This window comes from Eumetopias jubatus, unplaced genomic scaffold, assembly GCF_037043125.1.
Source record: "Eumetopias jubatus isolate StellerSeaLion01/CBP00866 unplaced genomic scaffold, mEumJub1_p1.0 scaffold_11, whole genome shotgun sequence".
NCBI classification, from domain to species: Eukaryota; Metazoa; Chordata; class Mammalia; order Carnivora; family Otariidae; genus Eumetopias; species Eumetopias jubatus.
The window spans coordinates 28,506,226-28,645,902 of NW_028274817.1; the positions used below are offsets into that span (position 1 = coordinate 28,506,226).

At 44.6% G+C, this 139,677-nt stretch overlaps 7 protein-coding genes, 2 long non-coding RNA genes, 1 other non-coding gene and 3 pseudogenes across 18 annotated transcripts; 8 read left to right on the plus strand and 5 right to left on the minus strand.

Annotated features, from left to right (window-relative positions):
• Nucleotides 1–225: 225 nt before the first annotated feature.
• Nucleotides 226–1,860, plus strand: LOC148162991 (uncharacterized). Of its 2 annotated transcripts, XM_088028932.1 has the most exons (3): nt 226–465; nt 630–975; nt 1,592–1,860. In XM_088028932.1, the coding sequence occupies exons 1-3, from the start codon at nt 384–386 to the stop codon at nt 1,668–1,670; spliced, it is 507 nt and encodes a 168-aa protein (XP_087885058.1). In that variant the 5' UTR covers nt 226–383; the 3' UTR covers nt 1,671–1,860. The 2 variants fall into 2 exon arrangements, with proteins under 2 accessions (XP_087885058.1, XP_087885059.1); XM_088028933.1 differs by lacking the exon at nt 1,592–1,860 and having other exon boundaries at nt 630–979.
• Nucleotides 1,861–14,974: 13,114 nt separating this feature from the next.
• Nucleotides 14,975–43,645, plus strand: NKAP (NFKB activating protein). Of its 4 annotated transcripts, none has more exons than XR_003606830.2 (10): nt 14,975–15,466; nt 17,858–17,938; nt 26,373–26,443; nt 26,633–26,776; nt 29,005–29,068; nt 30,881–30,990; nt 31,083–31,158; nt 32,140–32,289; nt 36,410–38,059; nt 43,198–43,645. XR_003606830.2 is itself a non-coding variant. In XM_088028663.1 (10 exons), exons 1-10 carry the CDS (start codon nt 15,081–15,083, stop codon nt 43,228–43,230), a joined length of 1,254 nt encoding a protein of 417 aa, XP_087884789.1. In that variant the 5' UTR covers nt 14,975–15,080; the 3' UTR covers nt 43,231–43,645. The 4 variants fall into 4 exon arrangements, 3 of the variants coding, with proteins under 3 accessions (XP_087884789.1, XP_027943580.1, XP_027943579.1); XM_088028663.1 differs by having other exon boundaries at nt 36,410–36,548; XM_028087779.2 differs by lacking the exon at nt 43,198–43,645 and having other exon boundaries at nt 36,410–36,548; nt 37,924–41,573.
• Nucleotides 38,312–40,385, minus strand: LOC114196958 (broad substrate specificity ATP-binding cassette transporter ABCG2 pseudogene; annotated as a pseudogene).
• On the minus strand, nt 41,638–58,542 carry AKAP14 (A-kinase anchoring protein 14). Its single transcript, XM_088028664.1, has 5 exons — nt 58,382–58,542; nt 58,195–58,286; nt 44,872–45,051; nt 42,362–42,414; nt 41,638–41,722 (listed from the first exon to the last, which is right to left on the minus strand). Exons 1-5 carry the CDS (start codon nt 58,533–58,535, stop codon nt 41,638–41,640), a joined length of 564 nt encoding a protein of 187 aa, XP_087884790.1. The 5' UTR covers nt 58,536–58,542.
• On the plus strand, nt 43,806–59,664 carry LOC114196960 (uncharacterized). 2 transcript variants are annotated; one of them, XR_003606831.2, is made up of 4 exons: nt 43,806–46,920; nt 56,661–56,743; nt 57,066–57,151; nt 57,427–59,664. It is a non-coding gene; the product is annotated as an uncharacterized LOC114196960 (long non-coding RNA). The 2 variants fall into 2 exon arrangements; XR_015769432.1 differs by having other exon boundaries at nt 56,661–57,151.
• A 7,538-nt stretch (nt 59,665–67,202) lies between these two features.
• Nucleotides 67,203–68,778, minus strand: LOC148162992 (uncharacterized). Of its 3 annotated transcripts, none has more exons than XR_015769504.1 (3): nt 68,714–68,778; nt 68,112–68,231; nt 67,203–67,512 (listed from the first exon to the last, which is right to left on the minus strand). It is a non-coding gene; the product is annotated as an uncharacterized LOC148162992 (long non-coding RNA). The 3 variants fall into 3 exon arrangements; XR_015769506.1 differs by having other exon boundaries at nt 67,640–68,231; XR_015769505.1 differs by having other exon boundaries at nt 68,112–68,331; nt 68,714–68,762.
• Nucleotides 68,779–72,676: 3,898 nt separating this feature from the next.
• Nucleotides 72,677–74,415, minus strand: NDUFA1 (NADH:ubiquinone oxidoreductase subunit A1). The gene is made up of 3 exons (XM_028087810.2): nt 74,180–74,415; nt 73,186–73,275; nt 72,677–72,797 (listed from the first exon to the last, which is right to left on the minus strand). The coding sequence occupies exons 1-3, from the start codon at nt 74,279–74,281 to the stop codon at nt 72,777–72,779; spliced, it is 213 nt and encodes a 70-aa protein (XP_027943611.1). The 5' UTR covers nt 74,282–74,415; the 3' UTR covers nt 72,677–72,776.
• A 44-nt stretch (nt 74,416–74,459) lies between these two features.
• Nucleotides 74,460–75,681, plus strand: RNF113A (ring finger protein 113A). Its single transcript, XM_028087809.2, has one exon. It carries the CDS (start codon nt 74,597–74,599, stop codon nt 75,629–75,631), a length of 1,035 nt encoding a protein of 344 aa, XP_027943610.1. The 5' UTR covers nt 74,460–74,596; the 3' UTR covers nt 75,632–75,681.
• Nucleotides 75,682–98,036: 22,355 nt separating this feature from the next.
• Nucleotides 98,037–113,992, plus strand: UPF3B (UPF3B regulator of nonsense mediated mRNA decay). 2 transcript variants are annotated; one of them, XM_028087794.2, is made up of 10 exons: nt 98,037–98,242; nt 99,146–99,252; nt 99,423–99,529; nt 102,916–103,014; nt 104,305–104,415; nt 105,840–105,883; nt 106,362–106,544; nt 108,833–108,993; nt 109,340–109,637; nt 112,980–113,992. In XM_028087794.2, exons 1-10 carry the CDS (start codon nt 98,087–98,089, stop codon nt 113,127–113,129), a joined length of 1,416 nt encoding a protein of 471 aa, XP_027943595.1. In that variant the 5' UTR covers nt 98,037–98,086; the 3' UTR covers nt 113,130–113,992. The 2 variants fall into 2 exon arrangements, with proteins under 2 accessions (XP_027943595.1, XP_027943598.1); XM_028087797.2 differs by having other exon boundaries at nt 109,343–109,637.
• Nucleotides 113,993–127,297: 13,305 nt separating this feature from the next.
• LOC148162993 (uncharacterized) lies at nt 127,298–130,993 on the plus strand (annotated as a pseudogene).
• Nucleotides 130,877–134,687, plus strand: RPL39 (ribosomal protein L39). The gene is made up of 3 exons (XM_088028665.1): nt 130,877–131,244; nt 132,847–132,950; nt 134,440–134,687. The coding sequence occupies exons 1-3, from the start codon at nt 131,242–131,244 to the stop codon at nt 134,486–134,488; spliced, it is 156 nt and encodes a 51-aa protein (XP_087884791.1). The 5' UTR covers nt 130,877–131,241; the 3' UTR covers nt 134,489–134,687.
• On the plus strand, nt 133,805–133,936 carry LOC114197016 (small nucleolar RNA SNORA69). The gene has a single exon (XR_003606844.1). It is a non-coding gene; the product is annotated as a small nucleolar RNA SNORA69 (small nucleolar RNA).
• A 2,761-nt stretch (nt 134,688–137,448) lies between the features above and the next one.
• LOC114196981 (partitioning defective 6 homolog beta pseudogene) lies at nt 137,449–138,141 on the minus strand (annotated as a pseudogene).
• Nucleotides 138,142–139,677: the final 1,536 nt, after the last annotated feature.

Here is a 139,677-nt window from a genome sequence, read left to right on the forward strand (position 1 = left end):
GTGGGAAGTTTCACTCCCCACCCCTTCCCCGCTCCCGGCGGGCTGCCACCACCCACCAAAGCCCCTTCCCCAAAGCGGTGCTAAGCGGCGAGTTAGAAACACACACCCCCCCCGGCGCGCGCGCGCGCCCCCTACCAACAGCACCCTTCCGGCAAACGCTCCGCCTACTTCGTGGCCACGCCCCGGCCGCGTGCTCGCCCCGGCAAGTCCCGCCCACCACACCCCGGCTGCTGAAGTAATGAGGGTCGACGGCGTCCAAGTCGGAACATGCAGACGTTGAAGCGGAGGGTAGACGCGCCGTAACCCAGGCCCTGCACAGAAACAGGACCGGACCAGGGAGTCGCCGCGAGCCGCAGCGCAGAGTCTGTGGAGGCGCTCTGGACATGGAGCCTCCGCCCGAGAGCAGCCAAGAAGGCCCCACTTACCCCAGCCTGGGAGTCGATGAGCTTCGAGGAGAACCGTCGGGTGAGTGTCCGAACCAGGACGCGGGTTTGGCGAAGTCTAGGAAACGGCCTTTCCCCGGGGGAGGCGAGTGGACGGGACGCCGCAGCGGCGCAGCCGACGTCACTGCTCTCAGGTCGCCGTCGCACGCACCCTGGGCTCCAACGCCCTGCTCTCTTCTTTTCCAGATACGAAGCCTGCCGTGGTCTCCGAAACGGGAGGAGACGTCGAGAAGGAGCTCTGGGCCGAGCCTGAGCAGGGAGCAGCGGCAGGAGGAGAAGAAAGCCACGGTGGCGCGGGAGCTGGCGACCCTGTGGACGACGAGAACCAGAAGGGCGGCGGCGGCGGCGGCGTGGGCGGCGGCGGGGGGGAGGAGCCCCTGCAGCAGCAGCAGGACGAGGCCCAGGCGGCCGCCGAGGGGCAGCAGCCCCAGGACAGGCAGCAACGCCTCCTCCGCAGCACGTTCATCCCGTTGCAACTGAAGGAGCTGGAGAGCATCTTCCAACGCTCTCAATACCCCGACGTGTTCGCGCGGTGAGTGGCTTGCTCTGGGGGCGCCGCGATCTCTAGGATACTCGAGCTTGGGCGCTGCCAGCCGGCCGGGACGCCTTGGGCTCTCTCCCAGGTCTCTCTCCCTCCCCTCCAGAGCCAAAGCTGCCTAGGGGGGCTCGAGCTCCGTCCAAGGTGGGGGCGATGCCTGATGGGCATCAAGGTAAATATTTTCATGCAGTACATAAACGAATCGTCAGGAAACTCGGACCGGGCCCCTGTTTTTGTAAATAACGTTCTATTGGATCAGGATTGCGATCAGCATTAGGAGTGATATCAGGATGGAGAGTCCGGGGTGGATCTTGCCTTTATTTAACGTTTTGATAATTTGGTCGTCCCGGAATTTTTTGTGCATTAGTCTTGACTTTTAAATACTCCGTTAAAATTGTTAATCTTGAATTATGAGGTTTTCAAGGTACCCTTAAGTTTTGTACACAAAGGAAGATTGTCCCTAAAGCAAGCCTGGACTTGGATATTAAAGAAATGTGTCCTGGGGAATTGGGGGAAAATATAAATTTAAAAACAAACATGAAATGTACATTGTATATTTCATTTCATCTACAACTCCAGATACTAAATATTTGCAATTTTCTTCCCTCAGAAAGGAGCTTTCCATACCCATGGATGTGATGGAAGTCAGTAAACCTGAAAAAAGCAATTTGGCTGAGGAGCCATTCTAAAACCTGCTTCAGGAGTTAACACACTTTTGTTCTAGACATTCTCAAGTTGTTGTTTTGGTTGCCTTTTCCATGTTTGGGAAATAAGTTTTGAATTTTAGGGCTTTCGTGAGTGGAAAATGGGACAAGTAAACCCCACTTTATGGAAATTGCCCATTACCAGAAGGATTTTGCTTTCTTAAAGAAAAATAATAAAAGTGAATCAAACTGCATGTCCTGTTTCCTGTACAAAATTAAATATAAATAAAGTTCAACTCCTAACCTGTGTCATTTAGTTAGGGAGCATTTCTGGGTGGAGTCATGTTGGGGCTGGGTCAAATCTGGGAAGTATGCACATTAACACATGGAAGATCTAGGTTAGGAGAGTATTAGACTATATTCTTATTTTTAATTTTTAATTTTTTTAAAGATTTTATTCATTTGAGGGGGGGGAGCAGAGGGAAAGGAAGAAGCAGACTTCCCACTGAGTGCCAGAGCCTGATTGGGGGGAGGCCTTGATCTCAGGATGCTGAGATCAAGTCCAGAGCTTAAGTCCCCATGGACTGAGCCACCCAGGTGCCCCTCTATTGTTATTTTAAATATTTAAAACCAGGCATAAGTTCTTAGCTAAATCCACAAAAAAAAGTGGATTTATAAATATTCAGACCTTGGGGTAAGGGAATTACCCCTTAGAGAACACACTATATGAGTAATGTCTGTTCATTCCCACCAAGACTGATGCAGGGAGATAGCTTTTATTTCCTATATATTAAAAGATTTTATTTACTCATTTGAGAAAGAGCCCGAGATGGGGGAAGGTCAGAGGGAGAAGCAGACTCCCCGCTGAGCAGAGAGCCCACAAGGGGCTTGATCCAGGGATCCTGGAACTCCAGGATCATGACCTGAGCTGAAGGCAGATGCCCAACTGACCAAGCCACCCAGGCGCCCCATAAAGACTTTATTTGAGAGAACACGTGAACAGGGAGAGTGAGAGAGAATCTCAAACAGACTCCCTGCTGAGTTTGGAGCCCAATGTGGGGCTCCATCTCACAACCCTGAGATCATGACCTGAGCGGAAACCAAGATTCAACCAATAGTCAAGACTCTAACTGAATGAGCCACCCAGGTGCCCCACAGGGAGATAGTTTTAAAGTCCAAGTGCCTGGTTCTCCTGTTGTTTTAGCCTGGGTAAAGCACTGTAGACACTGTAGACCCTACCTTTTAATTTTCGGAAATAGTTTCATGTGTCAGCCTGAAAGCATTGCTTAGAATACTCACATTATAGTGGAGGGCTGGAGGAAATCGGACATTTGTCTAAAAATTGAAGCAAACAAGGACAGTTTTGGTGCTAAAACCTGGGAAATAAGAACAATTTTGAAAAAAGTTTCACTGAGCTAAGAAGGGTGAAAAGGTTAGAGAAGAACTGCATGCAAACATGTACCTTGCAGATATGGCACAAATTGAAATTTATGAGTGAATATTCTCAAGGAATTTCTAGCCTCTAAGGATACATTTTTTTGATGGTACTATTTTGAAGAGATGGGTTTTATGGAATTTGGTGTTGATGGAGAGGCTTTCAATTTAAGCCAGATTCTTACCTGTGTTAATTTGAAATACTTTTTTCATTTGTTCAGGCAGTGATGTCTAATCTGTAGGTCAAAATATTACCATTTGAGACCAGAGAAAATCATGTTATATTAAGAGAGTATTGGTGAAAACCAAAATCCAGGATGAGTTAGTTAGCTTTGTTCCATGGTATGTATTGTGAGTGCAGTCATGGAAATGGGATGCAGATCTAGTAGTATTGAGTTTTGGTGACTTTAGACCCAGTTTGTCTAAATTTTCCTTGACTCTACAGGCTAAAATACCAAGGCAGTGTTCAGGGCACCAGCAACTCTTATGTTCTAGTTAAAAGCCACAATGCCCAGGCTTTCCTTGTCAGATCATCTTTTTTAACTCTCAAGAGGTTTCAGAGGATGAATAACCCCTTAAACATCTTTGAGGGAAACCCGTTTAAAAATCCAACCTGCTCCTATTGAATATTTACTTTAGACTCCAGGAGTTTTACCATGTTCAATTTCCCCCACAACCGGGGCAACACTATCCCTAGAGAGTCGGGGACAGAGGCAGCTGGACACTGATGATCTGCAGTCAAGATACCGACATTTCTTCATCTTGTTACCAGGCTTAGCAGCAGCAATAGGTAGTGGGTGCAGTTCATCAGCTAGACCCACATCCAAGAGCTGGAAAAACCATTAAAGAATATTAAAGGTGGGAGGAGAGAGACAAAGCAGGAAGTCTAGTCCAAAGCTTAGCACACAGTAGATGCTCACTAAGGGTAAACCGAAGGGCAGGGGCTGTGGTGGTAACTTTCCTAAAATATTTTACTATTAAAAAAATAGCTTCTCCCACTGGAGTTTAATATCTCAATGGCATAACGAGTTGTATGTTGTAGGGTTTTCTTTTTTTGTTTTTTAAAGATTTCATTCATGTATTTGACAGAGGGGGAGAGAGAGAGAGCACAAGGGGGGGCGGGCGGCAGGCAGAAGGAGAGGGAAAAGCAGGTTCCTCGCTGAGCAGAGAGCCCGATGTGGGACTAGATCCCAGGACCTTAGGATCATGATCTGAGCCAAAGGCAGACGCTTAACTTGAGCCACCCAGGCGCCCCTGTTTTTTGTTGTTTTTTTTTTTAAGATTTTATTTATTTGAGAGAGAGAGAGAGCACAAGCAGGGGGAGAGGCAGAGGGAGAGTGAGACGCACGCTCCCCACTGAGCAGAGAGTCTGATGCGGGACTCGATCCCAGGACCCCGGGATCATGACCTGAGCTGAAGGCAGACGCTTAACCGACTGAGCCACCCAGGTGCCCCATGGGTTTTTTTTTTTTAAGTTTATTATTTATTTTTTTTTAGTAATCTCTACACCCAACATGGGGCTCAAACTCATGATCCCTGACCCTGAGAGTCACATGCTTCTCTGACTGAGCCAGCCAGGCACCCCAGGGTTTGTTTGTTTTTTATAATGAAATTAATTGCTCGATATACTAAACCAGTCTCTTTTTTCCCCTCTGATTGAAGGTTTGGTTTAAGGATAGGAGGGTCAAGTGGAGGAGATGTCAGAGGGCATTAATATATGGAAATATGGCCCCCATCACCTTGGGCCACCTTGTGAGCATAATCTTGGATGGACTCTATAATGCCAACCTTGCTCTGGAGCCCAGTTGGAAATGGGTTTTTCTGGAGCCACCGTTGCCTGGGCAGCCTATACTGTCTGTTCCTCCTCTGCCCATGCCTCCCTTTGGCCTGGCCTCATTTGGCATGGAATGGGCCCCCAGTAGCCGCAGGCATTTTGTAGTCCCTCTTTATTAAGGTATGGTCTCCATGACAGTTTTTCCAATGTATTTTTCTGCCAGATTCTAATTGTGCATAGCACAGCATCAAGAGCACTTCAGATGCCTGTTAAATGAGCAAACAGAAAGGGATGCCTGGGTGGTTCAGTCGGTTAAGTGTCTGCCTTCAGCTCAGGTCATGGTCCCAGGGTCCTGGGATCGAGCCCCTGCATTGGGCTCCCTGCTCCGTGGGAAGTCTGTTTTTCTCTCTCCCTCTGCCTGCCTGCTCTGCCTACTCGTGCTCTCTGTCAAATAAATAAATAAAATCTTTTAAAAAAGAGTGAACACATGAACAAAGTCAGTCCCCTTTGTTGTTGTCTTAAAGATTTATTTATTTATTTGAGAGAGAGAGAGAGAGAGAGCACACAAAAGCTGGAGGGGCATTGGGAGAGGGAGAGAGAGAATCCCAGGCAGGCTCCATACTGGGTGTGGAGCCTGATGGGGGGGTCCATCTCCTGATCTTGAGATCATGACCTGAGCCAAAACCAAGAGTCAGATGCTTAACCAACTGAGCCACCCAGGTGCCCCCGTTTTTGAGTAGGGCACATTTTTGTATTTTTCAGTAAAGAGGTAGATTCTCAGCATGTTTGTCTCTGTGCATCAAATGGGTTTAATAGTGTATGCATAGGAATTTCTTTTTTTTAAGATTTTATTTATTTATTTGAGAGAGAGACAGAGAAAGAGAGCATGAGGTGCGGAGGAGCCGAGAGAGAGGGAGAAACAGGCTCCCCACTGATCGGGGAGCCCCATGTGGGGCTCGATCCCAGGACCCTGGGATCATGACCTGAGTTGAAGTCAGATGCTTAACCCACTGAACCACCTAGGCACCCCTGGATGGGAATTTCTTTTTTTTTTTTTAAGATTTTATTTATTTATTTGACAGAGAGAGACACAGCAAGAGAGGGAACACAAGCACGAGGAGTGGGAGAGGGAGAAGCAGGCTTCCCGCTGAGCAGGGAGCCCGATGCGGGACTCGATTCCAGGACCCTGGGATCATGACCTGAGCCGAAGGCAGACACTTAATGACTGAGCCACCCAGGCGCCCCTGGATGGGAATTTCTTTTCTTTTCTTTTCTTTTATTTATTTATTTGAGAGAGAGAGAATGAGAGCATGAGTTGGGGGAGGGAGGGGCAGAGGGAGAGGGAGCCCGATGCAGGCCGCGATCCCAGGACCCCAAGATTGTGACCTGAGCCAAAGGCAGATGCTTAGCCGACTGAGCCACCCAGGCACCACTGGATGGGAATTTCTAGGTGCATACCATTCAAACAGAATGGCAAAGAGGCCTCCTTTCATGAGGTGACATCCCTGTGTCCCCATCAGTAGGCTAGTGCACATCACAGAAGTTTTCCAAGCACCCAAGGTATGTGCATACTGACCCATACTTTTTCTCTTCTGTCTTCTGTCACTCCATCCTCACCCTCACCCTTTGGGACCACACACCTATACAGGATGGGGCAGGATGAGTCCTAGCTCATGCAGTCTTCTTCATGTGAAACTGCCAGTGGCAGTGAAGGAGGCCAGGCCCACTTTTTTCTTAATTTAAAGATTTCATTTATTTATTCTAGCGGGCGCACATGCACATGGAGGGAGGAGCAGAGGGAGAGGGACAAGCAGACTCTGAGCTGAGCGTGGAGCCCAACGTGGGGCTCGATCCCAGGACCCTGAGATGATGACCTGAGCTGAAACCGAGAGCAGGACGCTCTGCTGGCTGAGCCACCCAAGTGCCCCCAGGCCCACTTTTTAAAAAGCGTTCTTCTCATTACAAACTTCGCCTTGAGCAGTCTTGAGCAAGGCAAGGCTTGTTTGAGGGAGTTTTCAGTTAAAAGTGGCAGCTTGTGCTCTCTCACTACCTCTCTCTCTGTGTCAAATTAATAAATAAAATCTTTTAAAAAATGGCTAATCGTGAACACCAAAGTCCTGCTATGAAGTGGCTGCCAGCTGATGGGGCCTGTCGCTACCTCAGGATTTCCTGGCACAGGGGTTAATGAAAGACCAGTTTCAAGGAGCGCATATGCTCCCCGTGGAGAGAGGCTCTGGTTCTTTTGGGGAAAGCGTGTGCTTTGTGCTGTGTTGTCCACTCCTTTCGCTCTTCCCTTCACACGTGTGGGTGTCAAACGTCAGAAAAACAGGTGCTTGTCATGTGGGCCTTCTGCACAGAGGAGGTTAATGCTACCCCGAGGCCCCAGAGGGAGAGGAACTTTCAGGAAAGCCCCTGTGCACGCCCACTGCCATCCTCATCAGATGATTCTGAAAACAACAATTTTAGTCAAACATGTGGCCTTGCCATGCTGAGACCGAAGGCCCAACGGTCCTCAGCTCAAATCCTGCACTTCACACTCGGACCTAGTCTGACACGCTAACATTTCTTGCTTCATGCTCGGACTGCCTAGAAGAGTAACCAGTACCTTTCCCGTCCTCTGTGATGTTAGTTTTGGCTGAAAAGTTGTAAACATGATCTCAGGAGGAGTGCAGTCACTTCAGCATTTTACAGTAGTCTAAAAGTTCTGGATCTTGCTTTCTAAAGTTGTTTTGCATCAAACAAAGTCTCCCTTGAGATAAATGTGAAAAGTAAGTTTTTCAATAAAGAGAAGAGTTACTACAATTGTACACAAAGTAGGGAAATGGAGTTTGTTCTGAGTTGTCTTCAAAAGAACAGAAATACATTGGCCAGAGGTTTTTGTTTTTTAAGATTTATTTATTTGAGAGAGAGAGTGGGAGGAGGGGCAGAGGGAGAGGGAGAGAGAGCATCTCCAGCAGACTCTCTGCTGACTGTGGAGCCTGACTGGGGCTCAATCCCACGACCCTGAGATCATGACCTGAGCCGAAATCAAGAGTTAGTTGCTTAACCGACTGAGCCACCCAGGTGCCCCCATTTGCCAGAGTTCTTTTTTTTTTAAGATTTTATTTTATTTATTTTTTAGGGGGACAGAGAGTGCCTTTGCCAGAGTTCTGACCGTGGGGTGCTGTGCTTATCATTGGGCTCACTCTGCGCACCCGTAGGCATGGACTCACCTAACATGCAGTCATTTGGTGCCGATGTGACATCTCTAGGGAAGGTTGGAATCCTGGATGTGGAAAAATGGAGCGAAAATAGAGTCCTTCACTGCCTTTTCTGGTAGGTAAGGCGAACTTGGTCTTATATGACTTGCTGTAGCCCAAGTTGGGGCCTGGGGTTCTCAAAACCTTGAGTGGATACCTCGGGAGTCAGTTGCTATGGTAACAGACCCCTGATCCTAGGAATGCTGCGTGCCGTTACTTTTACTTGGAGATTCATTTGAGACTTTCCTTACACTCCCTCCTCCCATTGAGCCAAAGCAGTAACATGTTCCAGTGAGAGCTAATCCTTGCCTCACCCAGATCATCTTTCTTAGCAAGCATATTCTCATTTTCCTTTGTGGAACTTTCACACGAGATTTCTTAATTTGGCAAGTGAGACAAATGTTCATTGGTCCTGCAGTAAAAGGCTGCCATCCACAGAGAACCGGTCCCATTGTGTCACGTGGTTCTTCCAAGCCAAGTACCTTTCTCTTCTGTACCCACTTTATTTTTTTTAAGATTTTCTTTATTTATTTGAGAGAGAGAGAGAGAGAGAGCTCAAGCAGGGGGAGAGGCAGAGGGAGAGGGAGAAGCAGGCTCCCCACTGAGCAGGGAGCCCGATACAGGGCTTGATCCCAGGACCCTGGGATCATGACCTGAGCGGAAGGCAGACACTTAACCGACTGAGCCACCTAGGTGCCCCTCTTTTGGATCCACTTTAAAGGAATAAACCTCAGTAGTGTCTGCATCGCAAGGGGCTTTCAGGGTCATCCAGTGCACTCCCTTCATTTCACAGATTTGGGACATAGGCCCAGAGGACTGGAGTTGTCAGCCCAAGAAATTCTGAAGAGTTTATTCGGGAGAAGATCAGCTTCTTCGTGGCCATGCCCTCCCCTGAGACCTGGATCATCCAGCTATGCACAGCACACACCAGCTCAGGTCCACTGCCTCAGCGCTTACCACCTCCATCCTGCTTAGAACTCTGTTCTTCAAAGGGCTGAAGACTCAAAGCTCCCCCCAAAGCCCCATCACTGAGTCATTTTACCTCTAGGAAAAGTAAGCAACCTCCCTTGCAGGCATTCAGTCTCCTGGTGTTTACAATTTCAGGCCTGGTGAGAGTGATGCCGTTTGTACCCTTTTCACAAAAGGCCAAGTGTGCTTCCCTTACAGCCACCCTCATTTCTCCCAATCTCCTTTCAAAGCTGAGTTTGGGGGCACCTGGGTGGCTCAGTTGGTTAAGCCTCTGCCTTCTGCTCAGGTCATGATCTCAGGGTCCTGGAATCGAGCCCCGCATCGGGCTCCCTGCTCAGTGGAGAGCCTGCTTCTCCCTCTCCCTCTGCCTGCCACTCCCCCTGCTTGTGCTCTCTCTCTCTCTCAAATAAATAAATAAAATCTTCAAAAAAAAAAAAAAGCTGAGTTTGCCAACCCGTGGCACAACCTGTGAGCAAAAGCTAGCTCTGCCTGTGCGTTGAATTAACTTTTTTAGGAAAGTAAGCTGATATCTTGAAAACTGTCATGAAGCAATTGATTTTCACTTTGAAATGGATCATTTATGGTTTATTTTGATCAATGTCACACTCCCTCCTTCTCAGATATCATCATGGAGCTATGGGAAAAGGACCCTGGGTGCAGTGGTGTGAATATGATTTTCAAATGCAATGAGCTGTGTTCCATCTCCGTCCCTGCCACACACGCACAAAGCATAGGTCTTAAGGTGAAGGTTTGAATTCCCAACATTTGCATACCAATATTTTAGACTCTAGAAATACAAAAAGGGCCTCCTACACACACTCTTGCTTTTAATATCAATGGACACAAGAGATTGAAGTGACAGCATTCAGCCATGGGTACATAATTGATATGCCTAAACCCATCCTTTTTTTTTTTATAGGCTCTATGCCCAATGTGGGGCTTGAACTCATGACCTTGAGATCAAGATGCCTAGACCCATCCTCAGCACAGTACCCAGACAAAATTAGAGGTGATATGTGAATTGCAGATTTGGAGCACAACACTCTCTTATTCCAGGACCAAGAAACTTGGTTTAGGGAAAAAAAGATGGAGGAAAGGAAAAGTCTCTGTCCACTTCTCCCTTTAACAAGGGAGACAAAGGAGGAAACAAAGGATGTTTTTAAATAGGAAGTGGAAAAGGAGACTGTGGAGACCTAGGGGAGGAAGAAATCCATGTCAACAGCTGGGCCCAGAGCTATGGGTCAGGATTAGGGAGTTGGGGAGTGAGGGCGCCTGGCAGCTCGGCATTTCCTCTGGGAGGTAGCTGGTGGGGCACAAGGAGATGACTCTGACCAGCTGGGCATATAAGAAGAAGGAAAAACAGAACTCAGAATTCATATGCAAACGAGTTCCTTACATCTCCTTCCATAGCCCCCACCACAAGGTCAAGCAACAGAGCTGTCTTTTTTTTTTCTCACTTGCCTACCCCCCTTTTAACTCAAATGGTCACCTTAAGGAATTTCATGAGGATTGACATAGTCATAAAGAAGGAGGGAAAGTCAAACAGGGAGGAGGGGGTCCCACATGACCCTGGCCAAGGTACCTAACCCCAACACCCCAAGAAACATCCAAAAGGGTCCTATTTCTTCATTTTAAGCAGAAAAAATTTCCAAGAATATCCAGTGAATTCTGTAGGCCCACCCACCACATCAAAACTTCAAACAGGAAGTCCGACAAAAATATTTCAAGGCAGGGAGCCTGGGTGGCTCAGTTAGTTAAGTGTCCGTAAGCATCCGACTCTTGGTTTCAGCTCAGGTCATGATCTCAGGGTGGTGAGATCCAGCCCGGCACTGGGCTCCGCACTTGGTGTGGAGTCTGCTTGAGATTCTCTGCCTCTCCCTCTCCATCTGCCCCTCCCCCGGCTCGTACTGGCTCACAGGCACACTCTCTCTCTAAAATAAATTAAAAAATAAAAAATAAAAAAATGTCAAGGTGCTAAACTGGCTCTTCTGCTATCTATTTAACATAGAGACTTAGATTTCAGGGGTCTCCACAACCAAACCTGATGTCCTGTTAGATGAATGCACACTATAGTTTCAAAACTCCACATAACCTTTAGCTGAAAAAAGAGTTCAGTCCATTCATTCCAAGCAAGAAACAAGAAAGCTGACCACCATCCTGGTTGAGATGGGGGTGTGAAAAGATGAGGAAAGAGAGCTCATAGTCATGAGGTAGCTGTCCAAGAATAGCAACCAAATTCAAGGCCAGAGATCAAGGTCCATTAGCCTCACCCTGCTCCTTCTCACATTCCTTCCCCTGAGAACTAGGAGAAGACCTTAACCCCTGGGCAACAGACAAATTACATATATATATTACGATTCATTTATTTATTTTAGAGGAGAGAGAGAGAGAAAGAGTGTGCAAGCAAGGGGGAGAGACGGAGGGAGAGCGAGAGAGAATTCCAAGCAGACTCCCCACTGAGTGCAGAGCCTGATGTGGAGCTTGATCCCAAGACCCTGAGAACGTCACCTGAGCTGAAACCAAGACTTGGTTGCTCAGCTCAACCGACTGAGCCACCCAGGCACCCCGACAAATGATATTTTGAATAACTTTTAATACTCCTTTGGCATTTCAGGGTCCTTTGCACAAGATTGTGTCTTCTACATTTTTTGTTTCCCCCAACACAGCTAGGTGGTGGTTCACATGTAACATGAATAGGCAGTAATAAGAGCCACAATTTTGATGGCTTACTGTGAAGCAGTACCGAGCTAAGCAACATGCACCAATTACCCTGAACCTTTTCTGCAGATGGGGAAACTAGCACAGACAGAAGTTAAATAACATGCCCAAGATCACACAAATGACAAGTGGCTGTAATGAAATTCAGTGAATTAAATATTCAATTCACATCAAGAAATTCTTTGAATTTGAGAGAAAATGTACTAGTGCATGTTTTCCACATTTCAATAGAAAAGATGGAAAGAAATAAACATAAGTTGTGTGTTCATTCTCAGTTCATCATAACATTTGTTATGTATGAAATACATACATCAGGCACCTCCTGCCCTGGAGACCTACACCAGGAAGATGATCCTATGTAATGCCTGGCTTTAAAAATCAGAGGGGCATAACTCTAGGGGAGTCAGAGGACTATAGAAAACTGAGGCTCCACTATTAAAGCGCTTGTGCGTAAACTCAGACCCAGCACAGAAGCAATAGTTTGAAAAGCACCTAGGCCTTACATGAAGATTTATTGACTAATTTTAGGGTATGTGCTAAAGGGGCAGGAATCTGTAGGAACTTTCTTTAGGACAAAAGCATTGTTAAAGGAAATAAAAAATACTTTGAAACAAATTAAAATGAAAATATAACATTAAAAATCTTTGGGAAGGGGCGCCTGGGTGGCTCAGTTGGTTAAGCGACTGCCTTCGGCTCAGGTCATGATCCTGGAGTCCCGGGATCGAGTCCCGCATCGGGCTCCCTGCTCAGCAGTGAGTCTGTTTCTCCCTCGGACCCTCCCCCCTCATGCTCTCTCTCTCTCTCTATTTCATTCTCTCTCTCAAATAAATAAATAAAATCTTTAAAAATAAATAAATAAAGGGGCACCAGGGTGGCTCAGTCGGTTAAGTGTCTGCCTTTGGCTCCAGTCGTGGTCCCAGGGTCTTGGATTGAACCCCACATTGGGCTCCCTGCTCAGTGGGGAGTCTGCTTCTCCCCTTGCCTCTGCCTGCCACTCCCCCTGTTTGCACTCTCTGTCAAAATAAACAAACAAACAAACAAATAAATAAATATCTTTGGAACACAGCAAAAGCAGTTCTAAGAGGGAAGTTTATAGTAATGCAAGCCTACCTCAAGAAACAAGAAAAACCTCAAATAAACAACCTAAACTTATACCTAAAGGGACTAGAAGAACAAAGCCCGAGGTGAGTAGAAGGAAGGAAATAATAAAGATCAGAGCAGAAATAAAGGAAATAGAGACTAAAAAAGCAATAAGAAAGGTAGTGAAATTAAGAGCTGGTTCTTTGAAAAGATAAAATTGATAAACCTTTAGCCAGACTCATCAAGAAAAAAAGAGAGGGGACTCAGGTGAATCAAATCAGAAATGAAAACGAAGTTACCAGTGACACCACAGGAACACAAAGGATTGTAAGAGTACTACAAAAAATTATATGCCAACAAATTGCACAATCTGGAAGAAATGGATAAATTCCTAGAAACATACAATCTTCCAAGACTGAATCAAGAATAAATAGAAAATCTGAACAGGCCGATTACTAATAATGAAATTGAATCTGTAGTCAAAAAACTCCCAATGAGCAAAAGCCCAGGACCAGAGGGCTTCACACTTTATACTAACGTTTTTTTAACTTTTTAAAATTATTTTTTAGTATCATGCCAACCAGAGGTGCTGGGGTATGGGTTTTATCCTTGGAACTAAAGTGCATGCCTACCAGACATTGGGCAGGTAGACCAAGTGCTGTTGCAAAGTTGGCTTTTACAGGCAGTAGATGTGAAAGTGTACAGCCTGGTGTCGCAAAAGTTAGGTGTAGGTTTTCCATCCAAAACTTCCTTTTTTTTTTTTTTAAAGATTTTATTTATTTGACAGAGAGAGAGAGCACAAGTGGAGATAGTGGCAAATGAAGAGGGAGAAGCAGGTTCCTGGGATCATGACCTGAGCCGAAGGCAGAGGCTTAACTGATTCAGCCACCCAGGTACCCCCATCCAGAACTTTATTAGAAATTTCTCCAAATCTGCATCCCAAATCATATAATTTCTCCTACTCAATTCAGTCCTTGGCCCTCATCCCATGATCAAATGTTTTTACATAGAAGATACCCAATAGTGCGGTCCCCTTTTCCCATTTATATTACATTAGCATCTTTCCCTTAAATTCTAAAAAGGGAGGTTTCCAATAATCGATGGCATGAGTTTTCATGATCTGATAAGTTACTTCTTAGGAGGAAAGGCTCAAAAAGCCATCTAGCTACTAGTAGACTGGATTCTGAATTTCCATAGCAAACTCACCGTACCTTCAAAAATTAAAGTCAGTAGAATTAGTGTTTGAACGTTCTTTCATTTAACAACGGTATAAAATGAATAGAATAGATAACCATTAACCATGTATTGTTGAGTTAGCATATGAGGGGACTAGTTTAAAGGGCTGGACAAGAAGGGGGTTACAAATTCCTTTTGCTGCTGCATTTTAGTGGAGATGAATTTCTGGAGAATAAACAAGCAGTTTTCTCTGGGCTGCGAACTTAACTGTAGTGTATCAGGCTCAAATTATTAACAAAGAATTTGTGCCCTCTAAGCTAACTGGGCAAAATGGGGCTTAGACATCATAGCTCACCACCAATTTCGAAAAACCCTCCTTATTTTGTTTGGGATTAGAAAGAAAAAACTGTGGGGGCGCTTGGCCGGCTCTGTTAAGCGTCTGCCTCCGGCTCAGGGCATGATCCCGGAGTCCTGGGTTCGAGCCCCGCCTCGGGCTCCTTACTCAGCGGGGAGCCTGCTTCTCCCTCCTCCTCTGCCCCCACCCCCCGCTCGTGCTCGCGCGCGCTCTCTCAAATAAATAAAAATCTTAAAAAAGAAAAAAGAAAAAAATTGTGGGGGGGGGTGTGGGTGTACTCCTACACGCAGCCACATACACACAAACATGTATATATGTAAAGTTACATTGGCTTTGTTATTCACACGGCCGCTCAGTGAAATGTCTCTGGGGCCTATCGCCCTTCCCCTGAGTTATTTCAACTCGATGCTAAAGAAAGGACACGCTCTCTGGTCCAGTTTAGATTTGAGGAGCCTCACTCGGGACCGGAAGGATGAGTGGACCCGGTTGCCCCACGGACTTCTTTATACCGATACACACATCCCCGTCCCGTGGGCAGGACCACCTAAGTCGGGGGAAAGGATTTGCCGACGTACCCGGAACTGTTTCCAAGGTTTCCTCAGGTTCCGGCGGTGGCGCGACGGCGGGTTTGGGACCCGAACCAACCGAGATCTTCCGAGGCTCGCGAGAGCGCCCCCTTCTCTAGCTACTTGGGGGACCCAGCGGCCGCGATGGCTCCGGTGTCGGGTTCGCGCAGCCCTGAGGGGGAGGCCTCGGGCTCCGGGGGGAAGCGTCGCAGTTCGTCGAGAAGCCCTAAGCCCAGCAGATCCGCCCGCTCCCCGCGGGGCCGTCGCTCGCGCTCGAGCTCTCGTTCGCACTCTTGCTCTCGGAATGGTGTCAGCCATCAGCCGGGCGGCTTCAGTCAGGGGTCCCGAAACCAGTCCTACCGATCCCGTTCGCGGTCATGCTCCCGGGAGCGGCCCTCTGCGCCGCGGGGCAACCCCTTCGCTTCAGCCTCCTCGACCGCCTATTATGGCGGCTACTCGCGCCCCTACGGGAGCGACAAGCCGTGGCCTAGCCTTCTGGACAAGGAGAGGGAGGAGAGCCTGCGGCAGAAGTGAGTGAGACGGGCACACCTTCTCTTGCGGGAGCCCACCCGACTTTGGAGTCTGACTTTGCGCTTTTCGCTCTCTGCCTTTTTCCGCCCCTCTCTTCCCTTGGGTTTTCACTCATCCTCGGGCCCCTTCGTACCGCACTCTGGTGTCTCCGCTACTTCTTCTGCCTCCTGGCTTGGAGCGGTTCTGTCGGGAGCCTCAGACCTACCCGAATTACAGTATTCGCTTGGTCGTGTCTTTATCATTTGGAAGCGTGCTTTCATTTCGCACTCGATTGAGCTCGTGGCAAAGAAGAGACCTGTTTTATTGATCACAAGATTAGCAGTGCCTAGCACTTGGTAGGCGTACCAGCACTGCTTGCTGAATGATCAGTCAGGTTTGAGGTGACAGGATGTGTACGGTGGAAATGTCGAGAGGAAGAGTTTAAATCCGAGGGGAAAAAACCCTCTGAGCCCAGATGATTGAATGTGGGATAAGTGACCTGCTAAACTGGTGATTAAGCTACGTTGAAAAAGGTCTTGTTAAATGGTCTCAATTTGACCGTGAAAAACGAGGTCAAGGGTGAGATCAGGTGCCCTCTCATGAGTGAGTGTTGGAGTGGGAAAGTGGATAGCTGAAGAAGGAGAAAGGAAAAGGGTTATAATTATTGTCCTGTAAGTTTTAAAATCTAATGCTTATTGAGTGTTAAATTCTGTCAGGCACTGTACCAGGTGCTTTACATGTCCTCTGTGTGTGTGTTTTTTTTATTTATTTATTTGACAGCGCAAGCAGGGGGAGCGGCAGGCAGAGGGAGACGGAGAAGCAGGCTCCCCGTTGAGCAGGGAACCTGATGTGGGATCATGACCCCTGGGATCAAGACCCTAGCCCAAGGCAGACGCTTAACCAACTGAGCCACCCAGGCGCCCCTACATGTGCGCTGTGTTAAAAAAGAAATTTAAGAGTATCACAGGCATTGAGGGGCAGGTTAAGATTCCAAAGCTGGGAGATGTCTCCATAAATCTTCTTCTTCCAAGAATGGGAAGTAATAAAGGATAGCAATGAAGAGGAAAGGCTCCAGAATCCGAATGCCTGAATTTGAAGCCATGCTTTGCAGTGTAATAGTTGTGTGACCTTGAGCAAGTTTCTGAACTTCTCTGAGCTTTATTTCTAACCATTTAAAGAGGGATAAAATTGGCGCCAAGGCTTTTAGAGTTGTGATGATTTTAGTTCCTGGAACATAATAAATAGTCCTTGAGTGTTAGCTACTAGGATTTCCTGCATGGAAGCAGAAACAATAAAAACAGTACGGAGTTAGGTTGGAGACCTACCTCTCCAAATTAAATTTTTCAGAGTTACCTCCTGGCTGTGTTAGTCAAAAAGCAGCCAACTTCCTACTGGACAATCCTCATCAAAAGATGTCAGAACTTCTTGGATGGAATTTGCATTTGTACATTTAGAAGATGAATAGTTTATCTTAAGAGTACAGATGAAGCTGGGGGCAGCAGGGATGAGAACTTGACTGTTCTTACAGCCTGTCATACTTCCCCCTGCATATATATTAGAAGTTGGGTTATAAGTATAACCCTTTTAGGCACTTTCTTCAAGTGGGAAACCTGAGTCTAATTCTGCATGATTATAATACCTTTTCTCCTGAATAAAGAAGTAAAAAACAGTATATTCAAGCAATCAAACCAGCTTATTTTGTAAGGGTTTGGGGTGTGTGTGTGTTTTTAACAAATGGAATCACAAGCAGCTAAACTTTGAGGAATTGAGTCTTCGTTTTTTTGTATTTTGTTTGTGAGCAAAATTGAAAGAAAAAAATCACAAACATAAATTTTTCGTGTCCTGCAAGAGTAGAGAGGGAATATAGTCCTTTTCCAAAAAGGAACTAAAGGGAAAAGGGAGAAAACAAACCCTGTATCTCATTGAGGACAGTTTTTGTCAAATAAAACTTTTCTTTCATTTTCAGAGCTCTCTATTTTCTATTTCTAATGCTTCATTTTAATTTTCTTCATTAATTCCTAAGTTTCTGAAAACGAGTTTGACTAAATCAAAAGTAGAGACTGCTCTTTACTCTCATAAACGTGTATAAACAAGTTATTTCCAAATATAAACTATTTGTGTCACATATTGCAGAAGACGAAATGAGCAATTAGGAGCTATGTCATGCAAGAGGCAGAAGAGATGTACTTGATAGCCTTTGAGGCTGTATTTCTGGCCTGGCCTCAGGCTGTCTGTAGGCTGTACCATTTGATAGTACTATCAAGAACATCAAATTATAATGAGTATACTTAATTTATTAATTTAACTTTTAAAATAGGAAAATAGGACTTAACTGGCCTCCTTTGAATTGATTATGTATTTAGGAGACAATTTAGCCATGGAGTTATAATTTATATGCCTATATCTTCTAGGAGATTAAGTGAGAGAGAGAGGATTGGAGAATTGGGAGCTCCTGAAGTATGGGGACTTTCTCCAAAGAATCCAGAACCAGAGTAAGTGATTAAAAAATACTTTTAAAAAATGTAACATTTGTTTAAATCCAGAGACTTGTCAGAATTTTTGTTAAATGAAGAACTTTTAAGTACAGCTCATGTTTTTTCTTCTTTTTTGTGATTTATGCTATTCTACCCCTTAGAATTTAAAAACATTGAACATACATAACAATTAAAACATGTTGCTAGTGGATTTTAACATATTAAGTGTTCTTTTTTAAATTTATTTTTAAAGATTTTATTTATTTGACAGAGAGGTGGAGAGCACAAGTAGGCAGAGCGGCAGGGAGAGGGAGAAGCAGGCTCCCCGCTGAGCAGGGAGCCCGACTCAGGGCTCGATCCCAGGACCCTGGGATCATGACCTGACCTGAAGGCAGCCACTTAACCGACTGAGCCACCCAGGCGCCCGTTAATTGTTCTTAAATTGTAATTCATGGGAGTGCTAATTTCCTATTCATAGAAGGGTTCAGTATTAAGACAAATATATTGATATTATTTTGAATTATTTTTTTCTCAGCCTAATAGCAGATTGAGTGTCAGGTGTTAGCCTTATAAAGGGATTTTTTTTTTTGAGGTACAATTGACAAATAACATGGATGGTAGAGTAGGGTTTTCTTATATATATTGGCAAATAGTGACAGTTTTACTTCTTACATTTTTTAAAGATTTTATTTATTTGAGAGAGAGAGAATGAGAGAGAGAGAGAGAGAGAGAGCACATGAGAGGGGGGAGGGTCAGAGGGAGAAGGAGACTCCCTGCTGAGCAGGGAGCCTGATGCGGGACTCTATCCCGGGACTTCATCCTGGGACTCCAGGATCATGACCTGAGCTGAAGGCAGTCGCTTAACCAACTGAGCCACCCAGGTGCCCCACTTTTACTTCTTCTTTACCAATTTGGATGCCTTTTATTTTTCTTGTCTTTGGCTAGGACTTCAGTATTATGTTGAATAAAAGTGGTGAGAATGGGCATCCTTGTCTTGTTCCTGATCTGAAAAAGCTGAAAAAGCTGAAAGCTTTTTACTGTTGAGTGTGATGTTAGCTGTGGGTTCGTCATATCTGGCCTTTTTTAAGTTGAGGTATGTTTTCTCTATATTCACTTTGTTGAGAGTTTGTATCTTATTTGGATGTTGAGTTTTTGTCAGATGCTGTTTCTGCATCTATTGAGATGATCATAGGATTTTTATCCTTTATTTTGTTAATGTGGTATAACCACATTGATTGATTTGTGGATATTGAATTATCCTTGCATTTCTGGAGTAATTTTGACTTTAGAATGGTGTATGATCTTTTTAATGTAGTATAAAATTTGGTTTGCTAATATTTTGTTGCAGATTTTTGCATCTACATACATCAGGGATATTGGCTTGTAACTTTTTTATTTGTGGTGTCTTTGGTTTTGGTATCAGGACAATGCTGGCCTCATAGAGTGAGTCTGTTCTTTCTTCAGTTTTTTGGAATTGTTTAAGAAGTATAGGTCTTAATTCATTAAATATTTGGTAGAATTTACCTGTGAAACCATCTGGTCCTGGAGTTTCTTTTGTTGGGAGTTTTTTGATTACTGAGTCAATTTCATTAGTAGTAATCAGTCTGTATTGTAATCTTCCTGATTTAGACGATTTATTTATTCTCAGTTGTTTGTTGGCACATAATTGTTCTTAATAGTCTCATGATTTTTTTCTATTTCTGTAGTATTGGGTGTAACTTACCCACTTTCATTTCTGATTTTATTTATATGGGCACTCTCTCTTTTTTTCTTGATGAATCTGGCTAAAGGTTATCAATTTTATCTTGTCAAAGAACCAACTCTTCGTTTCATTGATCTTTTCTGTTGTCTTTTTAGTCTCTTTTTCATTTATTTTTCACTCTGATCTTTATTATTTTCTTCCTCCTGTTAACTTTGGGCTTTGTTCTTTTTCTAGTTCCTTTAGGTGTAAGATTAGATTGTTTATTTGAGATTTTTCTTGGTTCTTGAGTTGGGCCTGTATAAAACTTCCCTCGTAGAACTTCTTTTGCTGCATTTCATGGATTTTGTACTGTTGTGTTTCCATTTTCATTTGTCTCAGGGTAATTTTTGACTTCCTCTTTGATTTCTTCATTGACCCGTTGGTTGGTTGGTTGGTTATTTATTTATTTATTTATTTTAAAGATTTTATTTATTTATTTGACAGAGAGAGACACAGCGAGAGAGGGAACACAAGCAGGGGGAGTGGGAGAGGGAGAACCAGGCTTCCCACCAAGCAGGGATCCCAATGCAGGGCTCGATCCCAGGACCCCGAGATCATGAGCCGAGCCGAAGGCAGACGCTTAACGACTGAGCCACCCAGGCGCCCCTTTATTTATTGATTTTTAAAGATTTATTTATTTGAGAGAGAGAGAGAGCACGCATGCACAAATGGGAGGGTCAGAGGGAGAGGGAGAGAGAATCTCAAGCAGACTCCACACTGAGCACAGAGCCTGACATGGGGCTCGATCTCACGACCCTGAGATCACAACCTGAGTTGAAACCAAGAGTCAGACACTTAACCGACTGTGCCACGCAGGCACCCCGACCCATTGGTTGTTTAATTCCATGTTGTTTTGCCTTTATGTGTTTGTGTTTTTCCAGTTTTCTTGTAATTGATTTCTAGTTTCATACTGTTGTGGTCTGAAAAGATGCTTGATACGATTTCAGTCTTAAATTTATCAAAACTTGTCTTGTGACCTAACATGGGATCAGTCCTGGAGAATATTCCATGTGCACTTGAAAAGAGTGTGTATTCTGCTGTTTTTGGATAGAATGTTCTGTATATATCTGTTAAGTCCATCTGGTCTAGTCTGTTGGTCAAGGCCACTGTTTCCTTATTGATTTTCTGTCTGAATGATCGATCCATTCATGTAAGTGGGGTATTAGGTCTCTTACTATTATTGTATTACTGTCAATTTCTCCCTTTATGTCTGTTAATACTTGGTTTATGTATTAAGGTGCTCCTGTATTGGGTGCATAGGTATTTACAAATGTTATATCCACTTGTTGGGTTGATCCCTTTATCATACGTAATGTCCTTTGTGTCTTGTTACAGGCTTTGTTTTCTAGTCTGTTTTGTATGATATAAGTATTGCTACCCCAGCTTTTTGTTTGTTTTCATTTGCATGGAATATCTTTTTCCATCCCTTCAGTTTCAGTCTCTGTGTCTTTAGATCTGAAGTGAGTCTGTTGTAGGCAGCATATAGATGGGTATTGTTTTTTTAAATCTATTCAGCTACTGTGTGTGTTTTGATTGGAGCACTTAGTAAGTTTACATTTAAAGTAATTTTTTTTAAAGATTTATTTATTTATTTGACAGAAAGAGACACAGAGAGGGAGAGGGAACACAAGCAGGGGGAGTGGGAGAGGGAGAAGCAGGCTTTCTGCCAAGCAGGGAGCCCGATGCGGGACTTGATCCCAGGACCCTGGGATCATGACCTGAGCCGAAGGCAGATGCTTAACGACTGAGCCACCCAGGTGCCCCTAAAGTAATTATTGATTAAAAAAAGTATTGATAAGTATGGACTTGTTGCCATTTTGTGGATTTCTTTTTTTTAAAGATTTTATTTATTTGTCAGAGAGAGAGAGTGCACAAGCAGGGGGAGTGGTAGGCAGAGGGAGAAGCAGTCTCCCTGCTGAGCAAGGAGCCAGATGTGGGACTTGATCCCAGGCTGGAATCATGACCTGAGCCTGAGGCAGACACTTAACCAACTGAGCCACCCAGGCATCCCTTTCTGATTGTTTTTGTAGTTCTTCTCTTGCTCTCTTACCTTGAAATTTGGTGACTTTCCTTAGTGTTATGTTTGTTTTCTTTTATTTTTTGTTTTTCTATTATAGGTATTTGGTCAGTGGTTACCATGAGGTTCATAATATAACATCTTATGTATATAGCAATCCATTTTAAGTTAATGCCCACTTAAGTTCAGATGCATTCCAAAAGCACTACATCATCCCCCATGATGTTTTTAACATATTTTACATTCAATTATTTTATGTTTCCATTGACTAATTATTGTGGGTCTAACTGATTTTATTGCTTTTGTCTTTTAACCTTCATACTAGCTATGTAGGTGGTTGATCCACTACCTTTACTGTATGTTTACATTTACCAATGAGATTTTTCCTTTCATAATTTTCCTTTTTTTTTTTTAACGATTTTATTATAAGTAATCTCTACACCCAACATGGAGCTCCAACTCACAACCCCAAGAGCAAGAGTCGTATGCTCCACTGACTGAGCCAGCCAAGCACCCCTCCTTTCATAATTTTCTTACTTGTAGTTACGATTTTTCTTTTCTACTTAAAATTAAGTCCCCTAAACATTTCTTGTAAGGCTGGTTTGGTATTGATGACCTCCTTTAGCTTATGCTTGTCTGAGAAACTCCTTGTTTCTCCTTCACTTCTGAGTGATAACCTTGCTGGGTAGAGTGATCTTGGTTGTGAGTTTTTTTTCCTTTTAGCACTTCGCATATATCATGCTGTTCTCTTCTGACCTATAAAGTTTCTGCTGAAAAACTAGCTTATAGACTTAGGGTCCCTTGGTATGTAACTAGTTGTTTTCCTTTTGCTGCTTTTAAGATTGTTTATCTCTAACTCTTGACACTCTGATTATAATGTGTCTTGATCACATATCTCAGCAGGGAGACTGCTTCTCCCTCTGCCTGACAGGCCTGGTTGCAGCTGGTGTGGGCATGCTGGTGTGTGGGGTTGGCCCTTGGCACAGCTGGCTATAAGGCCTGGTTGTGAGCTGCGTGAGCACTGTTGAGTAGGGCAGGCTTTTGGTGCAGCTGGCTGCAAAGTCCAGCTGCCACTGATGCAGACACTCTAGTGTATAGGACTGGGCCTCCAGGGCAGGAGCCCTTGGGTGGAAGGTGTGCTGGTCCTGGCCAAGGATGCCTGCTAGGTATGGTGGGTAGGGAGCTGCTAGAGAGGAGTGCCAGGCCAGGGTGGACAGGTTGGGTGGGGTGAGTCTGTGCAAGTAGTGCTAGCACAGTAGATGGAGAGTGTCAGAAATGGCACCTGCCAGCACCGGACCAGCTAGATGTAAAGGAAGTAAAAAGAAAATGGGGCCTGCCAGTGCTTCTTTCCCTGGAGAATGTTCAGACAGATCCCTGCCCCTCCAACACACCCTAAACTTAGTCTCCTTGGATCTTCTTCACCTCTAACCTAGGTACTTTTCAAACTAATGCCTCTGCACTGGTGTGCCCTTTAAGAGGGAAGTCTCAATTTCCCACTGCCCTCTGGCTCTCCTGGACATAGGCCCCACTTGTTTTCAATGCCAGGCATTATGGGTGCTTGTCATTTTGGTACAGGTCCCTCAGGCTATGGAGGCTGATGTGGAACGCAGATCTCTTATTTCTCAGTGAGGGACTCTACAGTTATGATATCCCTTCTGCTGTTGGTCACCATGCCAAGGGTGTGGGTCCTGACTAGACTGTGTCTCTGCCCCTCCTACCCTTCTCATTGTGGCTTTTTCTTTATATCCTTAGTTACATATGATCTGGTTCTGCTACTCTTCAGTTCATTCTCAGAGATAGTTGTTCTATATGTAGTTGTAGATTTTGGTATGTCTATGGAAGGAGGTGAGCTCAGGATTTTCCTACTCCACCATGTTGATACCCTCTCCTATACTACATTTTCTTCATCTCTTCATCCCTCCATAGACACTTGGGTTGTTTCCATATCTTGGCTATTGTAAATAATGTTGCAGTGAACATGGGAGTGCATATATCTTCAAGTTAGTGTTTTTGTTTTCTTTGGGTAAATACCCAGAGGTGGAATTGCTGGATCATATGGTAGTTATATATATTTTTAAAGATTTTATTTATTTGACAGAGAGAGAGAGAGAGTACAAGCAGGCAGAGAGGCAGAGGGAGAGGGAGAAGCCGACTCCCTGCTGAGCAGGGAGCCCGATGTGGGGCTCGATCCTAGGACCCTGGGATCATGACCTGAGCTGAAGGCAGCCGCTCAACCGACTGAGCCACCCAGTTGCCCCGGTAGTTACATTTTTAATTTTTAAGGAACCTCCATACAGTTTTCCATAGTGGCTATACCAATTTACATTCCCACCTACAGTGTGCACAGGTTCCCTTTCCTCCGCATCTTCACCAACACTTGTTATTTCTTGTCTTTTCGAGAATGGCCATTCTAACAGGTGAGTTATTATCTCTTTTTGATTTTGATTTACATTTCCCTGATGATTAGTGATACTGAACATGTTTTTCATATAGTGGTTACCCATTTATATGTCTTTGGAAAATGTCTATTCAGATCCTTTGCCTTTTTTTTTTTTTTTTTTTTTGAGCGAGAGACAGAGAGCATGGTGCGTGAGGGGGAGGTTGGGGGCTGCAGAGGAGGAGAGAGAATCTTAAGTAGGCTTCACATTCAGCGCAGAGCTCAAAGCAGACCCCGTCTCACGACTCTGAGATCATGACCTGAGCCAAAATCAAGAGTCGGATGCTTAACTGACTGAGGCATCCGTGTGCCCCTGTTACCTTTGTTGTTGTTTTTTTTTAAAGACTTTATTTATTTGACAGAGAGTTAGAGATAATGAGAAAGAGAGCACAAGGAGGGGGAGCTGCAGGCAGAGGGAGAGGGAGAAGCAGCTCCCTGCCAAGCAAGGAGCCCAGTGTGGGGCTCGATCCCAGGACCCCGGGATCACGACTTGAGCTGAAGGCAGATGCTTAACTAACTGAGCCCCCCAGGTGCCCTGGTTTTTAGATTTCCCATTAAAAACAAAGGTAACAGGGGGCGCCTGGGTATATTCTTTACTCCTCTTTTTTTCTTTACTCCTTTGTCATAGCTCAATTTCCTGTATATACATAGGTTTATTTTGGGCTCTTTATTCTGTTCCCAAAGGGATTTTTTTAAAAAATGAATATACCAATACAGTTTTGTTTATTTTCTTTTTATATTTTATTTTAAGTAATCTTTATACCCAACATGGGGCTCAGACTTACAACCCCAAGAGCAGGAGTCTCACGCTCCACCAACTGAGGCAGCCAGGTGCTCCTAGTTAGTTTTCTTGTATTAAATAGTATCTGAAGGCCTAATTATTTTTTTTCTTATTTTTTTTCATTTGGTACTGTGCATAAGGTTCTTCTTCCCTCTTTTCTAAGTCTACTTTGAGTTGAAACAATGTGCTTGACAGATATACTTGTGTTTTGTGACAGGGTGATAGAATTATTATCTGAAACTTGTTCTTATAGATATCTTTGAAAATGATCAAAGAATCTGAACTGAAAGAATGAGCTGGAAGGAACACTACAAATAATTTTCTAGGCAATACCTAAATTACTCCAGATGTTATCTTCAGATTAAAAGATTATATGATATGAAAATTCCTCTTCTAAACTATTTTTTAAAGATTTATTTATTTTTTAATATATTCTTTAAAGATTTTATTTATTTATCCATGGGAGAGAGAGAGAGAAGCAGGGTCCCCGCAGAGCGAGAGCCCAGTGCGGGGCTCGATCCCAGGACCCCAGGATCATGACCTGAGCCAAAGGCAGGCACCCAACCGACTGAGCCACCCAGGCGCCCCAAAGATTTATTTATTTTAAGAGAGAGAGCAAGTGGGAGGGGCAGAGGGAGAGGGAGCAGACTCACTGCTGAGCATGGAGCTGGATGTAGGGCTCGATCCCAGGACTCTGAGATCATGACCTGAGCCAAAACCAAGAGTCAGCCGTTCAACTGACTGAGCCACTCAGCCACCCCATCCTCTTCTAAACTATTATAGAATTTTAATAGTACTCATTTTCAGAATTATCTATAATAGAAAGAAATCTCTTTATGTAGTAGTGTGTTAGGTTCTTCTTGCTCTGGGGACAGAACAGTTGCTGCTCCACCATATGTCCTTTATACACATAGAATAAAGTGAAGTCTTTCTTCGGTCTTCTTATCTCTTGTTTTTTCTTTTTTTTTTTTTAAGATTTTTTATTCATTTGAGACAGAGATCAGAGAGAGAGAGAGCATGAGCAGGGGGAGAGGCAGAGGGAGAAGGAGCAGCAGACTCCCTGCTGAGCCAGGAGCCTGATGCGGGGCTCGATCCTAGCGCCCCAGGACCATGACCCAAGCCTAAGGCAGACGCTCAACCATCTGAGCCACCTAGGCGTCCCTCTTGTTTTTTCCATCTTTCCTTATGGTTCCGTACATTTACCCTGTGGCTTCTTCTGAAAATTTACCCATTGCTTTTAGTTTGAATAGTGTTTTGTAAACTCTAAAGCATTATGCAAATGTAAATGATTATTATATTATTTTGAAGGTGGTAGACCCTCGAACTATACCCTTACAAAGTTATTCCAGTGTTTGCTCTTAATTGTTGTTGGACAATTGGTGTCATTACTGAAATTTTTTGATTCTATATTTTTATACTCCATGATTCACATTTTATCACTTTTCTGATTCTTACAACCATCTTCTTTAAATTCAGCTCTGACGAACACACACCAGTAGAGGATGATGAGCCAAAGAAAAGCACCACTTCAGCTTCTACTTCAGAAGGTATTTTTTTAAATACTACAGAGCTGCTGTATTGAGAAGTTGAAAAAAAATGTTTCTAAATAGTCGAACAATAGACTTCGCTTGTACTCAAGTTGCCCGTCATCTGTTCTTTTTCAGTATTTCAAATACAATAAAACTGATGATCGTAATACTTGTTAGAAGTTAATTTTATATTTGTACTTTACGTAGAAGAGAAGAAGAAGAAGAAGAGGAAGTCTAGTCGTTCGAAAGAAAGGTCCAAGAAAAAGAGAAAGAAAAAATCCTCTAAAAGAAAACACAAGAAGTATTCTGATGACAGCGACAGTGACTCTGACTGTGACTCAGACTCCAGCGGTAAGAAGGCCAGCATCACTCTGCAAGCCTGGCTTCAGAACTCATTTTACTTCGTAAAACTGATTTCAGAGGAAGGTTAAACCACAAGCACGGTAACCAAGAGTCATTGAGCACTCGCTGACTTTGTGCCGGGCACCGCGCTAAGTGCTCGGTGTTCATCAGTGCTGTTTAATCCACACGTGACTCCAGACCACATGTTAGCGCTGGGGGATTGGGGCGCAGAGCAGGTTGCGATACCGCACTCAGGCTCACACAGCTGAGATTCAGACCCGAGTGGCGTGACCCCAGGTGGGCGGTATCTAGCCGTACGAGGCACGTGGCAGCGAACCGAGGTGGGGTCGAGCCGTACAGGGCTGCAGCAGCCCCGGGGGGCAGGTCTCTTGTGTCATTCCCACACTCAGTGGGCACCTCTGTGCCACTGTCAAAAAGGAACGCCACAACGGACCCCCTTCAGGCTGGCATCTGATTAGGGAAGACACCCCCCATGGGGTGGTGCCTCACAGAAAGCTACCATTTTGTGCCTTCTCCTGGCTGATGGTTGACAGAGGGTGCCACTTCTGGGGACACATTACATAAAGGTGTCTTTTCCTCTGATGTCACCTGGGTTTCCTGGCTCCTGTTGTCACTTTTCTTCCTCACTGTGGAAGAGTGAACTACTGTTTTTTTTTTATTTTATTTCAGAGAGATAGTGTGCAGGTGTGCAAGTGGGGGGAGGGACAGACGGAGAGAATCTCAAGTTGACTCCCCACTGAGCATGGAGCCTGAAACAGGGCTGATCCCACAACCCATGAGATCATGACCTGAGTTGAAATGAAGAGTCAGACGCTTAACCGACTGAGCCACCCAGGTGCCCCTGAGTGAACTTTCTTAGAGCACAAATGTGAGCACATCTGTCCCCTACTTAAAAATCCTTCAGAAGCTCTCTGTAGCCTTCAGGGTAAAGTTCGGACCCTGATTGATCCCTCTCTAATCACACATGCCCTGTCACTCTTGCAGCATCCTCTGTAACCAAAGAACTACTGTCTGTCTCCTCAGTATTCCATGTTCTTTCTCTCACTTCTGTTACTTGATACAGAGAGTCCATCTGCCTACAATGCCAGTCTCTCCCTGCATGCGGCTTGGCTTACTCACTTCAACAATGGGCATGCAGTACTTTTGTAATAAAACTGATTTTTAAAAAACTAGCTTGGGGCACCTGGGTGGCTCAGTCAGTTAAGCGTCTGCCTTTGGCTCAGGTTATGATCCCAGGGTCCTGTGATCAAGCCCCAGTTGGGCTCCCTGCTCAGCCGGGAGTCTGATTCTCCCTCTCCCTCTGCCCTTCCCCCCCACCGCTCATGCTTGCTTGTTCTCTCTCCCTCAAATAAATAAATAAATCTTAAAAAAGAACTAGCTTAAGAGTCACCATTCCTTAACCACCCTCCCCAAACCATCCTGATAATGAGACTTCTCTGTATGCCCAAAGCACCCCATGCTTCCCTGTATCACTCCAAATTCTGTTTATCTCTTTACCTCTGTCTCCTCCATTAGACTGAGCTCCTAGAAAGCATGTCCCTGGCCCCAAACACATAGCATTTTTTTCTTTTTTCTTCGTGAAAATGCTCAAACATTAGAAAGTAAGGAGAATAGTATACTATATATCATTTAGGTTTTAACAATTTTTAGTATTTTGACAGTTGCTTTAAAGATTTTATTTGCTAGAAAGAGAGCAAGGGCGAGAGAGAGAGCACACACAAGCAGGGGGAGCAGCAGGCAGAGGGAGGAGCAGACTCCCCGCCGAGCAGGGAGCCCCATGTGGGACTGGATCCCAGGACCCTGAGATCATGACCCAAGCCGAAGGCAGATGCTTAACCGACTGAGCCACCCAGGCGTCCCTTGACAGTTGCTTTAAATATCATTTTTTTTTGCTGAGATATTCAAAGTAAATTAGAAATATCATACTGCCACCCTAAAGATTTCTGTATACATCTCTAAAAAACAAGGACATTTTCCTACTTACTCCTATGATTTCACCCAATAAAATTAATAATAATACTCTGCTTCACTGAAGACTTAGTATAACTTTAATTTCTGTGTCCCTGGAGCCTAGCACATATCCTGATGAGGAGCAATAAATGTTTGAGTTAATTAATTTCTCTGTAACAACAAATAGGGCAATAGGATATTTACTCAGTTACTGCGCTTTTAGAGTTTAATTTTTGTTTTTAATTAAAATGTGCTTTAATTTGCAGATGAGGATACAAAAAGAAGAGCAAAGAAAGCCAAGAAAAAGGAAAAGAAGAAGAAACATAGATCGTCAGTTTTCTTTCCAATTTTTACCTTAAATTACATAAAATAAAGTAATTAAGAAATAATGATAAATAAAATAGTGTAATGATCCCCCATGTAACCATCACCCAGCTTAATAATTTCAACTCTTGGACAATCTTTACTGCCCCCCCCCATTATTTCAAAACCAATCCCAGATATCATTTTGTCCATAAACCAGCATGTTTCTCTAAAAGATAGGCATTCCTTTATAAAAATCGTAACCACAGTAGTGTTATCATGCCTAATATATTTAATAGTAATTCCTCAATTCTCAGCAGGTTTTTATGTAGTTTATTTAAATTTGGATCCAAATAATGCCCATAAATTGTGATTGGTTGATATGTCCCTTGTATCTCTTTAAATTAGTTGGTTCCCCTTCCCTTTTTGTTCTTGCGATATTTTTGTTAAAGAAACCAAATCATTTACCTGTAGAGTTTCCTGCAGTATAGATTTTTCTAATTATATTTAATTTTTTAATTTATTTTTTATTTTTTTAAAGATTTTATCTATTTGACAGAGAGAGACACAGTGAGAGAGGGAACACAAGCAGGGGGAGTGGGAGAGGGAGAAGCAGGCTTTCCGCGGAGCGGGGAGCCCGATGCGGGGCTCGATCCCAGGACTCTGGGATCATGACCCAAGCCGAAGGCAGACACCTAACAACTGAGCCACCCAGGCACCCTTTAATTTCTTTATTTTTAAAGATTTTATTTTTAAGTAATCTCTACACCTAATGTGGGGGTTGAACTCAGGACCCCAAGATCAAGAGTCACGTGCTGCACTGTTTGAGCCAGCCAGACGCCGCTGACTGTATTTTTATGGTGTGCTTTTAACATGTTCTTTGTCTTTCTCTATTTCTTACATATTGATAGTAAGGTCCAGAGACTTGGTGAGGTACAGATTTGAGTCTTTGGCACACATACTTCATAGGTGGTGCTGTGTACTTCGTCAGGAGGCAGATAATGTCTGGTTGTCTCCTTTTGTCATATTAATAGCCATGGATGGTCATTCCCTAGATCCCTTGTTTCATTAAGGATTGCAAAGTGGTGATAGTCTCATTCTGGCTTTTTTTTTTTTTTTTCTGGCTTGCTTTCTTCATTTATTAGGTAGGATAATTCTATAAGAGAAACCTACCCTCATCAACTGTTTGTTTACTCTGAAGTACAGTTTGTATAGGAAAGGCAGGTTATTTTTTTTTTACTTTTTTTGTTTTATGAGTTTTCAAAATAATGAGTTGGACTTTTTTTTAGTATCATTATGAACCCCAGGATTCAAACATATTTGATGTATTTTAATCCATTACCGTTCAAATTATTGATGCTCAAATTGGTAAGAGCTGTTTTTTATTTTTATTTTTTTTAAAGATTTTATTTATTTGACAGAGAGATAGAGCACAAGTAGGCAGAGAGGCAGGCAGAGGGAGAGGGAGAAGCAGGCTCTCTGCTGAGCAGGGAGCCCAACATGGGGCACGATCCCAGGACCCTAGGATCATGACCTGAGCCGAAGGCAGACACTTAACCAACTGAGCCACCCAGGCGCCCCAAGAGCTGTTTTTTAAACTGCTTTATTATCTTTTTGCAACATGAGAACTGTATTTCGTTGTCCCCTTGAGGGATCTTTTTTATAGTGAAACATGATTTGGTTAAATAAGTTAAAAGATCTTTTAATTAAAATTCTGCTCTAAAAATTTTAATCAGCTTAGAACTTAAATCATTTTCATCAGTCTTTCATTGCCTTAAAAAGTGAGATTCCCTTTAATGTGGGACTATTAAGTGTATTTGTATCAAATTATAATTACAGGAAGAAATACAAGAAAAAGAAGTCTAAGAAGAGTAGAAAAGATTCCAGTGATTCAAGCTCTAAAGATTCCCAGGAAGAGTTTCTGGAGAATCCCTGGAAGGATCGGTCAAGTAGGTTCTTCTGGTAGACTTTGACTCAGAACAGATAAAACATTAAATGATTAGTCAAAATGTGAATCTGTTTCTGAACATCTTTCCTGCAGAGCCTGAAGAACCCTCAGATTTAATTGGCCCAGAGGCTCCAAAAACACTTGCCTCTCAGGATGATAAACCTTTGAAGTAAGTAACAGTATATTTTAAATATCTGAGGTACAGCCCTAACTTGCCTTTCCAACTATATCTCCCTCTATGTCCTTATTTACATGCCAGGTTCCAAGTGAGCCGAACTAAAACTTCCCTGTATTTACTGTGCACTTTCCTACATCATGCCTTGTTCACCTTATGTTTTCCCCCAACATGCCTTCACTTCTTTTCCCTACCCTTGTTTCTTCATTACTCCCAATTTCTTCCTGTTAAAATCCTTACTATCTTTCAAAGCTCTTTTCAAAAGGAGGGGTCATGTGCTGATTCCCAGGACCTTCCCTCCACGAGAGATGGGATTCCTACCCCTATTTAATCCTCTAGTCCTCACAGTACTTTCGGTTTCTTTTGTACAATGTTTTATATGTTCTGCATTGTATTGCAGTTATGTCCCCATCAGTATATAAATTCCATAAGAACAGAGATTATTTTTGTATTATAAGCTTTGAGTTTAATAGGATTTCAAGACACAGTCAGTGAGTTGAATGAAGGGATGATAGTTTTTAAAGTCCTCTCAAATGAAAGTTAATACGTAATTGTTACTGTATAGCATTACCGGTTATAAGTCTAAAAATTATGTTAATTTGAGATATATTATTTCTTTTTTTTTCCTTGAAAGGGAAAAGGGGAAAAGGAATTCACTGGAGGCAGAAGCCATAAAGGCGCTGCCTGTAGGGATAAATGATCCATAATTGTAAACCATGAATCTAGACTTACTAACATCAATTCTTTTGTTCTTCCAAAGCATCTCTGTATTCCTGGGTTAGTTATTTAGGTCAGAGTGCAATGTTCACTAATTAAAGTCATTCACATTGGGCTTCCCAGCATGCTGCCGCTCAGCAACTGTTATTTGTGCTGTTTTCTGAGAGAAAATTTTTTTGTGCTCTCTTTAAATGATGAGCTTTTTATAATGATGAGCTTTTTATAATGAACCTTTTCGAATTCTGAATTACTTTGTAGCTATGGCCATGCGCTGTTACCTGGTGAGGGTGCAGCTATGGCTGAATATGTAAAAGCAGGGAAACGTATCCCAAGAAGAGGTGAAATTGGCTTGACAAGTGAAGAAATCGCATCATTTGAATGCTCGGGTTATGTAATGAGTGGTAGCAGGTAAGTTATTGGCATCGAGGTCAGTTTCCATGATTAGATCTTTTCTCAATACCAACATTATATTTTGGTAATTGATTTTCATGAAGTGATCATACCTAATGAAAAGTAGAGTATAAATTTTGGTTTAATATTGCTTTTATTGGGATAAACATGGTTGTCTAAAATTCCAAGTATATGTGCAACTCAGCCTCAAAATCAGCTATCTCTACAACTTGAAAGAATCAGTCTTTCCAGTGTCCTTTCCTAGTTTGTATTTTGGTACCAATAGTTTGTCTTCTGGAGGATATAGTTAATTCAGTTATTTATCACTGCCCCATGAGGAATGTGGCATTCTAGTAGTAGGAAATCATTTTCATGAGACAGTGTTTCCTGTTTTCTGAGTTTGCTTCAACTATAGAGTCAGAGAATGGGGACTCTAATTCTCTGTGGACTCTAAGAATTAAGAGCAGAAAAGGATTATGATAGCAGGGGGAAATGAATATAAAATTGTGGAAGATGGGGCGCCTGGGTGGCTCAGTCGTTAAGCGTCTGCCTTTGGCTCAGGTCATGATCCCAGGGTCCTGGGATCGAGCCCCGCATCAGGCTCCTTGCTCTTCGGGAAGCCTGCTTCTCCCTCTCCCACTCCCCCTGCTTGTGTTCCCTGTCTCGCTGTGTCTCTCTCTGTCAAATAAATAAAAATAAAATCTTAAAATAGTGGAAGAAAAAGCAAAGAACCAGGAAGAATGAGGAGAGTGAACTAATAGGGCATCAGTACCAAGATCAAACTGAATTTTGGATTTTTTAAAACTTTACAAATTTTAAAGTAGGTACATATTTTAAAATAAAGTTGGAGGCAGATATTTGCAAAACCCCTGAATCACCTCCAGAATCTTAGAATTCAGAGGACCAGCACAATAATACAAAAAGAAATGAGAGTCATAAACATTGGAAAGGAAGATATAACTCATTTTTTGTGAATGATGTGATTTTTTTTTTTTTACATAGAAAATTCTAAGGAATCTTCAGATGATTCTGAATAATAGGGCTTAATAAATGGTTGGGTATAAGGTTAATACATGAAAATTGCATTTCTATATATCAGGAAACAGGAATGTAATTAAATAAAAAGAAAACAACATTCATAGTAGTATCAGAGAATATGAAGGATTTAGGAATAAATCTTAACAAAAAATGTCCAAGACCTCTACAGGGAAAACTAGAAAACATTAAGAGACATTAAAGGGGTGCCTGGGTGGTTCAGTCAGTTAAGGGTCTGACTCTTGGTTTCAGGTCAGGTCATGATCTCAGGGTTGTGAGATTGAGCCCCGCATTGGGCTCCACACTCAATGGGACGTCTGCCTGAGATTCTTTCCCTCTCCCTCTGCCCCTCCCCCACTCACCCTCTCTCTGTCTCTCTCTCAAATAAATAAGTAAATCTTTTAAAAAAGACATTAAAGAAGGCTTAAATGGAGAGATACCATGTTCACATAGGCAGGCAATATGTAAACTTGTCAGTTCTCCCCAAATTGATCTGTATATTCAGTGTAGTTCTAGTCAAACTCATAGCAGAGGTTTATGTGAAACTTAGTAAGATTGTTCTCTTTTTTTAAGATTTTATTTATTTGACAGAGACAGAGACAGCACAAGCAGCGGGAGCAGCAAAGGGAGTAAGAGAAGCAGGCTCTCCGTTGAGCAGGGAGCCTGCACAGGGCCTGATCCCAGGACCCTAGGAGCATGACCTGAGCCGAAGGCAGATGCTTAACCGAATGAGCCACCCAGGCGCCCCAATAAGATGGTTCTAAAATTTATGTTAGACTAGAGGGCCAAGAATAGCCCAGTCACCTTTGAAGAAGAATAGGAAGATGAGATTTGCCCTACCAAATATGAGGGCTTATTATGAAGCTTATAGAACTTTAGAAAGTACAGGGTGCCTGGGTGGCTCAGTTGGTTATGCAACTGCCTTCGGCTCAGGTCATGATCCTGGAGTCCCTGGATCGAGTCCCACATCGGGCTCCCTGCTCGGTGGGGAGTCTGCTTCTCCCTCTGACCCTCCCCCCCTCTCATGTGCTCTCTCTCTCTCATTCTCTCTGTCTCAAATAAATAAATAAAATCTTTAAAAAGAAAAAACTTTAGAAAGTACAGGAGCATAAATGAATTGTTCAGTGGGATAAAATATGAAGCCCGGCAGAGCCATACATGCGTAAACTTAGTTAGATGAAAGAGATTGCATGTCAGATCATTGGGGAAAGAAGGACCTATTCAGTGAATGGAGCAGGAGAAAAATGGTTATCCATTTGGAAAAAGATGAAAGTAGAACCCTGAATCACCATATTTAAAAATCAGTGCAACTAGGGGTGCCTGGCTGTCTCACTAGAGCATGTAACTCTAGATCTCAGGGTTGTGAGTTCAAGCCCCACGCTGAGTGTGGAGCCTACTTAAAAAAAATTTTTTTTAATTAAAAAAATCAGTGCAGCAAGAATAAGGACTTAAATGTCAAAAACAACTTTTTTTAAAAAAGATTTTATTTTTTTATTTGACAGAGATAGCGAGAGCAGGAACACAAGTAGGGGGAGTGGGAGAGAGAGAAGCAGGCTTCCTGCCGAGCAGGGAGCCCGATGTGGGGCTCAATCCCAGGACCCTAGGATCATGACCTGAGCTGAAGGCAGACGTTTAATGACCGAGCCACCCAGGCGTCCTCAAAAACAACTTTCAACACTCTTAGTGTAAAATATAAGTAGATATCTAACAGATCTTCGGGTAGTAAACTGTTTCTTAAGGAAGACTCCAAAAATGTATTAATCATAAAATAGTGATAATTTGCCTAAGTTTTATTCATCAAAAGACATCTTAAAATAAGTAAAACGACAAATTTTAAGCTGGGATAAGATCTTACAACTGATAGTATTGAGAATATTTAAGGAATACATACAATCCGAACAAAAAATGGGAAAATGACACAAGCATTTGTTAGAAGAAAAATATATGGCCTACCCATACATAAAAAGATGTTCATTATCATTGGAAATGGAAATCAAGAACATGCTGAAATACCATTTTACATCTATTTGATAGACAAAAGTTCAGAGTTCTAACAGTACCAAGCATTGGAGAAGATGTAGATCTACAGGATCGCTTAAATACTGCTAGTGGTGATATAAATTGGTACAGTGTCTTTGGAAAACAGTCTGACATCATCTTGGAAAGTTGAGCATTCGTAAGCCTTATGTCCCAGCAGCTCCATTCCTAGATAACCAAGAGAGAATCTTTCCCATGTACTAGGAGACATGTACATAGATGTTTTACATTGTTCACATAGCACTTTGTGTTCCAAATAAACTCTATTCACTGTGCCTTGAGCAACCTTAAATACATTGTCATCTCCTTGTCTTTCCATCCGGCTGCTTCCCCACTTTCACACTAATCTTAAATGATTCTCCCTCTTTTCCTTACTCAGTTTTCTCTATTTTTCTAGGCATAGGTCAAGCCTTATATCGAACTGACTTTGTAGGATTGGGTTACATAAACGTAAAAGAGTTTCATGGAGTTTTCCCTCTAAGTTAGCAGACCTTTTGAAGATAATGTAATAGTTTCTCTCTGCCCCCTGTACTTTCCTGAATTAGCCCTTGTGATAAATCTCTTCTTTGAGCTGCTACTGGATTCTAAGGAAGTTAAATCCACTCACAAAACTCATCAAATTCTATTATAGTATTAGACCTGGTCCTTTTGGTTGTATGATAAGTTAGAACCATGAGGAAGTTCTGCCTGACTGATGACATTAAGCCTTTCTTCTGTCCTACTGTCAATTCCCCAAAGGCTAATTCCACATATCACATAGGAAGATTAATAATTTGCTAGTTTCTGGTTGTTTTAGTAGAAACAACAGAACTAGACTTAGGCCCTTAGTAATTGAAATTAATAACATTCATGATGTTGATAGAACATCAGATCATTATTTGAATGCTGAAAATGAATCAAAGGATACATTAGCAGATAAATGATCTTTTGAAAATCCAACCCATTACCAAAACAATTTCTATTTGTCAGTTTTTTAAATAGAACAGTCTGTATTAAGAAGGATTAGTGAGGAAGTACTATGAGAATAATTACTGAGAAATTAAGCAAAAAATAAAATTATCTCCAGGCATCGCCGAATGGAGGCCGTGCGACTGCGGAAAGAGAACCAGATCTATAGTGCTGATGAGAAGAGAGCCCTGGCGTCCTTTAACCAAGAAGAGAGGCGAAAGAGAGAAAACAAGATTCTGGCCAGTTTTCGAGAGATGGTATACAGAAAAACTAAAGGGAAAGATGACAAATAAGGATTTTCTGATTGTTCAGCATTTTTAACAAAAAAAAGAAAGTCTGGGTTCCACATATACATACAAAAAGATTACTATGATCTGAAAAAGCTTTACAGTGCTACTGTGCCTTCTATTTAATTCTTTCAGTCCTTCAATAGAAAGCTGCTTATTGATATAATTTTAGCAAGTTCTTTGGGTTATTTTTGGATTGACCATAATAACTCTCTGGTTTAAAAATCCAAATTACGAATGAAATCATACTGTACTTGGGGAGGTGGCATTGAGAGAAAGTGTCAGTAAGATGAGAAACTTAACTCTCACACCATGGGACAGTGCTACTATTAGCTCTACATGATGCCCGTCCCCCACTCCCACCCCAACTGAACTTGTGGGAAATCATCATTCCTCTATGTTGAACGTGTTATAAATGGACTTGATAGAAACATACAGGAGGCCACTTTTGTTAACAGGGTGAAGGCATTGCTGAAAACAAATCTGGAATTTGAAAATCGACTTGTATAATATATAGTCTGCCTTGGAAATCATGTATTTTGGTTTTAGTCCCTACCTCTACCCCAAATCCAACAAACAAGCCAAAAACCAAACTAACCCACAGACTTAATGAGTTGAAAATGTGAACGCTAGTGTTTTAAGTTCTTAAAAGGTTCCTTAAAAATGGTTCTTCAAATATAAAATACTGGGAAGTGTACTGTTGTGCCAATGTAAGTAGATTATTTCCATCTAAGCTATGCTTAGATCGTTATTTGAATACTGGAAATGAATGGGCGTCAACTATGGTTAGGAGTTTAATAGGGAAAAATATATTGAAGTGTTGGTTTTAATTTAGTTTTATAAGGATGAAGTTAAAATGATATTAAACGTATTTTAAGTCTGTCCTTTATGTAGTAAGCATATTTCATTTTAAACATTGTTAAACGTTTCAGTTTATTTTTTATATCTGTCATTCAGTTTAACTTTGTATAGAACCCCTCACTTTATCACCTTTTTATGGCTACTGTTGACTTTTAAGTTTGAGAGAAATGGAAGATTCTGGGACTAGCAGTTCATGATCTTTTTTCTTCCCATTATTTTGTTCAGTTTGAGTTGTTAGGTCACAAGAGTGAAGAGAAAGGGGACAGTAGAAGTTTTGGCTGTTTTTGTTAAGGTTGTTTTGAGCTGTGTTATTATGTGTCTAGAATAAATCTAAATTACCTGGGGGATGGGGAAGTTCTAACTCTGTGGTCATATAATGCTCTCTCTTATAATAGTTTAAAGTGTTTTTTTCCAAAGTTTTAAAATAAGGCAGTCATATTTCAAAGTATAGATAAAAAGTTTTACTATTTAACCTATGTTCTAGGAAAGTGTCTACCTTTAACCCACAACTAAGGAACTAAACCATTTGGCGTGTAGCAACATTTATGACTCCTGAAGATGAAGTGATTTCTGTTTATCATCATTGCTGCCTAACCTGATCAATATCTTGTTTCCTAAAGGTAAAAGGAAGCTAGGTTCCAAATTTATGAGTTGTAATCCATCTACTTCCCTGTGTAATAAAACCTAAATTTATAGTCCCTATTTAAGAATTCTCTTCTCTAAGAACATTATTTTTTGTTATTGATTCCTAGAGACTGAATGAGTTTGCACTCTTATTTTCAGTAGGCAGATCAGTTTTTTTTTTATATTTAAAAAAAATCAAGATTCTCCCTTTTTAATGTGTGGATCAATCATGTAAATTAAAGAGGAATTTAAGAATATTTTTTAAGAAATAACAATTTTAGGTAGGCAATTATAAGGAAGATAACAATCATACATGCCAAGGCTACGTGATTCTTCCACAGGCCCCAAGGGGAGAGATCGATGCCCTGGTTTAGCAAAAATTCTTCGCCAGTACATATCGCATAGCTACAGGTATTATTCGCTGTTACATTGACTCCTGGGCAGAAGTTTTGTCCCAAAAATTCATTATGCTGCAAAGCCACATAGCCATATCGAGGAATGCTGAGGTACTGAAGCCAGGAGAGCCAAGGCCCAACAGTTCTGAGATTTACCAACAGCCCTGAAAATATCATCATAAACACAAAGGAGATGGTCATGAGAAGTGTTGCTATGGATACCACACTCTGGCCTGCTGCTATGGCCAGTGCCATAGAACTGGCCGAATAAGCCACCATCATAAGGGTAAACATCATGATGAAGAAGGCCTCCACAACTGGTTTCAAGCCTAACAAGAAGTATATTATACAAGTAAATATAATACTTGGTAACATCCTCGTGGGTAATAAATCAGATAACAGTTTTCCAAAGAAATAAGATGACACTCTGTAGTATCCACTGATATATTCATGTATAAAGAGCTTCTTTTCAACCACAAAGAGCTCCACAGCTGACACACTGCTGAAACACTGGTTGGTCATCAGGAAGAAGAGCACTCCTGATCTATTCTGGATTCCTGTAGGATCATTTTTTAGATCATAGAAAATAGCACCAATAACCAATCCCAGGATGACTGTTACAATTATCTGAGCTATAGAGGCCTGGGGATTGCCCAGTAAGTTTTTGAATGAACGCTTGGAAATCCATCTGAGTTGATGACAGAAGGAGGTGGCATAGCATCTGAGTTGATGACAGAAGGAGGTGGCATAGGTGATCTCCTTAAAGGTTGAGCTCTTCCTCTTATGACCCTTTACGAGTCGATCTAACTCATCTTTCGTTTTTCTGCAAAAGTCAGAGTTGCCATAAAACTCAGCTATTTTTTCTATGAGTGGAGATCTTCTCTTGGAAGGCTCTTCAGTCTCCTTGACTTCACCGTCTTGGTCCTCTCTGTTTAATATCATAGCAGAGGAGTCTCCATTAATGACATCCAGGAAGAAGTCTGCGGGGTTATTATAAGGCTCACAATGGTAACCCACTGATGCAAAGTACCCCAAGGCCTCCTGGGCAGGCCCATGGAACATTAGTCTTCCCGAGGCCAACAAGGTGAGGCTATCAAACAACTTGAAGATAGAATAACGAGGCTGATGAATGGAGAAGATGATTGTTCGTCCCTGTTCAGACATCCTCTTCAGGAGCAAAAGAACAGCATTTGCCGTGCTTGAGTCTAAGCCAGTTGTGGGCTCATCCAGGAACAAGATGGCTGGATCGGTAATAAGCTCCATTCCAATACTAGTCCTTTTTCTTTCTCCTCCAGACCCACCACGTATAAATTGAGTTCCAACCTTGGAATCTGCCACTTTATCCAGACCTAACTGCTGAATGACCTTGTTAATTTGCTCATTTTTTTCATGCCTTGTCATAGTTGTCGGAAGCCGGAGAGCTGCTGAGAACTGTAAATTTTCTCTCACTGTCAGAGTTCCCATCACGACATCATCTTGTACCACATAACCTGAATTACATTTGAAATTGGCAGGTCGAGGTGCTCCATTTATCAAAACATCTCCAGATAATCCATTCGGATCTTTCCTTGCAGCTAAGATATCTAACAACGAAGATTTGCCGCCACCTGTGGGTCCCAGAATGGCATTGAGGCCAGGTCTCATGATGCCATTGACATTTGTCAGGATTTCTTTCTCAACTGTTTTTCGACCAAGAAGAAAGCCACTCTTCACTTTTACTCGATAGCAAATGTTATGAAAACTTAACACGGCTACTTCAGTAAATGTCTTCGGGTTGTTGGAGGTCATCCTGGAGAGGTCACTGGTGTTTCTTCGTGACATTGGGATAAAAACTTGATCATTATTGGAAGACATCTGGAGAGTTTTGGCCTTTTCAGCTTAACAAGAGATTCAGTTCAACCGAGGTCTTCGATCTCAGAGTCCGTGTGCTCAGGCAGATCAGTTTTAATGCAACAACTCTGTGATAGAGGATTATTGTGGGTTTTTATTGGATTCTCCTGTGTCCTCCACAGAGTAGATAGTCAGTAAATGAAAGAAAACATATTAATGTATTTCAGAACTTTGTCATTTCTTTCATCAGGGTTTGTTCAGGAAAGATCTGCCAAAGAACAGCTTCAGTAGCATGTTTTTTGGGAAAGAGGAGGGTAGAATAAAAGGGCTAAAAGTATTTTGAGCTCATGAGAGTTACTGCTTCAAACTGTGTTGAGTCATCTGAGCCATAAGTCCGATAGGAGGGCTGTTGTATTTGAAATTCATGTTTTGTTCTTCAGGAAGACTTACCTAGTTTTCCACTTCCTTGCCAGTTGTTCTGATAAGATTTTCCCTTCTTTTATGTTTGTTACACAAATGTAACAGTTAAAAAAAGAAGAAAGAAAAATTAACCACAGTCTTAGCACATCATTTGTCTTTAGTATTGTGTGTTCCCTTCCAGTGCTTGTCTGCATAAATATGTATTCTGATGTACCTGTACGTAATCACCCATAATGTAATCTTGTCTTTGGTGGTTTAAACCTTTGCAGTCAGACAAGACAGCCTCACAGGGATGGTGGGAACAAGTGATGATCTGGTGTGAGGATGGAAAGACCAGAAATAAGTAAGGGTGGCAATTGCCTCCTGTTTTGAAGCCACCCTGCTGCCATCACGGTTGTGATGCCGTGTGGTATGCAGCGTGCCCAGTTTCAGAGTATCGGAGTGTAGTATTAGTTAACATTGAGGCTTAACTCACAGTAAGTGAAGGGGCCTGTGAGTAGGGAAATCTTTAGACTGGTTATATTATGAGCTGTAGAACTGTTGCCATTTTTCTTTTCCTCAGTTATGCCCATTAAAGAGGTGTGTCTACTAGAGAATTAGGCTCAGATGGGGGAACAAGCAGCCAAGTAGCATTCTCAGTCTGACAGGTGAATTTTAGGAAATCTCTAAACTTGGCTTCTGTACCTGTAAGACTCAAGTGATGTGGACAGTGATGGGAAAAACGACTTAGAAATGGAAAACAACTTACTGGTTACTCTGCTAATGTGATGGAAATTGCCAAATGGAAAATGAATGAATGCAAAAAAAAAAAAATACAGCTGGATTGTTTGCCACAAGTTTATTCAATAAATTTTCTGTGGTTTGATGTGCAGTATCGTATCTTTAACACATTCTGATTAGAAATCCAATCCTAAAACATTCTGTAAGAATTAGAAGGGAATTGACTCCATTAAAATACTTTTGGCCTCAATAATATCCCTCAGCCATTTTTCTTGAAAGCGAGTCATTCCTGGTCTGCAGAGGAAGAAAAACAAACATACCAAAACTTTTTAACATAAAACACTGAGCCAGGGATTTCCTGTTTATTCTGTTACATTCCTAGTGAGTAAGAAGTCCTTTGAGGGTGGGGAGCAAAGGTTGTCTCTATTCCATCGGCCCAATCAGTAAAAGGATTAATGAGTTTATATGTAAAGATTCTCTAAAAAAGCTGCTGTACAAATAAAAGATTATTATATAGAACTTAATTCCATTGACTATGAAGTTTCCCATAGAAACACAGACATGACCCACTTTGCCCCCACCATCCTTTAGCAGTTAATCCTCAAGTTTTTAATTACTGAAAAATGAGACAGTAAAAATTTTTTTCTAGAACAATGGCAGAATCCTTTCAGCCCATCCTAATGGGGTGGGTGGGCCAAAGAAGAAAAGTGACCATTACATGAGTTATCTGTGGCCATGGGCCTGCTAGGTTCCTGGGGTGTGATGACCTTTGCCCACCACCCTTTTAAAAATAAGTCTCCAGGGGCATCTCGCTGGCTGGGTCAGTAGAGCATGTGACTCTTGATCTCAGGGCCATGAGTTCTAGCCCCATGTTGGGCGTAGAGATCACACACACACACACACACACACACAAAGTCTCCAAGTGTTAATTACCTGTGAACAAACGAAAGGCCCTCAAAGATATAAAAGACCTCAATGGGCATATCCTAAGAGAGAAAAGGATAACTGTTAGCTTATACCAATCATACCAACTCGTAATTCCTTCCATCCCTACACTTGTCCATATGTATACTCTTAAGTTTCTAGAATTCATCCTCCTTATTGGGATGTCTGTAAGTGGTAGTTCTTTGTCGCTTGAAATCTCTGTTCCCCAAAAGATCTTTTTGGCAACAAATACCTGAAGAATCTCTGCAAAATTGGAAACAAGTCAGGAAAGGCTTGTGCTCCTCATGAATAGTCATTTACTTTCTTTTTATGTTCCACTCTACTCAATGGACAGTATTTACCTCTTAGGAGTAGGATAAGAATGAAATAATATAGATAAACACGGTTTGAAAACATTTTTAAAGCAGCATAAAAGTGGAGGTTGTAATATTGTCTCAGGGGTCTCTACCCATGCTCCTTTCCAAAATTATGTGTGGAATTGAGAACAAGAGCCCTTCTCCTAAGCCCTCAATGTACAGTCTCTGGTCATGGTCTTGCTTACCTCCAGCAGCCTTACTTTCCAATCTCCAACCTTGCCAGTTAGCAAGACAGCTGATGGCAGGATAGATGACCAGGAGGAGTGAGAGCTCCACGTACTTTACCTTTTTACATGACTCCAGGTTCAAATACGTAAGTTCGTAGTAGGATAGGACAAACATAAGACAGAGTTGGCCCACCGTGTAGTCCTCTGTGAAGCTCTGGAGGCAGACGAAGCCTCAGATAACTTCTATGACAGAATGGGCAGCAAGGGGGAGAATAACGTGTGTATGTCTGCTGTATTCCAGGCACTGTGCTTGGGACCAGACCTGCTCCTCTGATGACCCAAACCCCGGATTTGTGGATGTTATTTGGATTCCTTTCACACCAGCTATCAACATACTTCATATTCCTGGTCTACCTGGTTGGCTACCCGCAGTCATTTCTTCAAGTATTTATTGAGTGCCTATTACTTGCCAGGCCTCATTTTACAGCAAAACAAAAATTCCTGCCTTTGTGGAGCTTATATTCTGGTAGGGGGAACAGACAATAACAAGATAATAAATTACATAGACTATCAGAAGGTAAGAAAGTGTTAGGGAGAAAAAGCAAAAGCATGGAGGAAGGGATAAAAGTGTGACGTAGGAGGTGAGAGCAGGGTGTGCACATACCTAGGTGAGAGTGTTCCAGTCAGGGAACAGCAGATGCAGAGGCCCTGAGGTGGGACTCTACCTGGATTATTAAAGTCACAAGATCACAGCTGGAGGGGAGGGAGGGAGGGAGGAGGAGGAGGAGGAAAGCAGAGATAACAAGAGACCAGGTCACACAAGGGCCTCCCAGGCCCTCACTACTCAAAAGTGTACGCTGTGGGCCGGCACACACCTGGGAGCACCACCTGGGAGCTGCTTTTTTTTTTTTTTTTGAAGATTTTATTTATTTGAGAGAGAGCACATGAGAGGGGGGAGGGGCAGAGGGAGAAGCAGACTCCCCGCTGAACAGGGAGCCCGATGCGGGACTCGATCCCGGGACTCCAGGATCATGACCTGAGCCGAAGGCAGTCGCTTAACCAACTGAGCCACCCAGGCGCCCCTACCACCTGGGAGCTTCTTAGCAATGCAGAATCTCAGGCCCCACCCCAGACCTGCTGAATCAAAATCTTCCTTTCAACAAGATCTGCAATTAATGTGCATGCACTTTGAAGTTAGAGAAACACGTTGGAACATTTTAAACAGAGGAGTGGCATAGGTTCATTTTATCAGGCTCACTCTGGCTGGCGGCTGCTATTTCGAAAAGATACACAATGAGGGCAAGGGTGGAAGCAGAGAGGCCAGTTAGGAGGCTATTGAAAGAATCTTGGTAAGAGATGATGGTGTCTTGTACCAAGGTGGTAGAAGTGGAGTGGTAAGAAATTGTTGGATTCAGGACCTCTTTTTGAAGATAGGGCCAATAGGATTGCTAATGTGTGGGATGAGGGATGTGAGTCGAGGATGATGCCAAGGATTTGGGCCATGAATGGAGATGAGAGGTCTGCGGGCAGGTCAGGTTGGGAAGGGAAAATTGGAAGTTCAGTTTTGGATACCAGAAGTGAGATGTTTATTAAACATCCAAGTGGCAGAGATCTGGGCTGGAGATGCAGATTTGGGAAGCATAAGCTAGAGGTGGCGTTTAAAGTCAGGAGACGACAAGATCACCAAGGAGAGGAGTATGGAGGACAGGCTCGAGGCCAGTAGAGACTGAGAAGGAATGGTCGGTGAGGCAGGAAGGAAAACCCAGATAGTGTGTGGTTCTAGCAGCCAAATGGAACATTTCATGAAGCGGGGAGTGAGCAGCTCTGGCAAGTGCTGTAGATTGCCAAGCAAGATGAGGACAGAAATAGGACTTAAGTTTTACAAAGAAGGGGTCATCAATGACCCTGACAGGAGAAGTCTCCATTTTCACTGAAGTCTCATCTAAGCGAACGGGGCAGAAAAGGAAGAGCTTACTGGAGGTTTGTTTTTGGTGATCTTGATGGTGAAGTAGACAGAGGCAGTGACTTGTGGCATGGGTCTCTTAGCAGTTGGGATGCTCCAGCGCACACAGTAGATATAGTGGTAGCTGTGAACCAAGTCTTCCCTCTGTATAAACTCTGTGTAGTGCACCCAGCAGTTTTGATACTCCCAAGTCTGTTTCATATAAAAGAGAAAGAACACACAAAGAAAAGCAAACGTTCTTTCAAGTCCTCTAGGTAAAGGCAACAACACAGCAGTAGGGGTTACAGCCCAGCTTCGGGCATCCATTTCTAACATTTTTGACTGGGATTCAAACTAGAGTCAACTCCCGATCTATCTCCACAAGTGGAGGAGAGAAAAGGTAGAGCCGACATGAAATGAGTGAATAATGCAACCTCCCTGGAGATCGGGCTTTGGAACCCAGAGGGGCGCAATCAGATGTGCACCCAGAGGTGCACAAATACACCACACGCACGTATACACACTGACCTCCCGCCAGACCCTTACTTGGGAGGCAAGTTTGGTTAGTTGGAGAGTAATTAGAAAGTGATTGGAGCATGTGTTCTGCTCACTCCTCTTGGGAGGCCTGTAGATGCCACTGGAAAGTAATGAGGCTGATTTCACAAGCTGTTTTTGAAAATCAGACTCAGTTCAATGCAGCCATCAGTGGTATATAAACTAAGTTTAGAAAAGGAATGAGTCAGGCACTGGGATCATCCAGATCCTCAGATCCCTATTTTACCCCCTTGGAGAAATTTTTCTCTCCAAAGCATGAATTTTACTAGTGCCTAGGGCCCACAGAAGTCACAGTGCAGCCCCGATTCTCAGTCCAGTGCCTTGAATGCTATAGGTATTCAACAAGTTCAATTCAACTGAACCCCCTTGGGTTGGCTATTGGTGCACAGGAAGCTTCCACATCAAAAAAAAGTCCTGAATTAAGTTGAAGGTCCACAGAAGGAAGGAAGTGGGACAGTCTAAGAGTTTCAGTGATATGAGGAGGAACAGTTGGAGGGAGATGGCTAAAAGATTTCAGGCCCTCTAAAAAAATTTTAAAAAGTAGGTTGGCCTTCTGCCTCAGCTTACTTTATTTCTTTCCTTTTTTTTTTTTTAAGATTTTATTTATTCATTTGAGAGAGACAGAGAGAGAGAGAAAGAGAGAGCACGAGCAGAGGAGAGAGGCAGAGGGCGAAACAGACTCCCTGCCGAGCTGGGAGCCCGATGCGGGGCTCAATCCCAGGACCCTGGGATCACGACCCAAGCTGAAGGCAGACGCCTAAACATCTGAGCCACCCAGGAGCCCCAGCTTACTTTATTTCAAACTTATACCCAATTGATTGTTTCAGTCAGCCAGACAGGAGCACCAGACTCTAGATTCCCTGGGATCAGAACTGTATTTTACACAGATTATCATTCCTTTTATGAAGGAGCCTGCTACTTAACCCTTTGCGGCCCATTGGAGCATGACTTTCTTTCCAACTTTTCTATATGAATATATTTCTTCAGCCCTGATGTTGAATCCGTCAGACAATCAAAGACTTTGTACCATCGGAAGGGGCCCTAGAGATCATTTAGGGAAGTCCCTCCCTTTGCAGATGAGAATATTGGGGCCTAGCAATGGGAAGGGACAGTCCAACATAAAAGCGGGGACTGGGACCCAGGGCTCCCAAGCAGCCCGCTCAGTGCTCTCTCTACCCCACCAGATGTCTCTGTTCTAAGATTCTCTTCCTCTCAATTTGGTGTCCTAGAGTTTTTTTTTCTTTCTTTTGTGAACTAAGGCAGCCTTAGACACATTAAATTCAGCCATCTCCATCAAGCCGGTTTCCCCATTTTTATCACTGTTCAGGCAGCTCTTTACGTAGCTCCAGTGAGTATGTGTTATCCTTGTATTTTGTAATTTTTACGTAACATTGCTTCATATACTCGCTTCCAGGAAACAGTATCTCATTGTGCTACTCCACCATGGATGGCTTAGCCAATTACATATTATTGGACACTCAAAATCAACAGGCACCTGGAAGTATATGCACAAAACTGTTAGCAATGGTAAGTGACCCTTGAGGGAGAAGAACCGGGTATTGTGGGGGTGGAAGGAGAGTTTTCCTTTTCTACTTTGTGTCCTTTTGCTCATTGGGGATTTTCCGTTTTTTAATAATGTCTTGTTTTAGAATAAAAATAATTTTAGGGGTGCCTAGGTGGCTCAGTCGTTAAGCATCTGCCTTTGGCTTAGGTCATGGTCCCAGGGTCCTGGGATCGAGTCCCGCATCGGGCTCCCTGCTCAGCGGGGAGTCTGCTTCTCCCTCTCCCACTCCCCCTGCTCCCTCTCCCACTCCCCCTTCTCCCCCTCCCACTCCCCCTGCTTCTCCCTCTCCCACTCCCTCTCTCGCTGTGTCTCTCTCTGTCAAATAAATAAATAAATAAATAAATTTAACTGGGTGTTAGGCATTGGAGATTTTCCAACTTTCCTCTTAGAAAGAACTTATTTGTATATTCATGTTGCCAGGTTGTGTTCCTTAAGAGAATAAACAAATTGTGCCCATGGGCCGTGTGTAAATGTACCTATTCCCTCTCCAAAACACATGAGCCTCTGGACATCAGGTTTAATCATTCTTATTCACATTGTAATACCTTAAAATCTTTTGAATTTGCATTTTTCACTGATAGTAAAACTCTGCATTATTTTTGTCATCAAAATAACTTTTCAGGGGCACCTGGGTGGCTCAGTTGGTTAAGCGTCTGCCTTCAGCTCCGGTCGTGATCCCAGAGTTCTGGGATCGAGCCCTGAGCCCTGCATCGGGCTCCCTGCTCAGTGAGGAGTCTGCTTCTCCCTCTGCCCCTCCTCCCCACTCATGTTCGCTCTCTCTCTCTCCCAAATAAATAAATAAAATCTTTAAAGGAAAAAAAAGAACTTTTCCTACTGTGGTGGCCAAAGTATATCAGACCTGTGATCAAAACTTTATTTTGCTGATTAATCAGAAAGACTTAGGACAGGGGTGCCTAGGTGGCTCAGTCAGTTAAGTGTCTGCCTCAGTTTCGGCTCAGGTCATGATCTCAGGGTCATGGGATAGAGCCCCACGATGGGCTCCACACTCAGGGCAGAGTCTGCTTGAGATTCTCTGCCTCTCCCTCTCCTTTTGCCCCTCCCCCCACTCATGCACACTTTCTCTTCCTAAAATAAATAAATAAATACAGTCTTTAAAAAAAAAAGACTGGACAAATAGTCCAACCTCTCTGAACCTCAGGGTTTCTCATCTGTAAAATGGGTACCCTGATGTACCTACATGCAGGTTCATTGTGGGGGTTAGGTGAGATCATGCATGTGAAGTGCTCAGCAGTACTTGACACATAGTAATGCTCAGTAAGTGGTAACTACTGATTTGCCATCCCCTGGGGTACGGTGGACTCTGGGAAATCTGCAATAAGCTTGAGAAAGCTCTCCATCAGAAATGTCCGACACTTAGATGGCAGACTTTACTTCTAGGGCTCACTGCATTAGCAGGGCTGGGAACAAGATGATTTTATGTCAGTAGCTTTATAGAGCTTTTAACGTTTCAGTTACTTTCCACTTTCTAATCATCTCATCCTCATAACAGTCCTACACAGTAGGTAAGCTCTTCATCTGTGAACAAATAATGGTATGGAGAGAATAAATCTGTTCACGTGTTCAACACATGTTTTAGAGCATCTCTGTGTACCTGAGCTTTCTAGGGGCTGGGGACAGAGAATTGAATAAAAGCCTCTGCCCTCATTGACTATTTGATCTGTAAGTGGAAGAAAGGCAAAGGGTAAGTAAGTAAAATCTAATATCTTAGGTAGAGCTGAATGCTAAGGGAAAAAGTAAATCAGAGGAGGAGAACGGGTTGCAATTTTAGATGAGGTGACGAGGAAAGGCCTCAGTGAGCAGGTAGAATTTTTTTTTAATTGAGCTGTAGTTGACATATAGTAGTATATTAGTTTCAGGTATACAACATAGTGATTCAATATTTATGCACATCATGAAATGAGCACAATAGGTCCGTCACCATACAAAATTATTAAAATGGTAATACTGTTTTCTCTGCTGTGCTTTTCATCCGTGTGACTATTTTATTTTATTTCATTTATTTTTAAAGATTTTATTTTGAGTAATCTCTTGCCCAACGTGGGGCTCAAACTCACAACCCCGAGATCAAGAGTCACACGCTCCACCAACTGAGCCGACTGAGCGCCCTGTGACTAGTTCATTTTATAACTGGAAGCTCATACCTCTTAATCCCCTTCACTTGTTCCACCCAAATCATACCCCTCTCCCCTCTGGTAACACGTTTGTTGTCTGTATTTGAGTCTGTTTCTGTTTTGATTTGTTAGTTCATTTGTTTGGTTTTTTAGATTCCACGTGTAAGTGAAATTGTATGTTATTTGTCTTTCTTTAACTTACTTCTTAGCATAATACCCTCTGGGTCCATCCATGTTGTCACAAATGGCAAGATTTCATTCTTTTTTATGGCTGCATAATATTCTATTTTTTATATATCACATCTTTGTTATCCATTCATCTATCGATGGATGCTTAAGTTGCTTCCACATCTTGGCTTATAGCAAATAATGCTGCAGTGAACATGGGGTGCATATATCTTTTCAAGTTAGTGTTTTTGTTTTTGGAAAAATATGCAGAAGTGGAATTGCTGGATCATATAGTATTTCTATTTAAAATTTTTTGAGGAACCTCCATACTCTTTTCCATAATGGCTGCACGGATTTACACTTCCACCAACAGTGCATGAGGCTTCCCTTTTCTTCACATCTTCACCAACAATTGTTATTTCTTGTCTTTTTGATATTAGCCATTCTGACTGGTGTGAGGTGATATCTCATTGTGGTTGTGATTTGCATTTCCCTGATGATTAATGATGTTGAGTATCTTTTCCTGTGTTTCTTGTCCATCTGTATCTCCTCTTTGGAAAAAGTTTCTATTTAGGCCATCTGCCCATTTTTTAAATGAAGTTTTGGGGGGCGTGTTGAGTTGTATGAGTTCTTTATATATTTTGGATATTAACCCTTTATCAGACATATCATTTGCAAAATATCTTCTCACATTTAGTAGGTTACTTTTTCATTTTATTTATTTTATTTATTTTAAAGATTTTATTTATTTATTTGAGAGAGAGAGAATGAGAGATAGAGAGCACGAGAGGGAAGAGGGTCAGAGGGAGAAGCAGACTCCCTGCTGAGCAGGGAGCCCGATGTGGGACTCAATCCCGGGACTCCAGGATCATGACCTGAGCCGAAGGCAGTCGCTTAACCAACTGAGCCACCCAGGCGCCCACTTTTTCATTTTATTGATGGTTTCCTTTGCTGTGCAAAGGTTTTTTAGTTTGATGTAGTTGTAATTGTTTATTTTTGTTTTTGTCTTCCTTGCCTGAGAAAAATATTGCTAAGACTGATTTCCAGGTGTTACTTCCTCTGCTTTCTTTTAGGAGTTTTATGGTTTCAGGTCTTACATTTAGGTCTTTAATCCATTTTGAGTTTATGTTTGTGTTTGTGGTTAGAAAGTGGTCTGTTTTCATTTTTTTTAAGTGTTTATTTGAGAGAGAGAGAGCATGCGAGCGGGGGGAGGGGCAGAGGAAGAGAATCTCAAGCAAACTGCACTCCAAGCGCAGAGCCTAATGTAGGGCTCGATCTCACTACCCTGATGAGATCATGACCTGAGCTGAAACCAAGAGTCGGACATTCAACCAGCTGAGCTGCACAGGCACTCCTCCAATTTCATTATTTTGCATGTAGCTGTCCAGTTTCCTTAACACCTTTTATTGAAGAGACTGTCTTTTCCCCACTGTATACTCTTGCCTCCTTTGGCATAGATTAATTGACCATATAAGTGTGGGTTTATTTCTGGACTCTGTTCTGTTCCTTTGATGTATATGTGTTTGTGCCCAGTACCATACTGTTTTTTGATTACTGTAGCTTTGTAGTATAGTTTGAAATCTGGGAGCATGATACTTCCTGCTTTGCTCTTCTTTCTTAAGATTGCATTGATTAATTGAGGTCTTATGTCATTCCATATAAATTTTAGGATTATTTGTTCTAAAATGTAAAATTGCCATTGGTATTTTTATTGGGATTGTATTGAATTCTATAGATTGCTTTGGGTAGTATGGGCATTTCAACAATATTAATTCTTCCATTCCATGAGCATGATAAATCTTTCCATTTATTTGTCATCTTCAGTTTCTTTCATCACTGTCTTATAGTTTTCAGAATACATGTCTTTCAACTTCTTGGTTAAATTTATTGCTAGGTATTTTATTCTTTTTGATGCAATTGTATATGGGATTGTTTTTTCAGTTTCTCTTTCTGATAGTTATTAGTGTATAGAAACGCAACAACAGATTTCCGTATGTTAATTTTTTATCCTGCAACTTCATTGAGTTCATTTATTAGTTCTAATAGTTTTTTGGTGGAGTCTTTAGGGTTTTCTATATATAATATCATGACATTTGCAAATAGTGACAGTTTTACTTCTTCTTTACCAATTTGGATGCCTTTTATTTCTTTTTCTTGTTTCATTGCTACAGCTAGGCCTTGTACTGTATGTTGAATAAAAGTCACAAGAGTGAGCATTCTAGTCTTGTTCCTGATCTTAGAGAGAAAGCTTTTAGCCTTTCACTCTTGAGCGTGATGTTAGCTCTGGGTTTGTCATATCTGGCCTCTTTTATGTTGAGGTATGTTTCCTCTATGCCCACTTTGTTGAGAGTTTTTATCATATTTGAATGTTGAGTTGTGTCAGATGCTTTTTCTGCATTTATTGAGATGATCATATTATTTTTATCCTTTATTTTGTTAACAGGGTGTATCACATTGATTAATTTGTGTATATTAAATCATCCTTGCATCCCTGGAATAAATCCCACTTGATCATGATATATGATACTTTTAATGTATTGTTGAATTTGGTGTGTTAATATATCATTGAAGATGTTTGCATCTATGTTCCTCAGGGATATTGACCTGGAATTTTCTTTTTGTGTAGTGTCTGTCTGGTTTTGGTATCAGGGTAATGTTGGTCTCATTGAGTGACTGGAAAGCATCCTTTCCTCTTTAATTTTTTGCAATAGTTGGAGGAGGATAAGTATCAACTCCTTTTTAAATGTTTGGTGATGGGCACTGGGTGGCTCAGTCAGTTAAGTATCTGCCTTTAGTTTAGCTCAGGTCATGGTCCCAGGGTTCTGAGATTGAGCCCCGCATCGGGCTCCCTGCTCCGCGGGGAGTCTGCTTCTCCCTCTCCCTCTGCCTCCACCCTCATGCTCTCTCTCTCTTATGCTCTCTCTCTCTCTCAAATAAATAAATAAAATCTTTAAAAAAAATGTTTAGTGAAATTCACTTGTGAAGCCATCTGGTCCCGGACTTCTTTTGTTGGGAGTTTTTTTGAGTACTGATTCAATTTCATTATTAGCATTTTGTCTGTTCAGATTTTCCATTCCTTCTTGATTCTAGTCTTGGAAGATTGTTTCTAGGAATTTATCTATTTCTTCTAGGTTGTTTAATTTGTTTGCAACAAATAATTTTCCAGACTAGTCTAGTCTCTTATAATCATTTGTATTTCTGTGGTGTCAGTTATAACTTCTTTCATTCCTGATTTTCTTCATTTGAGTCCTCTCTTTTTCTTCATGAGTCTTGCTAAAGGTTTTTCAATTTTATCTTTTCAAGGAACCGGCTCTTAGCTTCATTGATCTTTTCTAATGTTTTAAGTTCCTGTTTCGTTTATCTTCTCCTGATACTTATTATTTCCTTCTTTCTACTAATTTTGGGCTTTGTTCTTTTTCTACTTCCTTTAGGTATAAGATTAAATTGTTTATTTGAGATTTTCAGATTTCTTGAGTTGGGTCTCTAGTGCTATAAACTTCCCTTAGCGTGGAGTCAGCTTAAGTTTTTTTCTCCGCCCTCTGCCCCTCCCCCCTCAAATAAATAAATAAATCTCTTTTTTTAAGATTTTATTTATTTATTTGAGGGAGAAAGAGAGAGCACATGAGTGGCGGGGAGGGACAGAGGGAGAGGGGGAAGCCGACTCCCAGCTGAGCAGGGAGCCCGATGTAGGGCTCCATCCTGGGACTCTGGGATCATGACCTGAGCCAAAGGCAGACGCTTAATTGACTGAGCCACCCAGGCACTCCTAAATAAATAAATCTTTAAAAAAAAAAAAAACTTTCCTCTAAAACTTCTTTTGCAGCATCGCATAGATTTTGTACTGTGTTTCCATTTTCATTTGTCTCAAGGTATTTTTTTATTTCCTTTTTGACTTCTTTGTTCAGCCATTGATTGCTTAGTATCATGTTTAGCCTCCAGGTGTTTATAGTTTTTTTCCAGTTTTCTTCTTTTTTTTTTTTAAGATTTTTATTTATTTATTTGTCAGAGAGAGAGAGCACAAGCAGGGGGAGCAGTAGAGGGAAAAGGAGAAGCAGGCTCCTCACTGAGCAAGGAGCCCGATGTGGGACTCCCAGGACCCTGGGATCATGACCTGAGCCGAAGGCAGACGCTTAACGACTGAGCCACCCAGGCGTCCCTTCAGTTTTCGTCTTCTAATTGGTTTCTATTTTCATACCATTGTGCTAAGAAAAGACGCTTGATATGATTTCAGTCTTCTTAAGTTTATTGAGACTTGTTTTCTAGCCTAACATGTGATCTGTCCTGGAGAATGTTCCATGTGTACTTGAAAAGAATGTGTATTCTGCTGTTTTGGGATGGAATGTTCTGGATATATGTTAAGTCCATCTGGTCTGATGTGTCATTCAAAGTCACTTTCCTTATTGGTTTTCTGTCTGGATGATCTATTGACAGTAAGTGGGATGTTAAAGTTCCCTACTATTACTATACTACTGTCAATTTCTTCCTTTATATTTGTCAATATTCTCTTTATATATTTAGGTGCTCCTGTATTGGGTGCATAGATGTAAATATACAAGTCTTATATCTTCTTGTTGGTTTGACTCCTTTATCATTATATAATGCCCTTTGTCTCTGGTTACAGGTGTTTGTTTTTTTTTTTTAAGTCTATTTTGTCTGGTATGAGTATTGCTACCCAGGTTTTCCTTTTTTTTCTCTCATTTGCTTGGAATATCTTTTCCCATCCCTTCACTTTCAGTCTGTGTGTGTCTCGAGGTCTGACGTGAGTCTCTTGTAGACAGCATATAGATGGGTTTGGTTTTTTATCCCTTCAGTCCCCCTGTGTCTTATGATTGGAGCATGTAGTCTATTTACATTTAAAGTAATTACTGCTAGGCATGTACTTAGGATTAGTTTGTTAATTGTTTTCTGGTTGTTTTTGTAGTTCTTCTCTGTTCCTTTCTTCCCTTGTGATTTGATGACTTTCTTTAATGTTATGTTTGGATTCCTGTGTCTTTTATGTGTCCGTTATAGGTTTTGGGATTGTGGTTACCAGGAGGTTCATCTATAATGCACTATGTATATATAGCAGTGTATTTTAAGTTGATGGTCACTTAATTTGGAACACATTGTAAAAGTGCTGCATTTTTATTTCCTCCTATTTTATGTAGTTGACATCATATTTTACATCTTTTTATTTTGTGTATCTCGTAAGTAATTGTCATAGCTATAATTGATTTTACTACTTTTGCCTTTTAACCTTCATACTAGCTTTATAAGTGATTGATCTACTACCTTTACTATATGTTTGCTTTTACCAGTGAAATTTTTTCTTTCTTAATTTTCTTCTAATTATGGCCTTTTCTACTTAAACAAGTCCCTTTAACATTTTTTGTAATGCTGGTTTAGTGGTGATGAACTCCTTTAACTTTTGTTTGAGAACTCTCTCTCTCCTTCAGTTCTGATTGACAACCTTGCTGGACAGAGTATTCTTGGTTGTAGGTTTTTCTTTTCAGTACTTTGAATGTGTTGTGCTACTTCCTTTTGGCCTGCAAACTCTGCTGAAAAATCAGCTGATCACCTTATGGGGGTTCTCCTATACGTAACTATTTGTATTCTCTTGCTGCTTTTAAGATTCTCTCTTTAGGGCACCTGGGTGGCTCAGTTGGTTGGGCGACTGCCTTCGTCTCAGGTCATGATCCTGGAGTCCCGGGATCGAGCCCCACATCGGGCTCCCTGCTCAGCGGGGAGTCTGCTTCTCCCTCTGACCCTCCCCTCTCATGTGCTCTCTCTCTCTCTCAAATAAATAAAATCTTTAAAAAAAAAAGATTCTCTCTTTATCTTTAATTTTTGGCATTTTCATTATTATGTGTCTTGGCATGGACCTCCTTGGGTTCCTCTTATTTGGGGCTCTCTGTACTCCCTGGACCCAGGTGTCTGTTTCTTTCCCCAGGTTAGGGAAGTTTTTAGCTATTATGTCTTCAGATAGATTTTCTGCCCCTTTCTCTCTCTTTTCTTTCTGGGAGCCCTATAATGCAAATGTTGGTATGCTTGATGTTGTTCCAGTGGTACCTTATCCTACTCTCATTTCTTAAGAATTCCTTTCTCTTGGGCGCCTGGGTGGCTCAGTCGGTTAAGCGTCCGACTCTTGATTTCGGCTCAGGTCATGATCTCAGGGTCATGAGATTGAGTCGCGCATGGGGCTCTGCACTAGGCAGGGAGCCTGCTTGGGATTCTCTTTCTCTCTCCCTCTGCCCCACCCCCACTTGAGCTCTCTCTCAAAAAATAAAAGTAAAAATATTTTCTGTCTCTTTGTTGAAGTTCTCACTGGGTTCATCCATTCTTCTCCCAACTCTTGTCCTCTTGTGAGCACCTTTATGACCATTACTTTGAACTCTTTATCAGATAAATTGCTTATCCACGTTTTTAGTTCTTTTTCTTGTGGTTTTGTCTTGTTCTTTCTCCTCCGTCTCCTCATCTGGTCTGACTCTATGTGTTGTTTCTATGTATTAGGTACATCAGCTCCGTCTCCTGGTCATGAAAGTAGTGGCCTTATGTACAAGGTGTTCAGGGGGCCCAGTGGTATAATCAGCCCTCATCACCAGAACCAGGCACTCCAGGGGTGTCCCACGTGTGGGCTGTGTGCACTGACCTGTTGTGGCTCAGCTGTGACTGCTGCGGGGGGTGCTGGTGAGTGGGGCTGGCCCTTGCCCCCTCTCCCCCAGCTGCAGTGCCTCGTAGTGACTATTGTGAGAGTGCTGGTAGGTGGGACTGGGCTCCCCCACCCCTGGGGCATGAGTTGCTTTGGAGGGACCAGCTGTGGCAGGGTGGTAATTGTTTTGGGGAGATGCAGATCCCAAATGAGGCTGCCTGGGGGCCAGGAGCTGCTTTAGAGGGTTACCTGCCAGGGCAGGGACAGTACTGCTAGCGAGGTGGATGGAGAATGTCAGAACTGGTACCCACCAGGACCTTTGTTCCCAGAGAAAGTTCCTACAGATCCCTGCCCCTTTGGCACATAACCCTAAAAGTAGCTGATCAATCCCTGTCACATATAGTCCAGGCACCTTTCAAACCACTACCTCTGGGCTTGGTCTCCAAGAGAGTGTGATAGTGTGTGGGCCCTTTAAGAGCAGAGTCTTGGTTTCCTGTAACACTCTGGCCCTCCCTTGATTTTCCAAGCTCCTGGGATGAAACACTGCTGATTTTCAAGGCCACATGTTGGGGGGGTGGGTGTCATCTTCTTGGCGCAGTCTCCAGGGTGGGTGGTACTCAGAGGTGGGGCTTGAACCTCCCACTCCTCAGGGAGTACCTGCACGCCTGTGATAGCGCTCCCATGTGTGGGTCGCCGTGCAGGGGTTTAGTTCCTGACTTTGTCTCGGTCCTTGCTCCCCTTCTTAATATGGCTTTTTTTTTTTTTATATCTTCAGCTGTGGAAGAGCTCTTCTACTAGTCTTCAGGTCATTCTCAGAGTGAGTGAACAGGCGGCATGTTAACAAAGATCTCAAGAGAGGTAAGGCCCGACCCATGAGAACAGATCAAACAGATCGCAGGGGAGAGGGTTCCAGGCGGGCAGCCCTGCATGTGCCAAGGCCTTGAGGCGGGAGCGTGCCTGGCAGTTGAACAGGAAGGAGACAGCTGTGGCTGTGGCAAGGACGGTGAAAGGGGAGAAGGTAGAAGGTGATGACCCTGAGCGATAAGTTGGGAGGGAGGAGGGGACTCAGATCACTTCAAGCTCTGTAGCCCCTTGTCAGGACTGACGTTTGCCTTTTATTCAGAATAACTGGTGGCATTGTTGGGGGAAATTTTTCTGCTTGTTCTGTGTCCCATTCCAGTCTGATTCACAGACCCTGGGTGCAGTAGGCAGGGGCTTTTGCCCAACTCCAAAGGGAGACGTTCTCCAGAGCAAGAAGGTCCAAGAGTAAGTAGTACTTTGCACCATTCATCATCATTGTGCTCTAGAGACCCCTTGTAATTGAAATGTGCCTGCTGGAGTATGAGAGGGTGTGGAACCACCTCACTGCCACCTGACTGGGCCTTCCTAGGGCCTAGGAAACTGCCCTTGGGGCTGTAGGCTGTGATGGGCTGGCCAGAGAAACAGAGACAGCAGGAAGCTTCTCCGAGGGGTGGGGAGTTTGCCTCCACCTATTTCAACTCATTTCTCTTCTTCTTCTTCTTCTTTTTTTTTTTTTTAAGATTTTCTTTATTTGAGAAAGAGAGAGTACAAGCAGGGGGAGCAGCAGAGGAAGAGGGAGAAACAGGCTCCTCGCTGAGCAGGGAGCCCGATGCGGGGCTCTATCCCAGGACTCCAGGATCATGACCTGAGCCGAAGGCCGAGCTCAACCGACTGAGCCGCCCCCCCCCCTTTTTTTTCAACTCATCTCTCTTCTGAGGAAATACAGTGAGTGGGGATTTCAGGCCATTTCTTAATCCACCTCGCCAGTTATGCAAAGCAACCCAGGGCCTTCTCTCCAAAGCTGCCAGGATAAGCCACACAAATAAGTCAGAGCCAGGCACTGGCGGAAAAAGGAGAGGAATTCACAGGCATGCACATCATAATGTGTGGACATTATGTTCCAAAACCAAATCAGAAAGATCCATCGGCATCCCCGCTGTTCATATGAGATTTCTAAAGTTGGTGATGGAGAATTCCTGTTTTGGAACAGAAGCTGCCTTTGGCCTTTGGCCTTTGGCCACTAGGCCCCCACTTAGAGCACCAGCATGGGAAAATGGCTTAACTGGGAGGGAGTATCAGATTTTCTAAGGGAGATGTAAGGTTAGGATGATACAAACCGGGAAATACGATTGTGCCGTTCACCGTCGAACCATACCATGGTGAATTTGGAACCCAGATGGGGACAATGTTTACTTAGTCACCTTTGAAATCATCTAGGGTTTCCAGGTTTTAAACTTTTCATTGTTCCTCGCCCTTGTACACCAATCTGGAATGGTCAACTAACTTACCAGAATGAACTCCTCAATTTGCTTATGGCCCCTTTCTGCTGTGAATTCACCGTGTGTGATCCATTTGATATTTTTGATGGGCTTTTCTTCTTCTGCAAAAAAAAAAAAGGTGAGAATTTGTTAGTTGCCTGGTAGTGTGGCATTGTTTAATGGGCTAGTCCTTCACACCTCCAAGTAGGGTTACTACCTGCCACAGTCTTAACAGCGGCATTGACGGCACTCTTCACTAACGCTAATGCTAGTTCATTCAGATTGCCAGTGTCTTCTGTGTCTGTCTCCTGGCTTGTAGGACTTTGATCCACATCCATCTTCTGGATTTTGAAATCTTCAGTCCCATCCATTTTCTTTTGCCTGGAAAAAGAAACTCAAGAAGTTATCTCTTGCGCATGTGCCTACACACTCAGATATCTTAAGTTCAGACCACCACTTGAAGGATAACAAGACACAGGAAATGGTTGTTGCCTCTAGGGGGCAACAGGGCCTTAAGGGTGGGGATAGGAGTGAGGCCTTTACGGTTTATCCATTGTGCCTAGCTTCAGAGATCTATTTTTCCTGAAAACCAAGGATTTTCAGATTCCTATAACCATGAACAGTTTAATCAAGATGTAGGAGAATGAGTCCTAACTTCTTTGGAGTTCTAACAATATTGATTTCTAGTTGAGTCTTGAATAGAACCTCAGTCCCTGGGGCACCTGGGTGGCTCAGTTGTTAAGCGTCTGCCTTTGGCTCAGGTCATGATCCCAGGCTCCTGGGGTCGAGCCCCGCATCGGGCTCCCTGCTTAGCGGGGAGTCTGCTTCTCCCTTTCCCACTCCCCTTGCTTGTGTTCCCTCTCTCACTGTGTCTCTCTGTCAAATAAATGAATAAAATCTTAAAAAGAAAAAAAAAGAACCTCAGTCCCTGCTTAGGCAACTGAAGGCACATGGCTCTCTCTCTTTTTTTTTTTTTAAGATTTTATTTATTTTATTTGAGAGACAAAGAGAGAACGCACGCACGAGCAGGGGGGGTGGCAGAGGAAGAGAGAAAGAGCAGACTTCCCTCTGAGCATGGAGCCCGGCCCTGAGATCACGATCTAAGCCAAAAGCAAGAGTCAGATGCTTAACTGACTGAGCCACCCAGGCACCCCAATTTTAATTCACTTTAAAGAGCTATGTGCCCTGGGGCGCCTGTAGCTCAGTCAGTTAAACATCCAACTCTTGATTTTGGCTCAGGTCGTGATCTCAGGGTTGTGGGATTGAGCCCTGTGTTGAGCTCTGTGCTCAGTGGGGAGACTGTTTGAGATTCTCTCCTTTCTCTGTCCCTCCCCCTGCTCATGCTCTCTCTCAAATAAATAAATAAATCTTTAAAAAAGATAAAGTGAAAGGCGCCCGGGTGGCTCAGTCAAGCGTCTGCCTTCGGCTCAGGTCATGATCCCAGGGTCCTGGGATTGAGTCCCACATCGGGCTCCCTGCTCAGCGGGGAAGGCTGCTTCTCCCTCTCCCATTCCACCTGCTTGTGTTCCTGCTCTCGCTGTGTCTCTCTGTCAAATAAATAAATAAAATCTTTAACAAAAAAGATAAAGTGAATTAAAAATCATTAGAGGTGATACAGCATAGAAGGGGGTGGATTTTCAGTTTTTCTCTTGGATTCTCCAGGTGTACAAATTATATCATCTGCCAGAAACTATCATTTTTTACTATCTTTTTCCCTAAAATATATAGTTCCATAGTATTCGCTTTGGTTAACACTTTTGGAGAAATGTTCAGTGAAAGTGAAGATAATGTGCATCCTTTTGTGTCTGACCTCAGTGGGTGTGCTTTCTGCTGTTCCATCATAAAGTATGATGCTGGTTTATGGTGAGAGATTTATCACATCAGGAAACTGTTTGCTCCTGTTTTAGTAAGAGGTTTATCATAAACAATCGCCGAAATTTTCCAAATGATTTTAACATCTATTGAGATTGTGAAACTTAATAGTTATTCAGGCTGTGAACAGGATTCATCACAGCATTAGGACTCTGCGCATTTTCCATCTTTTCCTCTTGAGTCTTGGAGTCTCTGTCTTTCCTGGCTACTACTTAAGTCTCTTCACTTATGAGAAATCACTTACTTCTAGCAGTTATGCATCCCTGCAGGCAATCCTTACATGGGGGGTGCTGTATAAAAGTGGGTATCTCTCTCCAAAGGGAGCTCGTTATTCGTCTATAAATAGCAACTCCCAATTTTGGGGTGTTTAATGTGCCTTGTTTCCTTTAACTCACCCCTGCCCCATGAGATCGTGGACCAGACACCTTCCGTTTGCCCTTTCAGATCTACTCCTCCCCGTCTCCCCTGCTCTCTGCCCTGGAAGGCTGACCTGACCGGACTGCATCAGTGGGCTCTCCCATGCCCTCTGGCTTCCAGGAGGTCCCACACAATGCGGAGACAAGGCTGAGGGAGGAGAATGAGGGCAAGTGATATGTTCCCTGGGGAGCGGTCCCCCTGCAGGGTCCCCTATGGCTGGAGCAGGCCCGCTTGTCCCAGGGCAAGGGTCTCACTTCTCAGCCCCGTAAAGGCAGTTATGCTCGCCCCTTAGCCCTGTGGCCCTACTGTTCTAGCCCTGGGGGAGCCGCACTTGCCCTTGTTGCCCTCCTGTCTGCCCACACCTCCGTAAACACTCCCTTTGCTTAACCCTTCTCTACCTACCCTGCTCTTAAGTATGCCAGGTTTCCTGCTGAGACCCTGGGTCACAGAGAGACTCTTGTTTTTTTTAAAGATTTTATTTATTTATTTGATAGAGAGAGACACAGCAAGAGAGGGAACACAAGCAGGGGGAGTGGGAGAGGGAGAAGCAGGCTTCCCGCGGAGCAGGCAGCCCGATGCGGGGCTCGATCCCAGGACCCTGGGATCATGACCTGAGCCGAAGGCAGACACTCAATGACTGAGCCACCCAGGCGCCCCTCAGAGAGACTCTTGTTACCATGTGAAAGGAGGAAGCCAAGTTCACGGCCAGACCGGCTCCGCAGCGGGTGCACTCAACTACCCCGCTCTTCTCCCTCCAGGACTCACAAAGGGTTGTGGGGCGCTGTTCTCAAATTCCCATCTGAAGTCCAGAATGTGCTCACTCACTTTCTGTGGGCCTCCTTCAAGAAGAGTCACCCTTTGGTTCCCTTTCTCATTGTTGGTTCCAGGGTGTGCTGGGGGCTGCCCAAGGCAGCCCAGTTCCTGTGGCCGTCAGTCCAGGGATGGACTGAAAAGCCTTTTAAGCATTCGGTAATGCTGACTCATGTTCATTTGGGTCTTCATATTAGCATTTTAGGCTCGGTTTGCATCTGTTTCAGTTGCCTGTTGCTGCTTCCCAGGGGTGGACGAGGGCATCTCCCCGGGGGAAGGACAGAATCCTCCCAGGCTGCCCATCCCAGAGAGTGAGGAGAACCTGAAGGGTGGCCCATGAGGGAATCCGAAGGCCCTTAACCCTAGAGAACTGGCTGTCCCCAGCCTAAGAGTCAGGCCAATTTGGCCACAACGATTTGCTATCAACTCTGTAGTTAAGGACAACAACGGAGTTTTTTGGGAAATTGGTAAATTCAGTAGGCTTTGGTGAGTTAACCATACCGCAACTTGATTCTTTAAAGAATGGCCCATGTGGCGACTTGGTCACTCAGTGACTTGGGTTTCAGCAAATTACCTCTTTTTTTTTTTAAGATTTTATTTATTTATTTGACAGAGAGAGACACAGCGAGAGAGGGAACACAAGCAGGGGGAGCAGGAGAGGGAGAAGCAGGCTTCCCGCGGAGCCGCGAGCCCGATGCGGGACTCGATCCCAGGATCCCGGGATCATAACCTGAGCCGAAGGCAGACGCTTAACGACTGAGCCACCCAGGTGCCCCTCAGCAAATTACCTCTTGATGAATTGAATAGAAGCCAAATCTGTGACCTCCAAAACCAGGTAGAAGGGCGCCTGGGTGGCTCAGTCGGTTAAGCGACTGCCTTCGGCTCGGGTCCTGATCCCAGCGTCCTGGGATCGAGCCCCGCATAGGCTCCCTGCTCCTCGGGGAGCCTGCTTCTCCCTCTCCCACTCCCCCTGCTTGTGTTCCCTCTCTCGCTGTGTCTCTCTCTGTCAAATAAATACATAAAATCTTTAAAAAAAAAAATGTCAAGGGGCGCCTGGGTGGCTCAGTCGTTAAGAGTCTGCCTTCGGCTCAGGTCATGATCCCAGGGTCCTGGGATCGAGCCCCGCATCGGGCTCCCTGCTCCGCGGGAAGCCTGCTTCTCCCTCTGCCACTCCCCCTGCTCGTGTTCCCTCTCTCGCTGTGTCTCTCTCTGTCAAATAAATAAATACAATCTTTAAAAAAACAAAACAAAACAAAACCAGGCAGAAGAGGCAGGGGTCTCATCCGTGGAAGGACCTCCTTAAGACCTTCCCTGGGGAGCCCTGTATTCCGGCAGGAAAGGGAAAGGGGAGCGGGGCTCGGCAAGCAGCTCCGATTGCGCCCTCGCTCGCCCACGGGCACAAATCCTTCGTAAGCGTCCTAGTGCTTTCGCTCCGCTTCCTTCCTAAGAGGGAGGCCAGATGCCCGGCGCTGGTGGGAAGGGCCGGGGGTGTGGTCAAGCGGGGGCGGGGGGTGACGACTGCGCGAGGCCTCTTTGCGGCGCCCCCCAACCCTTCACAAACACTCCCCCACCCCCCACCCCCGGCACCTGAGTGAGCGGATCCTTGTTTGGAACAGTACGGGCCAGGGAACCAGGGAGGCCTCAGACTCCGGGCCGCTCCGGGCCGCTCCGCCCCACGCCCGCCAGACAGAATGTTTACACGTGCTTCCAGGGCAACACCCATTCCCACCAATGGGAAGCAAAGCCCTGAGTGTCTGCCAGCTTCTGTCAGTCAGTCCCAGCAACAATGTGACCTCCACCCTGTGGTGTTGGTGGCTTTTTCCCAGCGGGGGTGGGGGGTGGGGGGTGGTGGTGGAGCGGAGGGCGCCGCAGGGCTGTGCCAGGAGGAGCATGCATGGCAGGCCTCCCGGCCGGCAGGCCACAGAAATCCCTTCTCTGTGCTGGCCACCATGTGCAGGGCTGTGTGTGTGTGAGGTCCCCTCCTCCCAGCAGCCCGCCGTGTGCAGGGCTGTGTGTGTGTGAGCCCCCCTCCTCCCAGCAGCCCGCCGTGTGCAGGGCTGTGTGTGTGTGAGCCCCCCTCCTCCCAGCAGCCCGCTGTGTGCAGGGCTGTGTGTGTGAGCTCCAGCCCGCCGTGTGCAGGGCTGTGTGTGTGTGAGGTCCCCTCCTCCCAGCAGCCCGCCGTGTGCAGGGCTGTGTGTGTGTGAGCCCCCCTCCTCCCAGCAGCCCGCTGTGTGCAGGGCTGTGTGTGTGAGCTCCAGCCCGCCGTGTGCAGGGCTGTGTGTGTGTGAGCCCCCCTCCTCCCAGCAGCCCGCTGTGTGCAGGGCTGTGTGTGTGAGCTCCAGCCCGCCGTGTGCAGGGCTGTGTGTGTGTGAGCCCCCCTCCTCCCAGCAGCCCGCCGTGTGCAGGGCTGTGTGTGTGAGCTCCAGCCCGCCGTTTGCAGGGCTGTGTGTGTGAGGTCCCCTCCTCCCAGCAGCCTGGAGGCCGGCAGTACTTGCGGTACAGGGGAACCCACTGAGGCACCGAGGGTGTTAAACCCAGGGCCACTGGCCTCACTGATGGAACTTACTTCTCTAGGCCCATGTTCTGAGGTTCGGACCTCCCTTGTGTGCTTGACTGTTTTCAGAGATGTCTTTTGTGAATCAAGGATGAGCTTCCAACGTAATGGTTATCAGCCTAGACCCAGGAACAGTGTACTTCACATTTCTTGGTTTCCTTGTCTACAAAATGGGGATCACAGTGCCTGTGGAATAGGGGTTCGTAGGAGGATCGGATCAGACGATTCGTGTAAAGACTGAGAACAGTGCCTGGTGCACAATAAGCTGTCTTTACAGTGGTCAGATCATTTTTCCAGTAGTATTATTATTAGTAGTAGTACTATAAAGTATTCTTCTAAATGGTGAAATCAAAAGTTATGGGCCCTGGGGCGCCTGGGTGGCTCAGTCGGTTAAGCGTCTGCGGCCCTGAGATCGAGCCCTGCGTCGTGGTCAGGCTCCCTGCTCTCCCTCTCCCTCTGCAGCTCCCCCTGCTTGTGCTCTTTCTCTTTATCTGTCAAATAAATAAATAAAATGTTTTAAAAAAGTTGTTGGCCCTGTGTTAAGACCCAGTTTTATTTTATTAATTTGATTAATCTGTGAAATCCCTCCATCTCACAACCCCTGCTTTTGACCACTATGCTTTGTGTACAAAGTGCTTGGCTTCTCATCCTACGACGATCAGTCCCAATCCCAGCGAAGAAAGGAAAGTGATTTGCCAAGTGTCCTCCTTATCCAGGACGAAATGCTGAGTTCGCTGCCGGGACGGCGCCACCCACGGCCGCACACCTAGCCTGCTGGCGCGGTGACGTGGGGCCTGGGGCTGGACGGGAGTAGTGTGGCTTACAGGAGCTCAGCCTCTGACCCCAGACGAAGGGTTTCACGGGCGAGCACTGGGATTCTTAACGGCCCAGAGGAGAAAGACATGCAGGCAAGTGACAAGAAACTCTTTGTAGGCCAGATGCGTTCATGGGGGAAGCCAGGCGAGAAGGCGCCTCTTTGAATCAGGAGCTTAAACTCCGCGGCCAGAACGTGACCCCCCTCCCACTCCCTACCCCCTAGCCCCCAAGCCCCCAGCCAAGCCTCTTCTCCAAGCGACAGATTCTGGCCCTGGGCTCTCCCGATTGAACGCTCTTTGAACACAGGCAGTGCTGAGGACGGGTTCTTCCAAACTGCGCCCTACTCGGATGCTTTTGCTCTCCCTGCAGCAGGTGAGGGCTGCCCGGGGGCGGAGGGGAGAAGAGAGGCGCAGGTGGGAGGGTGGAGGAGGAGCCCAGCCCAGCCCCTCGTTCCCCAGGAAGAAGTAGATGCAACAGGCCAGGGAGCTCCAAGCTCAAGTCCCCACCTTGCTGCCCCTCCCCCACCACCATGAGCCTCTCCTCACACAGGGCGTCCGGCCTCCTCGGAGCCCCCCGCCCGGGCCCTCGGTCCCGGCTCGGACACCGGCCTGTGGTCAAGTGATGCGCCTCTGTTCACCTGAGAGCACGGGGAGCCCGGGCGCAAAGATGTGCCTCCACAGCAGGCCCCGGGCCCTTCCAGACCATGTCGAGGGGTCTTCCCCGCCGGCAGGCTGGCCGGCCCGCAACGTGCTTTGCGTCCACTTCCACGGAGACCGACGGGCAGGGCGGGCGGGACAGTCATTTTCACTGCCTCCCAGTCTCTGCCCCCTCCTGCGCCCCTTGCCCACCTGCTTTCCCTTCTTACCCTGCCCTCCTCCCTACCTGCGCCTGGCAAGGCGCTCAGCACTCGGCCACGGAGCCCTGGCCACGGCCGGCACTGAGTCTAGTTGGCAAGCTACGGCATGCCCACCTGGAAAGGGAACTAGCAAGGCATGTTGGGTTTGGGCAGGATCTAAGCAAGGAGGGCTGTAGGACCGCGCTCCAGGTCTACGAGGCCGCCAGACTGTCCCAGGAAGGGGCACGAGGAGGTGGGAGCCCGGGGCCTTGCCCAGGCTGAGGCCCATCCTCCAGCACTAAAGGCCAGGGACCCGGAGTACTATGCTGGTCCACCCCAGGTGGGCGGGCCCCCGAGAGTCATGCTGTCCCGAAGACCTCTCAGAACATTCCAGCTGTCCCTGAGCCCCCAGGTCTGGCACAGGGCGAGTGCCTCGTCGAACAGTGCCTCGCTCGGAACCAAAGCACTGTGGCAGGGCTGCTCCCGGGTAGCCACACTTCTGCCGGGGCGGCCCTGATTCTCGACCCCAGTCATAAGCACGGTGCGCCGCTCTTCCAGGCCCCGGATGCAAACTCCAGGGTTTCCAGGCCCCGGACGCAAACTCCAGGGTTGCTCGCGGAGACCTGAGCCACCCCACCCCCAAGTCGGGGCTCTTACAGGTAAGAGAGGAGAGGGGGCTTCTGGGGGCCACCCTGTTTTCTGGTCTCCAGAAACCAGGGGTATTAGGCCCAGAAGGAAAAATCTCTGTGGCATGAAACAGACATTCCCCAGCCACGTGTAGGTGGCTCACAGGCAGGGGGCTGGGCGAGGTGTACCAAAGAAACTCTAAAATACACGGCAAAGTGTTTTTGTTTTCTTGGGGCCATAATGCTCAGTGTTTCCACTGTCTTCCCCTTTTTCTCTTGTCTTTGGAATTACAATTCTTTGGGGTCTTCATGGAAATTGCATATTTGTTTGTAAACTTTATTACCTGACCACTGTCTGGCCCACAGGTAATAATTGGTTTTTTTCGCGGTTGCTGGAACTGAGGAACATCTGCCAAGAAACAAGACAACAGAGGACACAAAATGTGTTCCACTGGGGCGCCTGGGTGGCTCAGTCGGTGAAGCGTCTGCCTTTGGCTCAGGTCATGATCCTGGGGTCCTGGGATCGAGTCCTGCATGAGGATCCTTGCTCAGCGGGGAGCCTGCTTCTCCCTCTCCCTCTGCCTGCTGCTCCCCCTGCTTGTGCTCTCTCTCTCTCTCTCTCTCTGACAGATAAATAATAAAGTCTTTTAAAAAAATGTGTTCCGGGCGACTGGCTGGCTCAGTTGGTTAAGCAACTGCCTTGGGCTCAGGTCATGATCCTGGAGTCCCGCGATCGAGTCCCACATCGGGCTCCCTGCTCAGCAGGGAGTCTGCTTCTCCCTCTGACCCTCTCCCCTCTCGTGCTCTCTGTCTCTCATTCTCTCTCTCTCAAATAAATAAAATCTTTTTTAAAAAATAAAAAAAATGTGTTCCAACTAAATAAAGCAACAGTTCTTTGGGCTTACACAGAGCTGCTAGGCCATTTTCTCACGTGATGCCCTGAAAAGAACAATTAGGTCGCTAATCCTGAGTCAAGATTTGTGGGAATCCCACAAGCAGTGATTTGGCTCTTCATTGCAAAAGAGCCTTCGGGGGTGGCGATGCATATTACTGCATCAGAGACAGAGGGCGCACAAATCCGCCGGGGAAACCCTTAACAGTGAAAGAGTACACGCAAACATAGCATCGGATTTATTCTTTACAGGAATCTCCTTGTCCTGTCTTTTAGCGACAATGCACCAAAATGTAAAGGTTGTAAGAACATTGTGAACCCCGGCCCAGTGTGCTGTAGGGCGTGTTTCAGCTTTGTCTCGAAAGCAAAGGAAGGGGCGCCTGGGTGGCTGAGTCGGTGAAGCGTCTGCCTTCACTCAGGTCATGATCCCAGGGTCCTGGGATCGAGTCCTGCATCGGGCTCCTTGCTCCATGGGGGGTCCGCTTCTCCCTCTCCTGCTCCCCCTGCTTGTGCTCTCTCTCTCTCTCTGTCAAATAAATAAAAAATCTTAAAAAAAGAAAAGCAAGTGATGCCCAGCTCTCAGCCCGCACCCCTGCCCTCATCCAGAAGCTTCCTGTTGAGGACGGCGGGCTTCAGTGCCGTCCACTTCTCACCTTGCCGTAGAGGGGAGCAAGTTGAAGCTGCCGGGCGGGGCAAGGCGGCCCTGGGCTCTCACAGTGGCATTAAGCCGGATTCTGCTCTCTGCTCTCAGAAAATGCCTTCAGAGCCACCACTGAGCTTCGTATTTTCTGTTGTCTTGGATGGCGGTGCTCTGGGAATACCGCCGTTGTGACCATTCATTCTAAGAGGGAACCCCGGGCCCCTGCACTCGGTCAGGCGCTGGGCCTGACGGTCCCCCGACATCACACTTGGGCAAGTGCCCTTTGGGGACAGAGGAGCGGACTGGACGGATATTCAGGGGGTGCTTACGGTGCCAGCAACGATCCCTTCCACATGCACAGGGCTGTAGTTACAAACCGACTCACGGACATGACTTCCTCCGCTACCCAGGGCCGCGTGCAGGGCACACACTAGCCTCACTGGAGAGACGGGAGACCTGAGGCTCAGAGCAGTGCAGTGACTTGCCTAAGGTCACACAGCCGACAGGTGGCGGGGCCGCCCGAGGCGCTGGTCCTGCCGGCACTCTCCAGTCTCCGCGTCACACATCAGCTCTTCCCAAAACAAACGGTCCTCGGTCGGGCCGTCCTGGGCATCAGAGGACGTTGAGAAGCATTGCAGGCCTCTACCCACTAGGTGGCAGTAGCACCGCATGAAAACCGGCTAAACTTTGCGAGCGTCGCCCTGGCTGGGAGACACCGCCTGGGTCGGTCCTCCGCCGAGCCGCCGGGCTGGGGTATGCCTGTCACCATCGCACTCCCGCTTCCTGCCCTGCGGAGGCTCGCAGCGGCCCCAGGAGGGAGTCCAGCGCCCCGACGAAGATGGACCAGGCCCTTCAGGTTCTGGGCCCCGCCGGCCTCTCCAGTCACTCTGTCCCCCTCCTTCCCGCCTCCCCCTTTGCTCTAGTTCTGCACCCCTGCTCGTAGGGCTCTCCTGCACAGCCATGCTAGGCTGTGGCCCCAGCCGGGCCGTTTTCTCTGCGTGCGGGGTCCTCGCCTCGGGGGCTGAGCTCCCAAATCCTACCCAACCTTCGAGACTCGGCTTGGTGTGGGCATCACCTGGAAGCTTACCCGAAGCCTTTTCCCTTCCCGCTCCACGCCCTCCGCTCCCCGGCTCCGCCCGGACTGAAGGCCCAGTCGAGCCCCGCCCTCCTGCTCCCGCACCTTCCGCAAACTTCGGTTCCTAGCACTCCTCACCCAACCCGTCGTTAACTGTTTCACCCCTACTGTGAGCTCCAGAAGGGCGAGGCTGGGTCTTACTCAAATCTGAGGCACAGTGCCTGGCGTGTAGCTTTTTTTTTTTTTTTTTAGATTTATTTGTTTGTTTATTTGAGAGAGAGAGAGAGCACACAAGCAGCGGGAGAGGGAGGAGAAGCCGGCCTCAGGTCCCTGGGATCATGAGCTGAGCTGAAGGCGGACGCTTAACCGACTGAGCCACCCAGGCGCCCCCCCCCAACCTTTTTCAAAGTCTTTTCCTATTGACTATTTCACTGGACCCTAGAAATAACTACAGCAGCCTGGTAGATGTCATTTCAAACAAGAACCATTCTTGCAAACAACTGACATAAACTGTATCGTATGTTACCTTTAGGGAAGACAGAACATGTGTATGTGTTTATACACACACACAAAGAGCCCCTTCGGGTGGTGTGACAATGGGGAGGTGCTGGGCAGGGGATTAGAGCAAGTCTTTTCACTCAATACCTTATATTGTTAGATGTTTGAGCTATGTGAACACAGTATTTAAAAAATTAAAGGTAGTCCCACCTCGGGCTCCCTGCTCCGCGGGAAGCCTGCTTCTCCCTCTCCCGCTCCCCCTGCTTGTGTTCCCTCTCTCGCTGTGTCTCTCTGTCAAACAAATAAATAAAATCTAGGGCGCCTGGGTGGCTCAGTCGTTAAGCGTCTGCCTTTGGCTCAGGTCATGATCCCAGGGTCCTGGGATCGAGCCCCACATCGGGCTCCCTGCTCGGTGGGAAGCCTGCTTCTCCCTCTCCCACTCCCCCTGCTTGTGTTCCTGCTCTCGCTCTCTCTCTCTCTGTCAAATAAATAAATAAAATCTTTAAAAATAAATAAATAAATAAATAAAATCTTAAAAAAAATAAAAAATTAAAGGTAGTGAATAAAACCAAGTGAATGGCATTGTTTCCCAAGCATCACTTCAATCTTTTTTCCCCAAAGATATATTTATTGGGGGGGGACAGTGAGAGGAGAGAGAATCTCCAGCAGACTCCCCACTGAGTGCAGAGCCCGATGCGGGGCTCGTTCCCAAGTCCCTGAGATCAGGACCTGAGCCGCAATCAAGAGTTGGGAGGCTCAGCCGACTGGGCCTCCCAGGCACCCCACATCATTTCAATCTTAAGAGCAATTGAGGGTAGGGCGCCTGGGTGGCTCAGTTGGTTAAGCGACTGCCTTCGGCTCAGGTCATGGTCCTGGAGTCCCAGGATCGAGTCCAACGTCGGGCTCCCTGCTCAGCAGGGAGTCTGCTTCTCCCTCTGCCTCTCCCCCCTGCTTGTGATCTCTCTCTCTCTCTCAAATAAATAAAATCTTTAAAAAAAAAAAAAAAAGGAGAGAGCAAGCGACCTATGGATCAGGGGTGGGTGGGAGGGGGGTCCGTGGCCAGACCACCTCTGTCAGAGCTGCTGTAAGAAAACGCTTCTGGGCTGATTGCACTTGCAAAAATTCCAGAGAAATGCAGGCTACAAACCACCACTATAATCTTCTAGCTGGTGTTTTCATCTGGTTCACTCGCTGGCAGCGGAGTATAATAAGGAGGCTAAATTTCATAGCAGGTGCCACAGAAAAGGGAGGTGAAGGGTTCGGACCCCAATGCTGAGCCTGACAACTGATTGCTACCTGTCATGTTGTGGCCCTTCACTAGACAGGCCTGAATCCATCTAAGGAGATATGCTTAGTGGATGACCCCTGCCTAGAGGCACAGTAGACAGGTGACGGACCTAAAACTCCACAGACTTAGTAGATCAGTTGTCCACAGCCCTATCTATACCACCTGCCCTCTCCCTTCCCCAAGCTAGTTCTCGTAACCGTCAACCAAGTGAGGCCTGTGCACAGCTAAGTGCAGACCAGAGTTGTGTGAAGTTTGTCATGACCATGGCTCTCCTTCAACAGCGTCATCACAGGATGGCACGACAGAGGGTAATGCTCCACGTGTGACCGCCGCGTCCCTCCTCTCGTAGGCCCTGCCCTGCGGCCTGAGTTCAGTGGAAAGCACCCAGCACGGGTGACTTAAGGACACCAGTACATCAAATGTTAAAAGGGTCAAAGACGGGAGATGAAAAACAAGTTTTCTCACCTGGAGGGCCTGTGGTCACCTGGGGGACTGGTCTACACACACAAGGGATTACATTTCGAGGAGTCACACCCTTTTTTTTTTTTTTTTTAAAGATTTATTTATTGGGCGCCTGGGTGGCTCAGTTGGTTAAGCGACTGCCTTCGGCTCAGGTCATGATCCTGGAGTCCAGGGATCGAGTCCTGCATCGGGCTCCCTGCTCAGTGGGGAGTCTGCTTCTCCCTCTGACCCTCCCCCCCTCATGTGCTCTCTCTCATTCTCGCTTTCTCAAAAAAATACATCTTTAAAAAAAATAAAGATGGATTTATTTATTTGACAGAGAGAGACACAGCGAGAGAGGGAACACAAGCAGGGGGAGTGGGAGAGAGAGAAGCAGACTCCCCACTGAGTAGGGAGCCCGATGTGGGGCTCGATCCCAGGACCCTGGGATCACGACCTGAGCCGAAGGCAGACACTTAATGACTGAGCCACTCAGGCGCTCCGAGGAGTCACACCTTTTCAGATCTTTGTACTGTTGGGTTACCTTTAGGGGTGAACACACAACTCTATTTCAAGTAGTCAGTAAACTCACTTGAGTAAAATAATGATGGCTGGCCCTGCTCTCCACAAAAAGAAAAATCAACACTTCAGTGCATCCTAGGTGTTAGATGCAGAGCGCATGCAAGTTGAGGTGCATAAAAGCATTTCACCTGGGGGCGCCTGGCTGGCTCAGTCGGAAGAGCATGCGACTCTTGATCTCAGGGCCGTGGGTTTGAGCCCCACACTGGGTGTAGGGATTACTAAAAGGAATAAAAACTTAAAAAAATAAAAGCATTCTACCTGGAATTTTTTAAAAATTATTTTTATTATTTATTTGTCAGAGATTGAGAGCACAAGCAGGGGGAACAGCAGAGGGAGAGGGAGAAGCAGGCTCCCCGCTGAGCAGGGCACCCGATGTGGGACTCGAACCCAGGACCCTGAGATCATGACCTGAGCCGAAGGCAGACGCTTCACCAAGCCACCCAGGCGCCCCTCTACCTGGAATTTAACACAACATTTATCACCCAGAAAAGGAACTGGGGGGGGGGTACTACTTTTTCTGTATTCTCCTAGTAATCTCTAAAGGAATGATGTCTTTTTTTTTTAAGATTTTATTTGAGAGTGAGAGAGAGTGCACAAGCAGAGGGAGAGGCAGACTCCCCTGTGGGGCTCGATCCCAGGACCCCGGGATCATGACCTGAGCTGGAGGCAGACACTTCACCGACTGAGCCACCCAGGCGCCCTGGAATGATGTCTTTTTTAATATATTCCTATCTATTCCCATAGTAACAACTACCATGTGTGACACGTTGGGCAGTGGGCACAAGGGCAGGTGCTCGCTGTACATTCTATCTAATAATTTTAAGCCTCAGTTGCCTCCTAGTTTTTTTTTTTAAGGTGATAAAGCTACATCGGGTAGATTGCTTGAGCTTGTGTAGTACTTTTGTGTTTTTTTTTTAAGATTTTATTTATTTATTTATTTATTTGAGAGACAGACAGAGAGAGAGAAACAGCATGAGAGGGGGTAAGGTCAGAGGGAGAAGCAGGCTCCCCGCTGAGCCGGGAGCCCGATGCGGGGCTTGACCCCAGGACCCCAGGATCATGACCTGAGCTGAAGACAGTCACTTAACCAACTGAGCCACCCAGGCGCCCCCTGTGTAGTACTGTTAAAAAAAAAAAGCAAAGAAAGCCCTTGATTTTACTTTTTGGTTGTTTTTATTATGCACTACATTAATACACTGCATAACCTTCTAGAAGGGGTAGATGAGTATGACTGAGTTATTTTTCATCAATCAGGAAAATGCTTCCTTAATCGATATTCTCCAAACCCTGAAAAACAGAATAAAAAGGAAAATGTGAGAATTCTGTTGCGGCCACAAATGTACAAATGCAGGCGTACTTCAGAGATACTGTGGGGCAAGTTCCAGACCCCTGCATTGTAAAAAGGTGACGGAATGGGTTTGGTTGCCCGGTGCATAGAAAAGTTGTGTTTGCACGATACTGCAGTCTGTTAAGTGTGCAACAGCATACGTCTACAAAACAACCTGCACACCTTAATTTCAAAATGCCTTAGTGCTAAAAAATGCAAAGCATCATCTGCTCAACCTTGCCAGTAGACAAGACAATGCAAATTAATTAGCACTGTTAAGACATCTGACCAAACATTACCAGAACCCATCTCAACCCTGACAGATGTCTAGCAGCAGAGCCACCTTACCTTTGACACATAGTAACGATTAACTCCAGAGACTCGCCTATCTCTTTGCATCAAACTCCATTGATATGGATAATAGGCAACCCTTTTTTCCTAAAATTAAAAGAAATCATTATTGCACAATGTTTAAGAAAATGAGTGACCCAATAGAGGGCTACCAGAACTCGTAAGTGACATTCTAGAAAAATGGAATCATCGCTGAAACAAAAACCAAATTAAGACCAGATCCTAAATAAAATCGGACCATTAAGCTTCAAAATTAAGATGGTAACCATGAGTTCTTACACTTTCTATTTTAACCAGCATCTGTTGTTGTTTTTTTCTTTCCTCCTTCCCCCCTCCCCCCCCCACACTTATTTTAAAGACAGGACTACTTGTTTCCTTTTGGGAAGGAGAGAAGAAACAATAGCAGTAGATCACACGTGAAGAACAATCACAAAACCAGAAGGCAAATACATTATACCCTGTACTCTAGAGACAACGTGAAGGGCTAGGAGAAGAGGGAAATTACAATCCTGATGTGAAAAGCAGGATCTTGCGGTAAATTCCTAAAGGCTTGGGGAAAAAAGTGGGGGATAAAAAATGTCAAAGTAAAAACTTAATTAAGGGTAGGGAGGTGAACAACCGAAAAGGTACCAAGATGTGGACGCGAGAAATTACAATCAAAAGATCAGCGATCCGAGGGAGTGGAGGCAAGACTAAAGCGACGCCCAGGAGTTTGGGCCCACCTTCTAATCTACCTTGCCAGCCCCCGAACCTACTCCGCCCTCTTGCCCACTCTTCACCCAACAACTAGCTGCTTCTTGCTAGAGCAGAATGTGGTTTCCGTGGGGTTTCGTTCCGCAAGCCTCTGCTTTTAGGCAACACGAAGAAAGGAGGGGGGCGACCCCGGTGTCCCCCAGGTGGGAGAGCGGCTCCGGACCCCAGCGGCCTCCCACCGCCCGTTCTGTAACGCCCGTCCGCCGGGTCAGCCGTCGCGCCCGAGAGGCCGCCTCACCTTGCCCCCGTTACTGAACCTGTGGATGTACGCCGTGGCTATGCCGGGGATGACCAGGCACACGGCCATGACGCCGATCCCAGGCAGGATCTCGAACCACATCGCAGCGCGGTTGCCAGAGCCAAGCCCCTGCCTGCGCCGCCCGGTAAAGGTGACCCGGCCTCGGCCCCCCTTCCCAGTGGCCTCCGCGGCAGCCTGCCCGCGGGGCGGGGCCACGCACGCCTCGGGACGAAGCGACGGGGGCCGGCTGGGCTCAGGAGTGGCGCGCACTCGCACCCTCGCACGCTTGCGCTCCCGCTGGCCGCTTTGGGCCTCCCCTTTCGCCGCGACTGACGACCGAGCGCACGACGTGCGGTGACGTGAAGAGGCCCCGCGCGGCCGAGCTCGCCGCAGCCTTCCGGGGCTCGGGACTCCAAAATGGCAGAGCGACTTTCTCCGGGCAAGACGGCAGAGCAGGTGTGCACCTTCCTCTTCAAAAAGCCCGGGGGGCGGAAAGGGGCGGCAGGCCGCAGAAAGCGCCGGGTGTGCGACCAGGAGCCCGGAGACAGCAACAGCAGCAGCGACGAAGGCAGCACCGTGGTTCGCCCGGAGAAGAAGCGGGCCGTCCACAATCCGATGATACAGAAGACTCGTGGCAGTGGTAAACAGAAGGCGGCCTACGGCGACTTGAGCAGCGAGGAGGAGGAGGAGAACGAGCCCGAGAGTCTTGGCGTGGTGTACAAGTCCACCCGCTCAGCAAAACCCGTGGGACCGGAGGATATGGGGGCGACTGCTGTCTACGAGCTAGACACAGAGAAGGAGCGTGACGCACAAGCCATCTTTGAGCGCAGCCAGAAGATCCAGGAGGAGCTGAGGGGCAAGGAAGATGACAAGATCTATCGGGGAATCAATAATTATCAGAAATACATGAAGCCCAAGGATACATCTATGGGCAATGCTTCCTCCGGGATGGTGAGGAAGGGCCCCATCCGAGCTCCCGAGCATCTGCGTGCCACCGTGCGCTGGGATTACCAGCCCGACATTTGTAAGGACTACAAGGAGACTGGCTTTTGCGGCTTCGGAGACAGCTGCAAGTTCCTCCATGACCGTTCAGATTACAAACATGGGTGGCAGATCGAACGTGAGCTTGATGAGGGTCGCTATGGTGTCTATGAGGACGAAAACTATGAAGTGGGAAGCGATGATGAGGAAATACCATTCAAGTGTTTCATCTGTCGCCAGACCTTCCAGAATCCAGTTGTCACCAAGTGCAGGCATTATTTCTGCGAGAGCTGTGCGCTACAGCATTTCCGCACCTCCCCTCGCTGCTATGTCTGTGACCAGCAGACCAATGGCGTCTTCAATCCAGCGAAAGAATTGATTGCTAAATTGGAGAAGCATCGAGCTGCAGAAGAGGGTGGTGCTTCCGATTTCCCAGAAGACCCCGATGAGGGTCCAATCCCCATCACTTAGTTTTCCTATTATTCTCACACCTCAAAATAAATCCTTTTGTTGTTTGGAAATCTTAATTCGTCGTGTCCTTCCTTTCTAGGGAAAGTGAAAGGAAAAGGCGGGTGGTGAAATAGGGTCCTGGATGGATGGCTTGTCAAAGCCTCGAGGTAGGTACAGTCTGGATTTTTACCTGTTATATATGCTGCCTGAGTGTAACATAACTTTTCAGAACCCTTTGGCATAAATTCCGAGGATGGGAGAAGTTTGAGAAAAGAGCTAGAATTTGCTTGAAGTAAAGCTGTAATGAAAGCAAGAACTGAATCTATTGTATCACGTTTCTGTATCGCTTAATAGTATACAAAGTTACCTCCATGCATGAGCTCTGTTGGAAGCCTGTACTACTTCAAAATCTGCCCCAGCCAAGCTGTGTGTCTGGGGGGTGGGGTGTGAGTGGGAGAGTTGGGTGGGGGAGCTGGTAGCTAGCACCAGAGTGCACCGATGGGAAATGGTCCTTGCTCTCTTTAAAGCACCATAGGTGGGCTCCTGGGTGGCTCATTTTGTTAAGCGTCTGCCTTTCGCTCAGGTCATGATCTCAGGGTCCTGGGATCCAGTCCTACGATTGGCTCCCTGCTCCTCAGGGAGTCTGCTTCTCCCTCTGCCCCAACCCCCACTCATTCTCTCAGTCTTGCTCTCTCAAATAAATCTTTAAAAAAAATAATAAAGCACCGAAGGTAACTCCCTTTCCACGAATGATTGAAATGGCTTACGCTGGGGCGCCTGGGTGGCTCAGTTGGTTAAGCGACTGCCTTCAGCTCAGGTCATGATCCCAGGGTCCTGGAATCGAGCCCCGCATCGGGCTCCCTGCTCAGCGGGAAGCCTGCTTCTCCCTCTCCCACTCCCCCTGCTTGTGTTCCCTCTCTCGCTGTCTCTCTCTGTGTCAAATAAATAAATAAAATCTTAAAAAAAAAATGGCTTATGCTGTGCTGTCCAGCATGATAGCCACTAGCTTCATGTGGCAGTTGAGTACCCAAAATATGGCTGGTAGCCACTATATCGGACAATGCAGTACCAGACTGAACTTGTAGGCCAAGTTCAGAGGACGAAAACCTAACATTTTATAATCCGCTGTCTGAAACTGTGTTCTCACAGACTGTAAAAGAGCTGATCATGTTAATCTATGTACCTGTCTTCCCTCCTAGTTTGGAAAGTCCTCAGTGACTAACCCAGTGCTTGGCATATAATAAACAATAAATAAACCCAGAGGTGTTTGGAAAGGGATATTGGGGTCAAAGCCTTGAATCCAGGCTGAGGAGCTTTGACTATATTCTGTAGGTAATGAGATAACAGAGGTATGGGTAGGGGAACACAGTCAGACTTTCTCTCCTTTTTTTTTAAAGTTACTGTGGTTGCAGGCTATTGGATAGATTACAGGAAGATGGAAGACGAGAGGCAGAGAGGCCAGTTAGACTGAATGATGAATAAATTTTCACTGATCTACTTAGTATTTGTGCTGATCCCAGAAAACAGATGCAGTAGTAAGTTGTGGGTTAGAGTTTTTTAATTCACACTCATTAATCCATTCAAATATATTTGAGCACCTACTCTGTGTCAGGCACTGTGCTTGGCTTAGGGGATATTAGCAAACAAGAAAGACCCAGCCCCTGTCTTGATGGAGCTAGACGTCAAACAGTGACAGATGTGGGGTGCCTGAGGGGCTCAGTTGGTTAAGTGTCGGACTCTTGATTTTGGCTCAGGTCATGATCTCAGGGTCGTGAGATGGAACCCCATGTCAGGCTCCATGCTCAGCGGGGAGTCTGCTTGAGATTCTCTCCCTCTGCCCCTCCCCCTGCCTCTAAAATAGATAAATTTTTTTTAAGATTTTATTTATTTGGGGCGCCTGGGTGGCTCAGTTGGTTAAGTGACTGCCTTCGGCTCAGGTCATGATCCCAGAGTCCCAGGATCGAGTCCCACATCGGGCTCCCTGCTCAGCGGGGAGTCTGCTCCTCCCTCTGACTCTCTTTCTTCTCGTGCTCTCTGTCTCTCATTCTCTCTCTCTCAAATAAATAAATAAAATCTTTAAATAAAAAAGGTTTTATTTATTTGACAGAGAGAGACCCAGTGAGAGAGGGAACACAAGCAGGGGGAGTGGGAGAGGGAGTAGCAGGCTTCCCGTGGAGCAGGGAGCCGGATGCGGGGCTCGATCCCAGGACCCTGGGATCATGACCTGAGCCGAAAGCAGACGCTTAACGACTGAGCCACCCAGGCGCCCCAATAAATAAATCTTTAAAAAAAGGGGGGGGTGACAGATGTGATGAGTACAAGGGAAAAAGTGCACTGGGTTGTTGATCTCTCAGGGTTAACCCAATCCCAGCCTTGGAGGAATTCAGAATCGTCAATTTATTTGATACAAAGTGATGCATTTTATAAGAGAATGTATAAAGTACGTGGGGATACATGAGACGCCTATTGGGAAAGGCCTTAAAGAAAGCATCACCTGGGAAACAGCACTTAAGGGATGGGACAAAGCAACAGCCAACCAGGGAACAGGACCCTGTGGAGACAGAGAAAGAGGAGCGTACACTGCCATGGAAGCAAAGGAAGGAAGTCTTCCAAAAAGTGTCACGAAAGAAGTACAGCTATGAGGTGCAAAAGTATCATATATATATATATATATATATATTTATTTATTTATTTATTATTATTATTATTTTGCTGTTCCTGAGAATTTATATTCAGAAAGTTAAGCTGATGGAAAGGGTCCAGGAGAAAAAGATGAAAGAGAAAGAATGCTGCTGGCGACTAAGCTCCAGAACTGACAAGGGATGGGATTAAAGGCACAGATCAAGAAGTTAGCTGTCAAGAGCTGAGAGAAAGAATAGGAGAAAGCTGACATTTGTCTACTACTCCACGTGTTTTTTTAAATTTTTTAAAGATTTTATTTACTTATTTGACAGAGAGCACAAGCAGGGGGAGCAGCAGAGGGAGAGGGAGAAGCAGACTCCCCGCTGAGCAGGGAGCCTGACACGGGACTCGATCCCAGGACCCTGGGATCATGACCTGAGCCGAAGGCAGATGCTTAACCATCTAAGCCACCCAGGTGCCCCAGCTCCACATGTTTTAATACCTGCCTCTGAATCTTAAGAGTATACAGGATTAAAAAAAATAAAGTATACAAGATATATGCAAATGAGCATTATTCTTAGGATCCACAACATTCAGCATTCTTTTTTTTTTTAAGATTTTATTTATTCATTTGAGAGAGAGAGCACATGAGAGGGGGAAGGGTCAGAGGGGGAAGCAGACTCCCTGCTGAGTGGGGAGCCCGATGCAGGACTTGATTCTGGGACTCTGGGATCATGACCTGAGCCGAAGGCAGTCAGTTGGGCATCTGACTTTTGATTTTGGCTCAGGTCATGATCTCGGGGTCCTGGGATCCAGCCCTGTGTCAGGCTCTGTACTCAGCACACAGTCTGCTTGGATTCTCTCTCTCCCTCTCCCTCTGCCCCTCCCCCCACACTCTCTCTCTCCCCCCCAAAAGTAAATAAATCTTTTTTTTTTTTTAAAGGGACTGGGACACCTGGGTGGCTCAGTCAGTTAAGTGTCTGCCTTCGACTCAGGTCATGATCCCAGGGTCCTGGGATCGAGTCCCATATCGGGCTCCTTGCTCAGTGGGAAGTCTGCTTCTCCCTCTACCTTCTGCGCATGCTCTCTCTCTCTCTCTCTCTGACAAATAAATAAAATCTTTAAAAAATATAAAAAAGGGACCATAATCACAAAAGCACACACATCGATAGTGTACTCAAAATATTTTTCATATTTACAAGTTTATGATTACATTTTTTTAAAGTCAAGTATTTTTTTTAAGATTTTATTTATTTGAGAGAGAGCACAAGCAGGGGGTGGTGCAGAGGGAGAGGGAGAAGCAGGCTTCCCGCTGAGCAGGGAGCCTGATGCAGGACTCGATCCCAAGACCCTGGGAGCGTGACCTGAGCCAAAGGCAGACGCTTAACGACGGAGCCACCCAGGCACTCCAAAGTCAACTATTTTTTCTCACTTTTTTTAAAAAAATTTTATTTATTTATTTGACAGAGAGAGAGACAGCGGGAGCAGGAACACAAGCAGGGAGAGTGGGAGAGGGAGAAGCAGGCTTCCCACTGAGCAGGGAGCCCGATGTGGGGCTCGATCCCAGGACCCCGGGATCATGACCTGAGCCGAAGGCAGACGCTTAACGACTGAGCCACCCAGGCGCCCAATTTTTTCTCACTTTTAATTAAATGGTGCAATTTCGTTTCATAGATGGAAACTAAAGTTTTGTTCTTAATCTTTTTTTAAGTATGTGGGGGGAAAAGCAAGCATGCCAGCGCCGATAAGATTGCAGCAGACTCTGAAGAAGCCAACCTCATCTGAGAGGTCAGTGAAGGCTCCCCTAGAAATGCCCCTCAAACTGAGACCTACAAGGGGAGCAGGACAAAAAGTATCCCAGGCAGAGGTATAAGTACATACATACTAAGGACCTGAAGTGAGTGACTGGCTTCAGCTAAGAATTCAAAGCAGCACAGCATGGCTGCAGGAAACAAGGCGGCCAGGTAATCAGGGGCCAGAGAGCAGGCACCTTGCAGGTCATGGTAAGGACTTTGGGCTTTAGGGCGCCTGGGTGGCTCAGTTGGTTAAGCGATTGCCTTCAGCTCAGGTCATGATCCCGGAGTCCTGGGATCGAGTCCCACATCAGGCTCCCGGCTCAGCGGGGAGACTGCTTCTCCCTCTGACCCTTTCCCCTCTCATGCTGTTTCTCTCTCTCTCTCTCAAATAAATAAATAAAATCTTAAAAAAGAAAAAGGACTTTGGGTTTTATCCGCAGGGCAAAAGGACGCCACCAAAGGGGTTTAAGAAAGAAAGTGAGATGATCCGATTTGAATTTTATTTTATTTATTTATTTTTTTATTACTTTTTAAATTTTTTTAAAGACTTATTTATTTGACAGAGAGAGACACAGCGAGAAAGGAACACAAGCAGGGGGAGTGGGAGAGGGAGAAGCAGGCTTCCCGTGGAGCAGGGAGCCCGATGCGGGGCTCGATCCCAGGACCCTGGGATCATGACCTGAGTCGAAGGCAGACACTTAACGACTGAGCCACCCAGGCGCCCCCTGATTTGAATTTTAAAAAAGAGAATTCTGCAGTGTGGAGATCGGATTGAAGGAATCAGACACGAGACACGGAGATCACTTAGGAGGCTGGAGCACTAGTTCAGTTGATATTATAGTAGACCGGACTAAGATTGGAGGTGGTAGACATGCATTTAATAGTTTCTGAGCACCCACTATATGCCAGGAATTGATTTAAGCACTGGTAATACAGCCATAACAAGTGCACAAGTCTGTGCTTTCACAGAACTTACATGAGACACAGTAATAGATTTACACATACATATATATAATATCAGATTGAGGTAAGTACTATGAAGAACAATAGAGCAAGGTAAGGGAGTAAGAGTGCAGTGGTGTGGGGGAATGCTATTTTTCATAGGATGGTTAAGGAGGGCCTCTTCTGATAAAGTAACATTTGAGCAGGGACCTAAATGAAGCGGGTATCTGGTTCCAGACAGAACACAAAGGCCCTGAGGCAGGAAAGTGCCTGACATGTCCTAGGAACAGGGGGGAAGAAATATACCTGGAGCAGACTGAAGGAAAAGGAAAGAACTCTAACATGAGGTAAGAAAAAGTAATTGGAGGGGGCGCCTGGGTGGCTCAGTCGGTTAGGCATGTGACTCTTGATTTCAATTCAGGTCATGATCTCGGGGTCATGGGATTGGGCCCGACGTTGGGCCCTGCGTCAGACTCTGCACTCAGCTTGAGTCTGCTTGTCCCTTTCCCTCTGCTCCTCCCCCCCACTCTGCACACATGCTCTTTCTCAAATAATTTGGAGAGAGTACAAGCGGGGGGAACAGCAGAGGCAGAGGGAGAAGTAGACTCCCCACTGAGAAGGGAGCCTGACGTGGGGCTCGATCCCAGGACTCTGGGATCACGACCTGAGCCGAAGGCAGACGGTTGACTGACTGAGCCACCCAGGTGCCCCTCTTTTGCCCCCTTTTGTGATATTATTAAAAATATTACATCTATAAATGTTGCAAACTTAACGATACATTGTTACATATAATTTTATGACTTCTAAAGGAGCTAAGGGAAGAAAGGAGAGAAAGTATATATGTATTTATACTTTGTTATATTAACCTTCTTATTTATCATTTCTGATTCTCTTTATTCTAGTATGTTTGAGTTATCATCTGAAGTCAGTTAGCCCAATACATCTTTGCTCCACCTACCTCCTTTGTGCTGTAATTGGCAAATGTATTGGATTTCTATATGTTATAGGCCCAACAATCCATTATATACATATTATTTTATACGGTTACTATTTAAATCAGTTAAGGTAAGAAAAGGGAAGAAATATGCATTTATATTGTCTTTAATAATTACATAACTACTGTTGATTCATAACCTCGGGAGTTCCCTGGATGAAATCTGAAATTGGCCTCCATACACAGAGGGCAAGGAGAGACCAAAGAAAGAGGCAGACCACTCCAAATTGTTTGGTGGTGGGTTTAATAAGCAAGGGAACTTACCTACAAGACTTGTCTTGGGTGGCCGCAAGATGAGTAAATCTCTACATCTGCCCACCAGAATATTAAAAGTTTATATAGAGGCCTTAACAGGGATCAGTCACATATCCAGTCCAGAGGGTCTCAATAACATTACTCCCTCAAGACTGTGTCCTTGAAATGGCTCCTACTGGGACGCCTGGGTGGCTCAGTCGGTGAAGCATCTGCTTTCGACTCAGGTCATGATCCCAGAGTCCTGGGATCGAGCCCCACATAGGGCTCCCTGCTCAGTGGGGAGTCTGCTTCTCCCTCTCCCTCTGCCCCTCCCGCTGCTTGTGTTCCCTCTCTCTCTGACAAATTAAATAAATAAATAAATAATTTTTTAAAAAGGTGGGGGAGGGCGCCTGGGTGGCTCAGTCGTTAAGCATCTGCCTTTGGCTCAGGTCATGATCCGGGGTCCTGGGATCGAGCCCCGCATCGGGCTCCCTGCTCCGCGGGAAGCCTGCTTCTCCCTCTCCCACTCCCCCTGCTTGTGTTCCTTCTCTCACTGTCTCTCTCTCTGTCAAATAAATAAATAAAATCTTGAAAGGAAGGAAGGAAGGAAGGAAGGAAGGAAGGAAAGAGAGAGAGAGAGAGAAAGAAAGAAAGAAAGAAAGAAAGAAAGAGAGAGAGAGAGAGAGAGAGAGAGAGAGAGAGAGAAAGAAAGAAAGAAAGAAAGAAAGAAAGAAAGAAAGAAAGAAAGAAAGAAAGAAAGAAAGAAAGAAAGAAAGAAAAAGAAAGAAAGAAAGAGGGAAAGAAATGGCTCCTACTGTAGGACTGGTAGGCAGAATGTATATTCCAAGGACAGGGGAGGGCCTGAGGCGGCTCCAATGGCCTGGGTCCAGCTCACTTAGCTCACAGGTCAACTGGCAGCCACATCCTCTCAATGACCTCCTCTATTACCTTTCCCTGGGTTCTTTGTTTTTGGTATGGATCTGAATTAATGTCTGAGGTCACTTGATTTCAGCCTGATGAGCTTTACTATACCTTGTAAGGTAGGCCCTAATCCAATCTAAGTGATGCCCTTGTAAGATGAGGAAATTTGGATGCAAAAAGAAACACTAGGGGGGCACCTGGGTGGTTCAGTCGTTAAGCGTCTGCCTTCAGCTCAGGTCATGATCCCAGGGTCCTGGGATCGAGACCTGCATCGGGGTCCCTGCTCCATGGGGAGTCTGCTTCTCCCTCTCCCACTCCCCCTGCTTGTGTTCCCTCTCTCGCTGTGTCTCTCTGTCAAATAAATAAATAAAATCTTAAAAAAAAAAAAAGAAAGAAACACTAGGGGCACCTGTACACAGAGGAATGACCACGTGAAGAACAGTGAAAGGCGGTCCTCTGCAAGCCAAGGAGAGAGGCCTCAGAAGTAACCAAACTTGCAGACGCCCTGATCTTGGATTTCTAGCCTCCAGAACTGTGAGAAAATAAATATCTGTTGCTCAAACCACCCAGTCTGTGGCATTTTGTTATGGCAGCCCTAGCAAACTAATAAAAGCCCCTCAAGTGAATTTTTCATTTCAGTTACTGTACTTTCCAACTCTAGAATTTCCATTTGGTTCTCATTTTTGTATAATTTCTATCTATTGCATTCTCTTGAATGACATTGTCATTGTACCTTTCTTTAACCATGGTTTCCTTTATTTTCTTGAACCTATTTAAAATGGCTACTTTGTTTTTAAGTTTTATTTATTTAAGTAATCACTACATCCAACGTGGGGCTTGAACTCACGACCCTGAGATCAAGAGTCGCGTGCTCTTTCAACCGAGCCAGCCAGGTGCCCCTAAAATGGCTACTTTGAAGTCTTTGTTAAATATGACATCCTGGGGCGCCTGGGTGGCTCAGATGGTTAAGCGTCTGCCTTCAGCTCAGGTCATGATCCCAGGGTCCTGGGATCGAGTCCCGCATCGGGCTCCCTGCTCCTTGGGAGCCTGCTTCTCCCTCTGCTTCTCTCTCTCTCTCTCTCTCTCTCCCTCTCTCTCTCCGTCTCTCATGAATAAATAAATAAAATCTTTAAAAAAATAAATAAAATAAATATGACATCCCGTAGGGGCATCTGGGTGGCTCAGCTGGTTAAGCGGCTGCCTTTGGCTCAAGTCATGATCTCAGAGTCCTGGGATGGAGCCCTACATTGAGCTCTGTGCTCAGCAAGGAGTCTGCTTCTCCCTCTGCCCTTCCCCCCAGCTTGTGCTTGCTCTCTCTCTCTCTCTCAAACAAATAAATAAAATCTTAAAAAAAAAAAAAGAAATATGACATCTGGTTATTCTCACCGGTAGTCTGTTATCTCCTTTTCCATACCCCCCCAACCCTGCCCCACTGTATGGGTTATACTTTCCTGTTCCTTTGCATATCAAATTTTTTTGTTGTTGGAACTGGATGTTTTAGGTAATGTACTGACTCTAGGTAAAGGTTCCTCACCCCCTCTTTCAGGTTTATTATTATTTGTAGTAACTAGCTGTATTATTTCATTTAAGTCTATTCTTGCTACCACCACCACCTGCCGCCCCCTCCGGCAAAACACACACCAGTGTTGGGCGCCTGGGTGGCTCAGTTGGTTGGGCGACTGCCTTCGGCTCAGGTCATGATCCTAGAGTCCCGGGATCGAGTCCCACATCGGGCTCCCTGCTCAGCGGGGGGGTCTGCTTCTCCCTCCGACCCTCTTCCCTCTTGTGCTTTCTGGCTCTCATTCTCTCTCTCTCAAATAAATAAATAAAATCTTTTAAAAAAAAAGACTGTTTTGACTATTCAGGATCCTATGTGGTTCCACATGAATTTTAGGATTGTTTTTTTCTGTAAAAAATTCCGCTGGAATTTTTTTTAAAGATTTATTTATTCATTTGAGAGAGAGAGGAGAGAGAGTGCTCACACACACAGCGGGGGGGGGGGGGCGGGGGGCGGGGAGTAAGGGCAGAGGGGGAGAGAGAGAGAATCCCAAGCAGACTCCACCCTGAGCACGGAGCCTGACGTGGGGCTCAGTCACAGGACCCCAAGATCACAACCTGAGCTGAAACCAAGAGTTGGATGATTAACCAACTGAGCCACCCAGGAGCCCCCCATTGGGATTTTGATAGGGATTGCATTGACTCTGGAGATTGCTTTGGGTAATAGGGACATTTTATTTTATTTTATTTTATTTTATTTTTTAAAGGTTTTTTTATTTATTTGACAGAGAAAGAGAGAGTGCACAAGTGGGCAGAGAGGCAGGCAGAGGGAGAGGGAGAAGCAGGCTCCCCACTGAGCAGGGAACCCGATGTGGGGCTCAATCGCAGGACTCTGGGACCATGACCTGAGCTGAAGGCAGCCGCTTAACCGACTGAGCCACCCAGGCGCCCCTAATAGGGACATTTTAACAATATTCTTCCAATCCATGAACATGTGATGTCTTTCCAATTATTTGTGTCTTCAATTTCTTTCATCAGTATTTTGTAGTTTTCAGTGTACAAGTCACCTCCTTAGTTAAGTTTATACCTAAGTGTTTCATTTTTTTTTTGCTGCTATTGTAAATGGGATTGTTTTCCTAATTTCCTTTTCAGATACATCATTGTTAGTATATAGAAATGCAACTGTTTGAGATGCCTGAGTGACTCAGTTGGTTAAGTGCCTGCCTTCAGCTTAGGTCATGATCCCAGGGTCCTAGGATGGAGTCCCGCATCGGGCTCCCTGCTCAGCAGGGAGCCTGCTTCTCCCTCTGCCTGCCACTCTCCCTGCTTGTACTCGCTTGTTCTCTCTCTCTCCTTCTCTCTGACAAATAAATAAATCTTGAAAAAAAAAAAGAAATGCAACTAATATTTGTATGTCAGTGTTATATCCTGCAACTTTAGTGAATTAGGTAGGGTGCCAAAAGTACACAATGGGGAATGGATAGTCTTCCCAATGTTGTTGGGAAAACTGCACATCCACTTGCAAAAGATTGAAATTGGACCTTTATCTTATACCATACACAAAACGAACTCAAAATGGATTAATGACTTAAATATAAGACTTGAAACTGTAAAACTCCTAGAAGAAAACATAGGAGATAACATCATGACATTAGTCTTAACAATGATTTCATGTTAAGGACACTAAAAGCACAGGCATCAAAAACAAAAATAAACAAGTGGGACTATATTAAACTCAAAGGCTTCTGTACAGCAAAGGAAACATTCAAGAGGGTGAAAAGGCAATCTAAGGAATGGCAGAAAATATTTGCAAACTATATATCTGATAAGAGGTAAATCTCCAAAATATATAAAGGAATCCTATAACTCAATATTAAAAAAACCCAACTAAATTAATAACCCAATTAAAAAATGGGCTAAGGACTTGATTAGACATTTTTCAAAGATATACAAATGGCAACAGATATATGAAAAGATACCCAACAACACTAATCATCAGGTAAATGCAAATCAAAACCATAATATCACCTCAAACCTGTTAGGATGGCTATTAACAACAACAACAACAACAAGACAACTGTTGGCAAGGATGTGGAGAAACTGGAACCCTTGTACACTGGGAACCCTTGTGCAGCTGGTAAGGAAAACGGTATGGAAATTCTTTAAAAAATTAAAATCAAGGGACGCCTCAGTGGCTCAGCTGGTTAAGCGTCTGCCTTCGACTCAGGTCATGATCCCAGGGTCCTGGGATCGAGTCCCACATTGGGCCCCCTGCTCAGCGGGGAGTCTGCTTCTCCCTCTCCCACTCCCCCTGCTTTGTGCACTCTGTCTCTCTCTGGCAAATAAATAAATAAAATTAAAAAAAATTAAAACTAAATTAAAATAGAACTGCCATATGATCCAGAAATCCCACTTCTGGGTATTTATCCAAGAAAATTAAAATCAAGATCTCAAAGAGATTAGCACTCCTATGTTCAGCACTATTCATAACAGCCAATATGTGGAGACCACTTAAATGTCCATCAACAGATGAATGGATAAAGAAAATGTATATACACACTATAGAATATTATTCAGCCTTAAAAAAAAAAAAGGAAATCTGGGGCACCTGGGTGGCTCAGGTGGTTGAGTGTCTGACTCTTGATTTTGGCTCAGGTCATGATCTCAGGGTCGTGAGATCGAGCCCCATGTCTGCGCTCAGCATGGTGTCTGCTTGAGATTCTCTCACTTCCTCTCCCTCGGCCCCTTTCCCTGCTTGAGTGCGCTTTCTCACTCTCGCTCTCAAATAAATAAATAAATAAATAAATTCGATCCTAAAAAAAAGAAGGAAATCCTGCAATAAGTGGTAACATGGATAAACCTTTAGGACATTATGATAAGTGAAATAAGCCAGTCGCAGAAGGACAAATATTGCATGATTACACTTAGATGAGGTATCTAGAATGGTCAAATACATAGGCACAGAGGATAGCATGGTACGGGGACGTGGGGAGTTGTTAATCAGTGGGTATAAAGTTTCAGTTAAGCAAGATGAGAAACATGCTGTACAACACTGTGCCTATAGTTAACAATACTGTATTTTACACTTAGAAATCAATACTGTATGGGCGCCTGGGTGGCTCAGTTGGTTAAGCGACTGCCTTCAGCTCAGGTCATGATCCTGGAGTCCCTGGATCGAGTCCCACATCGGGCTCCCTGCTCGACAGGGAGTCTGCTTCTCCCTTGACCCTCCTCCCTCTCATGTGCTCTCTCTCTCTCGTTCTCTCTCTCTCTCAAATAAATAAATAAAGTCTTTAAAAAAAAAAAAAGAAATCAATACTGTATTACACACTTAAAAATCTGTTAAGAGGACAGAGCTCATGTTAAGTGTTCTTTCCTTCCATGATAAAATTTTTTAAATTTTAATTTTTTAATGTAAGTGCCAACGACACAATGAAACTGCTAGATAACATATCATTTCTTCTGCCAGCGAATAAAGTAGCTAACAATCATGCAAGCGCACTAGTTTTCTCAAAATGAAATGTTTTGATCTAATAACCTACCTTATCATCAAACTCCAATATCAAAAGTTTCACTGTTTTATTTATTTATTTATTTACTTATTTAATTTATTCAAGTAATCTCTACACCCACCATAGGGCTTGACCTCATGACCCCAAAATCAAGAGTCGCATACTCCTCCAACTGAGCCAGTCAAATGCCCCAAAGTTTTCCTGTTTTATTTATTTATTTGTTTATTTTAAAGATTTTATTTATTCACTTGAGAGAGAAAGAGAGTGTGTGAGAGAGAGAGAGACAGAGAGATCACGAGCAGGGGGGAGGGATAGAGGGAGAAGCCGACACCCTGCTGATTAGGGAGCCTGATGCGGAGCTCAGTCCCAGGACTCCAGGATCATGACCTGAGCTGAAAGCAGACACTTAACCGACCTGTTCAGCGGTCGGGATCGAGTCCTGCGTCGGGCTCCCTGCTCAGCAGGGAGTCTGCTTCTCCCTCTGACCCTCTTCCTTCTCGTGCTTTCTATCTCTCACTCTCTCTCTCTCAAATAAATAATAAAAAATAAAATCTTTAAAAAATAAATAAATAAATAATTATATGGGGTGTCTGGCTGGCTCAGTTGGTGGAGCATGCAACTCTTGATCTCAGGGTCATGAATTAGAGCCCCACACTGGGCATGGAGATTACTTTAAAAATAAAAATTAATTAGGGCGCCTGGGTGGCTCAGTTGGTTAAGCGACTGCCTTCGGCTCAGGTCATGATCCTGGAGTCCTGGGATCGAGTCCCGCATCGGGCTCCCTGCTCAGCAGGGAGTCTGCTTCTCCCTCTGACCTTTCCCCCCTCTCATGAACTCTCTCTCTCTCTCTCATTCTCTCTCTCAAATAAATAAATAAAATCTTAAAAAAAATAAAAAATAAAAAAAATAAAAATTAATTAATTAAAAATGATAATAATTATAAAAGATATGGACACACAAGGTCATTAAAACTTGCTTAGTTGAATGGAGGAATTATGAAACTAAGTACACGTGTGGGGGAAGCCAACAACATATAATCCAATTTGTGCTGCAGAAACCCATCAAAGTTCAGGAACTAAAGGCCTCAGCACAAACAGTATCTCACATTATGTGCACCAACTGTAATATGCTGGGAAAAGATCTATGATTTTTGTCAGTCAAACTTACAAGTACTGCTGATACTGCTATGCTTTGTTGCCTACATTCATAACTGAAGGAAATGCTAAATTTCACATAATGGTTAGTGAAAATAAAGATGTAATTCTTTTCCATCCAAGTTCACAAGTTCAACATACCTGTGACCCAGCAAATCCACTCTTAAATATATACCCAACAGAAATACTTGCATAAAGACACATATATAAGAATGTACATAACATTACTTAATAGCCAGAAATTGGAAACAACCCAATGGTCAAAAACAGTAGAATGACATCCAGTAAACAGGAATCTAAGAAGACAAAGTGAATTTCCGAAATACATCTATGTAGCAAGCTAAAGATCAATCCATCCTTACAGGAGTGGAAGGGTAGATGGCAAGAAGAAATATGTCTCCAAATAAAAAACAAAATAAAAACTAAAACTAAAAGATTACCTGATTCCTTTGACCTTGTGGAGTAGGGTTTTACATCTCCGGAGGGGTCTGATGAATAATTACTAATAGGTACAAGAAAACCAATCAAGGGTGCCTGGGTGGCTCAGTTGGTTAAGCGACTGCCTTCGGCTCAGGTCATGATCCTGGAGTCCTGGGATCGAGTCCCACATCAGGCTCCCTGCTGAGCAGGGAGTCTGCTTCTCCCTCTGACCCTCCCCCCTCTCATGCTCTATCTCATTCTCTCTCTCAAATAAATAAATAAAATATTTTAAAAAAGAAAACCAACCAAACAAAATAACCAAAGTAATTATTAACTCTAGATGAAACAAAATGTCATATTTGAAAAGAAGTATAATAAGAGTATACAGTTAACCCTGGAATAATGCACTGGTTAAGGGCACAAAATCCCCACACAGTCAACAGTCCGAGTAGAACTTTTGATCCCCCAAGACTTAACTCCTAACAGTCTCCTGTTGATTGGAAGCCTTACTGATAACAGAAACAGTTTGATTAACACATATTTTGTATATGTATTACATACTGTATTCTTACAGTAAAGTAAGCTAGAGAAAAGAAATGTTATTAAGAAAATCATAAGGAAAATACATTACAGTACTATATGTATATTTATCGAAAAAAATCCATGCATGAGTGGACCTGTGCAGTTCAAACCCATGTTGTTTGAGGGTCAACTGTATTATATGTCTCAGCTACGAACAACTTTAAATAATCATAATAACGTTAACACTGAATTATGATTTACCAAAAACTGTAATTCAATGGGCTAAGGGGAAGTATATGCAAGACTTTGCATTGTGAATAAATCCCATTAGAAATACTACTATCTTTTACTTGTGGTTTGCCAGTCTGCCATGCCTTGAGTAATTAGTAACAGATACAATTTGTGAGCTGGAACTATTTTCTACAATAGACGTGTTTGTGACATCATGAAATTCTCCAAAACATATTTTACAAGCAATTGGAGCTAATACATGCCTTAACACAGGATGGGTAAAAGCAGATTCTTTAGTAAAAGATTATAAGAACCCTTATCTCCTTATACTGAATGTCAGGGAGGTATAAAAAGAGGTCCCCTGGAGCTTATGATAAAGAACAAAACATAGTCAAATTTACTCTTACTTAGAAACTTGCCTTTGAGATGGTTAGTCAGGTATTAAGTTTTATTTAGCTCCTAGGGTCTTAAGTATTCTCCAGCTTTTTTTTATTAGTAAAATGAGAAAAGCAATCTATAGCAAAGCACATCAATTAACAGAAATTTTAGGTTGAAAAAAGGGTTTTCTGTGCGTTCAATATGCCTTGCCCATTTTTCCCTTCTAATTGGGAGTGGACAGTACAAAAGGTTGTATTCTACATTTCTCCTCTCAGACACTCTAACTCGTGTGTGTTTGCTGGAGGTGGTATAGCTGTAAGAGAACTCAATGCTCACCTTCAATAAAATTCAATAGATAATCTCTTTGGCTTCTGTGTAAAGCTGAATAGAAAAGAAGGATTTGGAGAATTAGGCAAATAATCTTTTGGTTTGAGTTTCAAATTTAGGAAAAAAATAACTTAAAAAAAAAGATTTTATTTGAGAGAGAGTGAGAGCACAAGCAGCGGGAGGGGCAGAAGGCAAGGGAGAGGATCTCAAGCGACTCCTGGCTGAGCACAGAGCCAACGTGGGGCTTGATCTCGTAATCCTGAGATCATGACCTGAGTCGAAGTCAAGAGTGGGACGCTCAACCATCTGAGCCACCCAGGCGCCCCCCCAATAACTTTTTTTAAATTGTAAGGTAGGGGCCAAGGGCAAGCCATCTCAAAGTGTGCCACCTGGCATATTGATTATTTTAATTAAAAGTTACTTAAGGGGCGCCTGGGTGGCTCAGTCAGCTAAGCGTCTGCCTTTGGCTCTGGTCATGATTCCGGGGTCCTGGGATTGAGTCCCACATCAGCTCCCTGCTCCAGGGGGCAGCCTGCTTCTCCCTCTCTCTCTCTCCCTCCCCCTGCTCGTGCTCTCTCACGCGCTCTCTCAAGTAAATAAATAACATCTTAAAAAAAAAGTTACTTAAGCAATAGCCAGTGCAAGAATACTGACACTCCCCACCAACTTTGTCTCCAGAAAGCAGGAAATAAATCTTCCATGTGAAAGGTACACCCTCCCTGTACCAGGAGGTAAACAGAAATCCTTATCACCAGAGAGAGAATTCGGAGCCAAGAAGGCTGTATAAACAAACCTTATACTTTTACTAATATACTACCCCAGCCCAAATTCTGTTTAGAATTCCTTACTAATTGAAGCTCCTAAACATAAGTTTTCTTTGGCCTGTCAATTCCTCACAGATGTATTATCTCGTTGTCTAAAAAGTATAAAAACTGCCTGCCTTGGTCATTTCTTTAGGTCTCAATGTCATTTTTAGGCCTCTGTGCATACGTAATCCGGCTTTTTTTTCCTCCTGTTAATCTTCCTCATGGCAATTTAATTCTTACACCAGCTAGAGAGTCTTGAGGATAGAGGAAAAATTTTCCTCTCCAACAGTAGCTGAAAGACTAACTTTTTATAAAAGATTTTATTTATTTATTTGCGAGAGAGAGCACTAGTGGGGACAGACGTAGAGGGAGAGGGAGAAGCAGACTCCCCGCTGAGCAGGGAGGGCGGGGCTCCATTCCAAGACCCTGAGATCATGACCTGAGCTGAAGGCAGATGCTTAACTGACTGAGCCACCCAGGCGCCCCAGAAAGACTTACTTTATTTTTTCTTTTTAATTTTTTTTTAAAGATTTATTTATTTATTTATTTATTTATTTGAGACAGAATGAGAGAGAGAGAGCACATGAGAGGGGGGAGGGTCAGAGGGAGAAGCAGACTCTCGGCCAAGCAGGGAGCCCGATGCGGGACTCAATCCAGGGACTCCTGGATCATGACCTGAGCCAAAGGCAGTCGCTTAACCAACTGAGCCACCCAGGCGCCCTCTTTTTAATTTTTTAAGTAATCTCTGCACCCAACGAGGGGCTTGAACTCACAATCCTAAGATCAAGAGCCACATGTTCTTGAGCTAGCCAGGCACCCCAGAAAAACTAATTTTATGTATGTATGTACGTATGTATGTATGTATGTATGTATTTATTTTTAAAGATTTTATTTTATTTATTTGACAGAGAGAGACACAGCGAGAGAGGGAACACAAGCAGGGGTGAGTGAGAGAGGGAGAAGCAGGCTTCCCGCCGAGCAGGGAGCCCGATGCGGGGCTTGATCCCAGGACCCTGGGATCATGACCTGAGCGGAAGGCAGACACTTAATGACTGAGCCACCCAGGCGCCCCAAAACTAATTTTAAAGTATTCATATAGGGGGCGCCTGGGTGGCTCAGTCAGTTAAGCATCCGAATCTTGATTTCAGCTCAGGTCCCAATCACAGGGTTACGAGATCAAGCCCTGTGTTGGGCTCTGCACTGGGCATAGAGCCTGCTTAAGATTCTCTCTCTCTCCCTCTGACCCTCCTCTTTCTCCTCCTCTAAAAAAAATAAAGTATTCATCTTAACATCATCAAGATAAAGCTTTTCTATTTTGAATACTCTGTTCTTTGCTGATGCCTCTAAATGATTTACTTTTTTTTTTTAAAGATTTTATTTATTTATGTGACAGAGAGAGCTAGAGAGCACAAGCAGGGGGAGCAGTACAAGGAGAGGGAGAAGCAGGCTTCCCGCTGAGCAGGGAGCCCGATGCGGGGCTCAATCCCAGGACCCTGGGACCATGACCTGAGCCGAAGGCAGACGCTTAACCATCTGAGCCACCCAGGTGCCCCTAAATGATTTCACTTTTAAACTCACCATTATTCATTACATACTCATATGATTATCTGAGAACAACCAAAGTTTAAAGTATCTGAAGCAACCAAAAGGCAAAAGATCTCTAATGTCCATAAAGACAAAATGTGGGGGCACCTGGGTGGCTCAGTTGCTTAAGAATCTGACTCTTGATTTTGGGGCTCAGGTCATGATCTCAGGGTGGTGAGATTGAGCCCCGCATCCAGCTCCTTGTTCAGCAGGGAATCTGTTTATAATCCCCCCTCCCCGCTGCTCACGCACATGCTCTCTCTCTGTCTCTCAAATAAATAAATAAATAAATAAATCTTTAAAAAAAGACAAAATGTGAACTATGAGACCTTTTAACATTGGAAGCTCTTTTTTCCCCCCTTTGGGACACTGCCCTACTAGAAATTAGGAAAGTATTAATTTTGAACCATTTTCCCCATTAGGCTTAGTTGTGACTGCTTAGTAGTTGTTTACCATAAATAAATGAGAAACATTTCTGATCTTAATATTTTTGGGGTTTTTTTGTATATTCTTTGATTTTTCTTTTTACTTTGGGTTTTTTTTATAGCTCCAAATCCTCCCAACCTGAATTTCTCTACATTCTGTTATTTATCTAATTGTCTTCCTTTACTTCTATACCTATAGAATGTGTTACAGTACTTGTTTAATATTTGACATGAAATCTCTTCATGTTTTTGTAATCTAATATAAACATCTTTTCCTTTAATTTTAAAAATATTTTAATTTCAGTATAATTAACATATAGTATTATATTGTATTATAGGTGTACAATACAGTGTCAACAATTATATACATTACTCAGTGCTCATCATGGTAGGTGTACTCTTAATCCCCATCACCTGTTTCACCCATCCCCCACCCACCTCCCCTCTGGTACCCAACAGTTCTCTATATTTAAGAGTCTATCTGGTTTTTTGTCTCTTTTTCCCTTTGTTTTGTTTCTTAAATACCACATATGAGTGAAATCTTATGGTATTTGTCTTCCTCTGACTGACTTATTTTGCTTTGCATTATACCCTCTAGATCCAACCATGTTGTTGCAAATGGCAAGATTTCATTTTCTTTTATGGCTGAGTAATATTCCATTAATAAATATCATCATTTATTTATTTATTTAGGGAGTGCACAAATGGGAGGGGAGGGGCAGAGGGAGAGGGAGAGTGTCCCAAGCAGGCTCCATGCTCAGTGTAGAGCCCTACTCAGGGGTTGATCTCACAACCCTGAGATCATGACCTGAGCTGAAACCAAGAGTCAGACGCTTAACTAACTGAGCCACCCAGGTGCCCTGAAAGTGAATGAATTCTTTATGTCATATCATCTACTACCTCTTGTTTTTTATTTTTTTAAGATTTTATTTAAGAGAGAGAGAGAGAAGAGAGAGATAGAAAGTACATGGGGGGGGGAGGGTCAGAGGGAGAAGCAGACTCCCCGCCGAGCAGGGAGCCCGATGCGGGACTCGATCTAGGGACTCCAGGATCATGACCCGAGCCGAAGGCAGTCACTTAACCAACTGAGCCACCCAGGTGCCCGGCTACCTCTTGTTTTATGTCATCAGCAGACATAGTGAATGGCTGCTTAACATCTTTTGTTATAATCCTTAGCTGATGGTAAGGTACTTCAAATAATTATACTTTGTAAGCCTCCTTTTTATGTTGGAGTCCAAAGTCCCCAAAAGGGGCACCTGAGGGGCGTCTGGGTGGCTCAGTCGTTAAGCGTTTGCCTTCAACTCAAGTCATGATGCCAGGGTCCTGGGATTGAGTCCCGCATCAGGCTCCTTGTTCAGCAGGGACTCTGCTTCTCTCTCTGCTTGTTGTTCCCCCTGCTTGTGAACTTGCTCTCTCTCGGGCAAATAAATAAATAAAATCTTAACAACAACAACAACAACAACAACAACAATGGGCTACCACTATATGCTTATCCAGTTTTGGCAAGGGTATGAAGCAACTGGGACTGACACACGGCTATTAAGAATGTAAAATGGTACATGGGGCGCCGGGGTGGCTCAGTCGTTAAGCGTCTGCCTTCAGCTCAGGTCCTGATCCCAGGGTCCTGGGATCGAGCCCCGCATCGGGCTCCCTGCTCCGCGGGAAGCCTGCTTCTCCCTCTCCCATTCCTCCTGTTTGTGTTCCCTCTCTCGCTGTCTCTCTCTGTCAAATAAATAAATAAAATATTTAGGAAAAAAAGAATGTAAAATGGTACAAACACATTGGAAACTCTTTGGCAGTGTGCAAGCCAAGGGCAGGCTGCATCAGATGTGTCACTTTGGCATAGTGACTATTTAGAATTAAAATTACTTAAGAAAGAGTCAGTGCAAGGAACATTCTGACTTCCCTTTCTCTCCAGAAAGCAGGGAATAAATCTCCTATGTGAAAGGTACCCTCCCTGTACCAGGAGGCAAAGAGACATCCTTATCATCAGAAATAAAGACTTCATAGACAAGAAGGTTGTATAAACAAGTCTTGTTACTTTTACAAGTTTACTGCCCCAACCCAAATTCTGTTTAGAATTCCTTACTAATCGAAGCTCCCAAACATAAGTTTGTTTTTTTAAAGATTTTATTTTATTTATTTGACAGAGAGATAGAGAGACAGCACAAGTAAGCAGAGAGGCAGGCAGAGAGGGAGAAGCAGGCTCACCGCTGAGCAGGGAGCCTGATGAGGGACTCAATCCCAGGACCCTGGGATCATGACCTGAGCTGAAGGCAGATGTTTAACCAACTGAGTGACCCAGGAGTCCCTGGTGGTTTTAGATTCAAATGGTACCTTTGACTCCATGAAATACAAATGCTCTATCATTTAGGGAAATACTTTTCAAATTTTGCATTTTTTTAAACTTGAGGGGTGAACTTGAAGTTTTAATTTACTTAAAATAAGTCACCAACTTTAAGTGTACAATTCAACAAGTTTACACAAATGTGTGCTGTCATGCAACCACCACAACCATGATAAAGAGCATTTTTATCATTCTAAAATGTTTCCTGGAGTCTCTCTGCAGTCAATCCCTTCTCCCTACCCCTGTCCCCTGGCAATCATTGATCTGCCTTCTATTACTAGTTTTGCCTTTTCTAGAATTTCATATAAATGAGATTATATGGCATGTACTCTCTGTGTCTGGATTTTTTCACTCAGCATAATCACTCTGAAATTCATTCATGTTGTTAGATGTATCAGTTCATTTTTATTGCTGAGTATTATTTCATTCTATGGATGTATCACATTTTGTTTATCCATTCGCCAGTTGAGATGTTTGAATTGTTTCCAGTTTGCGGCTATTATAAAAAATGAATAATTAGGGGCGCCTGGGTGGCTCAGTTGGTTAAGCGACTGCCTTTGGCTCAGGTCATGATCCTGGAGTCCCGGGATCGAGTCCCACATCGGGCTCCCTGCTCGGTGGGGAGTCTGCTTCTCCCTCGGACCCTCCCCCCTCTCATGCTCTCTCTCCCATTCTCTCATAAATAAAATCTTTAAAAAAATGAATAATTAGCCTTTTTCAAAGCGGGAAAAAGGGTAAACCCATCTAAAGCAAGTTGGGTTATATTTTATTTTCTTCTCCCCGTGAGGTGTTAGTACCATGATAACATCCTTTTACTTAAAAAAGGATAAGGAAAACAAATCTCATACATTTTGGTCATATCACTCCTTTAAATATCAGTGAATGGTAAGTGTTAAATAATTAAGTATCTGTGAATCCTAATCAATGTAAGGAAAAGAAATTCCAAATTTTCTGAAAGTACATTTAGAGTCGATAATAGAAATCTAAAAAGAAAGAAAGAAAAAAAAAAACACGTCTTTCCCCCAGCGAGGTAAACTTTGGATAACATTGGGTTACCTGAGGAAAACGAAGCCTACAGAACCTAGCTTGCTTTCTTTCTTACTTTTTTTTTTTTTGCAAAACCTATCTTTTGATCTGAAAATCACTAAACTTTTTTTTTTTCATTTTACTTATTTATTTTTCAGAGAGAGAGAAAGCAAGTGAGTACAAGCAGGGGGAGCAGTAGGCTTCCCGCCGAGCAAGGAGCCCGATGGGGGACTAGGATCATGACCAGAGCTGAAGGCAGACACTTAACTGACTGAGCCACCCAAGCGTCCCAAACACTAAACTTTGAATAGTAAAGATTCTATTTACTACAAATAGAGACACTGAGCTAAGGCTCCAGAAAGCCCGGCCAGAAGCGGCTAACTACTTTGTATGCCGGGATTTGTAGTCCGCGAAAGAGTCGTTCTAGCCAAGATGGCGGAGTTGTTAATGACGCGAGAAGAGCGGCCCCGAGGGAGTATGGGCCGCGAGGGGATTGGGCGGTGCGGGGATTCGATAGGCGGGAAGTTAAGACCAGGTGCTAAAACCTTTCCATCAAAGGAAGCCTGGCGCCCTGAAGTCTCGCGAGATCCTGGAGGGGCCCAATGGAACGTGGGGCCCGGCTTATCACTAGGGGCGTTTGTTGGGGGCGGAGCTCGACGGGAGTGGGCCGGGCGTCGTAGGTGCCCGGCGTAGCGGCGTTTAGGCCCGGCAGACGCTGTGAGGAGCGAAGCCGTGGCCATGAAGGAGGAGAAGGAGCATAGGCCTAAGGAGAAGCGAGTAACCCTGTTGACTCCCCCGGGGGCCACAGGCAGCGGCGGTGGGGCTTCGGGGGACAGCACCAAAGGGGAAGATAAGCAGGATCGAAATAAGGAGAAGAAAGAGGCGCTGAGCAAGGTGCCTGGCCGGCGGTTGGCCCGGGAGAGGGCGGGACGGGTCCGCCACCCGCGAGGATGGTTGGGAATGGGGCTGCCCTCTTCCTCCCCCAGTCTGCGCTTCTGTTTCTTCACCTGAGTGAAAATCGCGTCACCTTCTCTTCATCCATTCGCCCGAGATGGGGGCGGGGGGAGAGCCCCTTTCGGCCAAGCCCCGGGGTGCGAGTGAGGGAAAAGGAGGGGATTCCCAGACGAGAAGGTTTAGGTCAGAGCCGGGAGATGATAGTGGGAGGGGGAGCGATAGTAAAGAGAATGAGGAATTAAAAGGTTAATTGGGGGGAATTACTAAATAGTGAAGGGGCCAGCAGGGGTGGGAGTAGTTTGTGATAAAGAGTATTAATGGAGGCGAGTTGAGCAAGAGTGGGGGGATTAATGGTCGGGGGGCCAGGTCAGTTTCACCCTATCTGGGGAGCAACGAGGGAACTTTTGAGTATTCCGTGGAGTTTTGAATTCTTTACGCCGAATGAGGAAGGATTTTGTTTTAGGATGTGTCGGATGTGGTAGGGCGATAATAAGTCAAATGTTCGTGGCACCTACGAAGATCAGGGTTAGCCTACTAATTTCTTGCTAATATATCTATTGAAAAATGGGTGCTAGAAAATGATGGCGAAAACCAAGTGAACTGCGGGGCTTCCGTTTAACAGAACCTGAGATTTTCCTTGCTCCTTGCAGTTCTCATTTCTAAGAGTTTATTTAAAAAATTAATATTTTGTTTGACTAATTCTCAGCATTAGAATAATATTCTCCGGGTTTTTATAAGTGAGCTCATCTTTTAAAGACCATCTATTTTCAGAGACAGTGATTCTTTCGGGTATGACAGAAAATTGATCTGTTCTAATTTTATTTTCCTTATTCATTTCTTAAGGTGGTAATTCGGAGATTACCTCCCACTTTGACCAAGGAGCAGCTTCAGGAACATCTTCAGCCTATGCCGGAGCATGATTATTTTGAGTTTTTTTCTAATGATACTAGGTAAAATGAATAAATAAAAGAGGGCGGGGGTAAATGAAAAATTTTCTTCCATTCTTTTTTATCCTACTGTTTTCCATTTGATTTTTGAACCTGTCTCTTTAATATATGCATACTTGTAATTCAGCCAGACACCTGCAAGCACATTTACATAATTGCTTTCCTCTCTGCAGTCTGTATCCTCATATGTATGCCAGAGCATACATCAACTTTAAAAACCAAGAGGACATTATTTTGTTCAGGGATCGCTTTGATGGTTATGTATTCCTTGACAATAAAGGTGAGTCCTTATAACTGAAGGGGAGTTTCTTTGTCATTTGTATGTTTAAGACAATGTGTGTATCGCTGTTTTCTCAGTGCCTTCGTAGCTTTTCTAAAATTCTGGGTGATAAAGTTTTACACATTTGCTGAGCTTACTGTAGTCTTATAAACAGATGTGTGACTTTTCACAGCCCTTGGGTATTTTTATTAACCTGTTACTTCTGTAGTTTGATCAGCTGAATGAAATTGCCACTATTTTCTCTTCCTGTGGCAAATTTTTTTGCCCTGGATTAGATGATCTGTTGTTTTGACTATTTACTAGTTGGAGCAGTAATACTGATAAATGACTCTTTGAACTTGTATGACACATTTTAAATACTTACTTGTTATCTTGCTTCAAGGACCAACATTGATTTATTTTAATGTAAATCCTTTAAGCCAGTTGGAATACTGTTCAACTTTCTGATTTGTGTTTGTACTTAAAACATCGAACTTGATGATTTCCCACTTTGTATCCAGGAGTCTATAGAGAAGAAAAACTTCAGCCTTAACTCTCTCTCTATTTATTATCTCCCCCTTGCAACATTTAGCCAGAGAATGTCCAAGCTGCCATTTACCACTTTTCTTTTGGCTTTGTGATCATAGGTAAATGACGTGTCTTTTTGTTGGGCTGTTTCTCAGTGTCAAATTAGGTAAAAATGAAATCTTTGTCAGGGAATATGCCAGTAAAAGTTGAAGAATTGCCACCGGGTTTGACCAACTTTTATTAATCTCCGCCCCCCCTTCCCCCACCAAAAGCAGTTACTTCTCTACTCCAACTTTATTCCAGTAGATAGCAGTGTGTTCCTGGAAATCTGAGTTGTGTTTTAACTTTTTCTGATCTTTCTTATCCCTTATATTTAAACACGTGATGAATCTTGTCAATTTATTGTTTTTAAATATCTCGCTCATCTATTTATACTCTAACACTGTGTCCTTCCCTCCTAATGCTTAGACAACCATTGTCTCTAAACTTACAGAATTTTCCTTTTTTTTCATTTTTGTCTAACTCAGTCTGTTATATTGCCATGAAATTAATGTTTTTGAAAATAGTGATTTAAGATAGCAGTTGCAGGGGAAAAAAGTCCAAATTCCTTAGCCTGGTAGTCAGAGTCCTTCAGAGCCTCGCCTCACTGCTGGTTTTTTGTTTGTTTGTTTTTGTTTTTTTCAGCCTCTCTTCCACAGTTCCTTCTGCTTCAGTCTGGTTTATCTGTTCCTTCTCAAATAGATCAGTTAATAAGCTAATCTGATTCTGCATTCACTAGGATTTCCAAAATCATGTTTTCTCCCTGACCGCTTTGTGATGCCTTCTGGTCACTTCTGCTTATTCTATTCTGGCTTACGTCTACGTGCCAATGATAGTATTTTATACCCTTTATGACATTATTCTATAGCAGGGATCTGGTGTATTTTCTTTTTCCCGCAGTCACTTGGTCTTTTGTATTGAGATATAACTTACATACCGTAAAATTCAGTGGTTTTTAGTATATTCACAAAGTTGTACAACCATCACCACTATGTGATTCCAGAATGTTTTCATTATTCCAAAAAGAATCCTATAACCGTTAGCAATCATTTCCCCTTCTCCCTCTTCTGGACGAGTCATATAATATGTAGCCTTTGTGACTGCCTCTTTTACTTAGCATGTTTTCAAGATTCATCTGTGTTATTGCATATATTACCTGATTTCTTTTTTTTGTTTACATTTTTAAATGTAAAATACACATAAATAAAATTTACCATCTTAACCATTTTAAGTGTATAGTTCAGTAGTGTTGAGTACATTCACACTGTTGTGCAACCAATCTCTAGAACTTGTTTATCTTGCAAAACTGAAACTCTATACCCATTAGATTAAATTTACCCAGTAAATCCCCATATCCCCATTTCTCCCTCCTCCCAGCCCCTGGCAACTACCATTCTGTCTCTGTGAACCATCATTCTGTATAAAGTTGACCATTCTAGGTACCTCATATGAGTGGAATCATATACTTTTTGACTTTTTGAGATTGGCTTATTTATTTAGCATAATGTCCTCAAGGTTGATCCATGTTGTAGGGTGTGTCAGAAATTCCTTTTTAAGCCAGAGTAATACTCCATTGTGTGTATATACACACACTGCATTTTGTTTATCCATTTATCTGTTGAGGGACATCTGAATTGCTTCCACCTTTTGGCTATTGTAAATAATGCTCCTGTGAATGTGGGTGTACAAATATCTGTTCAAGTCTCTGCTTTCACTTCTTTTGAATATCTACCCAAAGGTGGAATTGCTGGGTCATATGGTAATCTATTTTAAATCTCTTGAGGAACCACCATATTGTTTTCCAAGCAGCTGCACCATTTTACATTCCTACCAGTAATGCACGAGGGTTCTGAGTTCTCCATGTCCTTGCCAACACTTGTTATTCTCTGTTTTTTTTTCCTTTAATAGCTACCATTCTAATGGGTGTGAGGTGATACCTCATTGTGCTTTTGATTTGCATTTCCCTAATGATTAGTGAGGTAATATTTTAATCTTTTCATATGCGTGTTGGCCATTTGTATATCATCTTAGTAGAAATGTCTATTCAAGTCCTTTGAACATTTTTTAATTGGGTTTTTTTGTTACTGAGTTGTAGGAGTTCTTTATATATTCTGTATATTGACCCTTAATGAGATAAATGATTTGCAAATATTTTCTTCCATTCTGTAGGTTGCCTTTTTACTCAGTTTTGTCCTTAGATACACAGAAGTTCTTAATTTTGATGTAGTTCAATTTATCTATTTTTCACTTTTATTGCCTGTGCTTTTGGTGTCTCCTGGTGTAAAAAGAGCTTTATTGAGATATAATTCAGATGCCATAAAATTGACCCTTTTAAAGTGGTTTTTAGTATATTCATAGAGTTGTGCAGCTATCACCACAATCTAATTTTAGAATACATCTAGCACTCCAAAGAAACCCCATATTCATTAGCTGTCATTCCCCACTCTCCCCCAACTATGCCCCAGCTCTAGGCAATCACTGATCTTCTTTGTATCTTTATAGATTTGCCTAGTCTAGAGATTCATGATGTATTTTTGAATGAAAATTGATTTGTAGATTGTTTTTTCCCCACAAATCAAAATATCACACTTTACAAGTTGAATTTAAATGAATATTTTACTTCCCTGCCGTATCTTTTTCATTATGTGAATTTGGGGCTCCTTTGGTAACACATCGATTTTAGTTGTGCCCATGTGATTTGTGCTCATGTGATTTATGCCCATTGAGAGGCCCTATTCCGATGACTCCCATCAAAGGCCTAGAGAGCGGTGGGTTGACTCTCTTGTATCCACTTTTTGACTTTTTTATGTTATAGCAAGTGTGGTATTTTTTCTAAACAGGTCAGGAATATCCTGCTATAGTAGAATTTGCACCTTTTCAAAAAGCTGCAAAAAAGAAGACTAAGAAAAGAGATACCAAAGTTGGGACTATCGATGATGGTACAGTATAGCTCTAGTTATGTAATGCTATTGCCATTAAAAAATATTATCTTTGTGGGATTTAATTGGATTCCAATCTTCTAATAGGAAAACATACAGAATAAGGTTCACGAGAAATGTAATTCACTGATGAAAGCTTTGTTTAATTGTTAGAATGGAAGTGGGTTTCCTGTGGAAGTCCCACTCTTCCAACTACTGCCATTTCATTCCTCCAGCATCAAGCAATGTATTGTTGACTGTTGAGCAGTAAATTACCTTTGGTTTGTTGATTAGAAGACAATGGGGAAAAATGAGATGTATCAAAGTACAACAACTCCTTAAGGTCTCATACTATTTTATGACGATTTTTTTGGTTTCCATTTTTGAAAGGGGGGAGGTTTATCACTGAGAGGTGGGATGGAAAAATTTCTATACTCCAGTAACTCAAGTAACAATATAAAGTAGCTGAAGTGGCCTATTTTTTTTTAGGCTTTAAATATGCGGCTAACTGCACACATAGTAATTACATTGAACTGGAATAGAGGAACTGAAAAACTAGAATAATTGCCATGTAGGGTAAACTGGATCCAGATTTTGAGCTCTGTAAGGTTATGTTGGATAAGACTTACCTGTAATATTTTATATCTGATTGACACTTTGGAATCATCTAGTTTGATTTCCATTATTTATTATAGTGGGTATTTTATAAAGAAAACATGGAAAAGATTCACCACACAGGTACTTACTGATTGTATCAAAATTCAGATATGGGAGACTAGATCAGTGACATGCTCCACAGTGTGCAGAAACTCCACAAGTACAAGCAATGGAATGACTCAGATGTGTTACCCTTTCTGATGTCGGATGCATCTAAAAAACAACTCCAGGAATTACCATAAGCTCCAGTGCAACATCTAGGACCTCAATTTATCTTTCTGGAACACCTGATTTTCAGACGTTCGGTTTACTTAAAGCGAGGTGTACCCATACAGGAATTGCTTACATGCTATCTATAATACTGTGAAGGTCCCATAATTATAACTTTCAATTCTCACATAAGTGTGACTTTGGGTTGGTTAGAGCAGTGACTTTTAAAGCAAACTACTGGACATTCCTGTGGTGTCTGATTATCCCTGACTCCGTATTATACCAGACTCCCTTAGTGCATATAGGGAATAGGAGTTCTGAGAGTAAGGGACCGATAAAGCCCTAAATAGTCTAGTGGGTATGTTTAGGTTTATTTTTAATCTTCCATGATGTAGAAAGTTTTTTTAAGGTCTATATTTTCTGTTTACTTAAACAATGGTTTAGATCCAGAATATAGAAAATTTTTGGAAAGTTATGCTGCAGATAATGAGAAAATGACATCTACTCCAGAGACACTGCTAGAGGAAATAGAAGCAAAAAATAGAGAATTAATAGGTAAGTGGGCAACAGGAATTAAGGACAATGGCTTTTTCCTCAGAAGACTTGTCTGACTCCCACTTCTGGCACTTGCTGTGTGACCATGGGGAAGGCATTTACTTCTCTGAGACTCTGTTTCTTTTGCTGTAAAATGCATATAGTACCTCCCTCACAGGGTTATGTAAATGCATTGATAAGATGGGAAAAATTCTCTGTGACCTGTTTTAATGCCACATAAATATAAGTAGAAAAAGTTTAAAGACTCATGGGACCTTTAGATGTTGGTAAGCCTTTGAAGATCAACTGGTATTTTCTAGTAACAAGCAGCTCACATTGCTGAAAAAAATTTGAAAATACCAAAAGGTGAAATTAGTTACTGCAAAATTGAAAACTTTTTGAGAAAGTCTAGTTTGGATGTTCTAGTAGTAAATTGTCACTCTTCTAGTAATAAATGGTCACTCCTCTATCAGCTCTAAACATAAGCAAAGCCCCTGACCCAAGATTTCCACTCCTAGGAATTTATCCAAAGGAAGTATGCTTTCAAAAACCTAACTATAAGGCGGGGTGCCTGGGTCGCTCAGTCAGTTAAGCATCCCGACTCTTGATTTAGGCTCAAGCCCTGCGCCGGGCTCCACACTGAGCATGGAGCCTGCGTAAGATTCTCTCCCCTCCCTCTGCCCCTCCCCATTCTCTCTCTCTCTAAAAACAAAACAAAACAAAAAACCCCAAAACATTAAAAAAAAACTATTTACAAGACTAGATAGCATTATTCAGGATATTGAAAATTACATATTCTAAAACTTTTTTTTTTAATATTTTATTCATTTATTTGAGAGAGAGTGCGAAAGAGAGCACGAGCGGTGGGAGGGGTGGAGGGAGGGGGAGAGGGAGGGAGAAGCAGACTCCTCAATGAACAGGGAGCCCATAGGGTCCAATCTGAGGACCCCGAGATCATGACCTAAGCCAAAGGCAGACGCTTAACCAACTGAGCCACCCAGGTGCCCCTAAAATGGTTTTTATTAATAGATGCAGAGTATAAGCCCATCTCTGATGATTTCCTTAGAATAAATTCCCAGAAGTGGAATTGTAGGGTCAGAAAGATTAGATGTTTTTAGCTCCTTCCTCCAATTTCTTCCCAGTTGAACAAATTTATATTCCCATCTGTAAAACAAGAGAATGTCCTTTGCACTCAATTCTCACCAACACTGGGAATTACTGTTTTAAGAAATTGTTTTAATTTGAATTTCTTCACTTTTTAAAAAGTATTTTAAACCTTCAGAATTGAAGTAGAATATCGTGAAACTTCTTTCTGATAACGTACTTGTGAACTGTTTTAAGGGGTATACTTTTCCCACCTTGGGTGGTTGGCAGGGAATGTCAGAAAATGGAATCCTTTCTAGGGGTTGATAAGTATTATTAATAATCTGTTTACATTTATGTAGCTAAAAAGACAACCCCACTTTTGAGCTTCCTGAAAAACAAGCAGGTAAACCTTTTGTTTTTATAGTTCTCTCAGTACTTTTATTTCATTGGCTCATAGTCTGTAAACATACGAGCATTGGGTTCCTAGAGGAGAAATAGCTGCTTCTTCCACCATTATTCTTTAAAGATTTAGCTCATTGGCCTCACTCTCTGGCCCTCTCCTTCAGTCTGGTTGTTGGACCAAGGATTCACTCGGCAAACCCAGAGAGTCTTTAGCTTGTTCCAGAGACACTCCCTTGATTTTCTGAAAGCCTCTGGAAATATAGCAAGGCAACAGTGGGAGACTCTGATACTAGCAGGCTCTGGTCTTTATTCTCATATTCATAATGGGATGGGGAAGGGGGTTAAAGAGATAGGATGCCACTTTGTAGAAAGTAGGAAGGAAGGACGATCCAATTTAGTGGGTTCTCACTATACCTTTGGGATTAAGTTTTTGGTGATGATTATCTTGTTTGCAGCCTTATGTTGATGTTTCTTTCCAGAGAATGAGAGAAGAAAAAAGAGAAGAAAGAAGGAGACGAGAAATAGAAAGGAAAAGACAAAGAGAAGAAGAGAGGAGGAAATGGAAAGAAGAAGAAAAACGAAAAAGGAAAGATATAGAAAAGCTAAAGAAGATAGACCGAGTTCCAGAAAGGGAAAAATTAAAGGATGAACCAAAGATTAAGGTATGGAAAATCACTTAAATAGACTGCATGTTGCTAAAAATTGCATGTATCTACTTCTTTAAATATGCATGCATCTTGTGTTGGTGTAAATACAATTTTTTGGTTTTGTTGTCTTTTTGGGGGGGGAGGTGAACCAATAGGAATCTTTACTATAATGCTAATAGTATTATTTTTTAAAATTCTTGATAATTTAAACAGATTACATAACTTACATATTTCTTCAGTGAATATCTGCGTTATTTTTATCATTGAGAATGTTCAATGTTTGGATTATTATTCTCTCAGTTCTTCATAAGTAAGGGCTTAGGGCTGGCTGGCATGAATTATGGGTTTTATGCAGCTTTTCCTTCATATTTGATACATGAAGTTGCCTCATCTGTTTGTTTTCCACTGTCTTCAGGTACACAGGTTTCTGTTACAAGCTGTGAATCAGAAAAATGTAAGGACCAAGTACATGATACAGAGCACCTAGTATCATGTCACACACACAGGTCTTAGTTAATAATAAGTCCTTTTGGTGGTGGTGGTAGTGATACCTGTAGAAAACTCCTTCAGACTGACTTGAGTCTTATTAAAATCTGAGCCATTTTAAATTCCTACTTTAGAAGGAAGCCCAGAGGACTTCCTGATGCTCTGCTGGGTACCCAGAAGCTTCAACAGTATACAGCTAGAGGATAACTGTGCCTAAATAGCTCTTTCTCTTCCTGTGCCTCTCCTAACGGGCTGCCTTATGGGAATATTAGGGATAAATATCCTGTATCCCATGCTTCCCCTCTCACGTGATTCTCCCTGTTACCTTCTCTCATCTACCTGGGAATCTGTGAGCGGCAGATTCTGATTAACACACTGCATGTAGGAAGAGGAAAACTTGTAGAAAAATCCCAGCCTTACTGCTTCCCTTCTGAGGGCATGGCTTAGGCAGCTTCTGCTCCCACAAACCTCCTGGGGAAGTACTAGTACCTAGTACTTCAGAGAAAGTCAGAAAAAAATCTCACAGAAATGGTGGCAGGGTCTCCTTTTACCTCCTCAAAATTAAGCACTTTCCGTGGCCAGGGCCTGTTCCCCCAAGGCTCTCCCGGGCTCATTATTGGCGATAAGGAGCTTGGTAGTGGGGTGGAAAGGTTCCCATCTTAATTCCTTCTAGTGATCTCTCTCTCTGCCATGCCACAAGTGACCTGACTGGCTATTCCTATCAGCAAGGCAGAAGGTAGAGCCAGCCATACTAGAAACATTCATTAATGTTCTTAATAGAGTAATGAACATCCTGGCTTCCAACAAAGATGTTCATTAGAAAAAAACACTTCCAGTGAAACCTGCCTCACTTTACATTGGTGCCTCCTCAGTGTCCAGTCTGGACTCGCCATTTGCAGTGGCTATGTGCTGAAATACTTCATGCTTAAGTCTTGTGGTGCTTTGCCTTTTGCTTGGTGACTTGTGTGATGCCTTCACCCTGAGATGAAACTTTGTATGATGCCTTCACTCTGAGACTTGAAATTCTTCTATTTTGCCTAAGAATCTCTCTGAATATCCAACGCTTGGGGGTATTCTAGAGAGGTTTGTGGCAGTGGTGACAAACTATTTTGATAGCAATTTGGACTTTATAAAGCACGTTTATTTTAGAATTCCATTCTGTCATATATATGTGTGCATCTCATATATATGTATATATATGTATGTGTGTATACATATATATATGTGTATATACATAGTGACATTGAGCAGAGTTCCTACTCAGTAGAGATGGAACTTCACTGTTCTGTGAGGTATTTGGATTTTTAAATCAAATAATGAAAACTGTGATTGTACCATCATAAGTGTGTTATTCTCAGGCTCAAGGCAAAGTTATTCTTGCAATGGATCTCTCCTTTGGTGACAAAGGTATTTGTCATTCCAAGTACTACAAGAAAACGGTCCAACAGTAATCTGCCTAGAATTTTAAATTGTGGCCAATTTTCTCAATCAAGTTATATCAATATGCTAGTTGGCTACAGAAGGCGTACTTGGAAGTGGGCACTGGTTCACTGAAAGGTTGACCCATCTAAAGCCAAAGGAGTCTTGATCCTGTTGCCACAAGTGACTAAACCACTTTGAGTGGATAACACTTTCACATTAATAGCATCCTTTTAGTCAATCACTGCTCTTGTGCACTATTCACCTGTAAGTTGAAGAGTACCTGCAGAAAGAGGCCTTCTATAGCCTAGATTTAAAATATTTAGTATATTGTTTTCTTTATAGAATCAGAAGAGAATGTCCCACCCTTCAAAATAATAAATTTGTTCTCTTTAAAGCTACTCAAGAAGCCAGAAAAGGGAGACGAAAAAGAATTAGATAAAAGAGAAAAAGCAAAGAAACTGGACAAAGAGAATCTGAATGATGAAAGAGCCAGTGGGCAGAGTTGTACACTGCCCAAGCGCTCTGATGGTGAACCTAAAGATGAAAAGCCTAAGAGGTCGGTAGCTGAGGGCTCTTTGGTACACTTGTTTTCAACATGTTTCTACGTGCTACTTTTCCTGCCCTGTCCTGGACGCGTGCCTGAATTATGAGGGGTGGGGGGATGAGGAGGAAAGGTTTCAAATACTCTAGCATCTTAACCTGGGTGAATGACTTCTGGTGTGCACTTTTTGGTTTGTTTTCTTTTTTTTTTTTTTTTTTTTTTTTACTGGTTTTCAAAACGCTAGTAGTTTTTGACTCGGCTCCAACAGTGCCGCCTCACTGTAGCAGCCAGGTACTAATCAGAGCACTGGTGCGTGTGCGACTAGATGGGCTCTGAGGGCCCGCTCAGCTCTGTTTCCCAGCAGGCCCGAAGAGGAGAGTGGCAGAGACTACCGGGAGCGGGAGCGGGACTACGAGCGAGACCCAGAGCGCGTCCTGCGGGAGAGGGAGAGGCTGAAGCGGCAGGAAGAGGAGCGCCGCAGGCAGAAGGAGCGCTACGAGAAGGAGAAGGCTTTTAAAAGGAAGGAGGAAGAGCTGAAGAAAGAGAAAGAAGCGGTCCGGGATAAAGGAAAGAAGACTGAAAGTACAGAAGCAGTAGGCGGCTCCGAAAAAACTGAAAAGAAAGAGGAAGTGGTTAAGAGAGATCGCATAAGAAACAAGGTGCTGCTTTTCGTTCTGTTTTCGTGAGGACTTTTTTTTCCCCCCTGCAAGTGTAAAGGAAAGGGCTAGCTCCCTGTTTATGACAGACTTTGTAAAGGGCAAGTTGAACTGTCTGCAACTTGTTTTCAGTCTCGGTTGGGTCCTTTCATTAACATTGTGGAAATTTCAAACGGACACAAAAGTAGAACAGAGTTTTTAAAGATAGATAGATAGATAGATCTATTTATTTATTTATTCACTTATTTATTTATTCGAGAGAGAGCGAGCACAAGCAGGAGGGACAGAGGGAGAGGGAGAGAGAATCTCAAGTAGACGCCACACTGAGTGCAGAGCCCGATGCGGGGCTCGATCTCACAACCCGGAGATCTGGACCTGGGCTGAAATCAAGAGTCAGATGCTTAACTGACTGCGCCACCCAGGCGCCCCTGGATTATTTTTAAGCAAATCCTAGACATACCATCTTCTTTAAATACATCAATATTAGAGACAGATTTTTTTTTTTTTTTAAGATTTTACTTATTCTTTTGAGAGAGAGAGCACAAGCAGGGGGAGAGGCAGGGGGAGAGGGAGAAGGAGGCTCCCCACAGAGCAGGGAGCCCGATGTGGGACTCGATCCCAGGACCCTGAGACCATGACCTGAGCCGAAGGCAGATGCTTAACCATCTGAGCTACCCAGGCGCCCCAGATTCTTTTTCTTAATACAACCCCAATAGCATTTTCATACCCCCCCAAAAAACCCTAATAATAATTCCTTAATGCCCTACCTTCTGTGTTGTTTTTTGCAATTGTCTCACTAATAACTTCTTTATAGGCTCTAAACATGGTCTTGTATCCTTAAGTGTCTTTTAATCTAAACAATCCCCCCTTCTTTCGTTATCCTGCCATTTATTTGCTACAGAAACCTGTAGTTTGTCCTGAGGAGCTATCGGCTCTAAATTGTTTGGGCTAATTATATCCCTGTGGTACCATTTAACATGTTTCTCTATCTTCTCTGTTTCTTTGAAAACTAGTAGTTATACCTAGGGCAGGGGTCAGCAGATTTTTTCTGTAAAGGGCCAGATGGTAAATATTTTAGGCCTTGTGGGCCATATGGTCTCTATTAGAACCACTAAGCTCTGTAGGAAAGCAGGCATAAATATGTAAAAGAATGAGTATGGCTGTGGGCCAATCAGACTTTATTCATAAAAACAGGTGGCTCCTCACCTACAGGCCTGAATATATTCAGGCTCAATTTTTGGCAAAAATACTTTATAGATTGGGGCACCTGGGTGGCTCAGTCAGTTGAGCGTCTGACTCTTGATTTCAGCTTGGGTCATGATCTCAGGGTCGTGGGTTTAGGCCCCACCATCAGGCTCTGCGCTTAGTGGAGTCTGCTTCTCTCCCTGCCCCTGCCCCTCTGCCCCTCCCCATGTACTGTCTCTCTCTCAAATAAATAAATAAATCTTAAAAAACAAAGAATACTTCATAGATAGAGGGGCGCCTGACTGGCTTAGTCAGTAGAGCATGCGACTCTTAATCTCAGGGTTGTGAGTTCAAGCCCCACGTTGGGTGTAGAGATTACTTAAAAATAAAATCTTAAAAAGAGAATACTTTGAAGATTGTGTTGTGTACTTCCTATTGCATCATATCAGGAGGCATGGGACATAAGGGTGTCTTTCTAGTGTAATGTTCTGATCAATAGCAATTGTATTGTGGTTATGGAACAGGATGTCCTTGTTTTTCGGATATACAAGCTGAAATATTTAGGGATGAAAGGTCATGATGTCTGCAACTTACATTTCTATAGATTTAAAATTTCTCAAGGTGATAAAGTTGAAAAAACCATTGATCAGTAGGTTCAGGTATTGTAAGCCTGATCCATCTACTATAAAACATTTTTAGCCTGAAATTCAGTTTATATAGGAAAGGCGGGATAAACACTTTCCCTTTATGTACCAGCATTCAGAGTAATGAGTTGGTATCCCAGCCGCTTCTAGGTAATCAGTGTTTTGTTTTGTCTGTAATAATTTGTGGATTTAGAAATATTTGGTGTATTCCAACTTGTTATTATCAGTTATTGTCCTTGTTGAGGTTTACATTGTCCCATCTTTGCACAGTGGGAGCCCCATCATCCATTTCTTTAAATACTATGCAGGAATCTTACCTGTTTCAACATTTTGTCTTATAAAAATAGTGAAACAGTTTGCTGGAATTATTCAGTTGAGAATAATGCTTTAAGGCTAACTTTTTTTTTTTAAGATTTTATTTATTTATTTGAGAGAGAATGAGAGATAGAGAGCACGAGAGGGAAGAAGGTCAGAGGGAGAAGCAGACTCCCTGCTGAGCAAGGAGCCCGATGTGGGACTCGATCCTGGGACTCCAGGATCGTGACCTGAGCCGAAGGCAGTCGCTTAACCAACTGAGCCACCCAGGCGCCCTACAGCTAACTTTCATACACTCGGGAGAAAGAGTAAGGAAGGCTCATGTAATTTTTTGTTGAATTCTAAAAAGGGCCTATACATCTAAGTTTTCCAGGATCATACTGTCATAAACCACACACGTTACTTGAACTGAGAGGTACGTGATGACTTTAATTGGGGCTTATTTAGGAATCTGAGATCTAAAATGCCACCTAGAGAGTCTCAGGCTGGGGTGTTAAGTTGCCATACATGAATTAAGAAATAATCATGTTTGTGGCAAGTTGCATGGGGTCTGAGCTCGTAATTTCAGGGAGGTCTCCACTTAAGACTTTGCATTCTTTATTTACTATTTTTTTTTTAAAGATTTTATTTATTCATTTGACAGAGAGATAGAGAGCACAAGTAGGCAGAGTGGCAGGGAGAGGGAGAAGCAGGCTCTCCGCTGAGTGGAGAGCCGGACGCGGGGCTGGATCCCAGGACCCAGGGATAATGACCTGAGCCAAAGGCAGCCGCTTAACCTACTGAGCCATCCAGGCGCCCCTCTTTATTTACTATTTTACTCCAAAAATTTTCTTACGTGGCAGCGAATGTTAAAGTCGATTTAGTGATGGGGAAGAGAGACAGGCAATGGCTGAGGTTTTGAAGTAAAGGAAATTCAAGCTAATTCAGTTCATCTTGAAATGGTTAAGAAAATTACTGAAAACGTACCGTAGGCTTAGAAAATAATACTTACAAAATGGTTGCTTTTATTTGGAGATAGGGGAAAGGAAGTGGGCAGTTAAGAGGCAAGTTAACCATCAGCACTGTCAGGGACTGTGCCCTCACATTTTTGATCTCGTAGGAGTTGTTTTTGGTATATATCAATACACAACGTATGACTCTGAAAATCCCCTGTAAATGTTTAGTAGCAATGTTGTAACATTAACATTTAATTTTATTTTAGGATCGCCCAGCAATGCAGCTTTACCAACCAGGAGCTCGAAGCCGAAATCGACTCTGTCCGCCTGATGACAGCACCAAGTCTGGAGATTCAGCAATAGAAAAAAAGCAGGAAAGTGGTATTAGCCATAGAAAAGAAGGAGGAGAGGAGTGATAAGTCCAAAAGGCCTTAGGTGTCCTGACTGTCTAGGCAGCCAAAGAGCATGTATTAAGCAATCCAGAAGTGCCTTCAGGGCAAAGGAGTAGAGAGAGAGAAAGGGGATCGCTGTGCTGGTGGGGTACACTGCAGAGGAGTATGTTTTTTTCTTTGCGTCAAAGCAGGAACCTGATCGCAGGTTCAGGTTGGAAGTTCAATTTCATTTTTTATGCAGTTCCTACAAATTAGTTTTAAAGTGTCAGACAAAGATGAGGGAGAGGACATGCATTGCAGTTTGCAGGCAGGAAAGGTCAGGTGAGGACTTAATTAGGTATGACATGAGGAGGGGGAAAAAAAAAGACAGCTGGTTCTAAAAGCAAGGTTTTGTTAAATCCTGGATTGAATTTTCTTAATTTGAGTGGAACAGAGTCACTGTGAAGTCTTGTTCAGATCTAGTTACATTCATTGTTGATGATAACTGTTGACTTTGTGTAGTGTAGATGCAACAAGCATGTAATTGTAGTACAAGGACAGTGGAGGATATAACAAATTTTCGTCTGTACAAAAATTTAAAGTCATGTCGTGTCTATATCCTGTGTCCTAAAATTTTAGGATTTAGTTTTTTGTTTGCTTACGTGAGCTTAGCATAAAGAGTATTTTTAAACATCTCCTTTTGCCTTTAGCAGTTTTTATATTAATAAGTAAAATTTAACCCTTGTTTGTTTCTTGACAATCCAGTCTTTGTTTTAATCTTAGGTCTCATGATCTGAGTGCATACCCTCTCCAGGAAGGAAACCGTATCAATATTTGTTCCTGTCAAATAGCAACTTTTAGTCCTGGCTTGTTTTGCATTGATGTCAATAAATATCAACATCACTCAAGTGTGAAGCCAAGTGTATTTATTAACTTTACTAAATTAGCTATTCATTTTGAGACATTAAACTTTTGATACTGAATTAACCCCTTGGGTATTTTGAAAGGGGAGGAAGGATGCTTATTTCTGCCTTCACTAGCATTATTTTATTTTGCCCACCAAGAAGATCAAATCATGGTTCACTACTCTTGTTCCACAAGAACCAAAATGTTTGGACAACATCCTTGAGCTGCTGCTTAATATTCATCCTGACAGCTTCTCCTAATGTGGCGTCAGTCTGCCTTTACTTAATAAGCCACTGCTTTAGTTTTACTCAGCTTTTAGAAACCAGTATCCCAAGAGGCAGGTAAAGAGGACTGAAGATGACTAAAAGAATCGTCCTCAACTGGGAGAGAGGACTAAAATACAGGAAGGGAAAATTTCAAAGAGAATGGCTGGCAGTGGTCTGTGCCACAGAGCGGTCAGGGAAGCTGAGACGCGCTCACCGGGCTTGGCAGCACTGAGGTCAGTAGTGAATTGCCGAGGCAGCAGAAACCATGTTACGGTGAGGGGTGAGTGGCGGGTAGGAAATGCAGATGGGGCAGCTGGATAATTGGACCTTGGAGCTCAGAGAAGAGATCCGGGCTGGAGATAGAGATTTGGAATTCATCTAGTTCTAGGTGATCATTGAAGCCATGGGTCTAGATTTAGTCACTTAGGGAAAGAGAGTGAAGAAAGAACAAGCAGACCTAGGGCCCAGCCTTGAGGAACCCTAAGGTTACAGGTGAGGAAAGTATCTACAAAGACAGAAAAGGAGGAGCCAGAGAGTAGGTGGGAAACCAGAAGACTCCGACATTCCCTAACCCAGGAGAAAAGACTGAAGAAGGCGAAGGAAGTGGCCATTAGGGTTGGATGCTGCTGGAAGGTCAAGTGTGATGCTCAAATAAAGGCCACAGGTTTCAGTGACTTAAAATCTCTGATGACCTGGAATCATAGGGCGTGGAAGCCAGACGAGGTTGAGAATGGAAACAGCACAGAGAGAAGTTTGGCAGTGAGAGAATGAAGACCGGTGAATGGTGGTGATATGAAGGATTGTTTTAAATAGAACTACTAAAGCCTGCTTGGAAGCTGAAAGGAAAGCTCTCAGAGACCCCAGGGGAAGCAATCATCAGTAGCGTAGGTCTCCCGGGAAGGCAGGCGAAAGCGGAGCAGCACAGGGGACAGCAGGCCTGCGGAGAAGTGGAGAGGCGACGCTCCGCAGCCCGCAGCCCTGAGCTGATAGCGCCTGCCTCCCTCCCCAGCCTGGGACCCACAGCCAGCCCTCTCTGGGCTGTTTGCCCATCGGCACCTCCCTCGTTCGTTCTGCTTGCCTTGCCAGTCCGACTCGGTAACCACACTTCCCTGCACCCCTTATATTTTTTCCATTTACGTTCATTTTAGCCAACATTTACTAATCACTGATGGTGTGCCAGGCCCCGGGGCGGGGGTGGGTGTCAAGGACTCAAGTCGTTGTCTTTGAGAAACCATGGTCTAGTGGTGGCAAGAAACAACTAGAAATAACCAGAGCACGGTGCCCCGTTGTGAGCAGGGCTATGATGGCCTGGCCGGGTGTGGGAGTCTCCCGCCCCTAAGCTGCCAAGTGTTGCTGGAGAAAACCCCGAAAGAAGATCGGCTGCTGAGACTACAGGCGGGCCCTCCGTCCTGCTGAGCAATTTAAAACATCCATGCTCACTTCCTTTTCCACAGGGCCGCCTTGCTTTCCCTAGTTGGCTCCCCTTCCTCCTAACTCATCCTTTCATGGTCTTAGTGAAAACCAACTGCTGTAAATAATGCAAAAGTAAGCATTCATTCCATTTTTGCCTACTTCAGACAAAGGTTTGGTTTGTTTGGGAACAATGATAGGATGGAGACAGCTGAGACGCGGGGTATCGGAACATTCGCTGAGCATCTCGTGTGTGCTGGCACCAACACTGTGGTAGTGAACAAGGTCCCTGCCCTCACGATACTCACAGCCGTGCGGAGCTAGCTGCTCTGGTGGACAGTGACACTAAGGGAAGCAGGCAGGAAAAATTCAAGGGGCGAGGGCAGTGGAATTCGGTCCCTTCAGGGCAGTGACAAACAGATGGCTTTGGGCATTCAGGCCTTCAAAAACAGAAACCGCACCCCCTTTCCCCAGCAGGCCTACATAAGGTAGTCCTGAGGCAGTAACTGAACTTGGGTAGTAAATGAAGATCTAACTCTCCGTGGTATTCACAGATGCCATCTTTAATTCCATAGGAGAAAGGTTAATAAGAGTTTTGTAGCCTTTTGTTGGTATACAGAAACTCCGTGTATGTTTTATGTTTTTATGGGGCCTGCCCAGAATTTTCTTTATAATCTCTGGGGCCGTATTCTATACCACAAAAATCTATTATGATCACTTACGTCATTATTAAGGAAGGCAAGGTAGCAAAGATAGGTTCACATGTGGTGAGTCCTTGGAAAGTGTATATTGACAGCTACGTACATAGGATTAGCCATCCTTAGAAAACTCATGTTCATTCATTCACCAAATAATTATCAGTAATGACCAAGCTCCTACTATGGAGACATGGGTAAATACATAATTGTTCATTACTACTGTGATATATGGTAGATTATATTTCCAGACTTTAAGGTTCTCTTCCGTATCTCCGGCCCTGACCACCCCCCTAATCTCAGATGCAGCTGCCTGCTAGACATCTGTACCCAAATGACCCACAAGTATTTCTGGTCCCAAACAACTCAGGTTCCTCCCCCTCCTGTCGAGGATGTCAACCACCTATCCACTCAGCCCTGAGGGTCATACTTGACTCCATCCTCACTCCCTACAGCCAATCACTATCGTTTGTCCAATTCCTCTCCCTCCTCTCCATTCCTTCACTGCCCTTGTTCAGGTTACCATTATTCATTCATTCATTCACTATTTTTTGAGCATACACCATGTGCCATTTATGTTCTAGACTCTGGAGTTACATCAGTGACTAAAACACAAAATTCCTGCCTTCGTGGAGCTTACATTCAAGTGGAGAAAGTCAATAAAACAAGCACAATAAGCATCGTTAGAAAGTGACAGTTGCGGGGCGCCTAGTTGGCTCAGTCAGAGCATGCGACTCTTGATCTCAGGGTTGTGAGTTCGAGCCCCATGTTGGGTGTAGAGATTATTTAAAAGAAAGTGACAGGTGCTTGAGAGAAATAATAAATGAGGGAAAGGGAATATGATGTTCATGGCTGGGGAGTTGAGAAAGGCCTACATGAGAAGGTGACTTCGGAGTAAAGACTTGAGAAGGTAATGAGGGAGCTAGCTCCATGGGCGTCGGGGGGTACAAGCCTCCAAAGGAAAAAGTATGTGAAAAGGCCCTGGGGCAGAAGCGTGCCTGGTCTGCTCAGGAATGGCAAAGAGGCCATAACGGCTGGAGTAGAGTGAGCAAGGAGGAGGGCAGCCAAAAGGGATGGAGTGAAGTCGGAGAGCTAACGGGCAAGATCCTATAGGTCAGAGTTAGGACTTGGGCTTTTCCTCCCAATGATATAGGAACCACCACAAAGTTTTGAGCAGAGGTGTGATATAATCTGACTTAATACTTTAAAATAAACAGATCCCTCCGGCTGCTGTGTTGAAAACAGACCAACGCAGGGGAAAGAAGGACAAAGAGAGGATAAGCTCTCTAGTGGAGAAATGATGGTCGCCTGGACCGGATGGTGGCAGTGGAAATAGTCAGAAGTGATCACATTCTGAACATACTTTGTAGGTAGAGCCCACGGAATTTGCTGACTGACCAGATTGGGGGAGGGGGGTGAGAGAGTCAAAGATTTTTTAAGCAACGGGAAGGATGGAGAAAGGATTCAGATGGGGAAAACTGCAAGAAAAATGGTGTGTGTGTGTGTGTGTGTGGTTGGTTTGGTGGTGCAGGGGTTATCAGGGGCTAGGTTGTGGACATGTGAAGCCATGAGATGGAGATCATCATGGGAGTAAGTATAGACTGAAGGGAAGAGATTTGGGGCTGAGGTCTGGAGCGCTCAAGCATTTAGACATAAGATAAAGAACCAGAGAGGGCGCCTGGGTGGCTCAGTTGGTTAAGCAACTGCCTTCGGCTCAGGTCATGATCCTAGAGTCCCGGGATCGAGTCCCGCATCGGGTTCCCTGCTCAGCGGGGAGTCTGCTTCTCCCTCTGACCCTCTTCCCTCTCGTGCTTTCTCTCTCTCATTCTCTCTCTCTCAAATAAATAAAATCTTAAAAAAAAGATAAAGAACCAGAGGAAGAGATTTTTTTTTTTTTAAAGATTTTATTTACTTACTTGAGGCAGAGAGAGACAGCACAAGCGGGGAGGAGGATCAGAGGGAGAGGGAGAAGCAGGCTTCCCGCGGAGCAGGGAGCCCGATGCGGGGCTCGATCCCAGGACCCTGGGACCAGGACCTGAGCCGAAGGCAGACGCTTAACGACTGAGCCACCCAGGCGCCCCTCTTTTTTTTTTTTTTAAGATTTTATTTATTTGACAGAGTACAAGCAGAGGCAGAGGGAGAAGTAGGCTCCCCGCCGAGCAGGGAGCCCGATGCAGGACTCGACCCCAGAACACCGGGATCATGACCTGAGCCGAAGGCAGACGCCCAACCCCCTGAGCCACCCGGGCATCCCCCAAGAGAAAGAGATTCTGAAGGAGCAGTCAGCAAGAGGGGAAGCAAACCAAGCAAGTGTACTGTCCTGGAAGCCAAGTGAGGAAAGTTGATTTCAAGAAGTCAACTAAGACAAATGTTGCCGACATGTCAAATTAGATCCTATCAGAGAAATTAAGTTGGGATTTAGCAACAGAGAGGTCACGGGTGATCTTCAGAACAGTTTCAGTTTGCGTGCTAGGTGAAAACCTGATTCGAGTGGGTTCCTGAGAGGATGGGCACCCACTAGGATGGCTATCAAATTTTTTTTTAATGGAAAATAACAAGCATTCACAAGGATGTGGGAAATCAGAACTCTCCTACATTACTAGAGGGAATGTAAAAATGATGCAACCACTGTGGGAAAAAACAGTCTGGGAGTTATTCAAAACGTTAAACATTAAGTTGATAAGTTATCATGGGACCCAACAATTCCACTGCTAAGTATATACCTCCAATCACTGAAGACAGGTGCTCAAACAGATAACTGCACACCAGTGTTTACGGCATTATTCACTAGAGCCAAAAAAATGGAAGCCACCCTCGTGTCCATTGACTGATAGACAAAATGGTATGTCCATATGGCAGAATATTATTTAGCTGTAAAAAGGAATGAAGTACTAACATGCTACAACATGAAGGCCCCCTGAAAACATGATGCTAAGTGAAAGAAGCCAGACACAAACGGCCACATAACGTATGTCTCCATGTATATGAAATGTCCCGAATCTACAAAGCCATAGAGAGAAAGTATCTTAGTGGTTGCCTAAGGCTGGGCAGTGAAGGGGCATGGAGGGTGACTGTTAACAGGTACAGGCTTCTTTTGGGGGTAATGAGGTATTCTGGAATTAGTGGGGATGGTTGCAAGCCTTGTGAACCTCCTGAAAAGCACTGAATTGTATACTCTGAAGTGGTAACTTTTATTGTCTGTAAATTATATCGCAAAAAAAAAAAGGGAAGAGAGTGACCGGGAATGGCAGCTATAGACAAATCTTTCCCAGTGTTATTGTAAAGGGAGGAAGGGAAAGAGCTGTAGTTGGAAAGAGAGCTGGGGTAAAGGGCAGGTTTTTAAGATGGGAGAAGTGACCCTGTGTACTCAGATGTGGATGGGAACGATGCCATGAGAAGTGGGGACAGAAAGCGAGGAATTCCCAGAGCCAGGTTCTCGAATAGGTGACAGGGGTTAAAATAGAGGCTGGTTGTGGCAAGGACACTTCATCTGTAGGAAGGGGGACAAAGGCAGGGGAGATGGGCACAGATGCCCGTGGCTGGGATGTGGTGGGTGAGTTAGGCAAGTTCTCCCGTGATGGCTTACGGTGCCTCTCGGACTAGGGAGCAAGGCCATCAACTGCGAGAACAGAGGAAGGACTGCAGGTCTGAGGACAGGCGAGAGGCTTGAAACTGTCATCCAGGCCACAGGCTGGCTGTGGGCCACACTTGGCCACTGCACATTTGTGCACAGCCTGCAAGCTAAGAAGGGTTTTTGTATTTTTATATGGTTTAAAAAAAATCAGAAGAACTGCTTGCGACAATCACAAACTCTCTGAAATTCACATTTTAGCCTCTCTAACGAAAATTTTATCGGGACGCGGCCACACCCCTCGGTTTACGTATTGTCTAGCTGCAACAGCGGAGTTGAACGGTTGCAGTAGACGCAGGTCGCCCGCAAAGCCTAAAATATTTACCATCAGAAGAAGTTTGCCAGCCTCTGGTCTGGGCCCTTGCTACTCAAAGTGTGGGTCCCCGGCCCAGGGTCACACATATCACCCGGGAAGTTGTCACAAATGCAGACTCCGAATCTGTATTCTGCCAAGACCCCCAGGTGACTGGCTTGCGCATGAAACCTTGAGAAGAACTGCTCTAGGAGAATGGAAGCGAGGCTAGATGAAAGGGATGTAGGGCTAGTGCTGAGGGGGCCGAGGAGCTGAGCGGCACGGAGAGCGAGAATGGGCTAACGCCAAGGTCAGAGGTATGGCAAGGGATCGAGTGGCTGCGGTGTGGGGAGGACAAGATCACCGGAGGACAGGAGCCCAAGGAGCTGGAAGCATCTTCATGGATATTGCACTCATCAGGAACTAGGACAGGCTGGCTCAGTCATTAAGTGTCTGCCTTCGGCTCAGGTCACGATCCCACCGTCCTGGGATCGAGCCCTGCATCAGGCTCCCTGCTCAGCGGGGAGTCTGCTTCTCCCCCTCTCTCTCTCAAGTAAATAAATAAAATCTTAAAAAAAAAAAAAAAAAAGAATGAGGACATCAGTGGTGTTCGAGAGAGTGCCAGCGAGCCAGGAGCTAAGTCGCCAAGGAGTGAGAGGGAGAGACCCAGGGACCACTAGGCAACTGCAACAAAAGAACATGGTGGCGTGGGGGCTGTGGCGCTAGCCCCCCATGGGTCTCTTTGTTTCCACTCCTGCCTCCGCCCCCATCTGCTCTCCATACAGCTGCCCATAGGGTCTCTCTAAAATACTTCCATAATTGCCGCTTACCCTTCCAAAGCTTTCAATGGCTCCCATTTGCCTTCAGTAGTTATTTTCAAACTACACTGAGGAACCTTTTTAGCTGGGCCGAAGTGCCTCAGGGGTTCCTCAAAACAAGAAGTGCTCAGGCCAAGCAGTGAAGATGTAAACTGCCCCGAGGAGCCTGTTCTTGTATTTTGGCTGGTTGGTGTATTAGACTCCATTCATCCATTCTTGAAATGTTTACTGAGCACCTTCTGTGGCACTAGTCTAGGCTCAGGGAAAACGGCAGTGAACAAAACATAAGACCTCCCAGGATTTACATTTGAGCCCCATGTTGGGTGTAGAGATTACCAAAAAAAAAAAACTTAAAAAAAAAACAAAAAACCCACAGGGGCACCTAGTCAGTTAAGCGTCTGCCTTCGGCTCAGGTCATGATCCCAGGGTCCTGGGATCGAGCCCCCATCAGACTCTCTGCTCGGGGGGAGCGTGCGTCTCCCTCTCCCTCTGCCCCTCCCCCTGCTTGTGCTCTCTCTCTCTGTGTCAAATAAATGAATAAAAAATCTTTAAAAGAAAGAAAAAAAGAAGTTGCAGATTGTTGGCCTCCAGGATAAAGCTCAGACTCCTGGGCCTGCCCCGGGAGGCCCAGAATACCTGCTCCGGGTCTCTACACCTTTGCAAATATAGAGTTCCCTCTTCCTGGAAAGCCAGAAAGCCGTCCCTCACTCCCCTTGTCTGCCCCTTCCTATTCCTTCGTCAGGATTTCCCTCAAGCAGCCACTTCTCCGAAGACCTTTGCCCCGACCTTCTCCTGCCCGGGCTGGGGGAAGGGGGTGCTCTGCGCTCTCCCAGCATCCCATGCGTCCCTCTCAGCACATGGGCTACACTGGGCTGCAGATAACAGTACCGTCCATCCCACTATTGCACACAGTAAGGGCATTCGACTTCCCCAGTAAACACACGCAGCCATTCCACATCCTTTCCCCTTCCTCCAGATGCCTTTCCTCCCCGCAGAAGGCTGGTGAGCCTCATTTCCTACACTCCACTCCACCTGCCGTGCGCTACCCCGGCCTCCTTCCATCCACCACAGGCTCTCTTGTATGTGCCAGGCTGCTTTTGTCATAGGAAGGCAGGGGCGGGGGTTATTCAAACAAATATATGAATATCTGAAATAACATGAAAATGAAAATATTCAGGGGGCGCCTGGGTGGCTCAATCGGTCAGGCAGCTGACTCTTGGTTTGGGGCTCAGGTCATGATCTCGGGGTCATGGGATGGAGCTCCAGGTCAGGCTCCATGCTCAGTGGGGAGTCTGCTTGAGATTCTCTCTCCCTCTCCTTCTGCCTGCCCCTCTCCCTGCTCATGCTCTCTCTCTCTCTCTCTCTCTCAAATAAACAAATCTTAAGAAAAAAAGAAAATATCCAGATATTTTCCAAAAGAAACAATGGAAGGAGAAATCGGCAACCAAGAAAAACTACCTATGGGGACAAACTAGCCGATGGGGTGGCTGGGGCAGACTGGGATGGCAGAAAGTCCTCTGTAAATTGTTTCATCTACAGCCTCGTCTGCAGACCCAGGGAGATGTGTTTTGAACTTTACGCTGAAACAGAACCCCCATACAGAAAAGGGCGCAAACCCAGAGCGTACAGCCAGATGAACTATCACAAAAGTGAACACAGCCACGGAAACAGCACCCAGAGCGAGGACCAGAGTATGACCAGCGCCCCCTCCCCGCAAGGATCACCACTATCCTGACTTCACATGGCACAGAGTCCGTTCTCCTGGCTTGGGCCTTTCCGTAAATGGAATCGTACGGTATGCGTGCTTTTGTCTGGCTTCCTTTGCACCACGTTCTTGCGGATGTTTATGAGATCAGCCGTGCCGCTGTGGGTAGTTGGAATTCATTTTCATTGCTGGAGAGGAACGGTTGGCAAATGTTTTTGTCTTTTTTTTTTTTTTTAAGATTTTATTTATTTATTTGACAGACTGAGAGAGAGAGCACAAGTAGGCAGAGCGGCAGGCCGAGGGAGAGGGAGAAGGTGGCTCCTCGCCGAGCAGGGAGCCTGATGCGGGGCTCGATCCCAGGACCCTGGGATCGTGACCTGAGCCGAAGGCAGATGCTTAACCCACTGAGCCACCCAGGCGCCCCCAAATGTTTTAGTCTTAAGCCTCCTTTACACTTAAAAATCACTGAGGAGGGGCACCTGGGTGGCTCAGGCATTAAGTGTCTGCCTTCAGCTCAGGTCATGATCCCAGAGTCCTGGGATCGAGCCCCACATCGGGCTCTCTGCTCGGTGGAGAGCCTGCTTCTCCCTCTCCCACTCCCCCTGCCTGTGCTCCCTCTCTCGCTGTGTCTCTCTGTCAAGTAAATAAAAATAAAATCTTAAAAAAAAAAAAAAATCACTGAGGACCCCGGAGGACCTTTGCGTGGATTACATCTACAGATACATACTGTAGGACACATACTGTATTAGAAATTGAAACAGTAATATTTAAAACACACGAGCATGCATTCTATTGTCGATCAGATCAAGGAAGTCATTCTGAGGCGTGGAGCCTCTTGAAAACTCCACAGTACACTTAGGAGAGCATGAGAGTAAAAGAAGCAAGTAGCTTCTTTGTATTATTATAAAAATAGTTTTGACCTCGCGGACCCTCTGAAAGGGTCTTAAGGACCGCTCCCTAGCCTTCCGTGGATCACACTTCGAGAACTGCTCCTGTCTAGCAGCTCTTGGTAAATGTGCAATGTATCCGTTTACCTGGTGATAGATTTGGACCGTTTCCAGTTTGAAGCTGTTACAAAGAATTCTGCTACAAGCAATTTAGTATCTACCTTTGGATGCACATGTGTTCACCTTCCTCTTGGAGAAACACCTTGGAGAGGAAAGGGAGGGTTATATAGGATGGAACCATGTGAAATATTTACAGAATTTAAAAACTAAGTTTACAAAAAACATTCTCTTCATGTCTTTCTTCTTCCCTCCCACTGCAGGAAACGACTGTTCTCCTCTCCAAGGGAAGCTCCTCTCCGGATGCCCTTCAGCCTGCCCCCACGTGTCCTCCGAGCTCCCCCCCAGGACCCACTATACCTGCATTTCCTTGCATCTTTAATCTCTTTGCTTCCCATCTTCTCCAAGATCTACCAAAAAAGACCAACTCTTGAGCTCACCACCCTCTCTTACGGCCCTTCTTTAGCTCCTTCCCTTCACTCAGACGTCCTAAAAGCATCTCCTCCCCTCAAGCCCTGCCCCACCGCACCACCCACTCTTCCCCCTTCTTGCCACCTTCCTCACTTCCCATCTATGTGGCCCACCTTTCACGGGCACCAAGGAACACCTGAGGGCAAATCCTGGAGCCTCTTCCCAGCCCTTGTCCCTTTTGACACCTGTGGGACCCAGCTCTGCTGGATTCTGGTCCCTGAAATTTGCCTCTCCTGGCTCCAGCCAATCGCAGTGTACTGCACATCCATTCTTGGGGCGTGCTGCACCTTCTGGCTGGAACGCCCTGCTCCCCAACTCCCCACGTCCTGTTCCTACCTGTATTCGTCTGGTAGGGCTGCCATAACAGAACGCCAGACTGGGTGCCTCAAATGACCGAAATTTCTCACAGTCCTGGAGGCTAGAAGTCCAAGGTCAAGGCATCAGCAGGTTTGGTTTCTCCTGAGGCCTCTCTGATTGGCTCGCAGATGGCCGGACACCTTCCACTGTGTTCTCACGTGGTCTCTGAGCATCCCTGCGGTCTCCCTGTGCATCCTAATCGCTTCTGATAGGGACACCAGTCGGATCGGACTAGGGCCCACACTAGCAAGCCTCATCTTAACTTAATCACCTCTGTTAAGGCCCTAACTCCAAACAGTCACATTCTGAGGCCCTGAGGGCTAGGGCTGCCACGTATGAATTACAGGGGAACTCAGGTCAGCCTGTAACACCACCACTCCCCTTCTAAGGCTGGATTCAAATGCCACCCCCTCCCCTTAGCTGGCAATCAGCACCCCTTCCACATTCTCGTAGTAGTTTATTTGGCTCCGAGCACTGTCTGCCCTGTTACAATACAAGGGAATGAAAGTAATCGTGACTGCTGTGTACGGAGCTGGGTGGCTCTGATGGGCCAGGCGTATCCGGACGCAGGGCTTACTAGGTGCTTAACATGTCTTTTTTTTTTTAAGATTTCATTCATTTATTTAACAGAGAGAGAGACAGCGAGAGAGGGAACACAAGCAGGGGGAGTGGGAGAGGGAGAAGCAGGCTTCCCGCTGAGCAGGGAGCCCCATGCAGGGCTCGATCCCAGGACCCTGGGATCATGACCTGAGCCGAAGGCAGACGCTTAACGACTGAGCCACCCAGGCGCTGCTTAGGTGCGTAACATGTCTTACCAGTGACCCTGAACCCTCGCCACAGCACTAGGAGGTAGGTAATAGGATTTCTCCCCATTTTCCAGAGGAGAGAACTGAAGCACAGACAGGCTCAGTGATGGATCCAAGGACACGTGGCTAGTGTTTCGCACTGCTGGTATTCGGACTCAGGTTGTCCTGGCTTCACAGTCTACCAGCCTTCACTTAGTGCCCTTTTCGGTTCAACGGACACCCAGGCCTACCATGTGTCAGGCTCAGGTCTTGGTGCTAGGGATACAGGAGCAAACACATCCAACAAACAAAAACACAAACAAAACCTGCCCTCGTGGAGGCTTGTGGTAACGGTACAGTTCTGTATTTTAGCGTGGTGGTAGTTCATGAAGTTACACATGGAATAGAACTCTATAGACCCATCCATACACACACACAGACAAGGTGAAATCTGAGTAAGCTCTTTGGATTGTTCCAACGTCAATTTCCTGGTTTTGCTATTGTATGTTAGTGACACAAGACACTGACGCTAGAGAAGGCTGAGTGAAAGGTGCACGGGACTTCTCCGTAGATTTGGGGGAGTTCTTACGGATCCCCGATTATTTCAAAATAAAGGGTTAAAAAAAAATCTCTCTGCCCTCACTGAGCTTCATTCCACTGTGGACTTAGATGATAAATAAGGGATATGACAGGATGGGAGGTGCTAAGTATTACCAAGAAAAGCAGGGAATGGGGCTACAGACTGTTGGGGGGATGGTCTCTCTTAAATGGAGACATCTGAGCCTTGACTTGTAGGAGGCGAGGAGACCAGCCACGGGCTACCTGGGGAAATGGGAGTCCCAGGCAGAGAGAACACCTAGTACTAAGACTGTGAAGAGAACTGTGTCTAGTGTATGTAAGGAAGGGCAAGGAGGTCGGTGAGGCTTTAGCAAACTAAATGAGAGGTAGAGTAGCAGGTGGTTGGGTCAGAGAAGTGAGGTAGTCCAACCTTACTTATTTGCCACAGCAAATTCCTGTACTTTCTTTTATCAGGAGAGGGAGAGGGAGCCATTGAAGAGTGTTGAGCAGAGGAGTGAGGTGATCTGCCTTAGGTCTTGAAAGGGTCACTCCGTGCCGGAACAGAAGCAGAGAGACCAGTGAGGAGCCTTAAAATCATCTAGGTGAGAGCGGGTGGCTTGGACCTGTGGAGAGGTGATGAGAAGTCCTCAGATTCTGGATAAAATTTCAAAGTCAAGCTGACCAGATTTGCTGACAAACCAGATGCGGGATGTGAGAGAGAAGAGTGGAAGATAAACTTTGGCCTAAACCACGGGAAGAACGGAGGTGCCATTTGTTGTAATGGGGAGACTTTGAGTGACCCAGTTGCGGGGGGGGAGATCAGGAGCCCTGCTGGGGACATATTAAGTTTGAGGTATCTATTAGACATCCAAGTGGCTGTTGGGAAGGCAGGAGTCAAGGAAGGTCCAGATATATGTTTGGGTATCATCAACCAAGAGTATTTAGAGCCATGATACTGGATGAAATCGCCAAAGGAGGGAGTATATATAGAAAAGAGAAGTCCAAAACGAAACATTGGGGCTCTCCAATGTTACAAAGGAATTGAGATAAGGAAGAATAAGCAAAAGAAACTCAGAATGGGTAGCGTGCAAGGCAGAAGGAAAACCAGGTGGAACGAAGAGCACCCTACAAAGCTGTAAGAATTAAAAAGATGATTTCCCCTCCTCAGTACCTGTTCCCGGTGGCCCTGAGGGTGCGCAGGCCAAAGAGTAGGAGGCAGAGGGGAGCTGGTGTGTGGACCTAAGTACCGTAGAGGTGCACTCCTGGCAAGAACTGGGAGCAGGAGGAGGAGACCGCAGGAGCAGGCTCAGGACCAATGGCATCCAAAGAGTAACAAACAGTAAAAAAATCTCAACGTGGAAAATGCCAACCAAGAAAACAAAATAAAACAAAAGGACGGAAAGGAGCAAGTTGCCAATAAAGGAGAGCCCTTGGCCCTCCCTTTGGAAGCTAGGTGAATACTGTGTGCCTAGAGTCAGTGGTCGGTGGTTCCGTTAGGCAGCCCAGCCTGCAGTATGGGTGGGCCCTGATTCAGAGGCTTGGAGAGCGACAGGTAAGGATGAGAGAAGAGAATATAGAAAGGACTGGGGAGAAGGGGAGACAGCCGAGGGAGAAGTTGAAGGGGGGGTGGGGAGCAATTCAGTCACAGTCTGTAGGTGGTTAGCGCCGACCCTCCTTACCGTGACCATCATGATGAGGTTCGCCTTATGTCTTGAATCTTGATGTGTTCCCTGAAGTGAACAAAGAGACACACCTGCTTCCTAAACTTACATGTTCTCAATGTATCCTTGTTGTAATCCTTTTGTTACATGTCTCCTGTGGGTCTCCTATTACTTCTCCCTCTGCCCCTCCCCCCCACTTGTGCATGTTCTCTCTCTCTCTCAAATGAATAAATAAAATCTTTAAAAAAAAATAAAAAGGCAAAAAAAAAAAAAGATTTAAGGGCGCCTGGGTGGCTCAGTCGTTAAGCATCTACCTTCGGCTCAGGTCATGATCTCAGGGTCCTGGGATCGAGCCCCGCGTCGGGCTCCCTGCTCTGCAGGAAGCCTGCTTCTCCCTCTCCCTCTGCCTCTTCCCCAGCTTGTGCTCTCTCTCTCTCAAATAAATAAAATCTTTTTTTTAAAAAGGATGATTTATATAAGCTCTTAGCAGTGTCAATCACACCTTAAACCTGAGGTAAATAGTAGCTATAATGATGATGATGATGATGATGATAATTTAGCAACTAAAGGTTTATCTGCTGCTCTTTGGGCCACCAAAAAGAAAATATTGGCTCTCAAATAAATAGTAAAAATCTAGGTTAAGAAGCCTGAAGTCTCACTTCAATTAAATGTAAAATTATCTGGATGATGAAAAAAATTTGTCTGGATGACAGTCTGAATTTAAAAACTGGATGGGGGGGCGCCTGGGTGGCTCAGTTGTTAAGCGTCTGCCTTCGGCTCGGGTCATGATCCCAGGGTCCTGGGATCGAGCCCTGCATCGAGCTCCCTGCTCAGCGGGAAGCCTGCTTCTCCTCTCCCACTCCCCCTGCTTGTGTTCCCTCTCTCGCTGTGTCTCCTCTCTCGCTGTGTCTCTCTGTCAAATAAATAAAATCTTTAAAAAATAAAAAAAATAAAAAAATAAAAACTGGATGGGATTAAAGTAACTAAACATTTGCTGTTAAAAAATGCTTATTAAGTTGGGCTCAAGCTTCCTATTGTTTGTATATTTCCTCTCTAGACCTAAGGCACCAGCATCCAGTTGCTCAAGACAGAAACTTGGAGACCAAGTCCTGTTAATGTCACAATCATCTCTTGATTTTATTTCTTCTTATTCAACATCCTGGGGACTACTTGACTTTGGGCCACCCAACGTGGGGCTTGAACTCCCAACACCAAGATCAAGAGTCGCATGCTCTACCAATTGAGCCAGCCAGGCGCCCCATGGGCCATCATTTCTTGCCCAGACTATTTCCAAAGTCTCCTACTAGTTTGTTTGTTCTACCATCTGTCACGATATGCCAATACAGGGATTCCTAACCATTTTTGTGCCATGGAATCCTTTGGCAGTCTAATGAAGTTTATTTTCAGAATGTTTTTAAATGCATAAAACAAAGTACAAAGGATTACAAAAAAAAAACAATTACACTGCAATACAGTTATCAAAATATTTTCTAAAAGGAATGTGTGCTGTAGTAACTTATGAGCTTCTTTTTAAAAAGATTTTATTTATTTATTTGAGAGAGAGAATGAGATAGAGAGAGAGAGCATGAGAGGGGGGAGGGTCAGAGGGAGGAGCAGACTCCCTGCTGAGCAGGGAGCACGATGCGGGACTCGATCCCCGGACTCCAGGATCATGACCTGAGCCGAAGGCAGTTGCTTAACCAACGGAGCCACCCAGGTGCCCCACTTATGAGCTTCTTAACACAGTTCTCCTTAGGGGTCTAATAACTACAGTTGACCCTTGAACAACACAGGGGTTAGGGGTGTCAACCTAGCATAGTGGGAAATCTGCATGTAACTTTTGACTCCCCCAAAACTTAATAGCCTACCGCTGACCGGAAGCCTTACGGATAACATAAACAGTTGGTTGATACATATCCTATACAGTATACATATTATATACTGTATCCTTACAACAAAGTAAGCTAGAGAAAAAGTTATTAAGAAAATCATGAGGGGGCAACCGGGTGGCTCTCAGTCAGTTTGATTTCGGCTCAGGTCATGATCTCAGGTTTGTGAGATCAAGCCCTCTGATGGGCTCCGTGCTGGGCCTGGAGCCTGGTTAAGATTCTCTTTCCTTCTCTCTCTGCACATCTGCTCCCCTCTCCTGCTCTCTCTCTCAAAAAAAAAAAAGGGGGGGGCGCCTGGGTGGTTCAGTCTGTTAAGCATCTATCTGCCTTCCGCTCAGGTCATGATCCCATGGTCCTGGGATCGAGCCCCACATTGGGCTCCCTGTTCAATGGGGAGCCTGCTTCTCCCTCTCCCTCTGCGGCTCCCCCTGCTTGTGCTCTCTCTGTCAAATAAATAAATAAAATCTTAAAAAGAAAAAAGAAAATCATAAGGAAAACACATTTATAATATTGTACTGTATTAATCGAAAAAATCCACCTATAAGTGGACCCATGCAGTTCAAACCCATGTTGTTCAAGGGTCAACTGTACTGTAATTTCAAAGAAGTGATGAATGTATAAATGATATTTCAAGACGTCTGCGTCAACTGCAGTGTGATATGAAACCATCTTTGATTTCTATTGGTGACAAAGTCATAGGTACTGTTAATGCCACTACAGTTTGCTGCTTACGTTTGTAAATAAAGAGAGCACTAAATTTCAGACAGTTCGATAAAAACGAAGCTGTGATTTTTTTTTTCCCCATCCAAGTTCATGTATTCTGTGAGTTCTATACATGGACCATTTGGACCATTAAAAACCCTTACCTTAATCTACTGGTGCAAAAACTGCTTGAGGTGACTGCAAAGATACAGAGAGGTTTTTGTTTTTAAATGTGGAGAAGAAAAACATGAAAACGGGGATCATTAACATCCAAAACGTATGCCATTAATTCCTATACATTTTTGCAAAGTGGGCTAGAAGCCTGGGATTCCTAGCAGCCAAGGAAAAGGTTGTCCCGAACTTTCTCAGCTTCGACCTCGATTAGCCACCTCTTGCCTAGGCTTACCGGACCCTCCTAGCGCAGCCCCCGCCGCCCTCTCCTGCTTCCTCCAGCATCACCATCCCTTCCCGTCCAGCACGGCCCAGCCAGGTCGAAACGACTTCTCGAGGTCGAGACAGGACCGAGACGGGCGCCGCCGGCCCACCCCTGCGGAGGTTAGCCCTCGGGCCACTCCCTCCGGAGCCCAGGCCCGAAGTCCCTTGCACTCGGACGTGACGTCTCCGCTGCCCGTCCTGGGTGTCAGCCCCGCCCGCTCGGCTCCCGCTGCCTTCGGGAAGGGTTACCACTTCGGGATCTACCGCGGGCTGGGTGCCTCACCCACGAAGCACGGCGCCCGTGGCACACTGACCGGCTCCTGAGGGACGCACTTACGGAAGCGCTGCAAAGCCAATTCCATTTCTCCCGGACGGTCCGGTTTGCCAAGTTCCCACAGGAGCGCGGGCGCGCGCGGGGGGCGGAGTGGGGGCCGCCACCCGCGGCCTTGGGCCTCTGGCACAATCTTCTAAGCTCCGCCCTCGGCGGCGTCTCCTAAATACGTCCTTCCGCCCGCTTCCTCCTCTCTCTTTTTCGCCGCCATCCTGCTCTGCGTGGCTGGCTGCTTCTCGCCATGGTAAGTGCATCCGTTACCATCGGCTCCGGGGTGGTTTCCCGAGACCTGAGGCCCCTGCGAGCTCGCTGGCGCCGCACACTGCGTCGAGGTGCGGGCGCCTTTTAGAAGCCTTTTTCCAGGGAAGGTCGAGTTCGGCCACCGCTCCAGTCCGCGGGCCTAGCGGGGAGCTAGCAGGCGTTCGAGGAGGGGCCGGCTGAGCTGGCCGTGCGAGGTCGGAGGGGTGGTGCTTTGTGCGCCGCCCAGGCTAGCAGGGGTTCCCGCTGCCCTTCGCCCTTCTGGAGCGAACTGTGATTCTGGGGCAGGGAGAGAAGTCGGGGAGGGGGGGTCCACTGCAGAAACCGTGGCCGCCACGCGCGCCGGGCATCGAGAAGGGAATGGGGTCTGCTGGTTTTCGGAAGATTTTTTTAAGTTGGCGGCCAGGATCATACCACGTTATGAGCTTACAGAACTTGTTAGTCCTTTGTTAGGGACTTGGGCATCTCCCCGTGGAAGCACCTGGAAGGAGGGGTGCTGCGGTGTGGATCAATATGCCATTCGGGCGTTCTATGTAAACTGCAAGCTGCGGACAGTTATGGTCGTGGGTTTTAACCTGTGATCGTTTTCTGAGAAATTAAAATTGCTATATGCTTCTAGGTGTGGAGAGGATCGGTATCTGGTTTTTTTAGTTGGCAGGAAATTTACAACTGCTACAGTGAGCTGGGAGAGAGGAGTGTAGTCTTCGCCTTCTTTGTAATGGGCCCCTATTATGCAAGGTGCAAGGGTGTGTCGGACCACGTTGGCCAGGCTTGAGACTACCTGCCATTTCTGGGTTGTCCCCCAAACTTGAGCGGGAGTGGTTGGGGTTGGACTTAGATGACCCAAGTTCTTAAAACCAAAAAATGAAATGAGAAATTGGGAAAGTCGTTCTTGAAAACGATATTTTAAGTACAGGAGAATTTATACCAAAATGGTCAGTGATGGGGGTGCCTGGGTGGCTGGGTGGTTCGAGCGGCCCAGTCTTTGATTTCGGCTCCGATCATGATCTCAGGGTCCTGGGATCCAGGCCTGCATCTGGCTCCGCCCTCAACGAGGAATCGGCTCCGCTGGGGAACTGTCTCTCCTGCCCCGCCCCCTCGCTTTGGCGCACGCGCTCTCCATGTCGTTAGCCACCCCTGTTTTACATAGTGCGCCGAGACTCAATTGACTCGCAAGTGCTAGATTGTTCTGGTTGACAAAAAGCTGGGTTCTTTTGTGAAAACCAAGTTCCCCAGCCATCCCCAGTGGTCCGCTGGGTCCTGGGGTGACAGCAGGGAAGGGAAGATGGGAAGGTACCCTAGCCTTGGAAGCATAGATGACCTGGGTTTGAATCCCAGCTCTGCGCATTAGTAGTAGGTTACTTACTTGCCTGACTTTTATCGCTGATTTTTATTCGAACAATGGGGATTATGGTATCTGCCTCCAGAAGTTGTGAGGAACAGCAAAGGGCATGATGGGTTTGGCATTGAGGTTGTTTTTGGTATAGATGAAGCATTCAAATGTTTGTGGATTGAGGGCGTTCCTGACTTCGGATCAGTGGAGCAAGCTCTGGTGCTGCTGTCTAAATTGATTACGTTTCCTTCCTAGTCTTCTCACAAGACTTTCAGAATCAAGCGATTCCTGGCCAAGAAACAAAAGCAGAATCGTCCCATTCCCCAGTGGATTCGGATGAAAACTGGTAATAAGATCAGGTAAGGACCCCCACAACCACCTGCTTGTTTTTGTGGTTGCTACTTTATTTTTTTAATTAATTAATTTATTTTTTGGTGGGCAGCAAAGCAAGGTTTATCAGGCGATAGCGAAGTGATAGTACGAAGCTTCCGAGGAGGGAGGGGACCCGAGAGGGTTGCCCTGTGGTGGTTCTTTGAACGCGCTTCCTCAGTGTTTCTGGACAGCAGCCCAGCATTGGCTCCCTTTTGCAAGATAGAGACTTTGAAGCTGAGGAGTGCAAGACCCTGACACCAGTATAGAACTCTTGATTTGATTGAATTACAGATCTAAGTGGGATTAGTTTGCTGGTGTGAAGACTAAGATGTGAATTGGGGGCCTGTTTCCTTAATTCTTTTAGCCAGTTAAAAAGACAGGTGAAAATCACCACACGCTGTTGCCTTACAGGCCAGTTAGTTGCTGCCTTTAGTTTATCCTATACTGAACACTGGCTTTTATTATTTATAGTAATATGTATAGGAGATGTCTCACTGTTAGAAGTGCAATGAGATCTTAAAACCCCTGGTGTTGCCTCATAATAATACTGAGAAAAGAGCATTGAGTCACTTGGTGAAATGGTTACTTTGGAGCTCAGCCCTTGTACGAGCTTGATGAGTTTTTCTTGAGAACCTCAGACATCATAGTAATGCCCCTTTTTAATGTGTTGACATGAACATAGGCTTCTGTGTCATATCCCCATCTGGTGGTGGGACTTACCGTTCCCGGGTTATTGTGCGCAATGAAAGTGTATGGTGAAGAGTATACACTCAGCCCGGAGAACGGGCAACAATTGATTTTTCTATTACCTCAGCTATCTTGCAACTTTTTGAAGTTACTGAAAGCAGGTTGCAATTACAGTGCTTCCTTTTGTGGAAGTACTGACATTATCCTGCTGAAAGAAAGAATCTGTCAGTCATGTTTGATTTTGCCTTAATGAGGGTAAAGTCGTGACCGATTGACATGGACAATTCTGAGGTGGCCTTAGCTCTACAAAGCTCTTGCTTTGATTTTGAAATGATTGGGTGTGTTAATCTCTTGTAAAATTTAGTGTGGGGGCTTTTATATGTGTGTGACCCATGATGTAGATAGGTTGATTTTGATGAAGTTTAGAAGGGGGGGTTCAATGGAAATGTGGCTGGGTCTACCCCCCAGGTGTGTTGAATCAAAAGCAGGTGGGTGTACTCTTGGGAGGGGAGGGAGCTTCCCCACCCGTCCTGTCTCGATTAAGAACCAGTGTGTTTTCCTAGCCTGGAATCATTTTGAGGTAAAAATTTGATTTGACGAGTTCTTAAACACATCTAGCAAATCACTTTTTACTCTCTAAAGAGAGCTCCAAACCTGTTAAGGAAGGAAAAATGGGACCCTTTGCCTTCCAAAGATTTTATGGTACTGACAAGGCAGAGTTTGTGGTGAATGAGGGCAGCGAAACTGAGGTCAGACCGCCTTTGTAACCTGCAGTTTCTTTCTGTGCAGGTACAACTCCAAAAGGAGGCACTGGAGAAGAACCAAGCTGGGTCTGTAAGGCGTCACACGTCAGGAGATGACACACCTAATTGGCACACATATTTAATTAAGCTGCGTGAAGATCATGTGTTCTGTCATTCTGTAAACATCCTTCCTACCTGGCCATAGACTTGTCTTATCATGGAAATGATTTTTCTCTCTTTACTATGCCCCTGCACCAGTAGGTTGGTTCAGTAATAAATGTGAGACCTCTCGGCTCTACTACTGTTGTGTTTCTGATTTGCAAAGTACTGAATTCCCCACCTGTCAGATCATGCACAGCACTGTCAGAACTTCCTGCAGTGATAGAAATGTCCCTTGACAAGCAAGTAGGTAAAGTGTGGCTAGGGGGTGCCTGGGTGGCTCAGTGCCTTAGGCCCAGGTCATGATCTTAGGGTCCTGAGATGGGGCTCCCCAGTGAGCAGGGTATCTGCTTGCCCCTCCCCTGGCTCGAGCTCTCTCTTCTCAAAGAAATAAAATCTTTAAAAAAAAAAAAAAGTGTGGTGAGTTTGAGTAAAGACGGACTTGAATTTTTATTTAATTAAGAAGCTCCATGTGGCTAATGGCTCTTAACACCTTATGGGAAGTGAGTATGTGTGTCCTCATACCTCTGGGTAGCACATTCTTAAATAGCATCTTTAGCTGCTGTTCTGTAACGCCAGTCTTCTTACAAGTCTATATTTGTAAAAAAATCTACAACTAAAGCTAATTTGATTTTTAAAATCAAAGTTCATTTAGTGATAATGTACAGTTTATAATAAAATTGTAAAATACAGTTGATGGTTGAAACAATATCATTCATGTAAAAACATTGCATGTAAAATTAGAAAGTTCATAGCTCACAAAATTATATATATTTTGCTGGTAGCTCATGAGAACGTTACAGTAAGTTTACTCAGGATACAGAACAAAATTCACAGGCTTGACATTAGTACTGTAAGATTTTACACTGAATCCATTGACATTTCTGTTAAGGTACACTTGAAATAATTGATTCAGACTACCAATGAACTGACATTTTATTGTATACCGAGATCTATTGGTTTTACAATATGGCTAGTAATCAGTTATTTCACCAATAATTTAAATGAGAGATCTAGTTTTAACACCACTGACATCCACCCTTAGGATAACTAAAATGCACTAGCAGCTTTGGTTTTCATTTTCATGAATACATACAAATCTGTACTTTTATAGTTAAAATTTGTACGAAAAGTCAAGCTCTGAAGTATTTTACCCCCAAGAGAAAAGTTCAGATGTTAAAACATTGTTAAAAAAACAAAGTAGTATGTGAAAGGATTTTTACTTACTGTTGAACCCCTACACCACTTAATAAATGAAATTTAACCTACGTGTTAACATTTTGCTGTTCTAGAGTCAAATTTCTATACCTCACAAGGTTAAAGCTGGAATGCCATTAACGAATAGCGGTATAGAAGTGGAAGGACTTGGGTGAATTCAACAAAAAAGTACATTGTATTACATAACGTGCAGTTGATAGTTCAGTGGTAATCTGTTTAGTGGTAACGTGAACAAAGTATTCTAAGTGACCTTCAAGACTTCCTTGTATCTTTACCATGAGAGAAAATAGCACTTGTTTCCGTAGCATGCAACTGTTAAAAGGTACCCATTCTAGCCCTACCATGAAATTAGTAACTCCGAGAAGTAGCCATAAGCCACAGGAAACTTAGGCCTGCTGCAGTGCTCGTGCATGTTGTACAGGGAAATCAGGCGAGGAATAGAAGTCAGCAAGCAGCCTTACCCTTCGCTTAATTCTAAGTGGGTGCGTTGGAAAGTAATAAATAGCCTCATAAAATAAATGGCAATAAACTCTACCTGTCCAAGGTGAATATATTTTTTTCATAAAGTGTAGGCAGTGTTCCTAGAAATCCCATTAGGGAAAAACCAAATACTATAGAAAAGTGCCCAAGTTTGTCCTGTGTGTAAAAGTCTCTTTGGGTGCGTTTTATAATCCAAAATGATTCATACTACTCAAATACATTAGCAGAGTATAAAAGCACACCAACAACAAAAGGAATGATTTCCAATGAGATGGGAATGAGGATTAGAGGAGATTAAGGGAGTCTTGCATATTACCAGTTGATGGAACTGCCTTTTGTGTCATTAGTTAGACACATATGGAATGAGTCTGTAAATGTGACATAGGAAGAACAAGCTTTGAACTTGAACAATGTTACAGGTTCTTAATTCAGGAGCATGGCTTCAATGCTTTATGATATAGGAAGCAACTCCTCCAAACAGGCAATTGGTTTGATTTCTTAGATACTAGGGAAAAAAAAAAAAAAAAAACAGCACTAAAAATACTACTTGTGGGATGCCTGGGTGGCTTGGTTAAGTGTCTGCCTTCGGCTCAGATCGTGATCCCGGGGTCCTGGGATCGAGTCCCACGTCAGGCTCCTTACTCAGGGAGTCTGCTTCTCCCTCTGCCTGCCGCTCCCCCTGCTTGTGTGCTCTCTCTCTCTGACAAATAAATAAAATCTTAAAAAGAAAAGAAAATATTACTTGTAACAATTAGCAACAGAGGAACAACATTAAAAAATCAAAATAAAATACAGGGAACATAGGAGCTGAGGTCCCCAAGGTACCAAAGGACAGAATCAGACTTCTTCACATTAGAATTTTTAAAAAATACAGTTAAAGGAAAAGCTAACTGGGCTCTGCACAGCAGGTTAAATACACAGCAACTTCGAACGGAAGTGATCTGGTCCTCTCATAGTTATGAGAATGTGCGCTAACATCCAGTGCCCTAGAGACAAAAATAGCAAAAGCACAGGGCGCCTGGGCGGCTCAGATGGTTAAGCATCTGCCTTCGGCTCAGGTCATGGTCCCAGGGTCCTGGGGTCGAGCCCCGCATCGGGCTCCCTGCTCGGCGGGAAGCCTGCTTCTCCCTCTCCCACTCCCCCTGCTTCTGTTCCCTCTCTCGCTGTGTCTCTCTCTGTCAAATAAATAAATAAAATCTTAAAAAAAAAAAAGACTCTTCCGTGAAACTTCTATTCCGTTAACTTCTAAAATTTCATCATTAACAGCTAATAATCCTGTGCTTTGAGCCAGATTTGGTCTGGATATAAAGATCCCTGGGACCTTCTCTAAGCCATGCTGTATGACCCTGACACTGGAGCCATCCCAGATGTAGAACCCTAAGGGTTTCTCAGTGCGGTATTTGTCAAAAGACGAACCCTACGATGTGTTTCTGGGAGAATATCCACATCTATAATAGAAGACACAGGTGTGAAGTCTTGGGGCATACTGGTGACTATATGTGGCTTTTTTCTATGGTTGTCAGGACGCAATAGATTGGTTAAAAACATTTTTCTTCCTTATTAGTGCGTCTGTACCAAAGGCACTGGAGTCTGCTTCTCCCTTTTTTTTTTTTTTTTGTATAAAAATCCTAAGCTAGTGGATTGGCCATTGAAAGAGCTTTGTGATAATTATCATCATTATAGGTAGTAAGTCTCCATGGATGTCTGTGTAGCCTACTAAAACGTCAATGTTGGGTATCTTCTGAACATGTCGCAGTAATCCGTAAAACCCAAATTTTCCAGGTTTTGATCTGTCCAGTGAAAACCAACGAAATTCAGCTCCAAACTTGCTCTTCCCCTCCATGGTGTCCAGGCAGCTGGTGGCCGGCCCGTGCCAGTGGCTGTGCTTCATGCTGAGGCCCGGCCGCCCCTCGGGAGCGCAGGGAGCAGGGAGTGAGTGCAAGGCCCGCGGGTTGGGGACGCGGCACCTGCCGAGGGGCGGCCTGGGCTCGGGTCTCTGCGCAGAGCTGCGCTCAGGGGGCTCCTCACGCGGCAGGACCGAGGGTCAGACTAATGCCTGTCTTCAATACAAGTAGGAATCCTCTGATCCAGGGGTTATCAAACTGGTCTGCCTGGTCTTGTAGAGCCTGTGAACTAAATTTCTGCATCTTTAAATTGTTGAGAGAAATCGAAAGACCATTTTGGCATTTACTAAATTTAGATTTACTGGGCATTGATGTGTCAGGCACCGTTCCCTAATTACCTGTGGAATGAAGGTGAAACTATAGCAAGAGAAAAGGAGGGGAATCAAGTTTGGTGGCAACCCCGTATCTAGTTTGTAGGGACCCCATGCTGGGCATAGCAGAAGCAGCAAGTGGTAGGGGTGGCATGGCACCAGGGGTCCCTAACCTAGGACCCCGTTAGCAGGCTCTGATGACCATAATCCTTAAGGAGCAGGGTTGGCCAGAAATTGGAAGAGTGGGCTACAGAATACCAACTAGCCAGCCTAGGAAGCTGGGACCTGCGGCTGTGTGGCTAGCAGTAAGCGTTGGCCTGCTATAGATGCTCTCCCGGGCCAAAGCGGAGGGACTTGGTCTAATTGGCAGCCATGTGATGTGATGTTTTGGAGCCTTAAAAATACCTTAGCCTCACTCTTCAGGGGAGGTTGGCACAGGGCGAAGGTGGCACTGATGCAGAGGGAGCTTTCCTACAGACCTTACATAGGTAGTATTAGAAATGAGAGGGGAGGGGCGCCTGGGGGGCTCAGTCGTTAAGCATCTGTCTTTGGTTCAGGTCAGCATCCCAGGGTCCTGGGATCGAGCCCCTCATTGGGCTCCCTGCTCCGCAGGCAGCCTGCTTCTCCCTCTCCACCGCTTGTGCTCTGTCTCAAATGAATAAATAAAATCTTTAAACAAAAAGAAGAGGGAGACTTAGCCAAAATCATACCTACCTTGGGTTTGTAAGGACTGAAAATGTCTGTAAAAGATCAGTTGTACGAGGTGTTCTCCCATTGTACAGATTCAAGAAGGCTCTGCAGCTTTCATTCCTGCTAATAATAGCAACTAGCATTTTGAGTGCTTAAGCTGCCCAGGTAGCTGCTGTTAGCAGGAGTGGCGATGAGACCCAGATGGAACAGAGTGAAATATTAACTATGTACCCTTCACTGAACCTGTTCCATTCCAGAGAAGTGAACATCAAACCCCTGCCCACACAAAACCCTGATGGGTGTTTGGGCAGCCAGAGACGAGTATGACCTGCAAGAGTACTGTGGTCAAGGCCACGTGCACCTGTGTATGTGTCTGTGTCCATCATATGTGCATATCTGGGAACGGAGGGAGGGACGGTGGCAGACCCTCATCAGAGAAAACTGATTGGCCTGACCGAAATAAATGGTTTGACAGTCATTCTTCATTAGGAGCGATTTTGCTGCTGGAACCCTCCCTGCCCT

Excerpts from the sequence above, each read along its gene's own strand:
- UPF3B (XM_028087794.2), top strand. The coding sequence starts at position 98,087 with ATGAAGGAGGAGAAGGAGCATAGGCCTAAGGAGAAGCGAGTAACCCTG. Across the intron at positions 104,416-105,839 it reads AAAAAATAGAGAATTAATAG|CTAAAAAGACAACCCCACTT; the intron begins GTAAGTGGGCAA and ends ACATTTATGTAG. Across the intron at positions 108,994-109,339 it reads AAAGATGAAAAGCCTAAGAG|CAGGCCCGAAGAGGAGAGTG; the intron begins GTCGGTAGCTGA and ends TCTGTTTCCCAG.
- RNF113A (XM_028087809.2), top strand. The coding sequence starts at position 74,597 with ATGGCAGAGCGACTTTCTCCGGGCAAGACGGCAGAGCAGGTGTGCACC.
- AKAP14 (XM_088028664.1), bottom strand. The coding sequence starts at position 58,535 with ATGGATGGGACTGAAGATTTCAAAATCCAGAAGATGGATGTGGATCAA. Across the intron at positions 45,052-58,194 it reads AAATTGAGGAGTTCATTCTG|ACTTGGGAGTATCAAAACTG; the intron begins GTAAGTTAGTTG and ends TATATGAAACAG. Across the intron at positions 42,415-44,871 it reads TCACCAAAAACAAACCTCCA|GATATGCCCATTGAGGTCTT; the intron begins GTAAGCTCTTCC and ends TTTCTCTCTTAG.
- NKAP (XM_028087778.2), top strand. The coding sequence starts at position 15,081 with ATGGCTCCGGTGTCGGGTTCGCGCAGCCCTGAGGGGGAGGCCTCGGGC. Across the intron at positions 26,444-26,632 it reads TTCAGCTTCTACTTCAGAAG|AAGAGAAGAAGAAGAAGAAG; the intron begins GTATTTTTTTAA and ends TACTTTACGTAG. Across the intron at positions 31,159-32,139 it reads CAGGATGATAAACCTTTGAA|CTATGGCCATGCGCTGTTAC; the intron begins GTAAGTAACAGT and ends ATTACTTTGTAG.
- LOC148162991 (XM_088028932.1), top strand. The coding sequence starts at position 384 with ATGGAGCCTCCGCCCGAGAGCAGCCAAGAAGGCCCCACTTACCCCAGC. Across the intron at positions 466-629 it reads GCTTCGAGGAGAACCGTCGG|ATACGAAGCCTGCCGTGGTC; the intron begins GTGAGTGTCCGA and ends CTTCTTTTCCAG. Across the intron at positions 976-1,591 it reads TACCCCGACGTGTTCGCGCG|AAAGGAGCTTTCCATACCCA; the intron begins GTGAGTGGCTTG and ends TTCTTCCCTCAG.
- RPL39 (XM_088028665.1), top strand. Across the intron at positions 132,951-134,439 it reads AAAACTGGTAATAAGATCAG|GTACAACTCCAAAAGGAGGC; the intron begins GTAAGGACCCCC and ends CTTTCTGTGCAG.
- NDUFA1 (XM_028087810.2), bottom strand. The coding sequence starts at position 74,281 with ATGTGGTTCGAGATCCTGCCTGGGATCGGCGTCATGGCCGTGTGCCTG. Across the intron at positions 73,276-74,179 it reads GGTTCAGTAACGGGGGCAAG|GAAAAAAGGGTTGCCTATTA; the intron begins GTGAGGCGGCCT and ends TTTTAATTTTAG. Across the intron at positions 72,798-73,185 it reads ATCGTTACTATGTGTCAAAG|GGTTTGGAGAATATCGATTA; the intron begins GTAAGGTGGCTC and ends TCTGTTTTTCAG.